Source organism: Chlorocebus sabaeus, chromosome 15 (assembly GCF_047675955.1).
Source record: "Chlorocebus sabaeus isolate Y175 chromosome 15, mChlSab1.0.hap1, whole genome shotgun sequence".
Classification (NCBI taxonomy): domain Eukaryota; kingdom Metazoa; phylum Chordata; class Mammalia; order Primates; family Cercopithecidae; genus Chlorocebus; species Chlorocebus sabaeus.
Window position 1 is genome coordinate 79,045,228 of NC_132918.1, and position 144,179 is coordinate 79,189,406.

A 144,179-nucleotide genomic window follows, 5' to 3' on the forward strand; every position below is an offset into this window, starting at 1 on the left:
GAGTTGGAGATCAGCCTGTGCAACATAGTGAGACCCTGTCTCTACAAAAAATAAAACAATTAGCTAGGCATGGTGGATATGCCTATAAGTCCTAGCTGCTTGGGAGGCTGAGGCAGAAGGATCATTTGAGCCCAGGTGTTTGAGGCTACAGTGAGCTATGACTGCACCATTGCACTCTACCCTGGGTGACAGAGTGGGACTCTTGTCTCAAAAAAAAAAAAAAAAAAAAGAGTACTTGGAATTTATTGCAACAAAATACTAATGAATGACACATGAGCATAAAGAGTTAGCTACCATCTTGGCCATTTTGTTTACAACATTAAGAAAGTGGAAACAGGTCAGGTGGGGTGACACATCTGTAACCCCAGTGCTTTAGGAGACTGAGGCAGAAGGACTGTTTGAGGCCAGGAGTTCAAGATCAGTCTGGGCAACATACTGAGACCCCCATCTCTACAAGGAATTTGAAAATTAGCTGGGCATGGTGGTGTCTGCCTGTAGTACTAGCTACTTGGGAGGCTGAAGCAGGAGGATCATTTGAGCTCAGGAGTTTCATGCTACAGTGAACTATGATTGCACCACTGCATTCTACTCTGGGTGATGGAGTGAGACCCTGTCTCTCTTAAAAGAGAAAAGAAAAAAAAAAAAAAAAAAGAGCAGAAACAACCTAAATACTCAACAACAGAAAATTGGCTGAAATCACTCCCATGGCAATGGGATGTTTCAGCAGTTTTAAAGCTAATAAAAAGGCCACTAGCCTGAGGTTGTCTCTGCACTCTGAGCCTTTACATAAGCAAGCTGAAGCCTTATGTATGTATGTATGTATGTACGTATTTTTATGAGATGGAGTCTCACTTTGTCACCCAGGCTGGAGTGCAGTGGCATGATCTCAGCTCATCGCAATCTCTGGCTCCTGGGTTTAAGCAATTCTCCTGCCTCAGCCTCCCGAGTAGCTGGGATTACAGGCACACGCCACCACACTGGGCTAATTTTTTGTATTTTTGGTAGATGGGGTTTCACCACGTTGGCCTGGTTGGTCTCAAACTCCTGACCTCAAGTGATCGGCCTGCCTCGGCCTCCCAAAGTGCTGGGATTGCAGGTGTGGGCCACTGTGCCCAGCCCAAAGCCTAATTTAGAGGTATTTCTTACAACTGACTTAAATAGACAAACAAAAATACAGCCCTAACCGATCACAAACAGCCATTGAGTGAACTGGCTATATAACTAGGGGTCTCCCATCAGACTATACCCAAATAAGGCAAACACTTAGCTGTAGCAATTCAGGTAATTTATTTACTTTGCTTCTGTGTTCAGCCTATAAAAGGTAGTTGCTTTCAGAGCACAGCCCATAACCTCTTTTGGTCTTGGTGCTTCCCAATTCATGAATCATTCTTTTACTCAAATAAGTGTGTTAATTTCATTTAAAGGTGTTTTTTTTTTTTTTTTTTTTTAAACAGCTAGATATAGTATTAAATTTACCATATAGAAAGTGGTCAGTATTGGTAAGAGGTTGACTCATGGGGAACTGAAATTAGATTTGGTGAGAAAAAAAATCTGCACTCTGTCCATCATTTATTAATAGAATGTTTTCTCACTAGAGATGAACTATTTCTACTTCTAAATGTTGAGGAGATACAAAGAAAGGCTTTTGGCTAGACATGGTGGCTCACACCTGTAATCCCAGCACTTTGGCAGGCTAAGGCAGGAGGATCACTTGAGTCCAGGAGCTCAAGGCCAGCCTGAGCGCAAAAAGCAAGACCCCATTTCTATTTAAAAAAAAAAAAAAAAAAGGCTTTCAGCAATGATAGTGATAAAAATAAAAAAAAAATTGGCAACAGTAACTAATATTGAGTACTTACTGTGTTCCGGGCAACCTGTCAGGTATTTAATATATTTTATTTAATTCCCACAATAGTCCTTTGGGGTAGGTAGTATTCTTTGTCATCTTTAGGTGTGAAGACTGAGGCTTGGAGATGTTGAGTGAACCACCTAGAGTGACACAGCTGATAAATATTGTAGTTAGAATTTAAACTCTGGCAGTCAGGATTCCAGACATTCTTATCCACTGGACTGAACTGTCTCGAATAAGCAAAGCATCTCCGTTAGTGGAGATCCCCTAGCAGCCCTTTGTTCTGGGAGACACATCCAGGGATCATTTAAATTAGGTAGATGTAAGGAAACACAGGGGAAGGCTGTAGCTGGACATGTGGGAATTGACAATGAAGCTCTTTTCATCATTTTCTTCGGTACAAGAAGTTCAAAGGCTGCTGGGAGAAAGTCAGCAAATTTTCCCAAAGACTAAGCTTCTGGGAAGGCAGTTACTGAGACCCCTGATCACTTCCTTTAGGAGGGTTAATGTTACTCTATCACCTCTGGACTGAAGCGGCCCTGACCTGACAAGGCAGCAAAAGACAGGAGAAATTCACCATGGAGAGGGGAGCCTGGACTGTTTATCTGGGCTTAACAATGCTGGCTGCAACAACAAGTTTCTAGCTCAGTTCCTACAAATTTTACTCTAGCATCACAGGTGAGTCCTAGGAAAAAAGCCCTTTGTGTTTGTAACTTTGGAACCATAGATTGCCAGAGCATTAATTTTTTTTTTTTTTTTCTCTTGGTGATGGAGTCTCGCTCTGTCACCCAGGCTGGAGTGCAACGATGCGATCTCGGCTCACTGCAACCTCTGTCTCCCGGGTTCAAGCGATTCTCCTGCCTCAACCTCCCGAGTAGCGCGTGATCCACCTGCCTCGACCTCCCAAAGTGCTGGGATTACAGTCACGAGTCACCACCGCACCCGGCCCACAGCATTTAAATTGTAATAGCTCCACCTTGTGAAAGGTCTTGCTGCAGTAGACATTCTATATCTCAACAGTGACACCTTGTGGGGCAGAGGAGGCAGAGGCTGGGGTCTGTTTGGACTGGAGTAGTTTTCCATCTTTCTTTTTCTTTTTATTTTTTTTGAGACGGAGTCTCGCTGTGTCGCCCAGGCTGGAGTGCAGTGGCGCAATCTCGGCTCACTGCAAGCTCCACCTCCCGGGTTCACGCCATTCTCCCGCCTCAGCCTCCCGAGTAGCTGGGACCACCGGCGCCCGCCACCACGCCCGGCTAGTTTTTGTATTTTTAGTAGAGACGGGGTTTCACCGTGTTAGCCAGGTTGGTCTCCGCCGGCCTCGGTCTCCCAAAGTGCTGGGATTACAGGCGTGAGCCACCAAGCCCGGCTCCATCTTTCTTAAAGTCAGTTATAAGCAGGATTGATCCTTTGGACTCTGTTCCTGAACTTAACATGAAAAGGACAAAAACACATAGAAAACATGATGTACTGTGTACACCTAATCAATTTAAATGTTGAGTTTTGATTTTACTCATAATTCATTAAACATAAAGACTAAAAGTAAAATAATACACTACTTTTCATCTAACAGGTTAATAAATATTAAAAAGTAGGATAGAATTTAGTGTTAGTGAGGGTATATGGAAATTATCAAAAACTGTTACTGGAAATAAAAAATCGTGCAAAAAGTTGGAAGAGAATCTAGGATAACATATACCCAAATTTAAAATGCACATACTCTATAATCCAGTAATGCCATCATTAAGAATTTAGGAGTGTTGCCAGGCGCGGTGGCTCATGCCTGTAATCCCAGCATTTTGGGAGGCTGAGGTGGGCGGATCATGAGGTCAGCAGTTCGTGACCAGCCTGACCAACATGGTGAAACCCCATCTCTACTAAGAATACAAAAATTAGCTGGGCATGGCAGCGGGCGCCTGTAATCCCAGCTACCCAGGAGGCTGAGGCAGAAGAATAGCTTGAACCCAGGAGGCGGAGGTTGCAGTGAGCTGAGACGGCGCCATTGATTGCATTCCAGCCTGGGCAACAAGCAAGACTCCATCTCAAAAAAAAAAAAAAAAAAAAAAAAAAAAATTTAGGAGTGTTTTCTAATGATTTTTTCGTTTGTTTATTGTATCAGTTAGGATGCAGTCATTTGTAAAGAACAACAACAAAAACACCCAATTCAAACATGTTTAAACAATGGAGGGGATTTATTAGGCAATGGACTGAGATCTCAGAAATAGAGTGGACTTCACCTGGGGTTTGCCTCAGCATCTCAGAGATATCATCATCCACTCTGTTTCTGTTTTCCGGCTTCTAGGACATCAGGCTAATTCCCTATCAAAGTTATAAGATGGCTGACAACAACTCCCAAGGTATAGTGGACATATGTTTTCTTAATGGCCACAAGGCACCCTGAAAACCTTTCCTATGGAGAGTTCTCCATCTTATAAGTTCTTATTTTCTCAATGTGAAATTCAGAAATTCTCTTTCCCAGTCTCCCTTGCAGCTCTGTGAAATCTGCTGACATGAAGATACAAGCACCATGCAGAAGCCCTCCTCGCAAGAGTGGCAGTGCTATCTCCAGAAGCAGCAGCTGCAGAGGTTCAGGTGAAAGTCCCTAGGGCCCAGCACCCTTTGCCAGTGGGGTATTTGTGCTCATTGGGAGCAACAGTGGTGTTTTCTTTAGAGCAGTTCTACAATAGGATAAATTGTTGTGTGGCCCTAAAGGCGGATTCTGTGGTCTTCCAGAGAGTCTATGGACTCCCTGATATCCTTTAATAAATTTGCTTTCTGCTTAAATTATCCACAGTTCATTTCTATTGTGTGCAAGAACCCTAATACACGGAGATATGCTTTTTCAGCCACATCTAGAGAGACGGGTCACTTTCAGAAATTCCCTCAAAAGAGCTAAGAAGCTTCTTTCTCTGATATCTCTGGCAAATCTCTTTTTGTATCTCTATAGTCAGAATTGGGTCATGTTTTTTCTTTTCTTTTCTTTTTTTTTCTGTACTACTGGGGCTTGAGGACGGGATTATGATAATGATCTAAGGCCTGAGCCACATCCTTATCCCTTAAGGCTTAAGACAAAGAACAAAGAGGGAGAGGTGAGGACATCCAGGTGAGATCAGGATACTAACTTCAGAGGGGGGTGAATGGGTGAAAGTATATGGGAGGTAGAAGAACCACAACACCTATCAGACAGTAACTTACATCAAACCCCTTGAACTTCCAAGCTTGCTCCTCACATATGTGGAGAAGTCTGCACAAACCACTGTATCACGTTGCTGTTGGTCACTACCTGGAATATCTGGACAGAGTCCCCAGGATGGGATACAGCTTCCTTTCCATGGGACTAGTCACATTCTTTGCTGTCTTGTTTCTTCATTCTGCCTTTAACGAGGGTTGGGTCAACAAAGAAAATGGCAATAACTTTCTCTTTAGTTTAATGGAAAATCCTCTGGAAGTTCACCCCTCATTGATGTACTCCACTTCCTTATTTTTCTCCCCTATTCTTAGGAGCCAACATCTCTGCAACAATGCTTCCTTCTTCTCACCTCTCAAAGCAAGACTTTACTCATTCTTTGGAACAACTCATCCCTTGCAAATAGATCAGACTATACCCCTAGCAGTATATTTCTCAAAAATTGGAGCCTGTTCTGAGAAATATGCTTTTTAAGTGAATTTTACCCTTAGTACTAGTGACATTTGGGACTGGATAATATTTTTGTTATGAGAGACTGTCCTGTGCATTGTAGAATGTTTAGAAGCATCTCTAACCTCTATCCACTAGAGGCTAGTAGCATCCTCTCCCACTAAGTTGTGACAACCAAAAATGTTCACTGGAGAGCAAAATTACCCATTTGATAACAAGTAAGCTAGAATAATACTCTGGGGGAGAGTGTGCTGGGTAAGGGTAGAGGAGTTCTCTCATATTCCAAGTTAGGATGGAGTACGTGGGGAACTTTTTAACTATTCAAGTTTCACCAAAAAGTAAAGGACAGGTGAAGGAACTCACTTCTCCTGTGAGTTATTAATGAACTTATTTGTTCTCCTGACTGTGCTGCAGGAGACTGCTGAATCACCATTTCCCAAGGACAAATATTAATTTTCATAGAGAGTACAGCCTAACCACAAGGTAGAAGATACTTTCCCATCTGTCCTATAATTTCACAAGGCCACCTCTCTCTCTTTTTTTTTTTTTTTGAGATGGAGTCTCGCTTTGTCACCCAGGCAGTAGAGCACAATCTCAGCTCACTGCAACCTCCGCCTCCTGGGTTCAAGTGATTCTCCTGCCCCAGCCTCCTGACTAGCTGGGATTACAGGCGTCTGCCACCGTGCCTGGCTAATTTTTTTGTATTTTTATTACAGACGGGTTTTCACCATGTTGGCCAGGCTGGTTTCAAACTCCTGACTTCAAGTGATCCACCCTCCTTGGCCTCCCAGAGTGCGGGGATTACAGGCGTGAGTCACCGCTCCCAGCCGTGGCCACATCTCTTATAATGAGGTATGACAAATTATTATTCAGCACAGACTTAATCCACCAATCTTGCTTTCAAATGTATCTTCTTTGGATCATCCCTGAGTAATATTTTTAAAAATTCCCTTAGCTACTCACAGAGTTGGCCAAATATGATAAATTATTACTTGGAAATGTAATCCTATAGTTTTTTTATGATGGGGGTTGCTGTGTTACTTGGTACACAGGTATTTTGGGTTATCTGATCCAAAAGTTTGATATTTCAAACTTTTATCTGTACTGTGGCTTTTAGCTACATTTTTTTTTTTCTGGACAATTTTAGCCTTTAGCATTATGACATGTCCTTAATTACATTTAAGCCTTTTTGGTCTGAATTGTCTGATATCAAAAGAACGACCCTACATTCCTGTTATTTCCATTTGTCTGGTGTTTTAGTTAGTCCAGGCTGTTATAGACTGGGTGGCTTCAACAACATTTATTTCTTACAGTTATGAAGGATGTGAAGTCTAAGAGCAGGGTGCCAGCATGATAGGGTTTTGGTGAGTGCCCTCTTACTGCTTTGCATAGATACCTTTTTACTGTATCCTTATGTAGCAGAGTGAGAGAGGAAGCAAGCTCTGTTGTGCCTCTTCTTAGGAGGGCACTAATCCTATTCATGAGGGCTCTGCGCTCACAACCTAATTACCTTCCAAAGGTCCCACCTCCAAATACCATCGCATTTGGAACTGAGCTTCAAGAAGTGACTGTTGGCCGGGCGTGGTGGCTCACGCCTGTAATCCCAGCACTCTGGGAGGCCGAGGCCGGTGGATCACGAGGTCAGGAGATCCAGATCATCCTGACAAACATGGTGAAACTCCGTCTCTACTAAAAATACAAAAAGTTAGCCGGGCATGGTGGCGGGCGCCTGTAGTGCCAGCTACTCAGGAGGCTGACGCAGGAGAATGGCATGAACCCGGCAGGTGGAGCTTGCAGTGAGCCAAGACCGCGCCACTGCACTCCAGCCTGGGTGACAGAGTGAGAATTTGTCTCAAAAAAAAAGAAGTGACTGTTGGGGGTACACATTCAGTCCACAGCACCTAGTTTGTCTATTTGTTTCTCTTTAGCCTTTCTGAATCATTTTGTTTTAGGTATGTTGCTTGTACGTACCATAATGATAGTGTATCAGTTAGCTTCTGTTGCATAACAAACCATACCAAAACTTAGCTTAAAAACCAGCCATTTATATAGCTCATAATTCTGTAGGTTGGCTTAACATTTCTGGTCTACATTGGCTCAGCTGATCTCTCAGGTGCTTGCTTATGTGTCTGAGGTCATCTAGGGTGTTGCCTGGTGCTTGGATGATCTAAGATAGCCTTGTTCATATGTCTGACAATTAGCAGACTGTTGGTTAGGGCTAGGAGAGTGACTCAACCACGTGTCTCATAATCCAGCAGGCAAGACGGCACACATGGAGGTCACAGGGTTGCAAGTGCAGTAAGAGAGGACAAACCGTGATGACTGAAGTGTTTGCTTGCATCACAACTGCTAATGCCCCATTGGCCAAAGCAGCTCACATCAACGACCCAGACTTAAAGGGTGGAGAAAAAGACTCCACTTCCTGATGGGAAGATCTGCAATGTCATACTGCAAAATCATGACAAAGGGAAAGGAAGAGTGTGTGGCCAATTTTATAATCTAACACATTGGGTTTTCTTTTGTGAGTCATTTTAAAAGTCTTTTTCTTTACTTCCTTTTTTCTTCCTTCTGTTATTCGATTTTTCAGCTTTAAGCGACATTCATTGATATCATTTAAATATCTCTTGACTCCCATCAATTACCTATTTACCAATAAATTTACTTATTTTACTTTTCCTTTCTGATGACTGTAATGTACTATGAAATGGATCCAAAAAGCAATGTAGATTTATGGGTGGATAGAGGGAATATCAGATGGACAGATATGAGATAAAGCATGCATAGTAAAATGTTAATGTTAGAATCTAGATGGTGGGTAGGTGGGCATTCACTACAAAACTCTGTGCTGTGTCTGAAATTTTAAAAATGAACTGTGAAGTTGAGGCAGGAGAATCCTTTGAGTCCAGGAGTTTGAGACCACCCTCGACAACATAGGAAAATTCCGTCTTTGCAAAAAATACAAAAAATAGATAAATAAATAAGCCAGGCATGGTAGTGTGCACCTGTAGTCCCAACTACTTGGGAGACTGAGGTGGGATAATTGCTTGAGCCTTGGCCTGGAAGGTTGAGGCCATTGTGAGCCATGATTATACCACTGCACTCTAGCCTGGATGAAAGAGCAAGACCCTGTCTCAAAAAAAAAAAAAAAAAAAAAAAAAAAAGAAAAGAAAAGGAAATATTGGAAGAAAAAGAACATAGGAGCCACCTTGAGGGTGTTTATATTAGTCAAATCTTGGACAATTTGAGCATCAAAATAAATAATAATAATGGTTTATAATCTACTAAATTGAATAAAAATCCATGGGTTCATGTTGGTATAAACATATAAATGAATAAATAAATACAGGAGAAAAGAAAATTCTTCTTTCTAGAATAATGTCAGCTAATAGACATAGGCATAATAATGAATAAGAAAATTGCCATTTTGCAATCATCATAGAAATACTAGATTCATGCAAGAATCATCAAAGTATGCTAAAACTAGTGGAAGAAAGTTTAATGTGGAACAGCATTTTATATAGCCTCAAATTATATTCCCACAAATTAGTTGTTAATTACAAAGGGAAAAGAATAATTTTTCCAGTGAGAAACCCAGTGGTTTTCATTCTATCTAATCATCCCTCCAACCTTTTTTTTGTTTCTATTGGATCTTCCTCCTGCAGCCCTCCACCCTCTCCTTATTCTGGGCTAGCTGTACTTTCTGCTTGCTGCAGAGCTGCCATTTTACGACTTTCCTTAACTGCTTTCCTAGACCTCCTCCTATGAACTATTTGCCGAACTACCTTATATAAGGGTGGAATAAAGACCTCTGTAAATATATACAATAGATTAATAGATTGGTCATAGAATTCTCTTGAATTACATTTTGTTTGGCACACAGTGGAAGCTCCAAAAATATTTGCTGAATAACTCAGTCTGGTCATCCAAGTGTTACCAAAACTTTGTACCAAGAAGCTTGTAGGATTTGGTTTTCATTTCAATTGTGAAATGAAATTGCATACATTTTATATATATGCTTATCTTTCTTTTTTAAAATTTATCTTATTACAGTGTTCTACACTACAATAAGTTTCAAAGAAACTTCTCTATTAACAAACTAAAGACATGATATCTGAAAGTAATCTTTATGCATAATTTTCTTCTAAGAAACTCAAATGTGCTTTATATGAAGAATCACTAATAACCATTTACTTACTACTCCCTGCTACTGAGTTTTGAACAGAGAGCTAATGTATGCCTAAGGGAAAATCGATTAAAGAAACATTCTTATATAGCTCCAAAAACGAATTAACAACAACAGTCAGGGTGAAAGGGGGAGGGTGCTCCCTTTAACTTGAAATGCTTAAACAAATACGGGATTTTAGTGAAAATGGGAGTCTTGAAATGTATCCTTAATGTCCAGATACTCACAAGATAACTTTCAATTATCCAGAATTATTTTTTACTCTATAGAACAATTCTTCCAAAATAGTGCATAAATGTATTCTCAGAAGTTATCTCATTCAAGTAAAGTGACTCTCACCCAAGAGAGACACTGGTAGCAAAGGGCAGTAGTTACTTAAATAGCAGTGAAACCGATACTAGAGAACTGCCAACTGATGAAAATTTAATCAGCAGTATATGGGACTGGAATGGGCTTACACAGGGAGTAATTCTGAATATAAGGTGCTCAGTAGTTTCTATTTCTTTAAAATTTTCTGTACAAAGTGGAAAAAATTTACACACCCATGTTTGAAAAATGGGTAATTTTTCTTTCATTCATCAATTTTTAAAGGTAAATATGCTAGTAAATTAAGGAGACAAATAGTTCTCTGTTGCACATTGTAAAAAATCTAGGGCCCTGGTCCTTTAACATTGCCTTTTTTCTATTCCGCACAAGAAATGTGTCTTCCCAGGTGACACAGGAGCCATCCTTGATGTTTTTTGTTTCATCAAGTCTATTTGGGTGTTCCTATTCCATGCTTCCTCCCCTCTAGATTCCCCCCTCTACCTCATACTCTAGGTTTATCCTGAGTGCGGAGTAAGGAAGTATGAATACCATATTTACATTTTCCTTTTGTTCTTCACCTTCTCTCTCAGACTCTTCTGCTCAGCACCAAAAGGACTTTCTTTCTTGCACTGCAGGAACTTCCCTTACATCAAATCCTTATACTGTTTACTTTCATTTATTGTAAAAATATTACAGTCTTCTGAATCTGACTTCTGTAAGCCTCTTTTCTCCTTAACAACAAAGGCTCCTCCAAAAATCATAAGTGCTTACTTTCAGGCTATTGTCTCAATGTGGACTTGAAACATACTATTTTGAAACTCAAAGCTGCCTTTAGCAGGGTTCTGTCCATTCGAAGAGGCAACTATTTCCACTGGTTCAATCAGTGGGGTTAATGATAGGCCCAGAACTAGGAATTTTCGAGAAAGAAAATCCATTGACTTAATATTCCCAAAATGTATTTGTTATGCTGAGAACACACACTAAGAATATATGGCATTTCATCACATAGATGAAAAACTAACATCATCATAAGCAAGTTTAGAAGCAGTGAAACACACCCTCAGAAGGCATTATGAATGCTCCCTAATATCTGATTCTCCCTTCCCAGTCCCATTGCAGTTTGGCGGAGCCATATGAAAGGTTCTAGCTAGTGAAATACAAGTGGAAGTGGGAGGGCTGAGGTAGTGACAAGCCACTGCATGATGCTATAGATTCCCTCTTCTGCAGCGAAAGTGGAATCTCATGTTGGGACGGCAGAGTTACAAGATCAAAGTGGTTTGGATTGCTCAGACACTGGTTGGAGGACAACTCTAAGCCTGTTCCATATTAGACTTTGTGTGAGCAAAGAACAAATGTTTATTAAGATACTATCTTTGAGTTTAAAATTGAAATTGAGTGCCTGCTATACCAAGTGTTAGAGACATACTGGTATACAAAACACACAATTTTTGCCCTCATGGAGGTTACATTCTAGTGGGGAAGTCAGATAAAAATTAAATCAACAAACAAAATACTTGCAAGTTAGGGTAAGTGTTATGAAGGAACTAATGGCTGCACTAGAGGTTAACAAGGGAGGGAATGTACTTTAGATAGTATGATGATGATGAGAGGAGACCTTTCAACTAAGACATGAAGAAAGGGAGAAAACATTCTAGGTCACATGAGGCAAGAAAGACCTTGGTGAGTTGAGAAACTAAAAAGACCACTGTGACTCAGTGGTAACAAATGAGGAACAAGAGGCAAAATATGAAGTTGCAGAGAAAGACCATCATGTTGTGGTAGGGAGTTTGGTTTTCATTCTAAGCCATCAGATAGTATCACCTTAATCTTCCTTCGGTCAATGTCACAAAACTAATCACATTTATGTTAACTTTCTTTTCCCCGTCATCTGCCTCAACAAATGTCATGTCCCTCATCTTTCTGATGGCTAATTACTCTCTTTGTATCCTCCCTCCTCTGGTTACCCTTTCTCCTCCTCTTTTCATATACTTTGCTTCTTCATTATCTTCCCAATGGGTCAGTCCTGTCAACCAACCTACAAGACACCACCCATCCCCGACCCTCTTTCATGGGTTATCAACTGGTAATGATTCTACTAACCACACAGATGTTCTGGCCCCAAAACCAGGATCTATCCTTGACCACTCCCTTTACTTTCCTATGCAATTCATTGGTAAATTCTTCAGTTTTAAACTCAAAGATATTAACCGTTTGGTTCATTCTTGTTAATGTTAGCTTTCATGATCTTGTCTTGATTTCTGAAATGATCTCATGATTTGCCTCCTTGCTTCCATTCTTTCCTTCCTCTAATGTTTTATTTATGTATCAGCCAAGGGTGGCTACTTATTTTAACCTAGAATAACTTAATTAAAATAAGCAAAACTTTTTATAAATTGTGGTAAAATAGGCCAGGTGCAGTGGCTCACACCTGTAATCCCAGCACTTTGTGAGGTTGAAGTGGGTGGATCACTTGAGGCCAGGAGTTCGAGACCAGCCTGGCCAATGTTGTGAAAGCCAGTCTCTACTGAAAACACAAAAATTAGCCAGGCATGGTGGCATGCACCTGTAGTCCCAGCTGCTCAGGAGGCTGAGGCAAGAGAATAGCTTGAACCTGGCAGGCGGAGGTTGCAGTGAGCTGAGATTGTGCCACTGCACTCCAGCCTGGGTGACAGATTGAGACTCTGTCTCAAAAAAAAAAAAAAAAAAAAAAAAAAAAAAAAATTGTGGTAAAATAAACTTTTACTATAATGAAAGTAGTCTATGTGCTGCAAAAGTTACAATGAAAAAGATAGGCAAACATAAATAAGAAAATACACATTTCCACTTCCAAAGATTACCACTACTAACACCTTAGGGTATAAGCCCACTATTTTTTTCATTGTACCTAAATACACAGATGTGCATTTTTAAACCAAAATGGGATGCTGTAACATACTACTTCGTGACTTGCTCTTTTCAGTTAATGATCTTTTCCATGGCAATACAGTTCTATTTTATCCAATACTCAGTCCATCTACATTCATATTTCTTTAATGTTCCTGAAAATGCATTTTATAGTCTGTTCAAACTAGGATCCAATTCAAACTGTTATGTCCCTTAAATTTCTTTTCATAAAGCAGTTGCTTTTTTCATGACAAATTGTTGAAGAGATGGGCCAGTTATCCTGCAGAATGTTTCACCTTCTGGTTTCACCTTCTGTCTAGTTACTTCCTCTGGCATCATTTAGTTTGTTCATCTATCAGTTGTATTTTTTTATAAAGTCTGTGAGATGCAAAGGCTTGATAGATTCAAGTTAAATATTTTTGCCTGGAATATATCATGATGATACTGTATACTATTCCATCAAAAGACAAACTATCCGATTGAGCTACAACGTGGCCTTTAAAAAATGTAAATTATAAATGTACATAGCTTCCTCTGCATTTATTATACAATACTAAACAAATTCTTCAACTTGGACTACAAGTTTCTGAACGATTTGATGTCTGCTTACTCATCCAACTTTATTCCATCCCAATTCTATTTGTTTTTAAGAGTCTTGTCATATGTTTCGTTTCTACTCCCGAAACATGGTAAGTGCTTGCCTCCTAGGGCCTCTGCACGCAGGCTTTTGGTTTGGAGACTCTCCTTTGCCACTCCACCTCTCTCCACTCTTCTCTCCTGATGTCAAGCATCTTCTCAAATTACAGGTGTCGTTTTCAATGTATTTAAAATTTTGTTCTTTCTACAAAACAGCAACCACAGACACAGGTTCATTTTCAGTTCACCTACTCGGAGAAAACCTACTTTCTTTATCTTATTTAAATTAGGGTCCTCCAAGCGATCTTAACATCTCCTAAATCCCAAGCACCCTGTTTTTCTTCCTGATACTTTTTCCGTTTACCTTAATATCTGTGTCAACCTGACAGTAAGCTGCACGATGGCAGGGGTCTTGCCTACCAGGTTCCCTGTGCACAGCAGCCCGTCAACAGTAGCTTAATAAACATCATAGGTCACAATAACCCTGGGACCGCATCTTGGGGAGGTAGCCGCAAACTCTCGCAGGTGGCAGTGACAGGAGTACTTCTCCAGGGGGTTGTTCGAGTGGATGAATACTCTTACGTGAAAGTGGTCAGTACACCACTGCGGCAAGAAGGAGGAAGGGAAGAATTCCAGATGCGGAGAAAGTAGTATTTTACAGCATACCACAGCCTGAACTGGGTCCAGGAGGGCGTCGCCGCCGCGACACCTTCACGTGACCGCGAACGGCTTAAGGACCCCGCATCCAGTGCGCTTGCGCTGGAGCTCCCGGAAGTGGCCGGACCCGGAACGCAAGCGGAGCGCACGTCCGTCAGCCCGTCAGTCCGCCAGTCCGCCAGACCAGTACCTCTGTCTTCTCGGCCGTCGTAAGCTGTCCGCTGTCTGTTTGGCCCGAACGGCGGCGGAGGCGCTGATCATGGCGACATTCATCTCGGTGCAGCTGAAAAAGACCTCAGAGGTGGACCTGGCCAAGCCGCTGGTGAAGTTCATCCAGCAGACTTACCCGAGCGGCGGGGAAGAGCAGGCCCAGTACTGTCGCGCGGCGGAGGAGCTCAGCAAGCTGCGCCGCGCCGCAGTCGGTCGCCCGCTGGACAAGCACGAGGGCGCGCTCGAGACGCTCCTGAGGTGGGCGCGGGGCTGGGAGTGGGTAGTTTGTTTGCCAGCCGTCCCTCGCCGCCCCTCTTCCTGTCTCCCCCCTTTCCTCAATCCTGTAACCTGGGCCGAGCCGCCCCGCCCCGGCCTGACCGGGCGCGTAGGTGTGGTCTGCATTCTTTGCTGGTGAAAAGGACCCGCCCTGCAGGCCGGCTGTGACTGCCCGCTTGTGCTGCCTGCCCGCCTGCCCCAGCCCTTGGTCGGCGAGGGCTCCGTCGATCAGGTGCCTGGGAGCAGCAGTCTGCCATGTACTGATTTCTCTTGCCACATTTACTTAGAAGTAGTTTTCACTTTTTTGGGTCTCTGATTGAAGCTTCCCCTTTCCCCCCATTTTTCCATCACTGTCTTTCTTGGGCCAAATTTAGATTTCATAATAGTAGTTGCTTGAAGGAAGTGGGCGAAGTGAGGGAATTGGGACACTGGACCAAATGTCTGATCAACTCATCACATTGTCCACATGAAATGGACCATCTTCCTCAGTTCAAAATAATCAAATGACAGATGGAGAATTCTGGAAGTTAGGAGCTACAAGTATTTGAAATAAAACTCTAGTTATATAATAGAACAGTTCAAGGTAGGTTGTTTAAAAGCAGTTTGTTCACAAACAGGTATATACATAATAGAGTAAATTTGTTATTTTAGCAAATGCTTATTTAGCTCATGTTGGTTTATTGTGGGTTCGTTTCATTATACTTAATAGTTATAAGAACATTTTTATAGGATTTTTTAGTTAAAAATTTCTTTTGCCTACCTTGTTCATCTCCGTATAGTATATTCTATTTGTTTCACAAGAGAATCACAACTATATTCCAATCCAAGTAGCAGAAACCCAGGCTAAACTAGCTTGAGCTGAGAAAAGACTTATTCTGTCGGGCACGGTGGCTCATGCCTGTAATCCCAGCACTTTGGGAGGCCAAGGCGGGTGGATCACGAGGTCAGGAGATCGAGACTACCCTGGCTAACCCGGTGAAACCCCGTCTCTACTAAAAATACAAAAAATTAGCCTGGCGTGATTGTGGGCGCCTGTAGTCCCAGCTACTTGGGAGGCTGAAGCAGGAGAATGGCGTGAACCCGGGAGGCGGAACCTGCAGTGAGCTGAAATCGTCACTGCACTCTAGCCTGGGTGACAGAGCGAGACTCCGTCTCAAAAAAAAAAAAAAAAAAAAAAAGAAAAGACAGAAAAGACTTATTCTGCTAACTGAAAAGTCTAGGGATATTCTTTCCTTAGGTATCACTGGAGATCGTCTTGCCTCCATGATGCTTCCCTCGAAAGCTTTGTTCCTGTATTGAGAGGGATGGCTGTAGTGTAATTACAATCGTCCACAACACTCAGTATCTTACAGAAGAGAGTGCTTTTCTCCTTAGGTCTGGTGGAAGTCCATGGGAGGCTTCTGGGTTTGTTTGCACCCATTTATGATGGTGGGAAATGGGCTAAGTTAATTGCCCTTATCTGAGTCTTTCAACCGATTTAATTTCCTCTTACCCCATATGTCAAAGCAAGATGAGTCCGGACTGGGGAAGGGTTGGTTCTCCAAAGGAAGGGATATTGAATAGATTGCTCAGAGGAATTAAGACCCCTTGGTGTCAAATTTTTAGAGCTAGAACTGTTGGGCTGCAAGGGTAATTAGTCTAATAGCATAAGCAATTTTTTTTTAAAGTTAACTTAGGAATACTTAGCCATTCTTTAGAATTAACATAATTAAACAATTTCAAGGTAATTTTTATGTAGGCATGAATAGCATTCAGTGAGGATTTTCCATTAGTAATATTAAGAAAACATAGTTGTGGTATAATGAACCCTGTGATAAAAATCTTGTTGAATATATCAAGTTTGGTTCCAGCCCTCAGATTTGGGGTCTTCAGAAGCAATTGGTGCATGGGTTTTAGACTAACAGACATGGGAGGTTGGTGGATAATGATTTGGATAAGGTTCTCCTGTGAACTTTAAAACTTAATTCATTTGTTCATTCTTTTATTCTTTTTACCAGACTTAAATGTGTGAACTGTTCCTAGGTAGTGAACCTGTTGTAGATATCGTCTCTTTGAAACTAACCAAGTTTCTTTAGCCACCTCTATATAATCCCCTCCTGCCACATTAATTCAACAAATACTAAGTATTTTCACTTTTTGGTCTTCTAGAGGGGTTAGGGTAAGCTTGGAGATATTACTAAGGTTTATAATGGAGATAGGTACAGAGGTTCCTTAGGAATATATGCTGTAAAATTAGATGTGAATCAGTTGTGTGATGTTCATTCAAATCCGGCAGAATATTTTACTTTTAATAATGATGTTTGGATAATTGTGTAAACTTAACATTAATTTTTTAACTTAATGAACTTTTAAACTAATGAACTTTTAAAAAGAGAGTTTAAACTAATTCCTAAAGAATTGAAGCTAGCTTGGTAAGTCCTGATATGCAGCTCCATATATAGCTTCAGTGATAGACTTGTTTTCCTATTACTAACTTGTAGGTGTTCTATTAAAATTTCCTACAATGTACATTTATGCATATTATAATAATGAGAATGAGTACTTAAAACCTCATTTGTTCTGGGTATGGTAACATGCACTCATAATTCCAGCTGAGGCAGAAGGATCACTAGAGCCCAGGAGTTTGAGGCCAGCCTGAACAACATACTGAGACCCTGTCTCAAAACAAAACAAAACAAAACAAAACAACAACAACAAAACCCTTTTGTATGATACTTCTTCCTTTATAAAGTGGCTGTTACTAAAAATTGATTAGACCTTGGTAAATGGTGACCTAGGGTGATCAAATGGGAGCCTTGCTGGTTTTTTATTTTTTATTTTGTATTTTATTTGAAGCTCCAGATATACCAGTTACCAGCATTGTGTAATTTCTTTTGTGGTGATCAATTTCTTTAGAGAGAAAGCTTCTAGTCTCCTTCCATGAAAAAGTCTGCTTATCAACTTTCTAAATTTTATCCTGGGGAATGGAGGTTGGAGATCTTAACAATCATATATGCAGTCTGTCAGGTACATCTATTTTTAGTATGACACCTGCGTTAGGGTTAGGTTCATTTCTGTGTGGCAGATCCCAAATTATCTGAGTTAATATTTTATTCTTTTGTAAAAAGTTGGCAGGTAGGTAGTTCTGGTAGCCCAGGGCTGGTATAGTGGTTCTGCAAAGTTAATTGGGGCTCAGATTCCTTTCAGCTTTTTGCAGTTTAAAACCTAGAATATTGTTCTCAGGTCCAGGTTGCAATCATCCAAGTTCCAGGTACAGGGCTCGCCCTTTAGGGTGTTTCCTGGCAACCGTTCCACAACACCCTGCCTATATGTTACCAGCCATCATGTGTGTCCACTTCTCATAGGATGCTGGGAAAAGGAATTTTCATTATAAACAGCTGTATACTCAGCTAAAGATACATGGTTTTGTTAATAAGGAATAGGATAGACTGATAATGATGTAGTCAGTTAGCACTCCCTACCCCACTTAACAGTGCTTGATCTCCACCTTAGTTGTATTTGATATCTCTGACTTTTTTTTTTTTTTTTTGAGGCAGAGTTTCGCTCTTGTTGCCCAGGTTGGAGTGCAATGGCACGATCTTGGCTCACTGCGGCCTCTGCCTCCCAGGTTCAAGCAATTGTCCTGTCTCAGCCTCCCGAGTAGCTGGGATTTATAGGCATGCGCCACTCTGCCCGGCTGATTTTGTATTTTTAGTAGAGACGGGTTTCTCCATGTTGCTCAGGCTGGTCTTGAACTCCTGACCTCAGGTAGTCCACCTGCCTCGGCCTCCCAAAGTGCTGGGGTTATAGGCCTGAGCCACCGCGCCGGGCCAATCTCTTGACATTTTTCTAAGAGTGAACCTACCCTCAGAGCAGAGAGGATCTGGGAGCCCGAGGTTTTCTTTGAAGGATTTTTGACTACACCTCGTTCCACCCTCACATTGAACTATATTCAGAGGTACCTCATGTTTCTTAATTCAGATCCTTTTCTGGCTTCTCTGGCATGATTTGTCTTCTACTTTGGCTCCCTTCCCTCTTAGCCAGTTAGATTTTGGCTTTCTGTTTTTTATTCACTTTTCACCTTTCAATAAATTTTGTTGAAACCTCTTATATCCTGTGTGCCCTTTCCCATTCTTTTTGTCCATGTTCATGTACATCTTTTACATTTTTAAATTCTTGTTTTAGTGGGTTTTGGTGGGAAGCAAAGAAGGGTGTTTATTCAGATTTGTTTAACTGTAAGAGGAAGGTGTTTGCATTTTCAGCTCTCCACAGTGCTTGTAACAATTTACATTCTCATCAGCAGGTATATGGGAGTATTTTATTCCTCCGTATCGTTGCTAATACTCACTGATTAATAATTTAATTTATTGCTTTTTGCTAAACTGATGGGTGAGAGGTAATATCTTTAGTTTGCATTCCTCTTATTTTACTGAGGTTGAACAGTTTATGTTTACTGGCCACTTTGTTTCTTTTTCTGTGATTGCTTGTTCTTTTCTTTTGCCCATTTTCTATTGAGTTGTTTTTTCCTGACTAATTTGTAGGAGTTGTAACATTTTCTGGATATTTATACTTTTTTCATTATGTATGTTGCAAAAATCTTCCAATATTTTTCTTGTCTCTTAACTGTGTTTATGCTGTCTTTTGTCACTTGGAAGTTCCCCCAAAATGTTGTCATCTCATAATCTGTAGTTAAGATTTTTTTTCTTATTCCTAATGTGCATGTGTTACGTGCGATTTTCCTCCCTCAGATTTGCCAAAGGTTTGCAGCCACCTTTTCTTTGTTTAAAGCCAAGGCTTTTTGGTTGGTTTTCTGCCCTTATCATTCATTTTTTTAAAAAAATGTTCTTTGTTCCCTTTTTCTGTCTTTTTGTATTGATTGGTTAGTTTTCCATCTTTCTGGTTTTTCTAATATATTTTAGGACTGTGTATTTTTTTCTCAGTCTGTATTGGTTGCGTCCTACTATCTTTTTCATTTGCAAAATGAAGTTGATGGAATACTCTTAATTTCTGAAATATTTTCTACACAGTCGTGTTTTATAGATCAGGAAAGAAAATGTTCTGTTTTACTTCACAACTGTTGTTTGGATTCTGATTGTTGATTTGGTGGTGAACATATTGTTTGCAGAACGTTTCCTTGTCCCACGGCCATGAAAATTTAGGCTTGCAGACGGTTTGAAGGGTGAGTAAAGCAGGGTTTTATTGGGTGAAAAGGAAGAAGGGGGGAAACAGGAACTCTCGCAAGGCTAGAGTCCCAGCTAGAGCACATTCCGCCTGCAGTTTGAATCTCAGGTTCCACACAGGAAGAGGCGGGGCCAGGCTCCTCCCTGTAGAACTTCTCCAGGCTCCACCTTAGTGAATAGGCTGGTTGGAGTTTCTCCAGGGACACCCTCCCACCTGGCTGTCTCAATATTGAGATAATATTAGCACAATGACATTGCTACAATTTGTTAACCAGTTACTAATGGAGAGTCTGTGTGAACCATACTACAGGAGACAATGTGGAGGATATAAAGATATACTTGGTCCCTGGTCTCAAGGAATATCTGTAATTGGCAGACCTTTTTGGCTCAGTAATTTTATTCCACAAAGATGAATAAACATGAGGAAAGATTTAAAATCTGATTGTTTTTATGTGTTTTGACTTTTCTGGTGTTTAGTAAATAGCTTATCAGGACTATTATCATTCTGTGTATCTGTAAGAAGAATCTTCTGAGGTGCTTTACACAGAATGTTTAAGCCCACAGCTATCTTTATGGCAGAACTGGACTAAGATCCTGACCTCTTGATTCCCCAGCTAGTTACTTTTTGCCATACTCTCTGCTGCAGTAGTGCTTGATTAATGATTTTTCATGTGTTAAATTGGGTGAGGAAAGAAGTGTGAAAATAAAGTTCACAAAGAATCTATGAACTGCAGCCAATATCTCTGGCCCAGCTCTTCTGATTCCCTTGTTTCTTCCTCTAGTTGGTGGTCTGGAGTTGCACATCCCTAAATACAGATTGGAGCTGAATAAGGTTGTGTCAGTTAGCATTGCTGTATTATTTTGGCCACATGAATTGGTTGTTCTTGATCCCATACCTTCCCCTTAAATTAAAAATTTTTTTTCCGGCTGGGTGCAGTGGCTCATGCCTGTAATCCCAGCACTTTGGGAGGCTGAGGCGGGTGGATCACGAGGTCAGGAGTTCAAGACCAGCCTGGCCAAAATGGTGAAACCCTGTCTTTACTAAAAATACAAAAAATTAGCTGGGCATGGTGCGAGTGCCTGTAATCCCAGCTGCTTGGGAGTCTGAGGCAGAGAATTGCTTGAACCCAGGAGGTGGAGGTTGCAGTGAGCTGAGATTGCACCTCTGAACTCTAGCCTGGGCGACAGAGTGAGACGCTGTCTCAAAAAAAAAAAAATTTTTTTTTTGCTTTTTCAAAATTAAATGTATAATTTAATCTTTATTTAAAAATTTTAGCATTTTTGTTTTTTTAAGACAGGATCTTGCTCATGAGTTGCTCAGTTGCTCAGTTGCCCAGGCTGGAGTACAGTGGCGCCACAATAGCCTACTGCAACCTTGATCTCCTGGGCTCAAGCAATCCTACTTCAGCCTCCCAAGTAGGTACATACCACCACACTTGGCTAATTATTAAATTTTTAGTAGAGAGGAGGTCTTGCTATGTTGCCCAGGCTGATCTTGAACTCCTGAACTCAAGCGATCCTCCTGTCTTGGCCTCCCAAGTGCTGGGATTACAGGTGTGAGCCACCATACCTGGCCAATTTTTTTTTTTTTTTAAACTAGAATTTCTAATGGGAATTTGTCCTGTACCTATTTGTAGTATTTTCAGAGAAATGTATTTATTTCCTAGTTTCTTTTTCCCCATGAGATTTTTAAGTTGAGTTATTATATATTTGTGCCAAAGTGGTTAAGTTTTATAAAATACTGGAGAACATATATAAGCACTTCTACATAGTTGCAAAATGATTATCTATACCATTTGTCATACGTGTACTACTGTGTGTCCAGGCTCTATTTTAAGGATTTGATATACAGTATACAGTACCATTTATTCCTCACCCTTAAAGGAGGTATTATTACTCTTTAGGAAAGGTTCAGAGAGATTGAGTAATTTTTTCATGATCACTTAGCTAAGAGTTGGGATCCAAACTCAGGGCTATCTGACTTGAAAGACTGTGACATCATACATTTTAAATATATTTGGGATTTTATAGTTTTGGTTAAAAAATTTGCTTATTTCTAAAATAGAATCTATAAAGACACCAATTTTTTTGCAGCATTATTTTCCACAGTGTGTTAGTTTTTACCAACTCCACGGCTTAGCATACTGGCTTTCCCTGTGCCTACTTGTACAAAACTTGCAGCCTAGGTCTACTTTGTTAGAAATACATTCTAGGCTAGAATCTGCTGCTGTAGTAAAGTGTACTTAAATGTTAAAGAGAAGGGTGTGGTAGATTCTTTTGTTTCTGTGGGTTCCCTACCTAGAGAACTTTGGTACTTGAGATCTAGGCTGAACTGTGAGGGTAATACCTTGTGGAATTATATTGAAGGAGTAGCTTATGGTAGTTGGGTCTCCTGGAACAGCATTTTGCTTGTGGTAACTGCAGTTAGCAATGGCTACTTTCTTTTGTAAAGATTCATTGATCTCTCTCATTTTGTTGGCGTTTTCTCCATACCGATCAGACATTGTTGATTTCCAGTGACTGCCCTCCTGTTGTACTTTTATTTCAACTTCTAAATCTGTCCTAACATAGCCATTTTACTTTGAGGATTTCATCACATAGCTTCGAATCATTCAGATATAGGATATAAATGCACTGTTCCTCCCATACAGCTCAGTTTTTGTTAGTTGGCTTCAAAAACTTTGGGGTGAAGAGAATAGGTATAAAAATTTTAGTGCATTCAGTTTAGCCATTCTTTCTTTCCCCACCCATTTGCAGAGCAAGTAACCTCATTTCCTACTACTGCCTTCCTTGTTCACTTTATAGCAAGGGTCAGCAAAATAAGGCCTGCTCAGCTGCCTGTTTTTGTATGGCGTATGGGCACTGCTCCAGGGGGTTAGCATGGTGACTGTTGGAGAACTAGCTTAGCTGTTTGCCTCTGTTCCATTCTCCCCTTTGCTTCTAGCTCCTGTCCCCCTGGCCAGTGGCCATGCTTTATTGCTGCCCAGACTTACTCTGGTGCTGCCTACACATTGGGTATTCTGCTTGGCAATGGCTTGGCACTAAATGGTAGAATCTCAGTCTGGAAATTGGTGACTCAGCAAATTATCTCACCTCCAACCAGCTGGGGCAGGTGCCCATGGTAGGCCCTCCTTGAGAGTTTTGGTCTCATTGGGGCAGAGTAAAACTGACCATGTCGGTCACTCCTCCCATCTCCCCATGGCTCCTCTCCATCAGACAGGTAATGTTTCTTTGGAGAATGTCTCCAGGATGGCACCTGGGCGGCTGTGTACCACAATTTTGGGATGGCCCAACCTAGGCAAAAAAGGTAGAGGGCAGGGGTTTTTCTCTTGTTATATAACTACTTACATAATTATTACATGCTTGATTTAGGCCTTTTCCCAGCAGAGTCTAGAATATCACTGTTTAGAAAAAAGTTTGCCAGTCCTGGCTCTATGGTCATATTGGCCTCCTTGCTGTGCCAAGCACACCTTTAGGCATGGTTGCCTCAGGCATTTAGCGCTTGCTATTCCTTCCTTATGGGCTTGTTCTTTGATGGCTCCTGTTCCTTCACAAACCAGAATTTTAGGTTTTACTTTTCAGAGATAGAAGAAAACTTTGCATTTTACCGATTCATTTGCTTGGGGCTAGCAACAAAACAGCAAATAGATCCAGTCTTTGCTTTCATGGAATTTAGAATCCTTCGAGAGAAAAGGCAGTAAACATGATCCCACAATTAATATATCACAAATTGTGTTAAATCATATGAAGAAAATGTTCAGGTACCTGAGAAATTATAAATGGAGGGGGAACTAATTTTAAAAAGGGGTTATATTGACTTTTTTTTTTTGAGACAAGATTTCACTCCATGGCCCATCCTGGAGTACAGTGGTGGAATCACAGCTCACTCCAGCCTTGACCTCCTGGGCTCAAGTGATCCTCCCACCTTATCCCCCTGCATAGTTCCCTGGGGACTGTAGGCCCACCACCTCACCTGGCTAATTTTTTGTGTGTGTATGTATAGAGATGAGGTCTTAGTATGTTGCCCAGGGTGGTCTCGACCTCCTAGGCTCAGGTGATTCTCCTACCTCAGCCTCCCAAAGTGTTGGGATTATAGGCATGAGCCACAGCGCCTGGCCTAGATTGACTTTATCACTTCTGCTGCCACCATGGACTACATTGATCCGTGCTAGCGTTGTCTCTTGACTGGATTACTACAGTAGCTTCCTAACTGATCTCTACTTCTGCCCTTGCACACCTACAGTCAGTTTTCTACACAATAGTCATGGTGACTCTATGAAAATAAGTCATGTTACTGTTTTGTCCAAACCTTTTGGTGGTTCACCCTCTCACACTATATAGTAAAACTCAGAAGTCTTACAGTTGCACTCAAGGCATCATTACTTCTTTGACTTCATCACTTTTCTCCCTTGCTTACTCTATGGCCATATTGGTCTCCTTGCCATGCCAGATACATTCTCAAGTACCCTCTTATCCCAGGGTATTGGCACTTGATTTTCCCTAGATTGGAAATCCTCAGATATCTGCTTGGCTCACCTTATCACCTTTTTCACGCCTTTTATAGTCATGCTGTTTTAAAGTTAAAGCTTTTTTTTCATGTAGTCAAATGACCATGTTATTTAAAACGACAACCTTCTTACCTCTCCCCATATATTCACTTTATTCCTTTATCTCTTTATTCTCAGTGGCACTTACCACTGTCTTCTATATAATATTTTTGCTTGTTTGTCTTCCCCTCTAAAAGCTTCACAAGAGCACAGATTTTTAGATGTTTACTGCTGAATTCTTAATGTCCTAAAACTGTGTTTGGTGCATAGTGAGCTCTTGGTATATATTTGTTGAATGAATGAATGAGGAACTTTCTTTGATAACAGTGTCAGCCTAGACAGAAGTGAGAAATGGTGATAAAAAGAATGAAGGCCCTGAGCAAGCAGAGCATGTAATTTAGTGACTAGAATGTGTAGTGAATATCCTGAGATGAGGCTGGAGAGTTGGATGATAGCCAGATCCTGTAAGATCTTCAACATTTTTGGATGTAATTTTAAGTATTATGGGAATCCACCAAAGGGTTTCAGTACTTAATACTTTAGAGTTTATTTCCTGAGTACAAAGATATTCTCCTATATAACCATAGTACAACTTTCAAAGTCAGGAAGTTGGCATTGATTCATTATTACCATATAATCCATAGAATTCATTCAAGTATTGCTGATTTTCCCAATATTATTTACAGGTTCAGGATCTAATCTAGAATCATGCAGTGCATTTAATTATTATGTCTCTTTAATCTCCTTCAGTCTGGACCAGTTCTTTAGTTTTCTCTTGTCTTTGATGACCTTGACATTTTTGAAGAGGACAGGCTAGTTACTTTTTAGAATTTTCCTCAGTAAGGGCTTGTCTCATTTTCTTGTGATTTCTGCATTTTTGCATAGGAGTGCCAGCGAAGTGATGCTGTATTCTTTCTAGTGCTTATCAGGAAAAATATGATGTGAATTTGTTCTGTAGTGGTAATGTTTATTTTTATCACTTGGTTAAGATGGTGTTTGCCAGGTTTCTTGACCTTACAGTTAATAAGTATGTTGTACTAATTAGTAAATATTTTGTGGGGAGATACTTTGAGACTATGTAATACCCTTTTTCATTACACACTTTTCATTGTTTTAGCCTTTATTGATGAACCGTGCCAGAATTAGATATTATACTCTGAAAGGTACCAAATGGTAATTTTTCTAATTTCCTCTAGATTATGGTACTGTAGGATAGAGTTTTCCCTATTCACCTGTTTATTTACTTCAGAGTGATGTTCTTATTTTCCTCAATGGATTATATTTTACTGTTACTTATATTAGTTAGATTGGTTCTATGCTTGGCCATTGGTAGCCCCTTAAAGCTACCTCCTGTGCCCTTTTGACATGTCCTCATCATTTTTTGAGCACTTCCTTAACTTTCTGGCATAGCAAGATGTTTTAGGCTTGAATATTGAATTTTTTCAGTCTCAGCCCTGGATTCAGCAGTTTCTCTAAGGAGCACTTGGCTCCTTTTAATGCAAAAGATTATCTGGGCAGTAGGTGTGCTTATTGCTACTATAAAGTGTTACTGCTTATACATGTTTATACTGCTTATACATGTTTTAGCATATACATTTAGGAAATACATAGTTACACTTTTATACTTGTTTTTATTTCTCTCTGCTACCTTTAAAAAAAAGAGTTAAAAAACTAGGTGGGTGTGGTGACATGCACCCGTAGTCCTGGCAACTCAGGGGCTGAAGTGGGCAGATTGCTTGAGCCTGGGAGTTCAAGGTTACCATGCGCTGTGATTGCGCTACTGTACTGCAGCCTGGGTGACAGAATGATACCCTGTCAGTAAACAAACAAAGTTCACATTGATATCTCTACTTCCAGTTTAATACTGTGGAGTTACTCTAACCTTCTGCCTTCTCATATTTGTGGATTTTTTTTTTTTTTTTTTTGAGAAAGGGTCTTGCCCAGCTTGGAGTACGGTGGCGCCATCTTGGCCCACTGCAGCCATGACCTCCAGGGCTCAAGTGATCCTCCCACCTCAGCCTTATGAGTAGCTGGGACCACAGGTGTGCGCCACCACGCCTGGCTAATGTTTGTATTTTTAGTAGAGACAGGGTTTTGCCATGTTGGCCAGGCTGGTCTCGAACTGTAGGCTCAAGTGATCCACCCGCCTTAACCTCCCAAAGTACTACGATTACAGGCATGATCCGCTTGCCTGGCCCTTTCAGGTATTTGTATCTCTGACCTTGAGAAACTTGGCTTCCATTATTTTCAATGTATTTACTTAACTTCATAGTTTTTCCTGTTTATAACCAAACTCCTAGCCATGCCAGCCAAAAACTTGGTCTCAGATATGTTGCCCACTCCTGTTGAAAATTTGCCCCCAGAAATAATCATTACAAAAATACCCCTGATGAAGGGGTGGGGGAAGTTTAAGGAAAAAGGAAAGGAGGAAAGATTAGAGGCCAGTTAGAAAGCTTGGCCTGACCCTTTTCTACTCCTTTCCCTGCCAGACTTGCTGACTGAAAGCTCACCCTGATAGGGGGAAGACTGCTTTATATTTTGTGATCATTCTGGCTGCTATGCAGAAAACAGGTTGGAAAGAAAGAGAAAGGAAATGGAGAGATTGTCTAGGTAACTTTTGGATTTCTAGCTGAAAGACTGTGGTAGCTTTGATGTGCTGTGTGGCAGTGCTAGAGATAGATAGTGGTGGGCTTACCCAAAACATTTGAAAGTTGGTAAGCCTGCTTTTAATTGGCAGTTTACCAGAGATGCTAATTTATCTAATGGATATAAACATAGTTGTTTTAGTAAGAAATAGTATTTTTAAGAAATATTTTGGTTTTTGGAGCAGATGTTAGTTTGCTTTCAGCCAATAACAGTTGATAAATATTTTTCTGTGGTGGTGGGTATGAGTTTTTGTTCATAGTTTTTCACTGCATACATTTTTTTAGCTTCTGGTTTATGTATTAAAATACTTTGTTTAATATAAAATAGCTGCTCGAAGTAAGCTTGAATAATTTTTGTATCATTTTAAACCAGTTGTAATTACATGAATGTATGTAATATTTGGCTCTGGTAATTATTAATTCTCTGTTTTTTAGATATTATGATCAGATTTGTTCTATTGAACCCAAATTCCCATTTTCTGAAAATCAGGTAAGTCATTAATTCTGTCTTAAAAGTATATGGTAATGGCACCCATTTCCTTCTGCCAATATCTTCACTGTCTTTAGAGTTTTATGAGATTGTGTTATAAAAATAGGAGCTTTTAGGTCTGTCTGATGTGAATATATGTGCTTCTGAAGAAAGAATCTCCTGGAATTCCATTCATGTCATTCTTCAGTCACTTCTGGGGCTCATGTAGGACAATGGTTTGTTTGTTTTTTTTTGGACTTCATTTTATGTCAGTAGGATTTATTGACTGATTAATCTACTGTGTCCTTCCCTTTGACTTTTTCAGAATTAGGAAGGAAACTGTAGAATTTAGGAATTATTAGTCTCAGTTTATGTGCTTTAAAAATTATTTGCACAAGTTACCAAATGCTGTTGTGATTAAATGTTAATTACACAAATGTCAACTTTATTTTCTTCTTAAAGGCTAGATGTTGAAAATGCTGATAATTTCTTACAGTTTTATTTTGGAGATTGGATAAAGATTTTAAAATTAGTGATACTTTTAAATTTTAAAATAGTTATAAGAAAAGTACTTTACACATTCTTGTACTAAAGTTTTTACAGGTGAAATAATTATATGTTGAGATTTCCTTTAAAATATTCCTGGGAAAAAGCTGTAGGTGACTGGAGGCAGGACAAGTTGGGAGGTAGATGAACCAAGAAGGGCAAAAGACTAAGGCTGCTGATGGATATACTGGAGTTCATTCTCTTTATTCTCTGTAGTTTTTCTGTATATTTGAAAATTTCCCTAATCAAGAATTTAGAAATTTTTATATTAGATTATAATAAATAATTTAAATGAGGTTTACTCCTTTCTAATCTTTGTATGTGATAATGCGTATTTTAGGAGCAGAGAGAGAGTTTTTTGATAAAGTAAACAGTTAATTTTCATGTAGCATACAGAAAAATGAACAAATCATGGGTATAGCTTGAATCTTACAAAATGAGTGTGCCTGTATAACCACCACCTAGATAAATAAAATATTAACCCATCCCCCAAAATAATCATTCTCCTATTTTTGTCATCATGGAATAGTTTTTAATTTCATCTTCTAGGAAACCTGTAGTACTTACTTTATTTCCCTTGCTTCACTTGGCTTATTTGACAAGCGTCTACTACTTACTTTGTTCCGTTAAAGTCATCGTGTTTATAAAGATGAATAAGATAGTGTTTATGATTACCAAGGCAGAATGACCATTTGAAATATCCTAGTGTCAGTATTTTACTTTTTTTAAATTTCAATTTAAAAGGAGAAGGAAAGGGAGTTGGGTGGTTATAGGAGATAATATTTTAGACAGATTGAGCTTTTGTCCTTTTTTTCACGGTGGATTTTTCTTCAAAGGAGACTTAATATTTAATGAGATTCAGGAAGGTAACATAATTTTCTATTTTCTTTCATTCTATCCAGATCTGCTTGACATTTACCTGGAAGGATGCTTTTGATAAAGGTTCACTTTTTGGAGGCTCTGTAAAACTGGGTATGTAATTTTTAATAAAAGTGATAGGAAAATTGGTCTAACTACTTTGCATTGTTTTTAGTTTTTAAAATTGTTATCCTAATGACTCTTTATAAATACTAAAGTTTTTTACATCTCATTTTCTTTTTAACTTCAACTTTTAATGCAATTTTGAAATATTTGTAGAGAGCCCATGCCTTGCCAGGCACTGTCCTAGTTATAAAAATGAGTAAAATCGATGTACTCAGTTGTTGGGAAGATAGTTGATCATTTAAAAGTGTAATATGTAATATCAGCCTATGAACAAACTCACGGAAGTATATATGAGGAAGAAAGTAATTGGACCTTTTGAAAGCAGACAATGTTTGAGTTAGACCTTGAAGGATGGATTTGTAGAAAATAATATTACAGACACAAAATTATAACCATAGGTCAGAAGGGTGAGGACTTTTGATCTACCAGCTCCAGCAAGATAACATCTCTGTGCCTTAATTTTCTCATCTGTGAAATGGAGATAATACTATATATTTCTTTGGATTCTTTTTTTTTTTTTTTTTTTTTTGAGACAGTTTTGCTCTTGTTGCCCAGGCTGGAGTACAGTAGCACAATCTCGGCTAACTGCAACCTCTGCCTACTGGGTTCAAGTGATTCCCCTATTCTCCTGCCTCAGCCTCCTGAGTAGCTGGGATTACAAGCACCCGCCACCACACCTGGGTAATTTTTTTAGTAGAGACAGGGTTTCATCATGTTGGCCAGGCTGGTGTTGAACTCCCGACCTCAAGTGATCCACCCACCTCGGCCTCCCAAGGTGCTGGGATTATAGGCATGAGCCCCTGGCCGATCTCATTGGATTCTTATGTGGGTTAAATGAGTGAATACTTGTAAAGTCCTAAGAACAGTGCTCAGTAAGTATTAACTGCAATGAATAATTATATTATTACATAACATTGTAATGCATATATGATATATACGTATTATATGTATATATGTATATAATATGTATATATATTATATATGTATATACAATGTATATATGTATTTGTATATATGTATTATATGTATCTGTAATGTGTATTATATGTATATATGTATTATGTATATATGTATATATTATACACATACGTGTATATATACTTATACATACGTATACAGCATATATTTGTATACATATATGCATATATACATATGTGTATGTATAGTATATATGTATACTGTATATATTCATACACATATATGTTTATTATATATACATATATTTAATATATAATGTATAGATATTTATGTATAGATACACATATGTATTGTGTATAACTATGTATAATATGCCTTATATAGTATATTCCTTTTATAGCATACATATACATTATATAAGATATGCTATAATATATACTGTATACCTTATAAGATACAGATATATAATATGTATTATATAGTATGTACATACCATATATATACATATATCTATATCTTTTTTTTTTTGTTTGACGCTGAGTCTCACTTTGTTGCCCAGGCTGGAGTGCAGTGGCACGATCTCGGCTCACTGCAAGCTCCGCCTCTCGGGTTCGCGCCATTCTCCTGCCTCAGCCTCCCGAGTAGGTGGTACTACAGGCGCCCGCCACCACGCCCGGCTAATTTTTTGTATTTTTAGTAGAGACAGGGTTTCACCGTGTTAGCCAGGATGGTCTCAATCTCCTGACCTCGTGATCTGCCTGCCTCGGCCTCCCAAAGTGCTGGGATTATAGGCATGAGCCACCGTGCCTGGCTATATATCTATATCTTATTTAAGGTTTATACTTACATATAGGTGAGGAAATGGAAATATATATTTTATAGTAGATATTGTATATAATAATTTAATTATTGTTATGGTGTATATATAGGTGAGGAAATGGAAATTATATTTTATAGTAGATATATATAATGTTAATATAATGATAGTTATTGTTGTGGCTTGTAACCTTAGGTTGAATTGGGGATTATGGAGGGTGATGATATTAGAAAGCAGATTGTGAAGAGTTGCAAATATTATGCTTCTGACTTTTTACTTTCCCCTCTTGTATAATAATAGTGAATGTTTATTGGGCATTTATTTTACCCAGGCACTCTGGAAGGGACTTTATAAATAATCTTTCTGAATTCTCTAATAGCTTAATGAGGAAAGTGCTATTATTGCCAGTTGAACAAACTGGTTTAGAAAGATTACATGATTTTCTGAAGTCATATGGTTAGGATTTAATGAAGCTGGGATAGGAATCTAGATAGCCTAACTCCCGGGACTAGGGAGAAACAGACCGGTTAGGAGACTGATGAGAGATGATTAGGTTAGACAAGCTAGTATGTGCGAGTCACAGAAGAGAGGGATTTCGGACTTTCAGAGGTGAAGTTGAGTGAATTTGCTGACTACCAGTCAGAAGGAAGAGTAGGAGTTGAGGCTTGACTCTGAGATTTATAAGTTGGTTTGACCTATTGGATATTTGTTCCTTTTAGTAGAAAGGTTGAGTCTGACTTTTCTGTATTATTCTGGGTAGACATTTCTCTGGCATTCTGAAATAAAGGATTTAAAGCTCAGAAGAGAGATACACATTCGAGAACAATTATTAGGTGATAATAAATTTATTCCTTCTGGCAGATAATTGACTGAGAAAAGTATAAAAGTCAGAGCTAAGTAATATAACATTCAGGGGAAATAGAAGAAGAGGTTCTGGGAATGAGGTTGAGAAAAAGCTTTCAGATCTTACAGGAACCAGGGTAAAATAGAGATGTGAAGGAATGCCAGAAGAGTTTCAAAGTTGATGTGGTCCAGTGGTTCCCAAACCTGGCTGCATATTAGTATTACCTGGGGAAAATGTAAGATAAAAGATGAAGATACGGAATGCCAGATGTGATAGGAGAAAATTTTGGAGTAGGGCACTGGAATTATTATGTTTGAAAATATCTCCAGGTGGCTGGGCGCGGTGGCTCACGCCTATAATCCCAACACTTTGGGAGGCGGAGGCAGGTGGATCGTAAGGTCAGGAGTTTGAGGTTAGCCTAACATGGTGAAATCCTGTCTCTACTAAAAATACAAAATCAGCCAGGTGTAGTGGCGCACACCTTGTGATCCCAGCTACTCAGGAGGCTGAGGCAGGAGACTCGCTTGAACCTAGGAGGCAGAGGTTGCAGTGAGCCGAGATGGTGCCATTGCACTCCAGCCTGGGCAACAGAGAGAGATTCCGTCTTAAAAAAAAAAAATAAAATATCTCCAAGTGATTCTGATGATCATCCCAGGTCCAGGTTGGAACATCCTTGACTGAGTCATTGTGGCAGAACTCAGTCATGTAAGGTTGGAGAAGTCCTTGGATTTGGCAGAGAGAAGTTTCGCTTGGAGTTTCCTGAAGAAGCATCAGATTGAGGGGTGAATGGGAGGTGAGGGAATGGAAACAGTAAATGTGGGTTGCTCATTTCAGGAAATTTACAGTAAAGATTTGGGGACAAAGGGAGCATCGTTCTGAGAGGGAGTCAAGGTGAAGAAAAGGATTTTTAGTGTTGTTATGACTTAAGAAATTTAGTAGGCTGTGAATAAGGAGCAGATGGCAGGAGACCTAGGAGACACTTGAGTGATGAACTCAAGTATCCAGAACTGGGAAGCAAAAAATTAGATCATAAAGCAGGAGGTGGTTCATCAAGGCATTTCTAGTAGCAAAAATTGGTAATTAAATGTCCTTCAGTAATGTCTTGGTTAAATAAAAGACTACTCATTCATTTAAATATTGTATAGTTTTGGAATACTAAGAATAAAAATGCATATATATATTTGTTGATATGTAAAGCTATATCAATGGAATATTGAATAAAAGGCCTGTCTTAGTTCAGAGTTGTTGCATCGTACAACTCTAGGGTCCCCTGAGTTGGGCTCCTTGGGACGGTGCTCATATAGAACCTAGAGTGGTTCCTCCTCCCTTGAGTTGTGCATTCCAGGCAACTCGAGTGTGGTATAGTATCCACTTTGTGAAAAGTTATGTTTGTGAATGTGTATGTAGTTATTTGTGAGATACCAAAAAATAAATTCTGGTTAACTCTGGAAGATGAGATCTTGGGTGATTTTTAATTATTTTTTTGTAGTTTAAAATATTTGAATTTTAGAAAACTATATTTGTAATTTAGTTATTTTCATTTTGAAAAGTTTAGAGGCTGGAAGTGGTGGCTCATGCTTCTAATCCCAGTACTTGGGGAGGCCGAGACAGGCGGATTACTTGAGCCCAGGAGTTCAAGACCAACCTGGGAAACAGATGAAACTCTGTCTCTACAAAAAATACAAAAATTAGCCAGACATGGTGGCGCGTGCCTGTAGTCCTAGCTATTTGGGGAGTTGAGGTGAGAGGATCGCTTGAGCCTGGGAGGTTGAGGCTGCAGTAAGCCGTGATTATGTCACTGTTCTTCAACCTGGGTGACAGAGCAACACCTTGTCTCAAAAGAAAACAAAAGATAAAAGAAAAACTTAATGAAAAAGAGAGCAAGTAAGAAACAAGAATACAGTTAAATATTTAAAAAGTCGTCTTTGAAAAAAGGAAAATATTGTTTTGAAAACCTGGTTTAAGTTTAGATGGATAGAAGAAAATAAAGGAAAAAAGATAAGAGTTAATTGCAACATCAAAATAGCTCTTATATGTAAAATCTCATAAAAGCTCTTATAAATGAGAAATTGTCAAAATAAAATGATAGACTACAGTCTGGTATGATAATATTTATGGGCAGCGTAATAGATTGAGATACGTATCTGATATATAAACAGTTTACTTTTATTTCTTGTTTGGAATATATTTCATTCTTTTTTTTTTTTTTTTTGAGAACAGTCTTGCTCTGTTGCCCCGGGGGAGTGCAGCCACGTGATCTCAGCTCGGTGCAACCTCCGCCTCTGGGTTCAAGTGAATCTCGTGTCTCAACCTCCTGAGTAGCTGGGATTATAGGCGCGCACCACCATGCCTGGCAGATTTTTGTGTTTTTAGTAGATACAGGGTTTCACCATGTTGGCCAGGCTGATCTCGAACTCCTGGCCTTAACAGCTCCACCTGCCTTGGCCTCCCAAAGTGCTGGGATTACAGGTGTGAGCCACTGCGCCCGGCTGATAATTAATTTTGTTCCTTGCTCTTGCCTGCCATACTGGCCTAATGTATATATTTACTGAATTAATTAAAATTATATTCAGAACTTGAAGGCATTGATCCCTTGCCTTTTTGTTGTTGTTGTTGTTTTTGAGATGGAGTCTCGCTCTGTCGCCCAGGCTGGAGTGCAGTGGCCCGATCTCAGCTCACTGCAAGCTCCGCCTCCCGGGTTCCCGCCATTCTCCTGCCTCAGCCTCCCGACTAGCTGGGACTACAGGCTCCCGCCACCTCGCCTGGCTAGTTTTTTGTGTTTTTTAGTAGAGACGGGGTTTTACCGTGTTAGCTCGGATGGTCTGGATCTCCTGACCTCACGATCCGCCCCTCTCGGCCTCCCAAAGTGCTGGGATTACAGGCTTGAGCCACCGCGCCCGGCCGCCTTTTTTTTTTTTTTTGATAGGAAGTCTCGCTCTGTCGCCAGGCTGGAGTACAGTGGCGCGATCTCGGCGCACTGCAACCTCCGCCTCCGAGGTTCAAGCGATTCTCCTGCGTCAACCTTCCCAGTAGCTGGGACTACGGGCGTGCACCACCACATCCAGCCAATTTTTGTACTTTTAGTAGAGACGGGGTTTCACCATGTTGGCCAGAATGGTCTTGATCTCTTGACTTGGTGATCTGCCCACCTCGGCCTCCCGAAGTGCTGGGATTACAGACATGAGCCACTGCACCCAGCCAATCTCTTGCCTTTTAGTATCTAGTGTTACTGATGAAAAGTCTGAGTTTTGTTGTTTTGTAAGTGATCTGTTTCTTTGCTCTTAGGAATATTTTTACAGTCTTCTCTTTGTCTTTCATGTTTAGAAATCTCAAAAGACTTAATGGGATTTCATTTTATTCATTTGTAGGGCATTTCTTTTTGGCCCTTTTAGTTTGAACATTTATATCTCCCTTCAGCTCTGGGAGGTTTTCTTATATTTCTTTGATAATTGTCTCTTTTGTCTCTCTTTCTTTGGAATACTTTTTTAGATGTTGGTTGTTCTGAGTTGTTCACTCATAATTTTTGTAATTTTTATTTTCTTGACTTTATGTTCTACTTCTGAGAGATTGCCTAGATACTAATTTTAAAACCTGAAATTTTTTTTTCCTTCTGCCATCCTTAAAACTTTTAAAAAAATTTAACAGTCAAGTTTTTAATTTTTAGGAACTTTTTCTTATTAATTAAGAAAATCCTGTTCTTTTATGGATGTACCATCTTTGAATCTCTTTAAGGAATGCTAATGTTTATATCTGCTGTAGTTTAGAATGAGGAGACTAGAATGGTTTGGAAGCAAGTTGAAAACTGGCCATTATTACATAGGAGGCCACCAAAGTACTGTAACAAGGAGGGCTTTACTTTATGGCACTACTCTGTGGTACAAACATACAAATGTAGTGTTCTGATTCTCCTAGATGGTTTGTTCAGTGTTTTTTGTAAGGAGCCTTATTTTGCCTGGTGGTCAATGCCTTGCACATTATGCAAGATCTTGAATTCCAAAGTGATTGAATTCTGTAAGTAATAGGGAGGTATTATAGATTCTTTTTTAAAAGTTATTTTTCAGTTGTGATACAATATACATAATACACCTTAACCCTTTTAAGTGTACACTTCAGTGTACATATTCAGTGTACATGTACATTTACATTATTGTGCAAACATCGTCTTGAGAACTCTTTTTCACCTTACAAAACTGAAACTCTGCCCAGTAAATGATAACTTCACAGACTGGGGGTGGTGGCTCATGCCTGTAATTCAAGCATTTTGGGAGGCCAAGTTGGGAGGATTACTTGAACCAAGGAGTTTAAGACCAGCCTAGGCAACATAGTGAGTCACTGTCTCTACAAAAAATACAGAAATTAGCTGGGTGTGGTGGCCTGTGCCTGTAGTCCTAGCTACTCTGGAAGCTGAGGCAGGAGGATCGATTGAGCCCAAGAGGTAGAGGCTGCAATGAGTGTGATTGCATTAGTGCACTCCAGCCTGGGTGACAGAGTGAGACCCTGTCTCAAAAGGAAAAAAAAATTATAATGTCCCATTCTTCCCTCCACCCTCAACACTTGGCAACTACCATTCTTTCTGTCTCTGAATTTAACTGTAGAATCATAGACTGCATTTAAAAAAAGTTTCACAACATGAAGTTTGTTATCTTAATCATTTTTAAGTGTACAGTTCACTAGTGTTGGGTGTTTTTCACATTGTTGTAAAATACATCCAGAACTTTTTCATCTTGCAAATCTGAAATAATGTACTCATTGAACAACAGTCCGTCTCCCCCTACCACCATCCCTGATAACCATCATTCTGATTTCTGTCTCTATGAATTTGATTACTCTAGGGAACTCATGTAAGTGGAATCATACAATATTTGTCTTTTTGTGGCTGACTTATTTCACTTAGCTTAATGTCCTCAAGATTCATCCCTGTTATAGCATATGATTTCCTTCTTGTTTAAGGCTCACTAATATTCCATTGTATGTATATACTACATTTTGTTTATACATTCATCAGTCCACAGACACTTGAGTTGCTTTCATGTTTGGCTATTGTGAATAATGCTGCTATGAACATGGGCATACATATATCTCTTTGAGACTCTGCTTTCATTATTTTTGGGGGTGTATACCCAAAAGTGGAATTGCTGGATAAAATAGCAATTCTATTTTTAATATTTTGAGGACCTGCCGTATTGTTTTCCACAGTAGTTGCACTTTTTCTATTTTTTATTTTGAGACAGGGTCTTGCTCTGTCGCTCAGGCTGGAGTATAGTGGCATGATCATAGCTCACTGCAGCCTTGAACTCCTGGGCTCAAATGGTCCTCTTGCCTCCGAGTAGCTAGGACTACAGACATGTACCACCATACCTGGCTGATTAAAAATATATTTTTTTTGTAGAGATGGGGTCTTGCTGTGTTGCTCAGGCTGACCTCAAACTCTTGACTTCAAGAGATCCTCCTGCCTCAGCCTACTAAAGTGCTGGGATTACAAGAGTAAGCCACCATACCCAACCGCCAGTTTGCATTCCCTCCAACAGTACATGAGGGTTCCAGTTTGTCTGTATCTTCATCAATGCTTATTTTCTGTTTGTTTTTTAATAGGAGCTATCCTAAGTGGATGTGAGGTGTGTAGATTTTTTATCAGAGTTGGGTTTTAGCCCATCTAATCTGCTAGCTCTTTGAGAAATGTATTTGCCTGAGGGAGTAAAGCATAAGGCCAGCTAGGAGTAATTGCATTGACTTAGATTTGTGGTAATGAGGAACTGGTTTGACTGTGGTGGGACAATGATTTTGAGAGTTGGTGGAAAAATGGAAATAATTATTCAAATTTAAGAAACTGAGAGAAATGACATGAAAATGACTTTTGTATTTGAATTTGATTGTAATAGAAATGTGGAAGTAAAGGGAAGGAGAGAAAGAATAACTTACTGTTCTTTAGCGTTTTGGGTGATGGGAATATTGTTGTGGAAATAAATGCCTGTAAGGGCAGCTTGAAATATGGGAGCATATGACAGCAAGAAAACAGGTCTGGAAACTTGTTTTTGTGAGAGTTAGCGGGATGACAGAGGTCATAGTATTTCTCTTTGAAACATTTGTTTTCTTTAGAAAAAATGATCTGATAAATTTTTCCCTCTTAATTTTTTACAGCTCTTGCAAGCTTAGGATATGAAAAGAGCTGTGTGTTGTTCAATTGTGCTGCCTTAGCTAGCCAAATTGCAGCAGAACAGAACCTGGATAATGATGAAGGATTGAAAATCGCTGCTAAGCATTACCAGGTATGCGGAAAAGTAGTTACTGCAATAATGATCAACACTAAATTGGATTAAGTGGAAAATAATTTGCATTTAGGTTTATAAATACTTCTTACCCAACAGATGTTTTCTTAAATGAATGCACTTTTAAAATGAATTGATTCTTACTGTTGAAGCCCTTAGATAAACTGTCTATAGACCAAGTCTGTTTTTCCTCATTGTTTTATACCCAGCACCTAGCACAGTGCCTGGCACATAATAGAGGCTCAATAATTGTTGGTTGAAGAAATTATGAAATGTCTGAGATTTCATCTCAGGCATTTAGGGTAAATCCATTTTAAATAAATTACCTAATTTAAAAAATTTGTGCATTATTTTCATATGTTTTCTTAGAGTGAGACACACTTGAAATTTCACTGTTGTTACAAAAATAAAGACAAGAAATTGGCAAGAAAATAAAATTTTAACTTTGAGACATGTGGAGAGGTCATATTTAAATGTAGTCAGACACGTAATGTTCATAAGTTACCTAACTATTTTACATACTAATCATTTACTAATATGGCATGTTATTTTGTAGCAGTTGTTTATTATTTATTCATCTTTTTTTTTGTTTTGGTTAACAAAAAGATTAGTGTCAAGTAATATATATAATCATGTTGTCATTTTATATTACTTTCTAATTTACAAAGTGTTTTCATGTACATTATTTGACCCTCAGATAAACCTTGCAATGTATGTCATATAATGTCATTCCCATTTTACATATGAGGAGACTAAAGGTCAGAAGTCTTAATATAGCAGTCCATTTGGGTTTCAGTAGTTCTGATTCCAAATTTCATGTAATTCCAAATTTCATGTAATTCCAAATGTCCTTCCACTATTTCACCCCCAAACCTCCCATGAAATTTGCTTGTCTCAAAGATAGTCTGCTTTTTCCTGTTGTTTATGTTTAAGGGAGAGGTGAGTAATGCTATTCTGAGAAAGTAAAAGGAAGTGTACCTTAAGGAAACAACATGCTCCAAATTGTGGCTTGCCTTACAGTTTTGAATAAGCATAGATGACAAACATAATGCATATGCTATTTCTTTTTGAGGCTATACATGGCAAATATTTTAAAATGTGAAAACGAGCCGGGCGTGGTGGCTCACGCCTGTAGTCCCAGCTCTTTGGGAGGCTGAGGTGGGCAGATCAGGAGGTCAGGAGTTCCAGACCAGCCTGGCCAACATGATGAAACCTGTCTCTATTAAAAATAGAAAAATTAGCTGGGTGTGGTGGCGGGTGCCTGTAATCTGAGCTACTCGGGAGGCTGAGGCAGGAGAATCGCTTAATCCCGGGAGGCGGAGGTTGCAGTGAGCTGAGATTGTGCCATTGCACTCTAGTCTGGGTGACAAGAGCAAGACTCTGTCTCAAAATAAATAAAATAGTGAAAACGAAGTAAAATTTTATTTAGCTTTTGGTTAACTGTAACTCAGTTAATTGGTATATGATATTTTAGAAAGGTCATTCAGAATTATGAAAGAAACATTCCATTCTGTGAGTGTTCACAGCAGGGCACCTGGTATCATGGAAAGATAACTGGTGATATTAGACCTAGGTCCTTATCTAGGCTGCTCGCCACCCAGAAGCTTTGTGCCATTGGGCAAGTTCTTTAACCTCTTTAGTACCTCCAGTTCCTCATCTGTAAATGAGAGACTCAGACACCTAGCTGTTCTAGACTTTGATTCACTAGTTTACTAAATAAGTTCAGTTGTTCATTCCTAGCAGATACTCTAGTCTTATAATACTTAATGACTGCAAACATGCTTTTCATTTTAATACATTTGACTTTGAGTTTTCTCTGTGTTGTCTGTTTATCTAACTCATGACACTTTTTTTTTTTCCATTGTTTGAGATGGAGTCTCGCTTTGTTGCCCAGGCAGGAGTACAATGGCATGATCTTGGCTCACTGCAACCTCCGTCACCTGGCTTCAAGCGATTATCCTGCCTCAGCCTCCTGAGCAGCTGGGATTACAAGTGTGTGCCATCATGCCCAGCTAATTTTTGTGTTTTTAGTAGAGATGGGGTTTCATCATTTTGGCCAGGCTGGTCTTGAACTCCTGACCTCAGGTGATCCGCCTGCCTCAGCCTTCCAAAGTGCTGGGATTACAGGCGTGAGCCACTGCGCCCGGCCAACTCATGACACATTTTAATCCCAGACTGACTGCTTTCTTTGTCTTAGTATAATTTGTTTCATAGAAGCAAAATTATTTCAGTATTAACAAAATATAATTGAGATGAAAAATCTGAGGGGGAACGTTTCACTAGGGAGCTCTGAAGGCCAGACAGAAATCACTAGCAATGGGTAGTAATGCTGTTCCTCAGAGGACTAGGTGTGTATGCTATTTGGGGTGTCCCCTAACTACGGCATGTTTAATGATTTGTAAGATGAATTTGTTTGGGACCGAAACAAGAGCATTGCAGTACTAAAAATATTTTAATGTTTATCCCTGCGTCTATTCTCATGTTAATTTTGAGGAAGTATATCTAAAAATAGCTTAATCAGATTGTTCCACTAGTTTACTTTGTTTTTCCTTGTAATTTACTTTTATTCTTTGTTAAATCTCTTCTTACGCTATAGTGTTTTAGAAAGATAACCTTATTGTCTGTAGGTCAGATGTTTTAGATTGGTTTTGTATAATACAAAAATTTAAATATATTAAGTGTTCACTGAGTTAACATTTGAAATGACTTTTATGTGTAACAGTAGGAATTAAGTCTTGCTGAGTTCCTGTAGGTTTTAAAGAAATTCTTTTTCCCCCCTTTAGTTTGCTAGTGGTGCCTTTTTACATATTAAAGAGACGGTTTTATCTGCCTTAAATCGAGAACCTACTGTGGACATATCTCCAGATACTGTTGGGACCCTCAGTCTTATTATGCTGGCACAGGCTCAAGAAGTATTTTTTTTAAAAGCCACAAGAGGTAACTCCAATTTGTCTTCCATTTCGTTGCATGTGAAAAGAAGCGATAAGGCTTTTAAATTAAGAAAGTGATTAGAATATAATATGTTCAGTGTTGAGCTTTCCTTCTTGAATTTGATACATGGATTATTGAAAATTTTTAGCTATCCTTTTCTGAATTTGTGGCACAAATGCACATTTAAGAATGTAGGCTGTGTTTGAAGTCATGAAATGGATTGTTAGTAATTGTCTTTAAACACTCCATTCTGGAATAGTATTTATGTACATTTTTAACGTGTCAAACATTTGTTCGCAAATATTTATTGGGTACTTACTCTGTGCCAGTCACTGTTCTAGTTTCTAGATAAACAGTTAGAAAACAACCTTATGTTTTGGCGACGGGAGAGATGATAAGCAAGAATTAAGTTGCCAGGATAATTTCATAAATAATTGCTATAAAAAATAAGAAAGAATTATATGACAGTGGCTGGTGGTATGGTTATGGGATAGGGATGTAGGGGAGCTGTGCTAATTTTAGATTCGTTAGTCAAGAAGGCTTTCTTTCAGGAGGTCCTGTTTAAAGTAGACCTAAATGACAAGAAGGAACTATCCAGGCACAGTCCCTGGCCCTGGGAATGAGGGAATAAGAATAATTCTTATAAGGCATATAAGTTTAGATTGAAATATAGGCTGAATATGTAAGTACAGAGAAATTGAAAATACGAGATAAGTCATCATGTGGAAGAAATAGGAATTGGAATACTTTTTTCTTTTAAAATAACAACTTATATTGAGATAGAATTTATATACACTGAAGTTCACCCTTTTTAAGTGTACAACGTAAGATTTTTAGTATATTCGTAGAGTTTTGATTACCACTATCTTATTTTAGAACATTACTATCATCCCAAAAAGAAGCTGTGTACCCATTAGCAGTCACTCCTCTTTCCCTTTTCCCCCACTGCTGGCAACCACTAATCTATTTTGTCTGTTTTAAATTTTGTGCAGAAAATGTGATTTATCAAGAAAGACGTCTTAAGATGCGTGTACAAACTTGTGATCTAATTGTTTATACTGAGACATGTCAGATTAACTCATATTTATTTTAATTATAATGGTCAACTTCATATTGTATTCCAGATAAAATGAAAGATGCCATCATAGCTAAATTGGCTAATCAGGCTGCAGATTATTTTGGTGATGCTTTCAAACAGTGTCAATACAAAGATACTCTCCCCAAGGTCAGTTATTGTTTTTATAAACACTTGCTTGCTTTGCATGTGGAAATATTTAGACTTTTTTGTGTATAAGAAGCAAGTTGAAACTTATAAAGAAATTTGAAGTTTTAATATAGTTATCTGAAGTATATAGTATAAATAGGTTTTTTTTTTTTTTTAAATTTAAGATGCATGAACAATTCTTTTATATTTAGGGGATGCCTTTGTCTTTACCTTTTACTAAACTTGTTTTTCCAAGCTAGAACTCTTTCTGGAAAACATTGACCATCTGTTTTTAATACTTTTATCAAATCAAGGCATTGTGTAGTTCTGAATCATTGGTGACTTGGTACAAGCATATATACTTGAGCATGTTGATTATTCACACTTTTAATTATTGTCCTGTTTTCTTAAAGATGAGTCTTAAAGCGCAGAAACAGACATAAAGAAAAAAGGAAAAGAAAACTTAACAAATTCATCTGATACTTTGATTAGAATTAAGTTTTGCCAACAGGGATAAAAAAAAATTGGGCTGCTAATGGACAGCTAAGGAAAAGCAACCATCTTAAACCACATATCACAGGAAGTATAATGTTTTAATGTAAACCTTTCTGAAGTGACAATTGAAAAGACTATTTAGTGATGATCATTTACTGACAAAGCAAATCACTAACAGGTACATTTGGAATGATTAATAAAGAAAACTTAAAGTTTGAGTGAAATATATGTCTCAACTACTTCCTTCAGAAATGTTCAAGGAATTAGTTTCATCATATGGTATCTGTTACGTGATTTTTTTTTGGTAGGGGAATTTATGGATTTATAAGTCATGTTCAGGAATCTTTGTACCTTAAAAAATTGCAGACAACTTGGGGGCGAAGTAAAAATGCACATAAGTGCGTCAACAGTACTTATTACTCAGAAAATGATCAATAAGGAATTAATGTGACCATTCCTGGGGATTTAAGATACACCAAGAGCCTAGTAGAAATTTGCCCAGGACTCTTGGGTATTAATAGCCTTCCTCTTAAAAAGAGACTCGGGATCTCCTCTCATGTTTTTTTCATCTGAAAGACCTCATGTTCAGCTGCACAGTGTTCCGTTACTTCCTGTTGGGCCATTAGTTCAGTCCTGTCATGGAGAGAAGAATGTCACCTACAAAGACTTGGAAGCTACCTCTGCAGCATTCCTGGTATTCCTTGAAAATCTCCTGTTTCAGAATCAAGTTGCTCCAGCCTTACCCTGAGAATTGGCATGAGTGGAGTTTGAAATTTAGATGTCTTTTATTTTTTCCTTTTTACTAATAAAGCTCATAAGGTATTTTCATATTCTAGTTATAAAACTGAAATGTCTGCAAGTAGTGATCCAGGAAGGTAGGAAATTATTCCCTGGGAGACAGGAAAGCACACAAGGTAGTAATTCAGTTTTTGATTCTTTTACATTTTTTGTTTAGACAGTGATTGTCTATCCTAATTCTTTGGATTTTTTAATATCATATACTTCCTAAAAGCAGTGAGGTTACAGGTTAGGATTTGGCATTTTGGAAGAGCCACTGCTAGTATAATTGCTTTCCTGCTTTATGTCTTTGGATCTTTTAAAATTAATTTTGACTGGAATTATTTTCAAAACAAATAGGCAAAATAGCACTTTATCATTATCATTGGTCGTATACTTAGTGCATTTGTCTATATGTTTTTGAGTACATGATACTGAAATATTAGTGTATCTATGATACTGAATCATTTTTATATGGCTAAAATCATCTTTAGTAAGAATCCTCGTAGGATATGAATTTAAGTGAGAATTTACTGTTTTTTAAAACATGATGAACCATTCATCTATAGAGCAATTTCATTAGTATTTGTGAGTAATGATGGTTTAGTTAACTCTACAGGCTGGGTAAGGGCTCATAAGAAAGCTTCTAAAGCCCTGTGCTTGGTGTTCCTTTGTGAATGTCCATTCTACTTCTCTTTCTAATAATGCATGCTTTTCTTTCTTTTTGTAAACAAAATGTTGACTTCATGGATCAATTAAAGAGAATTGTAAAAACCTAAATTGGCTTCAGTTAACAGTTAAAAAAACCCCTTCAATTGGAAGAAAAAAAATTTAATTCATAGATTTCAATCCATACAAAATCATGTCGTCTTCTCTGTTTACACCTAATGACTAACCTTAATCTCTAACCCATTAATGGGGTGATTCTAATTTCTGTCTTCTTTTCCTTTTTCTTCCTGCATCCCATGTTGTCTGTGATGGTTTGTGTGGTTGGACTCTCCCCTGGTCAGTATTTTTATTTCCAGGAGGTGTTCCCTGTCTTGGCTGCAAAGCACTGTATCATGCAGGCCAATGCTGAGTACCATCAGTCTATCCTGGCAAAACAGCAGAAGAAATTTGGAGAAGAAATTGCAAGGTTACAGGTGAGTCTCTTGGTAATAAATATTTAAGTAACTAACTTGGATCTCTTTTTTTTTTTCCTAGTGAGATTTCCAAGTTTGCCCATAAAAACCTTTCCCATTAATCACCCCTATCAACAGCAACAGTGATTGTTTTTATCTTTAGACTTTATCTACTGTGTGTTTCTTTGAGGTCTCATATTTTATCTAAAAAATTCATGCAAAATTTGCATTCAGTTCTCTTTTTTAGTCCATATTTATTTTAATGTAAAAATAATTCTAAATTAATTGCCATCTCCAGATTGTTATCTTTAGACTTTACTGCATGTTTTTTTGAGGTCTTATATTTTTTTCTGAAAAATTCATGCAAAATTTGCATTCAGTTCTTTTTTTTATTCATGTTTATTTTAGCGTAAAAATAATTCTAAATTAATTGTCATGCTCCAGGAGTATGTGTAGTGTTTAACTTGTGGACTGGTCTTTGTCTAAACTGGGCCTATACTTCCATACTTGAGGACAGTGAAGAGATGTGTGTACATATATATACACACACCCACATACACATATACACACACACATATATATATTTATCTTGTGAATAGCCAAGTACTGTCTGTGCAGTTGTTTTCATACTGTTGGCATTGGGGTTGTCAGAAACTTGCTGTGAGATTATGGCACCTGAGGCAACTTGCCAGCAGGAGCAAGAGCTGTTTGTATGAGTTGTTTGTGTTTTGAGTGTTAGTAGGCAGAGGATAGAAATATGACTTAGGGCATTTGAGTTAGGAAAGTTTAAATATGTACTGATTATTAGAAGATACTGTGATTGTCTTGGTTCATTTTGTGCTGTTATAGCAGAATACCACAGACTGGGTAATTGATAAAGAACAGAAATTTGTCACAATTCTGAAGACTGGGAAGTCCAGTGTCAAAATGCTGGCACCTGGTGAGGGACTTTGTGCTGTGTCACCTGTGATGAAAGGTAGAAGGGCAAGAGAGTGCTAGTGAGTGAGAGAGAGCAAGAGGGGAGCCGAACTGCTTAACGAAGCCCCTCTCTTGATAACTAACCCTCTCCCTTGATAATGACATTAATCCATTCATGAGGGCAGAACCCTCTTGATCTAATCACCTCTTATTATGTCCCCATGTCCCAACACTTTGGGATTGGGAATGCATGAACTTGGGGGACACATTCAGACCATAACAATGGAAATGTTGTTTAGGAGGTTCAGATTAATTAATTAGCCTTTTCATGGGGAAACATCTCACAGTGACCAAATGAGAGAAATAATTTTTAAAAAAGTCAAACCCAGATTTGTCTGGGGCTTCACTTTGATTACAGTAACTTAGATTCATATATAAAAATGATTCTGAACAAGGAATTTGTGGAAAGAATTTCTTTTTAAGGCTAGCATATTTAAATTATAAGTTTAGTTTCTTTATTTTCTGGTTTCTGGGACTATTAGATTTAAGTAAGCCCATATTTAGTCTCTATAATCAGTCAGAGAAAGAACTCCTTTTGAAATTTAATCTCATTTTTAAGTACCCCTGAAAATGGAAATTATTTCAAATTCACACAATAGGAAAGAGGTAAAGACTTCCTTAGTTATAGACACATAGATTTAGCAGCTTTAGTTTTACAGCTTTATTTATAGGTTAAAAGTTAAGACAGAAGTTGGGTGTGATGGCACCTGCCTGTAGTCTAGCTACTTGGGAGGTTGAAGTGGGAGGATCATTTGAAGCTAGTAGTTTGAGGTCAGCCTGGACAATATGGTGACACCCCTTCTCAAAAAAAGTTAACACAGAACACACTCACTAGTCCATATTTCAAAGGACAGTTATTCTTAATTGATTTACACTCCCAAGAAGGCAAACAGAACAGACAAGAAGTTGACCAATAAACCATACTCTCTGTAGTTTCTCATTCAGGAGAGAATAATACCCCATGATTCTGATGGAGATCCTTAGGAGGTCACACTGTTAAACCAACTTTCTAGTTATGGCTACTAGCAAAGAGGAATAACTTACTGGTCCTATGCAAACCAGAAATGAAAATAAAATCACAATCAGGAAAATCAAAACAATAGATAAAATGGCAGCAATGGTAAAATTACTGCTTGGAATCACTTCTGGGGCCAAGAAAAATTGTACCTGAGCTTAATACAGCTCATGAGTTGCAGTTCTTGAACAGTGCAGTTTATGTGGCCCCAGAAGATGGATCTTCTTGGTCATCTTGGTGGATCTTCAAAGATGAAATACAATTTTCAAAAAGTTATAGAAATACACACATATACACACAGATACAAAAACATGACTCACATAGAATGACTACATGTCAAAGATTTATTTGACTCATTAATGAAGGACCTAGCAAGATTGTAAATCGATTTTGTGCAAGTATTTTCTTAGTTATGATACTAGGTTGTAGGTATTAAGGAGATTGTCCTTATAGAAAGAATACTTGCTGATGTGTTTAGGGATGAGGGCTCGTAACATCTAACTTCAGTTTTAGATAGTTCTGCAATACAAGAAAAAAAGGTACATGATTGTGTGTTTGTATGGGAAAGGAATAGATAAAGCAAATGTGGCAAAATGGTAATTGTTGAACCTACGTAATAATTTTGTGGGCTTGCAATTTTTCAAAATGGGGAAAATAGGTATATGTAAGATTATATAGTTTAATTCCTGTTCCTCTTTTTCCCTCCATCCATTATTCCCACTGCCCCATAGTTAATTTCCATTAATTTCTTTTTTCTTTTTCTTTCTTTGAAATAGAAGCAAATATATACATACACAACACACACATACATACACACACACACACATACATTGCACATTCTCACTTCTCATTCTTACTGAAGTGGTAGTATGCTATTAATATATACAGTGTTATATACCTTCTTTTCTCATATAACAATGTATCCTGAAGGTCTCTTCATCTTAATTCAGCAGTAGCTAGACCATCCTTAGAGCTGCATTATACTTCACTGTGTAAACCACAGTTTATTGCTGTCTCCTATTGCTGGATACTTGAATGTTTCCAAGATTTCACTATTATAAACAGTGCTACAGTAAAAAATCACGTACACAAGTTATTTTGTACTTCAGCAGGTGTCTTAGCTTAGGCTGCCATAAGAAAACCATAGACTGGGTGGTTTAAACAACAGAAATTTATTTTCTTATAGTTCTGGAGCCTGGAAATCCAAGGTCAGGGTGCCAGTATGGTCATATTCCGGTGAGATTTACAGATGGCCTTCTCTCTGTGTCCTCATATGGTGAACAGCAAGAGCAAGCCCTCTGGTGTCTCTTCTTATGAGGGCACCAATCCCCTGTGAGGCCCCACCTTCATGACCTCATCTAAACCCCATTATTTTCCAAAGGTCCCATGTTCAAATACCATCACATTAGGAGTTAGGGATTCAAAATAAGAAATTTGGGGAACACAGTCCCGTACATAGCGGCAGGTATATCTTAAATAAATTAATAGAAATGAGATGGCTGATAGCAAAATATAAATATGTCTGTAATTTGTTATATATTTGGATTGTTGATCCACTTGGAATTTATCCTGATGTGTGGTGCTAGATAGGGATCCAGTTTTTAAAGTCTTCTTCCAAATGACTACCCATTGTCCCCAAACCATTTATTGTAATAGCCTTGTTTTCCTCACTGTTATGAGATTCTGACTTTCTCACACATTAAATTCATGGTATGTACTGGGATCTATTTCTGCTTTTGTTGTTTCATTGACGTGTTTATCTGTTCATACTCCAGTTCCATATCATTTTAGTTATTTATACTAGACTGTTTTAATGTCTGATAGATATTATTATCTCTTATTTTTTGAATTTTTCTGCCTATCCTTGCTTGTTTTTTGAATTTTGTCATTTTCTGAATTTTCTTGACTATTCTTACGTATGTTTCTTCATATGAATTTTTTTTGTTTAACTATTATGGAAAACATCAAACATATATAAAAGTATGATCATTGAATTTCCATTACGCAACTTAAGTGATTATCATTATTTCACTATTTTGTGTTTTAGCTGTTTCCCCTTTCCTTCTTATTTTTTTGGAGTATTTTACAACTATCTCACCTATCATGTCATTCTTAAGTTTTTTAGCCTGTATCTCTAAGAGATAAAGATTTTAAAAAATTAAAACACAAAAATTTGAACAATTAAAAAATTTTGTTAGATGGCTCATTATCCCAATCTAACAAAATTAATATTAATATGAATTAGTAGTCATAATCCAGTATTATCCACATCTAGTTTAGTTTTCCCTGATTTTTTTCTCAGGGGTCTTGGTTTGTTCAAATCAGGATCCACACAAAGTCCTCACTTTGCATTTGGTTGATATGCTCTCTGAATCTTTAATTTGTAACAGCCTTCTCCTTCCCAACTTCTGTGTTGAGTTTTCTTCACTTTTTCTTGTTCTGTATGTTTTTTTACTACGATTTCTGTGGTGTCTGTTTTCCCTTTTGCTCCTCGTATAAATGTCTCAGTCTTGCTTTCTTAAATTTGTATTTTTCTTTACTTTTGTGAGTTCTGCCACTTCCTGTTTTATATTCTTTTGCTATTTGGCTATCACTCACTCTCGTTTGGGCCATCCAGTCTTCTGTTCTTTTGGTACTGTCATTGTGTTCTTGAGTGTTTTAGTTTAGTTTAGTTTTTGGCATGCTGTTTTCATCTACTTTGCGGCAACATTTCTTTGGTGAGTTTCATTATCTGCTGGAAAGATATACTGCTTGTTTTCAGTTTTTTTCTTATGGTTTTTTTTGTGTTGAGAGATGAGTTGCCTTTTCAGTTACTTGTGTTTGAATGAGAGTTATTTTGCTGGAGGTTCCTGTGTGGGGAAATGGGCAGGGTTAGCTTTACAAGCATCATTATGTTAAGGGCTCCCTCCTAAGGTACACTTCTCTGGCTCTTAAAGCCTACCCTGGAATAGGAAGAATCCCACTACCTCCATACCTGTGCTTCCCTGAATTCCTCACAGCCTTTGCATTTAAAGTTGATGCAGCTACTTTTAGGGTTTATATTTTGCTGGCATTTTCTGAGTGCTTATGCCTTTTCTTCTCCCTCCCTACTTTTCTGTTCTCTGTTTCTGCTTCCCTTAGCAACCCTGTCTTTTTAGTTAATCTGTCTACTTCTTTTTCTCAGCAGCTCTCTTGGGATGAGACCACTCAGCATCACATTTTTTTCTGTGATCCCCTGGTGGCGTGATAGGGGCCAGTTGGCTTTGCCTTTATCATCACCTGGCAAGGTTTACTCATCCTGTTTTATTGTTTTCGGATTTGCTTAAAGTAGTTTTAACTGAGGGTGGCACCCTTAGCACTCCCTTGTTTTCCCCCTCTATGTATAGGGTACCTGTGGTTCTGGTACTAGTGTTTGCTATTTGGGGGAGGGTTCAACCACATTTACAAATCAAATTTGATTTACAAATTTAAAAAGTGATTTAAATTTGTGCAATTTCCCATTTCCTAGTTTACACCGAAGAGTAGCTTTTGTTTTGTTTTGGTTGTCTTTCTCTAAGCTTGATACCAGCTTTGGAGGTTAAGATTTTTATCATGTTAAGGAACTATATACCTATTTCTATGTTACTAAGATTTTTAAAAAATCAAGAATACTGAATTTTATCAAATTCTTTTTCAACATCTATGGAGAAATTTGATTTTGTAACATTATTTTGGAGAATTATATAAGTAGATTTTCTAGTATTAAACCATTTTTGTATTCTTGTGATTTTGGTGTTTTAGACTTGCCTTATCTCTTCATCTGGTCATTTTATAGATGTAGATGCTTTCTATATGCCTGATAATATAATATATTCTCTATTTGTGGAGTCTAGTGTTCTCTATGTCTGGTAAGCCAAACTTGTTAATTGTGTTGCTCAAATCTTCTATAATCTTACACTTTTTAAAAATCTGGTCCAGCCATTGCTGAGACAGATATGTTAAAATCTTCCACTTTGATTATGGGTAGATGTATCAATTTCTCATTATAATTGTTTATATAGAAACTATTACAGGCAAAATGTAAGAAATTTTATATCTTTCTGGCAAATTGGCAAATATTAAAAGATTATGTATTATATTTATCCCTAATAATGCTTTTGGCCTCATTGTCTATTTTATATGATGTCTTTATACCTAATACCACCTAAATTTGTATGTGGCTTATGTTCTTTTTTTTTTTATAAGGCCAAACTTAAAAAAAAAATTTCTTATTGATATTGACATGTTGTTCACTTCCCGTGTTGTTGGGTAATTTTTTTCAGATCCACCCTTTCACTGAGTGTTACCCTTTGAGGTTCCTGCCTTCATGTGAAGGAGTGAAAGAGGTGCATCTCAATTCTCTGTGTTGTGTGGTTTCAAGACCCTTGTTTCAGGTCTCCATGAGGGCCTTTAATTAAAGTTTTAATTGCTAATTCTTTGGATATAGAAATAACCAACAGCCAGACGGGGCACGGTGGCTCATGCCTGTAATCCCAGCACTTTGGGAGGCTGAGGTGGGCAGATCACTTGAGATCAGGAGTTGGAGACTGGCCTGGTCAATATGATGAAACCCCATGTCTACCAAAACATACAAAAATTAGCTTGGCGTGGATGCACACACCTGTAATTCCAGCTTCTTGGAAGGCTGAGGTGGGAGAATTGCTTGAACTTGGGAGGTCACAGTGAGCCGAGATGGCGCCACGGTGCTCCAGCCTGGGCGTCACAGAGTGAGACTCTGTCTAAAAGAAAGAAAAAAAGAAAGAACCCAACAGCCAGCTTTCTTCAATGTCAGTTTATACTGATTGGCTCATGGATTTCTTTTATTATCTTGATAATTTGCCTATGTGTTTATTGGGATGGCTGTTATGTACCTGAAAACCTTCAGTTTTCAGGTATTTTGTGATGGGAGAATTTCCAGATAATCCTGTCAGCCACATTGCTGGAAATGCATGTCTTCAAATTAAATATATATTTTTGAAACCAATGCTTAAATACTTGGTGGGGAAAGAGAAAGAAAATCATCTCCATTTTTTTTTGTTGTTGTTGTTGACATTTTTCTTTTTAGCATGCAGCAGAACTGATTAAAACAGTGGCATCTCGCTATGATGAATATGTTAATGTGAAGGATTTTTCTGACAAAATCAATCGTGCCCTTACTGCAGCAAAGAAGGATAATGACTTCATTTATCATGACCGAGTTCCAGACCTTAAAGATCTAGATCCTATTGGCAAAGCCACACTTGTGAAATCCACCCCAGTCAATGTACCCATCAGTCAGAAATTTACTGGTATGTCAATTATTCAGACACACGTTAATCTTATTTTCCTCTAGTTTACTCTGTTTTTCCTAGCTAAAAATCACATATTTGCTATTGTATGCTTTGAATATAATTCACTTTCATGTTGTTTAAAATGAATATGAGAATAAATATTCTATTGTGTCAGTGCAATGTTAAGATGGAAAGTAAACAACAAAGCATATGTAAAGTATACAATGGTTAGAAGACTTGAAACTGTGTGTTTGATGAAGACTGTAGCACTTGTCATTTTGTTAACATTTGTTATTTAAGATACTGCCATTAAAAATAAACAAATATGGCCGGATGTGGTGGCTCACACCTGTAAACTAGCACTTTGGGAGGCTGAGATGGGTAGATTGCTTGAGCTCAGGAGTTAGAGACCAGCCTGTGCAACTGGTGAAACCCTGTCTCTACCAAAAAAAAAAAAAAAAAATTGGCATGGTGGTGCATGCCTGTGGCTTTAGCTACTCTGGAGGCTGAGGTGGGAGGTTTGCTTGAGCGTGGGAGGTGGAGGTTGCAGTGAGCTGAGATCGTGCCACCATACTGCAGCCTAGATGACAGAGTGAGATCTCTTCTCAAAAAATAAATAAATAAAGTAAAATAAAAATGGAATATAAAAATAAACCACAAAAATACTTTTTTTTTTTCTTTTTTTTGAGACAGAGTCTCGCTTTTGTCGCCCAGGCTGGAGTGCAGTGGCACTATCTCCCTCACTGCAACCTCCGCCTCCCGGGTTCAGGCGATTCTCCTGCCTCAGCCTCCCAAGTAGCTGGGACTACAGGTGCCCGCCACCACGCCCAGCTAATTTTGTATTTTTAGTAGAGATGGGGTTTCTCCATGTTGGTCAGGCTGGCCTGGAACTCCTGACCTCAGGTGATCCACCTGCCTCGGCCTCCGAAAGTGCTGGGATTACAGGCATGAGCCACCGTGCCCAGCCTGTTTCTTTAAACATGTAAACTTCTGTAGTGATATTTGTATGAGATAAATAAATGTTATTATATTGTAGATGTATACAACAGATGGTAGCCTCTAGCTGAGATCCCAAGGAGAACATTCTGTTACTGGGAAAGGGTGATTATATATTTATTGAGCAAACACAAAGTGTTTACAATGTGCCAGGCACTCTTTAAGACTTTACAAATATTAGCTCATTAGTTTTCACAAGTGCCCTGAGAGGGGTACTGTTATTATCCCTATTTGATGAGGATACTGATGCACAGAGTGGTTAAGTAATTTCCTCAAGGTCACATAGCTAGGAAGTGTTGGAGCCAGACATGGAATCCTGCTGCTGTGACCCACTCAGTCAATTTTTAAATTTTTTTTGAGACCGAGTGTTGCACTGTTGCCCAGGCTGCAGTGCAGTGGCACGATCTCAGCTCACTGCAGCCTCCGCCTCCTGGATTCAGACGATCCTCCTGCCTCAGCCTCCCCAGTAGCTGGGACTACAGGCGCCTACCATCACACTGGCTAAATTTTGTATTTTTAGTAGAGATGGGGGTTTCACCAAGTTGGCCAGACTGGTCTTGAACTCCTGACCTCAGGTGAGCTGCCTACCTTGGCCTCCCAAAGTGCTGGGAGGGATTACAGGCCTTAGCCACTGCTCCCGGCCCCTTGCTCAGTCAATTTAATCAACAAATGAACAGCGTCACCGAAGATGCCTCACACATCTGAAAAAGTTAAAGAAAATTAAGTTCAAAGAAGAAATTTTTCATTGTTGCCATTGTCCATGAATGTAGTGATCTAAAAATTCTCTTTATCATTGTATTTTAAATAGTGATTTAGTTTTGATCTTTAAATATCAGTAGACTATTGATATTTTGATCTTTAAATATCAAATATTTATAGACTATGTAAATATTGGAAAGAAAATATGAACAGTTGCTTTACAGTTCAGATTTTTGTCTTAAAATTTTGTTGTAATTTCTCTTCCTAATTTTAGATCTGTTTGAGAAGATGGTTCCTGTGTCAGTGCAGCAGTCTTTGGCTGCCTATAATCAGAGGAAAGCCGATTTGGTTAACAGATCAATTGCTCAGATGAGAGAAGCCACCACTTTGGCAAATGGGTAGGTAGAGCTTAATTTTAGAGCCTAAAGTTTTCCGTTTGGTTGTTCTTTAGTTCATGAACATTTTAGTTTCTGAGCTTAGAGCTAAGTGTCAAGAGTACATAAAATAGAAAATGTAGACACACACAACGATTTTTGGTGAACATTGTATTTATGAAGCTCTAGCAAATATAGTTGGAAGAAATTATAGAAACAAGGTGAGGATATTTGACTAAAAATTTGTATTTTAAGATGTATTTATTTGGGGGAAATGAGAAGAAGAAATGAACTCAGATACATGGTACGTTTAGTGTTCTGAACCAATTTTGATAACATTTTCGATAAATGTTCATAGAAACTGAAATGTCCATTAACAGGTGAAAGAGTTTAACAAACTTCTTTATAACCATAAAATGGAATACTGCTCAGCAATAGAAAGACTCAAACTGATACACATAATATAGATGAATCTCAAAAACTGTAGCTAAGTGAAAAAAAGCAAAACACATTCTAAATATATACTGTACATAGTGCAAGTACTATATATGTATATGCTAGAATGATTACCCTTACTTTAAATTGTATAAAAAGTAAAACTAAACTTAAGACACGGAGCAGATCAGTAGTGGCCAGGGGCCAGGAGAAGGAGGACTGGGAAGGGTGCATGAGAGAATTTTTTTAGGGTAACAGTAATGTTCTCTATCTTAATCATAGTGCCGGTCACATGGGTTATGGAAGCTGACCCCCTTGCACAGTCAAATCTGCATATAACTTTTGAGTTAACTACTAATAGCCTGCCATTGACCGGAAGCCTTACTGATAACATAAACAGTCAGTTAACACATATTTTGTATATGTCTTATATAGTATATTCTTACAAGCTAGAGAAAAAATGCTATTAAGAAAATCATAAGGAAGAGAAAATATATTTATTGTGATTAAATGGAAGTGGATCATCGTAAAGGTCTTCGTCCTTGTCGATTTCATGTTGAGTAGGCTGAGGAAGAGGAGGAGGGAGGGTTGGTCTTGCTGTCTTAGAGATGGCAGAGGTGAAAGAGGTGAAAGACCACATATACATGGACTCACGTAGTTCAAATCTGTGTTGTTCAAGGGCCAACTATATTTCTCTCGTAGTTGGCTTGCCTTTTCATGTTTTTAGTTTTGATTAATGCATGGATTTTACCATCTTTTTTCTTTAACAAGAAAGGGATGTAAGTTTACTCTAGCATGTGATTAACAGACAGTCCGAGATTTTACAGAGCTTATTTTCTGAGGAGTTCATTGTATTACATAATTTCATTTGCCTTTTTGTCTTTACACAGTAGGTAGGGATATGTTCCTCCCTTCCCCATCATGTAAATGAAATAACTCAGGAATTGTTACTGTACCACAAAACTGAGAACAGATGAAGATTCTGTAATGAATACTTAGGGCATCTATTTTCTGTTGACATTTTGCCTAGATGATGTGAAATTATAACTATTGATTCTGTTGAAAGAGAGCAGAAAAGAAAAAAATAACTAATTTGTGTATTGTTTCTGACTTGTTAGAGATACTGTAACAATCAAAAGTATAAAAGACTTTTTTTAGGATAGAATTTTTGACTTTTAATTACTTAGACTGAAAGAAGTTTGAACTGTAAACCAATGATACCTAATATATTTTAATGCGGTCATAGTTTTTATTTTTTGGCTTTTTTTTTTTTTTTTTTTTTTTCCGAGACGGTGTCTCACTCTGTTGCCCAGGCTGGAGTGCAGTGGTGAGATCTCAGCTCACTGCAACCTTCGCCTCCTGGCTTCAGGTGATTCTCGTGCCTCAGCCTCCGAAGTAGCTGGGATTATAGGTGCCCACCACTACGCCTGACTAATTTTTGTATTTTTATTAGAGACGGGATTTCACCATGTTGGCCAGGCTGGTCTCGAATTCCTGACCTCAGGTGATCTGCCTGCCTTGGCATCCGAAAGTGCTGGGATTACAGGTGTGAGCCACTGCACCAGCCTATTTTTTGGCTTTTAATTCTGAATTGTGAACTTAATTTTTTTAATGATTTTGGTTTAATTTCATCAATCACTGATTTTTTTTGTTGTTGTTTTTCTGTTAATCTTTGCTTTGTTTTTCATTGATAGGGCTTATCTAGTTTTTCTGGGTGCTAACTCCATTGCTGTTGATTTGGTTATAGAATATTAAATAAAGTAAATATTGATGAGGAGTTATTTTAAATTGTTTTAGACTTCAACATAACATAGTATCTCATTTTTTCAGGGTGCTAGCTTCCCTTAATCTTCCAGCAGCAATTGAAGATGTGTCTGGAGACACTGTACCTCAGTCTATATTGACTAAATCCAGATCTGTGATTGAACAGGGAGGCATCCAGACTGTTGATCAGTTGATTAAAGAGCTGCCTGAATTACTGCAACGAAATAGAGAAATCCTAGATGAGGTGTGTTTTATAAGATTTGCTTTTCAAGTATAAACACTGTGATCCCTTGATGTCCAGCAGGGATTGGGCCTGGAGACTTCCTCATGCTAGTGTTCACAGTGTAGTTAGTATTCATCACTTTGGTGAATTTACTGTGGCCCAGAGCCTTCTCTTTAGCATAAGAGAAATTCTGGTTGAGTGAGAATGGGTTTCATTCGTATCTTAAGGGTAAGTAAGTACACATTAATGAAACTCAAATGACCACTGTGTAAAACTAGTATACCAAGAGAAATTAACTATTATACAAACTGTTCAGTCTTTGTAATTACTGACTTATTTTATACATAGGCAGATCAACTTTCTTGGTAATCATGGAAATTAGACAAAGGAAGTTAGGCCATCAGATGTTTTATAAGGCAACTGCATCCATTTTCCAGTAGAGATGGCATTTTATTAGTAGGAGTGAAATATTATTTATAGTTTTTTTGGCTAAAGCTAACTGTTTGCCAGTGTTATTCTCTTTTTATAGTGCTTTCACCTCTTCTCCCTAATTGATAAAGTTTCTTTCCTTAGCAAAAATACATTTCACTGGTTATATGGGCTTTTGCCAGTTTAGGAGTCATGTTATCTATTTTAGATGACTTATCAATGCTTTAATCTATGATATTTTGAATTTCAGTTAACTTTCAGAGGATATTGTATTTATACCATTTCCAAGTACTTTGGGGTAGGGGCAGAGTACTTGAGAGAGTGTGAGTCTTGTGGATGAGAATATTTACCTCCCAGGGTTATTTAGATAATTAAGCTAGAACAGTAAGATGCCTAGCCTTTGGACTATAGGATATGCTTTAATAAGTTACAGCTATTATTACTATTATATTCCTTTAATGATGATGGTGTATTGCAGTTACTTTAACTGTTATGATGATGAGATAGTGATTGTTACTCACCTTTCAATCCAAATCAGCTTTTGAAAAAGGTTAAGGTGGAAATTTACTACGTTGTTTACTTGAGAAAGCTGCTATTTATGAGGGGTTCTATATTAATTATACAGTTAACATTCACCAACCTTATTTGTGTAGACACATTCAATAAACAGAAAAACTAAAGAAAACATAATTGGTATTACGTACTTCAGTACTAAAGCTTTTCTGTGTTGTACTTGATAGAAATGCAGAATCTCAGGCCCCATGTCAGACCGACTGTATCAGGATCTGAATTTTAACAAGATTCCCAAGTAATTTGTGTGTGCCTATTAAAATTTGACAAACACTGTTGTGCCTTATAGTTCTTTAAAATTTGTTGATTTGTGAGTAAAGAAACATGTGATCTGGTGTTTCACTGAAAGGACATTTTTCTAATGTCCTTTTTAAAATTATGTCTAATAATTTCTTTATTAGCCATAGGGAGAAGAAAGTGGAGAGTATTGTATAAGACCACATGCAAGTGGCAGCAGCAAGAAGTAATTGTCTGATAGTGAGGGAGGAGACAAACACTAAGAAATGCAGGCATAGCACATCAAATGAAAAGCAGTCTTGGGACATTTAGCAAATAGAAGTAAGAGTAAATCATCATTTAATAGTTGGTAGTTTACACATAATTCATTGGTTAAGGACTCAGAATGTAGAGTTGTATTTGGATTTGATTCCCAGCTCTTAAACCTACCTGTGACTTGGGGTACAGTACTTAATATCTTCATGTTTCAGTTGATCATCCAAAAAAATAGGGTTAATAGTAGTTAGCCAATAAGATAGTTGTGAAGTGGAATTTGTGTGTACTACTTAGTAGTTATAGAAATATTAACTGTATTTCCTTTTAAGTTGCTATTAATTGAATATGTATGTTTGGTTTTGTAAATTTTTTTAATAGGAACATTGTCTAATGTGTCAATTGTGAGAAGCATCTTTAGAAATATGAAAACATAAAAAAACCTCACATTAGTGTTTATGCACAAGTCTGTTGTCTAACTTAATGTGAGGTACTTTTATTTATCTTACTTGATGTTCCTAACAGCCTTGTGTGTGTTATTCTGTCACTTGTACTTGGAGAGTCTGATTTTTAAGTAAGTTGTCAATTTAAGTTGTAAAGCTGATACTCTTTTTGAGTGTTCATCTCTGGTAGCTTTTAGAAATTTTGTTTTGGTCTTGATTTTTATAAATTTGAAATGTTCACTAGTTTTTTTAAAAAATAATAATTTATCATACTTAGGATCTTTAAATCTTAGATCCCTATCCATGGATTCTGTTTGTTCATTCCTTTTTGTCCATTCTTTCCACAATCTCCTCATGAATTTCTTTAGATTGATAGTATCAGGTCTACATATCACTTAACATTATCTTTAACATTTCCTGTTTGTGTTCTTGTTCTTCTTTCAGGGAGACTGTCTTAGGCCAGCCTTCCAGCTCATTAATAGGCTATTCAGCTGTGTTTTTTAACATTCTTAAGCCATTCTATTGAGTGGTTTTGTTGTTAATTTCATTGATCTTTTTCATTTCTAAGATTTCTAATTCCTCGTTTTAAAAACTCATCTATATTTATCTTACAACTGCATGTAGGTTTTTTTTTGGTAAAATTCACATAACGTAAATTTTCCATTAATTTCCTCAAAGTGTATGTTTCAGTGGTTTTCAGTTTATTTGCAGTGTTGTGTGAGTATCATCCCCCTAGAAGAAATCCTGCACCCGTAAACAGTCTCTTCTCGTTCTCCCTTTCCCCTGCCCTTGCCAAACACTAATTTAGTTTTTGTCTCTGTGGATTTATTGAAATGTCTTCTGGACATTTCATATAAGTGGAATCATACAATATGCGGTCTTTTGAGTTTGGCTTTTTTAACTTAGCATAATGTTTTTACGGTTCATCCATGTTGTAGCATGTATCAGTCCTTCATTTCTTTTTGTGACTAAATAATATTCCGTTGTATTCTTAAACCGTATTTTGTTTATCCTTTCCTCAGCTGATGGATATGTGGGTTGTTTCCACTTTTTGACAATTCCACATATAGTAGTCCCCACCTTATCTGCCGGGGATGTGTCCCATGACCCCCAGTGGAGGCCTTAAACTTTGGATAGTAGTGAACCTTAGTATTTTTTGTTTTTTTAAATCTGATATTCAAGATGGCTTCTAAGTGACTAACTGGCAGATAGTATATACAGCGCAGATACACTTGATGAAGGGATGCTTAATAACCCAGGCAGGAGGAGCAGGCGCAAGAGATTTCATTACACTGTTCAGAACTATGTACAATTTAAAACTTGTGAACTGTTTATTTCTGAGATTTTTCATTTAATATTTTCAGACCATGGTTGAACTCGGGTAGCTGAAACTGCAGAAAGCAAAACCATGGATAAGGGGGAGACTACTGTAATGCTGCTATATGTGTACAAGTTTTTGTTTCAATGTCTGTTTTTAATTTTCTTGGGCATATACCTGGAGCACAGTTGCTGAGTCATTTGGTGGGTTTAAGTTTAGCTTTTGAGGAACTATCAAACTCTTTACCACAGTAGTTGGACTATTTTACATTTCTACCAGCAGTGTGTGAGGGTTCCAGTTTGTCTATATCCTTACCAACCCTTATAATTGTCCATTAAAAAAAAGTACAGCCACCCTAATGTGTGTGAAGTGGTATTCAATACAATTCAATACAATAATTGTGGTGGTGGTTTGCATTTTCCTAATGATCAGTGATGCTGAGCTTCTTTTCATGTGCTTGGTTGCCATTTATGTGCCTTCTTTGGAGAAATGTCTGAGTCTTTGGCCCTTTTAAAAATTGGGTTGTCTTTTTGTTGTTGAATTATAAAAGCTCTTTATATATTTTGGATACTAGACCTTATTATATATATGATTAACAAATATTTTCCCCCATTCTGTGGGTTGTCTTTTCATTCTCTTGATAGTATTTTTTTTGATGGAGGAAAGTTCTTTTGATACAATAGTTTATCTGTCTCTTTGTTGCTTGTGCTTTTGGTGTTATATTTAGGATTTCATTGCCAAAAATTTATGAAGACTTATCTTTATTTGTTCTTTTATAGTTTTATAGTTTTTTTTTTTTTTTTTTTTTTTTTTTGAGATAGAGTTTCGCTCTTATTGCCCAGGCTGGAGTGCAGTGGCGAGATCTGGCTCACTGCAGCTGCCTCCTCCCATCAATTCTCCTGCCTGAGGCTCCCAAGTAGCTGAGATTACAGGCATGTGCCAACACACCCAGCTAAATTTGTATTTTTTAGTAGAGACAGGGTTTCACCATATTGGTCAGGCTGGTCTCGGAATTCCTGACCTAAGATGATCCGCCTGCCTCGGCCTCACAAAGTGCCGGGATTACAGGCGTGAGCCATTTTGTCCGGCTAAGTTTTACAGTCTTTTTGTTTGTTTGTTTGTTTTGAGACAGAGTCTCGCTCTGTCACCCAGGCTGGAGTACAGTGGCACGGTCTCGGCTCACTGCAAAATCCGCCTCCCGAGTTCACGCTATTCTCCTGCCTCAGCCTCCCAAGTAGCTGGGACTACAGGCGCCCGCCACCGCGACTGGCTAATTTTTTATATTTTTAGTAGAGATGGGGTTTCACGATGGTCTCGATTTCCTGACCTCGTGATACGCCCGCTTCAGCCTCCCAGAGTGCTGGGATTACAGGCGTGAGCCACTGCACCTGGCCGAGTTTTACAGTTTTAACTCTTAGGTTTAGGAGTTTAATTCCTTTTGAATTAAATCTTGTATGTGATGTGAGGTAAGGGCCCAACTTCTTTTTTTGTGTTTAGTTATTCATTTTTTTCCAGCACCATTTATTGAAGAGAATGGTCTTGGCACCTTCCTGGAAAATCGCTTGATTTATATGTCTATACTTAGGCCATTACCACATTGTTTTTACTAAGGTAGCTGTGTAGTAAGTTTTGAAACAGGTATAAGTCCTGCAACTTTTCTCTTTTTTTGCAAGATTGTTTTGTCTGTTTGCAGTCTGTTGCCATTCCATATGAATTTTAGGATCAGCTTGCTGATTTCTGCAAAAATAAACACTTAGAAGGTTGTTAAAGATTGCATTGAATCTTTAGATCAATTTGGAGAGAATTGCCAGTCTTAACAATATCAAGTTTTCCAATTCATGAACCCAGGAAGTCTTTCCAGTTTTTTAGGTCTTTTTTCTCAACATTGTTTTGTAATTTTCAGTGTAAATGTCTTCTCCCTCTCTGGTTAAACTTATTCGTAAGTATTTTATTCTTTTTTGATGTTATTGTAAATGGAATTGTCTAATTTCCTTTTTGGATTGTTCATTGGTAGAGTATAGAAATGCAGCTGGTTTAATCTGCAACTTTGCTGAATTTATTATTTCTAATAGTTTTTTGTGTGGATTATTTAGGATTTTCTATATATAAGGTCATATCATCTGCAAGTAGAGGTAGTGTTACAACTTCCTTTTCAATTTGGATGCCTTTTTGTTGTTGTCGTAGTCTAATTGCCCTGGCCAGTGCGGTGTTGGACTGGTGAGTTGGACTGTGACAGTGTTGGAATGGTGAGAGTGGACATTCTTGTCTTGTTCTTAATCTTAGGCGGGAAGCTTCCAGTGTTTCACTATTAAGTATGTTAGTTGTGGGATTTTCATAGATGGCCTTTATGAGGTTAAGGACGTTCCCTTCTAGTTTGTTGAGGTTTTTTGGTTATGAGTGTTGGATTTTGTCAAATATTTTTTCTGCATCTCTTAAGATGATCATATGGTTTTTCCTTCATTCTACTGATGTGGAATATTCTATTAATTGATTTTCAGGTATGAATCACTTTTGCATTCCTGGGACATCCTACTTGTCATGGTATATAATCCTTATAATGTGCTGCTGGATTTGGATTGATAGTATTGTGTTAAAGATACTGTGTTTATATTCATAAGAGATACTGGTTTGTAGTTTTCTTGTAGTGTCTTTGCCCTTCAACTCGTATGCCCTTATGGTGTGTCATTTGTAAATAGCATGTAGCAAGATTTTTCTTTTTAATTTAATTTGTCTTAACCTGGAAGGTTAAACCCTTTAATTTATCCCTAATTTCTTAAAATATATTAAATATATTTATTTTATATTATTTATCTTGTAATTCCAATATCTGTAGTTTTTGTGGGTTTGATTCTATGATTTGTAGTTTTTGCTGATTCTTGCTTATGGTGACTTGTTTTCTCTTGTGTTCAGTTTTTTTGTTACTGTTTTTTACTTTAAAACTTTAAAAAATAGTTTCAGATTTACAGAGACTTTGCAAATTTAGTGTAGAAGGTTCCTGTGTATTTTTCACCTAGCTTCTCTGAAAGTTAAAATCTTATGCTGTCACGGCACATTTGTTAAAACTAGGAGAGTTTTAACAAATTTAGTGCTCAGTGAGTTTTGATTGTGCATTCATATTTCCTGTAATTTATTTGTGGGAATTCATTGAGATCTAGGTTTAAGGTGAATTCTAGAAAGGATTTGTGTTCGCTTCTGCCATAAAAAGGCATTATATACCTGGCACCTCCTTAAACTTAAGAGGTTTTTTCCTTTCTTTTATAATCTTTTAATTATAGTAGTAATTTACCTTAGGACTTTGTGTCACACAGATAGTGTGGTTTCTAGTCCCAAGTTCAGGCTTTTGATCTGGAATCTCAGATAATACTTCTTCAGATAGGCATGTTTTCTTCTGTAAGGCAGTTTTCTGTTTTAAAGATTCGTCCACTGAGAATCACCTATTTGGAAGTATACTGGTTTGAAGGTAGAGAGTGCTTTTGATCTGACCTGCCACCTTTTATTGTCCCTACCTGTGTTTCTTGTTGACTTTCCATGTTCTAAATTCACAATCCAAGCCAATGGTGAACTACACAGCTGGTGAACTATGGATGGTGGGCCAAATGCTGGCTTGTTGCCTGCTTTTGTAGTTAAGGATAATTTTTATCTTTTTTAGAGCATTGTCAAAAAGAAGAATTCTGTGTGACATAGACTGTGGCCCACAAAGCCTAAAATATTTACTCTGTGGTGTTTGACAGAAGTTTGCTATTCTTTGTCCTGAGCTATCAGGAATTGTCATATATTGCTGGTGCTAGCACAGTGTCTACTGGTAGATTAGTATTTTCTTGTGTTTCTGGCCCCCTACTATCCTGTCATCTTATCTATGCATTAAAAAGGCATTTAAAAATATGTAAACATAATTTTCTGTTTATTGTATTGGAATGGAAGTCTAAATCTTTTATTTTCATGTAATTGATCAGTTTTCCCCTTTGTTTTATTTATGGCTTCTATTTATTTTAATCTTAAAACTTTCTTTAAATTGGTGTATGGATGTAAATAGTCTCTTATTTATTTTTCCTTTTTTTTTTTTAACTGAGAAAGGTAATAGCTAATTCAGCCTTAAATTTATAAGACTTTTTGCTGAATGCATTATAACTTAGATGTCTGCAAGAAAAAAGTCGATTTATATTCTAACCTAGTATTCCCGTCTCACCAAATTCTCACTTATATTGTGTATGAACATTTGTTTAATGCTTTACATTTTTTATACCAGAAATGACATTTCAGGGTTCTTTTTGCTTCTGTTTAAAGTCATTAAGGTTGTTGGATGAAGAAGAAGCAACTGATAATGATTTAAGAGCAAAATTTAAGGAACGCTGGCAAAGGACACCATCCAATGAACTGTATAAGCCTTTAAGAGCAGGTAAAAATGGGTATAAATGACTTTCATTTAAATAAATTCCCAATTTGGACCCACATTTTTGCTTGATTAAATTAGGCTCAGTTGTAAATTGATTTTTACTGAAATTGTTTTTCCTCAGTTTTAGTATAAAGATTTTAAAAGTTCACAAAAGTAATCTGCCCATTTTCAGAAGTACAGATTCTTAAGAAGGGTATAAAGTGAAAATTAAAATGATCCTCCAATTTTCATTTTCTATTCCAAGCTCTGTGCATATTTTATTTTATTTATTTATTTTTTTGAGACAAGGTCTCACTCTGTCACTCAGGCTGGAGTGACATAGGTCACTCCAGGCTGCAGGATCATAGGTCATTGCAGCCCCAACCTCCAGGGCTCAAGCAATGCTTCTACCTCAGCCTCCTGAGTAGCTGACACTATAGACACATGCTACCACGCCTGGCTAATTTTTGTTTTGTATTTTTTGCAGAGATGAGGTTTTACCATGTTGCCCTGGCTTGTCTTGAGCTCCTGGGCTGAAGTGATCCACCTGCCTCCACCTCCCAAACTGATGAGATTATAGGCTTGAATCACCATGCCTGGCCCCTGCGCATATTTAAAAAACATAAATGAGGGCATATTGCATTTATGGTTTTGTAATTTTTTTTCATTTAGTAGTGAATCCTGGGTGGTAAAAAAAAAAAAAAAAAGAGCTTTAAGTTATTTTGAGGCCAAATTTATGCTGCTTAAGACTTGGATTATTAAAATTTTGTGCTAGCTGAGATAAATGCTGTCTTCATGGTGGCTGCAAATTAGTTTTACTTATCTTTGTAAAAAGTTTGTATATTATTGAGATATTTCTAAAAATAAATCTTCTTTTTTTTTTTTTTTTTTTTTTTTTTTAAGTCACATTGCTCTTTTGAGAGAGGAGTACTTTTAAAATAAATGGACCAATTTTTGGAGAGAATGATTTCTTCCTACATTCATGAGTTGTAGGAAAAGATTAATATTAATTAGCTTTTATTTGGCAGATAGTAACTACTAAGTATATTTTAAGGTATAGCTATGCTTTTGGTTTTATAAGTGATTTTGTCGTCTTTCCAAAAACGAGAATGCAAAGACTATTAGGAGCTGTTTTTATTATTAAGTGAATAGGGGTCTATAGACGGGGAAGATAAGTAAAGTTGGAGACTAGAACTCAACATATGACCAGCCTATAAACGTTGCTGTTAGAATCACTTCTATGCTCTCGAAACTTTTATTTTCTCCCAGAGGGAACCAACTTCAGAACAGTTTTAGATAAAGCTGTGCAAGCAGATGGACAAGTGAAAGAATGTTACCAGTCTCATCGTGACACCATCGTGCTTTTGTGTAAGCCAGAGCCTGAGCTGAATGCTGCCATCCCTTCTGCTAATCCAGCAAAGACCATGCAGGGCAGTGAGGTAAGAAGGGCATTTTGATGTGGGTTGTCATCTGCTTAAGAAAACCACATTCAAGCCATTTTATATAAAGAACTGCTAATTTTCTTATTGTCATCTTTAAAAAAATGCAGAAATAAATTGGGGTTGTTATATTTAAAGTAGTATATAGACTGTGTAATAGATAATAATACTAATATTAACTATCCTATAATAGTAACTTCCATTTATTGAATGCCCTTTTTTGAACTAAATTTTAGATACTTCACAGGTCAACATTATTTAATTCGGGTTTTATAAAAGAGAGAAACTTGGAAGTATAGAAATTTCCTGAAATGAAAGGACTGGGTATGGCCGGATGCACAAATTCTTTATTTCTTACATTATTCTGTACTCCCTTCCACCTTGTTTCACTGGGACTACCTTTGAAATGAAGATTGACAAGGTGTGCATGTTAATAAATGGATAGCACCATCATGGTGTTTCTACTGATGGCAGGAAAGAGAAAATCGAATAGTAGGGCATCTGATTTGGAAAGTCCTAAAAGAAGAGAAAGTGCAAGTATAATTTAATGGCCTATCACTGGAGGTAGGGTAAGTTAGTAGAATAAGATAGAGGTCCCAAATCTCTGCACAGGAAAACAAGCCAAAGGGCAAGAAATACTGCTGAAAACTTCTTGAAAAAAGTGAATTTCCTGGGATAGTAAGTTCTGAAAAGTATTAGTTTCATTCTTTATTTGTCTTTCCATAGAAGCATTTTATATATTTCATATATTTATTCCAAGACCTACTGGATATCTGCTCTGTGTAAGGCACTATGGTGGGTACATTGGAAAATTAACATATGAATTATACACAGGCTTTACCCTCAATTTATGGTCCATTGTGGAATATTAGTCATGTACAAGGATGACTGTAATATAGGGAAGAAGTTTAAAAATGTCACAGGGAAAGTATAGGAAGTATGTTATGGGGATTTAGATGAAGTACTTAAATTTCAGTAATTTGAAGCAGTTCTCTTCAGAGGCTTCTTAAGAGATTGGCGCATTACGAGAACAGAGTGGATAGGCAGAAAAAGTAAACGTGTAGGATCAGAGAAGGGCTGAGTGAGTAGTGGCTGTGTCTAGAGAGTTATCAGAGGTACAGAGGATCTGCACACACAGCTTTTACTCCTGATTTCTCATGACAGAAGGTTTATAGACATGTTGAGAATGGCTGGAATCTATCTATTTATTCACCAAGTGTTTGAAGGCCTACTATTCCAGAACAGTGCTGAGCACCTTAGTCCCTAACATGAAGAGACAAAAAACTCCTCTGGGTTACCTTTAGTGTAGGGTAAATGCACAGGTACTGGGCACCTCTCAGAGGGAAGAGAAAGCTACATAGTTGAATGTGCATTGAACCTGAATCTAACAGGGGAACCCAATGGAACAAGGAATATGAGTTAGTTGCTTTGAGGACGTAGGGGAGAAAAGGGAGGTGGTCAGAAGGTTAACTTGTGAAGAACAAAGAACCCGAAGAAGAAACTGCAGACCCTTGGAATAGCAATAAATTCTGGTACCTTTTTTATTTTAGAAAAACATCTCTGTTTAGTACTCTCTTTGTATTCTTTTTGGTGTCTTGTACATGACTCAATTATGTGGCTTTCATCCCTTGATTCTTCTGCTTTCAGTAGAAAAGCAAAAATGGTTTGTGCTAAGCAAAATTTGCATTAGTATGCACTGATTTGTTAATATTTTATTCAGTTGTATCAGTTTTATTAATCCTTAGTTGTGTTACACAGGAGAAAGGAACTTTTGTAGTTAATATGAAGTAATTTTATGGAAGCTAGATTTTCTTGACAGGGAACCACAAAAATTACAGTACTCTCTGTATATTCATTTGTCATATGCCTTTATCAAATAAGGCAAGCATCAGGTTTATCAAAGCTATTTCAGATGGTTGTCATAATAGTTGATGACACATTTTAGCCAGAATTTTTATGATAAAAACTGAGTTTTTTGATTGCTGATTAGAGTGATGCAATGTACACGTTTTATTAAAAAGTCCAAGCTTGATGGTAGGGCTGTTTTTTTCTTTTATTGTGAAGAAGCCTACTGTCTAGTTACTTATTTTCAGTCTCTTCAGGCATCTGGTTTTACATATTGAGATACTCTAAAAAATTTTGCAGACTAGTGGTAATCTGTATTTAAAAATTTTTGTATTAAATACCTAGGATCACTGCTTGTGATTGGTTGCCTATGATCTACTGCGGCCTGAAGTCTTGTCTGTGGTTGGCTGGCCAAGCCTTGGCCCTAATGTATATGGGGCTGAATCTAGCCAGAGGAAGGAACATCTTTTTTTGCACAAGGATGATGTTCAGTTACACTCAAAGTGTTACATCTGCTGGGAGTAATGGGGGGTGCGATCTTTAAAAAAAACCCTTTACCTCCTTAGAGGTACAGCATAAAGAGAACTGTTTAAAACTGTGTGCCCTCCCAGAGGAGTGCCTTCTTTGGATTCACAGACTAGTGGAGGATCTGCAAACACAGCTTTTACTCCTGATTTCTCATGACAGAAAGTTTATAGACATACTGAGAATGGCTGGAATCTGTTTATTTATTTACTCACCAAGTGTTTTTTGAAGGCCTACTATTCCAGAACTGTGCTGAGCACCTTGGTCCCTAACATAAAGAGACAAAAAAACTCCTCTAGGTTACCTTTAGTGTAGAGTAAATGTATCAAGTTTCTGCTTTCGTTGCTGTAGAGATAGTTGCTTATTTGCCTTTTCTGAAAATAAAATGACAAGGTTATAAAAGTAAAATAGAAGATTTCTTTGAGGGCATTTCTCTTTTCTTTTTTCTTTTTTCTTTTCTTTTCTTTTCTTTTCTTTTCTTTTCTTTTCTTTTCTTTCTTTCCTTTCCTTTCTTTCTTTTCTTTTCTTTTTTTTTGCGATGGAGTCTTACTCTGTCACCCAGGCTGGAGTGGAGTGGCGCAATCTTGGCTCACTGCAACCTCTGCCTCCTGGGTTCAAGCAATTCTCCTGCCTAACCTCCCGAGTAGCTCTTTTTCTTTTTTCTTTTCTTTTCTTTTCTGAGATGGAGTCTTACTCTGTCACCCAGGCTGGAGTGCAGTGGTGCAATTTTGGCTCACTGCAACCTCTGCCTTCTGGGTTCAAACAGTTCTGCCCAGCCTCCCGAGTAGTTGGGACTACAGGTGTGCACCACCATGCCCAGCTAATTTTTGTATTTTTAGTAGAGACGGGGTTTCACCATGTTGGCCAGGATGGTCTCGATCTTTTGACTTCATGATCCACCCGCCTTGGCCTCCCAAAGTGCTGGGATTACAGGCATGAACCACTGCTCCCAGCCCATTGAGGGCATTTCTTATGTCTCATATTGTACTTGGTGCTGTTAAATGCTACAGAGGGTTTTAAATCTAAAACTGGGGTCAGGAAACTGGCTTGTGGGCCAAATCCAGCCTGCCTCTTCTCTTTGTATGGCCTATGAGCTAAGAATGAGTTTTACATTTTTTAAATGTAAAACTCATTTAAAAAAATGTAAAACTTTCTACTTCATTTTTTAAATGGCTGGAAAAAAATCAAAAGAATGTTTTAATATATGGGCTTTATATAAAATTCAGATTTCAGTGTTTGTTAATACATTTTTGTTGAAACATAGCTGCGCTCATTCATTTACACATTGTCTTTCACTCTGCAAAGCAGAGTTAAAGAGCTGCAACAGAGAGTATGGCCTACTGAGGCAAAAATATTTTCTGTTTGGTCCTTTACCAAAAAAATTTGTAAGTTTCTGATCTAAAAGACAATATATTGACAACCTAGGTGATGCCTTTCCTGCCATTCTGTTTGACCTCATCTGCTGTTCTGCCTTTTGTTTACTATGCTTTAGCCAGAGTGGCCTTTTTTTCTTTCCTTTGATCGTGCCAAGCTTGTGCCTGCCACAGGACTTTTACATTTGCGTTTCCTTCTGTGCAGGGCTTTCTTCCCATTTCCGTGGCTATTACCGCTTTTTCATTAGTCTCAGATGTCACCTCTTCTCCATCTTTGTCATTGTCTACCCACATTATTCTATTTTTGTGTATTTGTTTAATCCTCCCCTTTGCATATTTATTTAATCCTCTCTGGTGCCCAAATGAAGGAAAAGACTGTTTTTGTTAGTAGTTGTGTCCATAGCATCTAGAACGGTACCCAAAACAAAAAGTATTTGTTTGAATGATCATCACTGGCAGCCTAACTTAATAAAGGGATACATTTAATTGCAGTTGAAAGATAGCTGGAGCTGTATGTAAGAAATAAATACCCTAGGATTCTAATTATTTATATACTTTGATAACATGTTAAACCTCAAATTTGAATTTATAAGAAAATGTAGGCAGTGGTTTTCTTATTATCTTGGTCATTTGTGGAAGCAGTTTAATTCATTTTCTACTTCATTTACTCTGTTAAAATGAGGCCAGTGTCATATAGTCTGAATTATGTTAAACTAGTATACTGCATATGAAATTTTTTAAAAAGATGTTCATAATACAAGGGATCTCTATCTTTGTGTGGTAGTCCACAAGTTTGTTCATAAATTGGTTGTTTGAAATGGCATTTTTTTTTCCAGAAAGTTAGAATTATTGCATTTTTGAATATCACAGGATTTATTAACTATTTGGCCCTCTGTAGCATCTGGTTAGAAAGCTTCTGTATCCGTCTGGTTAGATACCATGGAAGTTGCGGTTAGCTTTTCTTCCTAATCTAGGTAATGTGATTGAATACTTACCCTTTGTTAGAAGTTATGTTGAGCACTTTATATAGATTATCTCAGTCTTCACAACAATGCTGACATAGGTACTATTATGCTCATTTTGCAGTTGAGAAACTTGGATTTTCTAAGTAGTAACCTGTCCTTGATTGCACAGTAACTAAGTCCTTTATGGTCTCTAGGGGAGTATAGTCAGAGTTGAAGTGTTTTTTTTTTTTTCCCTATGTAATTACTTTTTTTCTATGTAATTATGTTTCACTTTGATAGACCATTAGTTCATTTGTTTCCTTATTCAGGTTTTGACTTAATCTTGTTTTTTGAGTGTGTAAATGTTCATGATTCAAAAGTTACATGCAGAAAGCCTCATTCCTTTTCCTTCTACTTCTTTCCTGTATATTTCCTGTAAGTAACCATATTTGTTAGTTTCTGGTTTGTCGTTACTGATTTTCTTTTTGCAAGAACAACAACAAATAAAACCCCCCCAAAATTATGAATACATACATATACATATATAGATATTATATATGTGTATATTTATTTTCTGATTTTCCTTCTCTCTCACTCAAATTGCAGTATACTAGATATGCCTTTGTACCCTTTTTTTTTTCATTTAATAATATATCCTGGAAGTCACGTGGAAGAAAATTTTTACTCACATCATCTAATATCAAGTTCTACTAGGTCTTTAAACAGACTTTGCCATATCCACCCAGGTATGATTTTTTCTCTTCCTCCTTCCTTTTAGTTTCTGTGGTTTGATGTTTTCTAGGAATCATGTTTCTCTTTCCACAGCCTTCTCCCCTGTACCCTCTTCTTTCTCTCACTCCCTTTCTCCTTCCCTTCCCCGTTCCTTCCTCTCTTCTCCCCCTCCCCCTTCTCTTCCTTTCCCTTCCCCTTCTTTTCCTTTCACTTCCTTCCGTTTTAAAATTAGGATATTTAGGAGATACGGGTGTAAATGAGGCCAAAAAGGAAATTCACCTACATTTAGAAGAAACCTCGAGTCTCTGGTCTTCACAAAGGGATGTCACATTGAACATTCCTATTAAGGAGCTAACTAAGACTGTGGAAGGAAGAGTAGGATAGGAATTTTTAGAAACAGTCAGTTGGTAGGGGGATCCATGGGAATTGGAATTGCTGCTGGTAATGAGAAAGACGGGTGGAGACAGGGCTCATGGTGCCCTCTTCTTCCTTTGTCTTTCCTCCAGTTTTCTTTCTATGAGCATCATTGGGGCAAGCAGAATAGGGAGATTGGGTTGATGCTTTTCGTGGTGGTCCTAGCAAAGTATGAAGAGATGAGTGAAAGGGGCAACTTGAAAGTGCTCATTAGAAGGTGCTTGAACACTATTAATATGAAGGGGTGTTTATGAATCATGTGGGTATAGGTCAGAGAGTGTCTTGACTGAATACAAGAAATAAATCTCTATTTTGTTTTTGTGTTTTGTTTTGAGACAGGGTTTCTCTCTGTCACCCAGGCTGGAGTGTAGTGGCATGATCATGGCTCACTGCAGCCTTGATCCCTTGGGCTGAAGCAATCCTCCTGTCTCAGCCTCTGAAGTAGCTGTGACTGCAGGGCACACCATTGCGCCCAGCTAGTTTTTTTTTTTTTTTTAAATGTAGAAATGGGGTCTCACTTTGTTGCCTAGGCTGGTCTCGAACTCCTAGGCTCAGGTGATCCTCCTGAAGTGCTGGGACTGCAGGCTCGAACCTCTACATCTGGCCTAAAACTCTTAATGATATTTGAAGAGAGGCACAAGAACCCTCTTACCTTCTTCCTCTCCCAGTGTATAAAATAGATGTGTGGTATATAGGTTTATATCTGTATCTTTCTCTATTTCTTTCTCCATCTACCATGCTTGCTTCATAACTGTCTGTATTTCTATGTTCACCTCTATTTCTCTATGTCTCTCTCAGTCTCTCTAGGCAAAATAGGATATCTACTTACCTACAAAATCATACCTTCCCCTGCTTCACAGCCATGGTCGGGAGGGAGTATAGTGTAGAGTGGCTAAGAGATTGGTTTTGTAATTAGTCAGACTTAGGTCTCAAATTTCACCTCTGCCCCTTGGTAGCTGTATAACTGTGTCACTTAATTTTTCTGAGACTCATTATCCCTATCTTTGAAATAGGGGTCATAAATATATATACCCCATGCGGTATTGTAAGGAATACATAAAATTATATTTCTGAAGTGTTTAGCATGGTGCCTAACACATAAGAGTTCAGTAAATTGTAGCTGTTGCTATTGTTATTAATGCTGCTTTTGTTTTAATCTGAGTCAACTGAAGGTACAATGTCTGTCTATATAAACCTGACGTTCAATTTATATTTGGCTCTCTGAGAAACCATCTCTCTCTTAGCCCGAATGAACCTTTATATATTATTTCCTTTTTGAAATTTTTTTTTTTCAGTTAAACTAAGGTGTCTCTTTTATTGTTTAGGTTGTAAATGTCTTAAAATCCTTATTGTCAAATCTTGATGAAGTAAAGAAGGAAAGAGAGGGTCTGGAGAATGACTTGAAATCTGTGAATTTTGACATGACAAGCAAATTTTTGACAGCTCTGGCTCAAGATGGTGTGATAAATGAAGAAGCTCTTTCTGTTACTGAACTAGATCGAGTCTATGGAGGTCTTACGACTAAAGTTCAAGAATCTCTAAAGAAACAGGAGGGACTTCTTAAAAATATTCAGGTGAAATTTATATATTTAATAAGATCTATGTTTTAAAAATTACAGAAAAGATATGTCTGGACTAAACCTATATTCAATTAGGAAAATGACATTGGAGAATATCTGTAGTTAAGAGTAGAACTTAATACATGTGTATTTTGTAAAATTAAACTTGGCACATCAGTTTTATTTATATCTATGAAACAAAGTCATTTTTTTTTCTTTTTTTTGAGACGGAGTCTCGCTTTGTCACCTAGGCTGGAGTGCAGTGGCACGATCTTGGCTCACTGCAAGCTCCGCCTCCCGGGTTCCTGCCGTTCTCCTGCCTCAGCCTCTGGTGCCCGCCACCACGCCTGGTTAATTTTTTGTATTTTTAGTAGAGACGGGGTTTCACCGTGTTAGCCAGGAGGGTCTGGATCTCCTGACCTCGTGATCCTTCCGCCTCAGCCTCCCAAAGTGCTGGGATTACAGGGGTGAGCTACCATGCCCTGCAGAAACAAAGTTATTTCTATGGCTAAAATGTTGCATATTACTTAGGAGTGCTTGATACTTCAGATATTTTTCATGGTTCCAAGTTTTTAATAGCTTTGGTTTTTTTCCATATAGGAGGAAAATCGAAATTAGTTGGAATTACTGATACCTTTAATTATATGGCTAACATACGTACAGACTTCAGTCATTTTTTTAAAAGATAATGCAAACTAAGTATGTTGAGAAGTTTGAAGTTAGTGTTCGTGTTTACAGATAGGTAATTTGGACTAACAAAGACTTGAAATTTTGCTCTTTTAATAGTTAACGTGCAGAATTAAACTTGCATTTCTACTCCTAAATATTGTATCTATATATGATATAAAATATTCCAAAAGGTAAAATAATTTTCATGTTATATTTTTTGCAAGTGTTATATACTAATAGAAATCCATGGTCATTATTGGTTGTTTTGACTCCTATTGGATTTTTGAAATTTTTACCTAAGAAAGATTTAAAGCATAATGAGACTTCAAAAGAGTATACTAGGTAATTCTAGTAATTTTGGATATGTATTTAATTACATATGATTTTCATAATTGGAAAAGATCAATACAAATGTTATGAGCTATATTTTATAAATGTAAATACATAAATCTTTCTTTTAACAAGGTCTCACATCAGGAATTCTCGAAAATGAAACAATCTAATAATGAAGCTAACTTAAGAGAAGAAGTTTTGAAGAATTTAGCTACTGCATATGACAACTTTGTTGAACTTGTAGCTAATTTGAAGGAGGGCACAAAGGTATGAAGTACATGCAAAAGGAATCATAGCTAGCAAGTACAGATGTGAACGTATAGTTTGAGAGTTAAATGGTATTTCCAGTTGAACCAAATTACTCTTTGCCTGGAATTTTAGCTTTAACACTATTGTCTCTGTGAAGTTTGTTATAGGAGGGAGAAAGCTTAATGAAGGTGGCAACATTTCATGGGATTGCATATTTCAACTGGCAGAAAAGGGGTATAAATATTCGAGGTAGCAGGAATTAGCAGAGATGTCAGTGACACCTTTTTAAGGGATAGGAAGTTGACTGATGAATTTTGAGAGGACAGGAGTATTGACTAATTTGGGGACTGATTTGTGATGGAAAAGGTGGGGGGCATGACTTTTATATTCTGTGTGGTGGTTTGCTGAGGACAGACCTGTGGCCTGCCCAAGCGTCAAGAGGGCTTGCTAAATATGTAAGTACTTTCTTGTCTTGTCCTTTAAAAAGTTTAGGGAATTTGCTTATATTTCTTTTTACCAATTACTTTGTTTTTGAGGGAGCAGTGACTTTTAAGTTTTTTCAGATGCATAATTCCTTTTGGTACTTAACTTCATAATACTCACTGAATAAAGTTACCTTGATACAAATACAGTAGGTAAAATGTAAAACCTTCTGAAGAAAGGGTGAAAATACTGCAAAGCCTTCCAAATAGGATAGTAAAATGCCGTTTTAATTTGGTTTAAAATGCTTTGTTTAAATAGGTAAGCTGAGAAAACCCTCCGGAGAGCCTTTAGAAATTCTTTTAAGGGTTTCTGAAGTGTGCTTGCATTTCTGTAGTGAATATGAAAACCTAATCCTTCCACTTAAATAGGTTTAATGTTATTAAGTAATTGACTTTTCTCTAGGAATTAGGAAGATTTTCATGATCATGAAACTTTTAACTTGTTACATTTTTGATGATAATGTTCTGTAAAAATGATTTTATTTTTATTTTCTCTAGGAATCTTGGATCACATTTAATATTAAGTTGTTGGGCCTAGTAAATTGTATGAATGTATCTGATGCAGATTTCAGTTCTTCGGCTTTAACTATCATTGACAAAATAGCTTTAGATCACATTACTCTCTGGATTAAAAAATTGTTCTTGTTCATTACTTGTATTTGTTCTTTGGTTATAGTTTTACAATGAGTTGACTGAAATCCTGGTCAGGTTCCAGAACAAATGCAGTGATATAGTTTTTGCGCGGAAGACAGAAAGAGATGAACTCTTAAAGTAAGTCTGTTTTGTGTATCAAATTGTACTTAAAGAATTTTCTTTTAAAAAATCATGTAGAGACTTTTGGTGTGAATTTGGTAATACGAGATAGCAATTTCCCTCCTTTTCTCCTGGAAGAAGGAACTAGATCGAGTATTTTACAAAGCAACAAGCAAACAGCTGCACAATCTGGGAATGAAAGGATGAAAAGAAGCAGAAACTCTAGATGCAGGAAGTACAGTGAGGTCACAGAAATGATAAAACAGTTCAGGTGGCAGATCTCAGGAAGTGCCAGTAAATACAAGCAATTTATTTTGAACTAGCAAATAGGTTCCTTACATAAAACTACAGCTATAGAACATGGAGGAGACAGCATGAATAGCTCAGAGAATACCAGCAAAATCACTTTCAGAAGGAGGCTGCTGAGAAAGCAGGGCCAGTTAACATACAACTCATTTTCTGCTGAGTAATCAATACAGAGTAGCACAGTGCTGATAAAAGGTAAAAAACATTAACAAAATTTAATAAAACTTCATAGATGAAGAACATTTACCAAAATAATATTGCCACAGAATAGATGAAAATTATGAGCAAACATCTGACCATGAACTAAACAACAACAACAACAACAACAACAAATACAAATGTAAGAAGGCAGTCATTCTAAGGCCGGGGTCCCCAGTCCTGGAGCCATGGACTGGTACTGGTTCGTGGCCTATTAGGAACTGGGCTGCACAGCAGGAGGTGGGTGGCAGGCAGGCAGGTGGCTGGGCGAGTATTACTGCCTGAGCCCCACCTCCTGTCAGATCAGCCACAGCATTAGATTCTCATAGGAGCGCAAACACTATTGCGAACTGCCCATGTAAGGGATCTAGGTTGTGCGCTCCTTGTGAGACTCTTAACTAATGCCTGATGATCTGAGGTGGGACAGTTTCATCCTGAAATCATCTCCCATTCCCCTGTGGAAAAATTGTCTTCCACGAAACTGGTCCCTGGTGCCAAAAAGGTTGGGACTGCGAGCACTCTAAGGAACACTTTGAGCAGAAATTCCAGAACTGCAGGAATATGGGAAGAAAACAGGAAGTGGTAAGATGTGAGGTGTCAGAATTCAGGAAAGAAGTAGAAGGGAGGAATAAAACCATCACAAAATGGGAAGGAGCAGAAAGGGCAAATAAATGCTGAAGAACACACAGGAACACAGAGTAGAAATTAGGAAATTAAAATGAAATCAAAGTCAAGAAAGAATTACAAAGGATTAGAGAGAAGATGTCACCCAGGCTGAAGTGTAATCATGCAATCTTGTCTCACTGCAACCTCCGCCTCCTGGATTCAAGCAATTCTCCTGCCTCAGCTTCCTGAGTAGCTGGCATTACAGGTGTGCACCACCACGCCTGGCTAATTTTTGTATTTTTAGTAGAGACAGGGTTTCACCATGTAGACCAGGCTGGTCTCGAACTCCTGACCTCAGGTGATCGGGATTACAGGTGTGAGCCACCCCCACAGCCTAAAAAAAGATGAGTATTCTCCATATTAGTGTTAATGATAAAAAATCTAACAAAAATTAATACAAAACAGTCTACAGACCAGTTTCAGTTATGAATATGGATGCAAAAGTCCTAAATAAAGTATTTGACAGTAATAGTCACCAGGACATTAAAAAAGAATTATTGACAAGGGGAGGGGGGCATTTATTCCAGTATTCAGTATTCAGTGTTTTCATATCAAAGGAAGGATCACTGGTTTGTCTTAATAGATGAGGCAGAAGCATTTGAGAAAATGAGTGTTCTGATACTCAGTAAAATAAGAATAGATAGAAGATAGATGCTTCCATAACATGAAAATATATATATGTATGTGTGTGTATATATTTCTGCCCAAAACTCAGTATAGTGATTAATGGAGAAGCACTATAAAGAGTTCCCTCCCAAGTCAAGAACAGAAAACAAATACCACTATCAGCACTATTTTTAAATACTGTACTGCAGTACCAGCCAAGGCAATCACATGAGAGAGAAATTAAAAAATTGGAAAGGAAGAAGTAAAACTAGCACTATTTACAGACATTATGATTGTACAACTACTTGAAAACCCAAGAAAACCCCAAAACTCTGCAAATAATAAAATAATTATTACTGAAGTTGTTGATCATAAATATAATTTGTAGAAATCAGTGACTTTCATGTAAATAAGCCTTTAGAAGATAAGATGGAGGAAGAGACCCACTTAAAATAGCAACAAAAAAGATAAAATATAAGTTTATAATATTTGAGATCTGTGTGAAGAAAACACTATTTCAAGGACACAAAAGAAGACTTGAGCAAGTTAAAAAACATGTTCTTGGATAGGATGACTCAACTTCATAAAGATGTCAATTCTAAGTTAACTTATACATCAGCCGGGCGTGATGGCATGCACTTCTAGTCCCAGCTACCTGGGAGATTGAAGTGGGAGGATGGTTTGAGCCCTAGGGTTCTAGGTTGTAGTGCGCTATGATTGTACCTGTAAATAGCCAGTGTACTCCAGTCTGGGCAACAGTGAGACCCTATCTCTAATAACAAACATAAATAAAGAAATAAACATATGCATTCAACATACTTTTGATTAAAAATGTCAGCAGCTTTTCATTTGGAATTAGACAAGTTGATCCTAAAGTTCAAGTAGAAAAAGAAACAAGGTCAGCCAGGAAAACAGTAAAAAGAATAGTGAAGGGATACTAGTTCTACCAGATATTAAGGTATATAATACCATCTTTAATTAAAACACAGTGATGCTGGTACATGATTAGACAAAGACAGAATAGAAAATAGAAATAGATTCAAATACATATGTGAATTTAGTGTAAAAGATCTTCAGCCAACCAGAAGAGGTTGTGGACAACTGCCCAGCCATTTAGAAAATAAAAGTTATCTGTATACCAAAGTAAGTTCTGAGTGGACCAAACTTGAAATTTGTAAATGATATATAAGGTGTAAAATAGAATGGAGAATTCCTTAATAAAGCTGGGATAGGCAGCATCTAATAACTCCTACTTAAATTCCAGAAGGTATTAAAAAAAAAGAAAAGAATAAGTTCCTCACAGAAATATGGTAAACAGAGTCAGGATATAACAAATTGGGAATCCAATATTTGAAACTTATTCACAGGCAAAAGGCTAATTTACTTTATTTAGAAAAGAACTCCTAGAAATCAATGAGAAGAAAACCCAATAGAAAACTGAGGAAAAGACGCAAACAGAATTTTGCAGACAAGGAAATATAAATGGCTCTTAAATAAATGAAATAAAAAAAAGAATACCCTCATTCATTATAAAATACAAATTAAAATTAGTCTGAAATAATATTTTTCAGTTTGGCAAGAATCCGAAAGTTTGATAATATGCTTTGTTGTCACATGTTGGAGAAATAGATTTTATATATTGCCGTGAGAATACACAATGGTGCAATCCTTGTGTTGGGCAGTTTAGCTGTAAAGAATAAGACTACTAACGCAAACATCCTTTAATCCAGCTATTCTGTTTCTGGGAATCTATTCTGAGGATATATTAGAAAATGCTAGAAATGACATATTTATGAGCTTATTCATTTCTGCATTGCAAATAGCAGTAAAAAAGTAGAAACAAATAAAGTGACCAGGCTGCTGAAATAAAGCTATACTTGTATAGTGAAATGCTGTGCAGCTATTTTAAAAAACAGGATGTTTTCAATTTACTGATATGGAAAGATCTTCAAGATAGTTATGGTAAAAAGACGCAGAACAGTGTGTAGAGTATGCTTTGGGTAAAAAGGAAGAAGATAATAAACATAGAAATTGACTTGTTTATGCACAAGGAAGCTCTGGATATTCTAAGGAAGAAAGATTGGAATATTGTTATTTTAAATATTTTATAATTCATATATCTAAAAATCAGGTTTGTTGCTATTTGTGTGTATATTTATTATATACACTTGTCAAATATTTTCAGCTCAGTGATTGAAAGGTGAATGAAAGATGGAAAAGTAGGCCATATAATAATATTAGCTTTTGAATATCTGAGAGTTTATTTTGTTAGTCATTGTTAATACTCAAGGCCAAAATACTTTGAAATCTTACTGAATATAATGTATACTGGAAAAGTATATGTAAGTGTATATCTTGTTGAATGTTCACAAACTGAGTACACCCAGGCAACCAGCACTTAGATCAATACACAGAAAATTCTCAGCACCCTAAAAGCATTGTTAATGCATCCACCCAGTCAGTCTTTCTTTATCTTTCTCTTCCAGGGCAACCACTATCCTAACTTGTGAGAGAACATAGATTACTTTCTCCTGTTTTTGCATTGCATATAAATAGAATCACATATGATGTACTCTTCTATGACTGGCTTTTATTCTACATTATATTTGTGAGATTCATCAGTATAAGTTGTGTGTATTTGTAGATCTTTTATTCTCAGTTCTGTATATATTTTATGTGAATATACAAGTTATTTATTCTGTTGAATATTTTGAGTAGTTGCTAGTTTTGAGCTTTTGTAAATAGTGCTGGCATGAATGTTGTAAATCACTGCTGTCCAATATTGCTGGTAGCAGTAAAAATATAGAAACAAGTCAAATGTCTGGTTCTGGTTAATTAAATAAAACTATATCTATATGGTGAAGTACTATGCAGTGACATATGCAATGGAAAATGTAAAATTTGTAGTAGCTGTAGTTAAAAAACAGGTGAAATTAATTTCAGTATTTCATTTAACCCAGTATGTCCAAAGTATTATCATTTTAACATATAATCAATGTAAAATTATAAATGAGAGATATTTTACTTTTTTTCATACTAAGTCTTAGAAATCTAATGTGTGTGTGTTGTTTTTTTTGGGTGAGATAGAGTCTTGCTCTGTCGCTTAGGCTGGAGTGCAGTGGTATGACCTCGGCTCACTGCAACCTCTGCCTCCTGGGTTCAAGCAATTCTCTGCTTCAGCCTCCCGAGTAGCTGGGTTTACAAGCGCCTACCACCAAGCCCAACTAATTTTTGTATTTTTAGTAGAGACGGGGTTTCACCATCTTGGCCAGGCTGATCTGGAACTCCTGACCTCGTGATCCACCTGCCTCGGCCTCCCAAAGTGCTGGGATTACAGGCGTGAGCCACCGTGCCCAGTTTAATGTGTATTTTATACTTACAACACATCTCAATTCAGACTAGCCACATTTCAGATGTTTGATAGCTATATGTGGCTAGTGGTTACTGTATTAGACAGTACATGCTTTTGGTGAGCATGTTATATGCAGTGCTGTTGGGTATATATCTAGGTCAAAGGGTATGTGTATGCTTAGTTGGTATTTCAAATAGTTTCCAACGCGATTGTACTAATTTATATTCCTCCTAGCAATATCTGAGAGTTCTGGTTGCTCCACATTTTTGCCCTTAGCTATATTCTGCTGGGTTTGTAGTATTATCTCATTGTATGAGTTTAATTTTCATTTTCCTGATGACTAATATGTCCTTTTTATATGCTTATTAGCTGGAGGCTTTGCTTTTTAATTTCTGTTTTCATTGAAATCTTTCATCAGAAATTTAAAGAGTTTAAGAAGAATGAGTGTTTTACTCTGAGCTTTACTTTCTTTTTACTAATGGTTTGAAAACCATTTTCAGATTGTTGGGCATAGGAATACTGGTGGCATTTTTAAAATATCTTTTTGCTCTTTTACATTATTGGTTTTATTTAATAGCATTGATTTATATCTTTTGTAAGTGGCTAGGAAATTATCATTTGCCCTATAAATGTGTTATTTACTGCATCCGTCCCTAGAGTTTATCAAAGGAAAAAAGGTATTGTGTTAAAGCTTTATTATATATATATATATTTTTTAGATATTTCCAAATCTGACCTTTTAGAATTTTGATATTAAAAACTTATTAATAAATAATAAGCAGTTATTTACTTGTATTAATAAGTAGCTTTTTTTTTTTGATGAATGTATGCTAGTTTTCTTTATGTCTGGGGTGATTGGGGCCCTTCTTGAGGGAAGTTGGGATGCGAACAATGTGGGGCTTTGCTGTTACTTGTTAAATCAGGGCAAAAGGTACTGTCTCAGACATTTTGGGACATGTCATATTTACTTCTCTGTGTACATTAATCAGTGCAGTGAAAAGATGATTGACATCATGTATTACATGAAGTGCATTTTACCTTAGGTATTGTTTAGTGTGGTTTTGGGATGAATTTCAAATTACTGTTAGAGAAGACAAAATTTTCTAATTTTTAGTACTAAATTGTAAGTATTTTCAGCAATATGTCTTTCATGAGTTTACCTTAGTGACAGGTCATGTGTTATCTTTTAACACAAAATATCTCAATACCACATTTCTTTGAATATCTTCAGAAAGTTTTTATCTAGAAATTTACATAATGGTTTGCATAAAAGGTTAGCTTTTTCATCTGTTTTATTTTGTATAAACACTGATAAAGTGATTAAAACACTGGCTACATAACTATGAGTCATTGTAGTTTTCTGATAACTTTTAGATAGATGATGTTAGGAGTTTTTTAAATCCAGGGACTACCTTTTATTAGAGGGTGGGCAGTCTTTTAGGATTACTTGCCCAGTTTGACATGTTTCTTACTCTAGCTATAACTGTGATCTCTGAAAATGTTTACTTTTTCCCCCTAGTCTTCAGAAATAGAAAAAAGATACAACTTCATTTTATTAAACATTAGGAAGAAAGAGGATTTAGATTCTAGTCAAGAATAGAAATGTAGTATATTTTATTTTTTTCAGTTTTTGTTATATTGATAAATAATTGTACATATTATGGGGTACATGTGATACTTTGATCGTGAATACAACGTGTAATAATCAAATCAGGGTAATTAGGATATTCATCACATATTTGTGGGGCACATGTGATATTTTGATACATGAATACAATGTATAATAATCAAATCAGGGTAATTAGGATATTCCTCATCTCAGACGTTTACTGTTTCTTTGTGTTGGGAACATTCCAAATCTTCTAGCTATTTTGAAATACACAATAAATTATCATTAACTATCATCACCCTATGGTACTATTAAACACTAGAACTTATTCTATCTGGCTGTATTTTTGTACCCATTATCCAACCTCTCTTGATCCCCACCCCCTACTCTTCCTTGACTCTAGTAACCATCATTCTACTCTCTGTCTCCTTGTTTTTAGCTCACACATATGAATGAGAACATGCAATTATCTTTCTGTGCTGGGCTTATTTCGCTTAACATAATGTCCTCCATTTCCATCCGTGTTGCTGGAAATGACAGAATTTCATTTTTTTTATGGCTGAATAATATTCCATTGCATATATATACTACACTTTATCCATTTATCTGCTGATGGACACTTAGGTTGCATTCATATCTTGGCTGTTGGAAGTGCTGCAACAAACATGGGAATATAGAAATCTCTTCAATATATGGATATCCTTTCTTTTGGATATATACCCAGCAGTGGGATTGCTGGATCATATGGTAGATCTAGTTTTAGTTTTTTGAGGGACCTCCATACTGTTTTCCATAGTCGCTGTACTAATTTGAAATGTAGTATATTTTAAAATGCCATCATTGTTTGGAATCTGTTTTCTATGTTTCGTGTATGAAGAAAAGAAAAGCTGGTATTTTATGTGTGTTCATTGTTTTCTATCATGTTAATTTTTAACACTTTGTCTTTGATAAGGGACTTGCAACAAAGCATTGCCAGAGAACCTAGTGCTCCTTCAATTCCTACACCTGCATATCAGTCCTCACCAGCAGGAGGACATGCACCAACTCCTCCAACTCCAGCGCCAAGAACCATGCCGGTTAGTAGGCAAATAAATATTTTAAACAGAGGTTTTACATTAGTGATGATTACTTGTTTTAATGGATAAAACATGGTTTACATAGGAAGGATCTAGTGGTTACCACCTGCATCAGGTAACCAACCTCCTGATATTTTGCGATATGTAAAACACAGCATCATTCAAGAATTCTTAACCAAAAAATGCTTAACCTGAATCTAATCAAGCCCTTAAACAAACTTTCTGTTTACAGCAAATAAAACAAATGATAAAATGAGAAGTTAAATTATGCCATTAGGAAACAATTGGACAAATCTATCACATGGGACATTTATATGAAATAACTGAGTTGATCTTTTCTAAAAGTGAGTGTCATAGGTTTTAAAAAAAGGGCATATTCTAGATGAAAAGAGATGAAAGTTTCCTTATAATCAAATGCAATATATGAACTTTGAGTTGATTTTGGTTTATAAAAATAGCTATATGAGCTTTTTTGTGTTAATTAGGGAAAATTGAATTTGGAGTGGATATTTGATGACATTGGGGAATAGCATTAGTTTTTTAAGGATGAAAATGGTATTGTGATTATGTAGGATAATATCCTTATGAGAACTTGAGTGCTGAAGTCTTTAGGGCTAGTGTCATGAAGTTTGCAACTTACTTCAAACGATTCTGCAAATATATATGGATGTAGTTATAGATAAAGCAGAAATGGCAAATGTTAATAGTTATTGAATTTCATTGGCAGATGTGTGATTATTTTATATACTATTCTTTTAAAATTTTCTGGTGTTTGACATTTTTCATATAGAGTTTGGGGACTGGGAGGAGATGATGGTAGTAAATAGTACCTGTGCTGCTTTCTTCCACCTCAAATGTCCAGCCACTCAGGAAGCAGTAAATGATTAAATATTAGGCACCAGGAAAAGAGCAGTGGCTATGGAGTTTCCACAGATTGGAGAATTATTCAACTATGATATATTGCTATAGTAATAAGCCAGTATTTAAGAATGGGAATTAAAAATATATTTGGTTGGATTCTAGAGTTTCTCATATGTCCTTATTAATTTTAATTAATAGCAATTTGAGAGAAATGAAACATTTTATGGTCAATGCTGACTTTTTCTTATAGCCTACTAAGCCCCAGCCCCCAGCCAGGCCTCCACCACCTGTGCTTCCAGCAAATCGAGCTCCTTCTGCTACTGCTCCAGCTCCAGTGGGGGCTGGGACTGCTGCACCAGCTCCATCACAAACACCTGGCTCAGCTCCTCCTCCACAGGCCCAGGGACCACCCTATCCCACCTATCCAGGATATCCTGGGTAAGGCTTCAACATCATGTATCCCAAGTTGGCTAATATTGTTTCTAGGCTCTGGCTAACCTGTTAAAAACAGGGTCACCCCTTCTCCAAATGGAAGTGTCATGAATGAATAAGCTACACTGTCAGCTTATCCAGAAATGAAAATAATGTTATGGTCACTTACATGAATAGGATAGCTATTTCCTAGGCTTTTAAAATTTGTTTTTATACTTTACATATTGGATTTATATTAAATAATCTCTTCTGTTTAGAGTTCAGTAGGTGTTTCCTTGGACTTTAGGTGATAAACAGATACCTTTTGTGAGCGTAGCATAGCAAAACTGATAAGGCCTTGTTTACATCTCTATACTTAGAATACTTGGCATTTAATAAACAGTTGAATAGAAATTTATCTAATTATGGGTTGCACTTTCTTAAAGGTTAACCTCTGTGATAATTTCTTAATCTTAAAAATCCAAACATTTGACTACCTTTTAAGATGTGCTCTAAATTTTACTTAGTAAGTACATGTTGTCTTCCAAATATTAGAACTTTTAAAGTTATAAATTTATGTACATCACAGTGAATATTGAATATTGTGGAAGAGGAATGTATTTAGATGACTAGTTTTGCCACATTAAAATGGAAAGTCTCCATTTTTTTTCTTTCTTTTAATACTTGAATATTTAGTCTTATTTTCTTCGGTATTTTTTTGGATAGTATTAAACACTTGGTACTCTTTTGTTGTAATTGAGAACAGGATAGGAATGCTTTTGTCTGACAAGTGCCTTGAAACAGTTTTTCTCTCTCCACTGTTCTTTAATAGACTAAAAAATAGAAATGACTTCCATGAAAAACGTAGTTCTAGAATAATTATTGTTTTATTTTTTAGTATTTGATTTACCAATCAAGTTTTTTTTGTTTTCTTCTCCCTATCAGGTATTGCCAAATGCCCATGCCTATGGGCTATAATCCTTATGCATATGGCCAGTATAATATGCCATATCCACCAGTGTATCACCAGAGCCCTGGACAGGCTCCATACCCAGGACCCCAGCAGCCTTCATACCCCTTCCCTCAGCCCCCACAGCAGTCTTACTATCCACAGCAGTAATATGTCTGCTCAGCAGTTCAGCTGATTCAGATCAGAGGGAAAGAAATACCAACCCTGCAATAAGTGTACTAAACTCTACGCTCTGGTTAATGTAATGTACTCTCCTGGACTGAATGCAGTGTATAATTTCTGTCTACAGCTAGAAGCTGTGCCCCACTTCCACATTTGATTACACATGTGAGATTTGCTGCTGTTGCAGTATAAACACTAGGTATAATAGGATTTGAAATTGTATTACAGTTCATAAAAATTGAAAATGAGACATTAAACCTGCAAGTGAAACATTTGAAACTATTATACTTTCTACATAAGACACGGTTGGGACATCAGATACTTTACAAAGATGGTTTAAGTATGGATACTCGAGAAAATTAAGTTTTCTTTCCCTTTAGTTTATTGATTTGGTTTAATTTCCATTATGCTATTTTACATAATCAAGGCATTGTAAATCTTATAATTTTAAAATAAATTACTTAAGAACAGTTGTCATTGTTATGTTTTGTTATTGATTCTCATTACTGTCTAATTTTTTTTTTCTGGTATTAGTCTCATTTTGTATGTATATAAGTTAAACATATACTGTTTCTTAAGTGCATGAATAGTACAAGTTATTATCAAGGACGTTTTATAGGGAAACCAAAAGAATAGTATCATAGTTTATCTTTCATATGCTGATTAGTAAACGACTTTTGACATTTATTTTAAAAAGTCCTATAATGTGGAAGAAACAAGCAATTGCTACCAAAGATTCTTCAAATAAATATACAAATAAATGTGTATATTTAATGTTTTATTGTTAGCTTCTCCAGAAAATTGATGCAAATTCTGGTAATAATTCTTGCATTTTTTTCCCCGTAACCTGGTTAAAATAAATATGCCATTGACAATACTTCATAATGTAATGGAATTGTTTGGGGAATACTTACTGTACCCTCTTATCCTTTTTTCCACCTTACTGTGTTAACTTAGTGACATTTAATGCCCAATATGTATGAATAGATCTAAGCCATTTAATTTTTTTTCCTTAAAGATTGGACTATTTTATAATTCAAGGAGCATACAAAACAATGGTTGGGAACATATGCCAATTCTGGAGTAGGCTATGTATTTAATACTCATCTCTGCCGTTAGGATATCTACTCACTGTATAAACCTCAGTAAAAATAGTGAAGACATGCATCATGGAATGAGAAAATGAGAAAGGAATGAGTTGTCTAACATCGCAGTGGGATCTGTTTTATGTGAGGTTCATTTCTGAACACATTAGGCATATGAGCAGATTTCCAATGAATCTATTTATGTTTATTTTCTGAGTTTCAACGCTGACCTTTTCTTGCATTATTGTTTCATTTTAATGATAGTGTTGCTTGTCCCACTATTGTTTTCATTGACAGTTTGGATTTATATTTTAAATGTTCGAATGAAAGTATGATTGTAAAAGGGAGTGAATTGGTTTAAAAATATATGTATATTTTAAACTTTGTTGTGTGTAGGAAACATGGAGGCATGTTAATTCAATATAAATGGCTTTGATTTCATGGAATATTAAAATTGGTTTAAAGTCCAATAGTTAAACCTTAGCAAAAATAGTTTTTTACTTTATCAATTGCTAAGATTTAATACTTTGGATTCATCAAAGTGTGACATGGGCTTGTTTGACTATTCTGTAAGTGGCATTTAAGTTCCACATTCTTATTACTTGAGGTACTTTATACTAACATAAGACACTCAGTGAGAGTTAGAGGTATTACAAATTGCTAGTTTATAATGTCTTACTAATGCAGAAAAAAGGAAAAAACAAAATTGGCCTGAATATTCTCTTGGGGAAAGAGGGCACCAAAGAAAAGGGTAAGTGCATCTGAGGGCCAAAAAGAGATGTATAAGCCTTTTAGCCCATTCCCCATGCTGGGCCTGCTCCCAGAGCCACAGGAAGATCATTCAGAAACTAGGAAAGGAGGCCCCCACAGCTGCTCCTGCCACAGCACACCTGACTCTCATCGGCTCTGTTAGTGTAACCTTTTAAATGTAGCAGCCCAAACCCTTTTCCTCTTGTCAGTTCATTCATCGTTTGGTTTCTTTTTGATCACCTGTGTCTGGGCACAATCAGTCACATGAAATGCAGCCCTTTATTGCTGTTACGGATAATACTGTTGATTTGGAGTTGGAAGGGTACTACTCTGTGGTTCAGGTGTGTTGTACCCATGTTTATAATTAGGCTTTATTATCTTCCTAAACCAAGGAAAGGAAATCATCCCCAGACCATTTATGTTGAGCTTTGGAATACTATTTTAAACTGGATTATACTTAAATAATGAAGCTCTGCATAGAGGAACTAGTCAGAAGTAGGGAAAACACTGTCTAGTTTTTATCAGTCTGGTATAAAGTATTGATCTAAGAGAACTCTTCCTGTGCCCCTTGGTCTTTATTCTCAGTTAAGAAAAACAGTCACATGTCACCACAAACCAATCAATCTTTATGAGATACTCCTGTATCCATACCCCAGCTTGTTTGCAATTTATAATCCTCCCCTTCAAAACTAAGAAGTTACAGAAAAAAAGAAGGGATTTCACAGAGCCTCGTGTCCCTAAAGTTCTATCCCAGTCAGCAGTCTTTATAGTCAAAACAGATTTAAAAAAAATGTTTTCCATTTGAGCTTTACAGTTAGCAAAAGTGCTTTTATACATGTTCTGATTTCAGAAACAGGATAATATAATTTGTTAAGTAGGTTTCAGTTTGCTAATAGGGATTTTTTGTGTTTTGTTTTTTAATTTTCAGCATCTCTTGAAGAATCTTGCTACAGCCAAATGGCGTCTCACTTTTTAGAGATGTTTGCAATTATTAGTTGATTCACAGTACAGAACAAGGTGTAAAGGAAAAAACCCTGCTCGGTAGTGTTATAGTTGCTGGATTAAAAATAGACATTAGAACTAACAGGTTCATTATAAGATTTACATGGAAGAGCAAAGAAGGAAAAATTATATTTTTAAAGAAAGAGAATATTCAGGCTTTATTTCTGGTATGAAGTTTATATTTTTAAAAAAAATCCTATATTATCACACCAGAGATTTTAGATTCTTTTCTGGTTAGAAACATTGCTGGTAGTTGGATTATATTTTTATTGTATTCATTTATCTTAGGGGGAAAATTGTAAAGAAAAAAAAAAGGTCCAGATGAATGTATCCTAGAAATAAAAGTTGAAAGATTCTTACTTCTTTGGAGTATGAATTCTTATTTAAAGTGTTTATTCTTCAGCTTTATAGTTCCCATTATTTCTTTGACAAATGGTGAATTGGAAAATGTAAAAAACCCAGTTTGACTAAATGCATGAGACTACAAAAGGGAGACAGTGTTTAATTTTTTTTTTTTTTTTACACCTGCAACCTGATAATTTAGTGGTCATGGATGGGCCATGTTTTTCATTGCTTATGTGATTTACTCTAGGAGTATTCTTTTCAAATACCACTTTTTAGGTCAATTTTTGGAAATTATCAGCAAGATTACCATAATAATCAGCTGATCAGGGGAGTGGGGATGGGTTCTGCTGCAGCCCGCCCCGCGTGAAGGTGACTGAGAAGCTGCGTGCTTGGCCTGCTTTAGTATTTACCACTACCACAGGGCAGGATTGGCTTAGGAATGCCCTGTGAGCAGATCGACTAGAGCCTGTGAACCAGAGGGCTCCATCCCACTGAGCCTCAGGTCACAAGCTACTGCCAGTCTGTGTCCCTGCCCAATGACTGATCTTACCTTTGTAGGTTATCAGTTTGGGACACATCCAAGTTGTCCGCCTTTTCTCCTCATTGGCGCTCTGCAAAGGATCCTGGCTTCTCTCAGTTCTGTGGCTCCCGCGATCCTTTCTGCTTAAAAGTTGCTTAAGTTATGAATACAAGTGATACAGGTGAAGAGGTTCGAGTCTCTTACCACTGTTTTTAAATTTTCCTATATTTTTAGCTGTTTTAAGCTTTACACACTTTGAAGCTCACGTGATTCGCACTCAAGTCTGTCTTTATTGTGAACATGAAGTGGCCCTTTTCCATCTTGCAGTATATTCTATTTTTTGAGGCAAGGTCTCGCTCTTGCCCAGGCTGGAGTGCGATCTTGGCTCACTGCACCCTCAAATTCCTGGACTCAGTCGATTCAACCTCCTCAGCCTCCTGAGAAACTGGGACTACAGGCACCTGCCACCATGCCTGGCTAATTTATATATATATATATAAATTATATGTGTATATATATAAATTATACATATAATTTATATATAATTTAATATAAATTATAGATAAATTATATATAAATTATATATAAATTTAATATAAATTATATATAAATTATATATATAAATTATATATAAATTATATATATAAATTATATATAAATTATATATAGCTTATATATATAAATTATATATAAATTATATATAGATATAAATTATATATTATATATATATAAATTATATATATATATATATATTTTTTTGTAGAGGTGGAGGTTTCACCATGTTCCCCAGACTGGCCTTGAACTCCTCAGCTCAAGCAACCCACCTGCCTTGGCCTCCCAAAGTGTTAGGATTACTGGCATGAGCCATTGCACCTGGCTACCTTTTTATATGACTACTCTTGTTTTGTTTTTGGATGTATTAGCAGGTTTTCTGATCTAATGTGTGCACCTGCTTTAGTTTGAGATGTTTAGATTTAGTTATTTGACTCAACCTTTTTTTTTTTTGTAATTTAAAAGGGAAGTTTAACGATTTCGGTAAAATTAAATGATCTTTTGATAGTTTTGTCTGATACAAATATTTAATCCTTTCTATTTTCTATATCTGTCTTTCATTGCTTGAATTATGTGTTCTTTTATGTTTCCTAGTTGTTTGAAATATTATTACCTGCAATTTTAAAAGCATTAATATTCTTTTTTTCCTTCTCAGCCATATGTTGTTTCTTAAAAAGTAGGGGATGGGTTGGACCCAGTGGCTCACGCCTGTAATCCCAGCACTTTGGGAGGCCGAGGTGGGAGGATCACCTGAGGCCAGGAGTTCGAGACCAGCCTAGCCAACATGGCGAAACCCGTGTCTACTAAAAATACAAAAAATGAGCCAGGCGTGGTGGTGGACGCCTGTAGTCCCAGCTACTCGAGAGGCTGAGGCAGGAGAATTGCTTGAACCCAGGAGCTGGAGACTGTAGTGAGCTGAGATCCGGCCATTGCACTCCAGCCTGGGCGACAAGAGTGAAACTCCGTCTAAGAAAAAAAAGGGGGGCCGGGCGCGGTGGCTCAAGCCTGTAATCCCAGCACTTTGGGAGGCCGAGACGGGCGGATCACGAGGTCAGGAGATGGAGACCATCCTGGCTAACACGGTGAAACCCCGTCTCTACTAAAAAATACAAAAAACTAGCCGGGTGAGTTGGCGGGTGCCTGTAATCCCAGCTACTCGGGAAGCTGAGGCAGGAGAATGGCGTAAACCCGGGAGGCAGAGCTTGCAGTGAGCTGAGAACCGGCCATTGCACTCCAGCCAGGGCGAAAGAGCGAGACTCCGTCTCAAAAAAAAAAAAAAAGGCGGGGGGAGGGGATGGGGAAGGGAAATCAAATAAACAGAGTTTAGGCTAATAATTGCTAATGCACTATTATTTTTACATTGTACATCTTGATTATACTTGTTGATATTTGCATTTTTTAAATTACTTGATTTATAAAATATGTAAACACAGTCTATTATAACTTGGTTATAGCTGGTCCTCTTCTCTTTTCCCTTCTTGGGATGGCTTTTGAACATTCAGGAGGTTTGTTCTTGCCTTCTTTCTTACACCGGTCTCACTCTGCCTCCAGCCTGCAGGCTTCTCTGTTGCCAGTAGGTGCCAGTGATTGTGGACAAGGAACTCCCCGCGGGGCCAGTGTCGTCTTCTTCCACTGAACCCTGGAAGGAATGGCCCCTTCAGCCTTCATCAGCCCACCACAATGGACTGGGCTGCATAATGTATTCTTTTTAAAAGTAGTATGTGTTTTTGAATAGGCAATACACACACGGTATAAATTTCAAAAGGCAGAAAATGGTGTAAGTGTCCCTTGACCCAGTTTTCTTCCTTAAGGCAGTCTCCACTACCAGTGCACACAGGGTTCACGTTGTATTTAGACTTACCAACTCCCAGAAGCAGGTGTGTTGTGACCCTCTGTGGAAGGGACACAGTGAATTGTGATAGTTGCATCTAAAACTGGAGTTTTTTTCTTTCATAGAGACCAAAGACTGTTTTTAGCTAGAGCATTATTTCTAAGTTCAGCCACACCTGACATTATTAACAACAGTAACATGTATTGAATCACTACCAATCTCTAATCCCACTATGCTTTATGTTTTTTTCAAAATTATCCAAAGTATGTATCATAATTTTTTAAATGAAGATTTGCATTTTAGACTGATATTTAAGTAGTTTTCAGCAAGAAACTTTTAACATTGAATCACAGAGAATAGCTATACCTAGAAAGGGATGAGAGCATAATCACATTTAATTCCTTTTGACAACGTCAGGCAGAATAATGGCCTGTGTCTGTTCCCCAGCACCTGTGAATACGTTAGGCTACGTGGCAAAGGGGAATTAAGATTGCTAATCGTCTGACTTGAAAATAGGGAGATGATTTTGGATTATCAGGCTGGATCCAGTGTGATTTCCGTTTCCTAAAAGTGGAAGGAGGAGATGGAAAAAGGAGAAAAAGACAGATGGCAGAATGAAAATGATTTGACCCAATGCTGCTGGCTAAGAAGATGGGGCCATGAGCCACAGAAAGTGGGCAGCCTCTAGAACCTGGGAAAGGGAAGGAAGATTAACCCCTAGATCCTACAGAAGGAAGGCCTACACAGGCCTGCCAGCACCTTGACGTCAGTTCTGTGAGACTCATTTTGGACTTCAGATTTCCAGAACTGTAAGATAAATTTGTGTTGTTTTAAGTCACTAAGTTTGTGGTAGTTTATTACCATAGCAACAGGAAATAAATTATACTCAGTTTGGTTTATTAGCAATTTCTTTGTTCCGCTCCCCGGGTTATGCTGAATATACTGCATCCTCTGACTTCTCTCATCAGCAGGAAGGTGGGAATTTACAACACGGTGGTGACTCCACAAAGGCCACGTGCACCCAGCGTTGGCTGCACCATTCCCTTTAATGAAAGAGTATTTGGCTCCTAAAGGAAGATTCACTTTCTTACTTCTTATTTCATATTTTAAGGTCTTTATATTATTCCCTTTCCCTAACAGTGTCTTTTATCACTATTGGGGTTTTCAGAAAGGAAATACAATGTAGATGGAAATGAGGCAACTGCATAAGGGAAGGCACTTTGAAACAGACCACAGTGCTGTGGAAGAGAGGTCTGTTGACTTTTTTTCCTTATAAGTAATGTGTTACAAAACTTTTAACCATTAGAATTGAATTTTTTCTCCAGCAAAGGTCTGTCTTTAGTCAAATTACCTGGTAATATATGAACTTTTTTTTTTTTTAAAATAGATTTTTAAAGAGCGGTTTTAGGTTTAAATAGAGGAGAAAGCATAGAGTTCCCTTGTACCCCCCTTACCCCAGCCCTTCACAGTTTCTCCTATTGTTAACATCTTATATTAGTGTAGCTCATGATTACAACTGATGAATCAGTATTCACACATTATTATTAACCAAAGTACCTAATTTATGTTAAGGCTCATTTTCTGTGTTGTACATCTATGGAGTTTTGCCAAATGCATAATGTCATGTATTCACCATCACAGTCTCATATTTCACTGTCCTAAAAATCCCTTGTGCTCCACCTACTCACCCTTCTCCCCAACCCTTGGCAACCATTGATCTTTTTATTGTCTCTAGAGTTTTGTCTTTTTCAGAATGTCATACAGTTAGAATCATACATTTTCAGACCGCCTTCTTGGCCTGTAAGTTTCCTCTATGCCTTTTTGTGGTTTCGTAGCTCATTTCTTTTTAGTGCTGAGTAATATTCCATTGTATGAGAATACTGGATATATCAGTTTGGTTATCCATCTATGTTTTGAAAGACACACTTGTTGCTTCCAGTTTTTGGCATTTATGAATAAACATTAATGTGCAGGATTGTATGGACATAAATTTTTAACTTATTTGGGTGAAAACCTGGAAGCACAATTGCTGGATCATATAAGACTCTGTTTTGCTTTGTAAGAAACTGCCAAACTGTCTTCCAAAGTTGCTGTACCATTTTGCATTCCCACCAGCACTGAATGAGAGTTCCTGTTTCCCCACATCCTTGCTAGCATTTGGTATTGTCAGCTTTTTGGATTTTAGCCATTCTAATAAGTGTGTAGTGGTATATCATTATTTTTAATGTGTAATTTCTTAATGATTTATGATGTTGAGCATCTTTTCACATGCTTATATGCCATCTTGTATCTTTGGTGAGACATCTGTTCAGGACCTCTATCCATTTTTGAATAGGATTTTCTCGTTGAATTTTAATGTTTTTTGGGGGTATATTTTAATGTAGTTCCTTTATCAGATATGTTTTGCAAATATTTTCTTCCAGTTTGTAGAGCAAAAGCTTTTTCACAGAGTGAAAGTTTTTAATTTAATGAAGTCAAACTTACCAATTCTTTCTCTCATGGCTCATGCTTGTGGTGTTGTATCATATCTGTGTCAAACCCTAGGTCACCTAGCTTTTTTCCTATGTTATATTCTGGAAAATTTGTAGTTTTGTGTTTTATATTTATGTCTACGATCATCTCCTTTACTTTTGAAGGATAATTTTGCCAAATACAGAGTTCTAGGTTGGTGATTATTTTCTTTCAACACCATAAATATTTCCTTGCTTCTCTTCTTACTTGCATTGTTTGCGAAGAGAAGTCTAATGAAATTCTTATCCTTATTCTTCTATAGATAAGGCAGGTTTTTCTCTGCTTTCTTTCAAGATTTTCTCTGTCTTTGGTTTTCTGCAAGTTTGAATACGATTTGTTAAAGTGTAAACTTTTCTATATTTGTCCTGATTTGTGTTCTTCAAGCTTCCTGGATCTGTGGTTTTGTATCTATCATTAATCCTGGAAAATTCTAATCCATTATTACTTCAAATATTCATTCTGCTCCTTTCTTTCTTCAGCTTCTGGTGTTCCCTTTGTGAATATATTACTTGTTATGTTATTGTCCTACAGTTCTTGGATATTCTGTTCCAATTTTTCATTCTTAGCATTTCAGTTTGGGAAGTTTCTCTTGACATATCTTCAGGCTCACTGAATATTTTCTCATCTGTATCTAGTTTACCAGTGAATCCATCAAAGGCATTCTTCATTTATGTTATAGGGCTTTTGATTTCTAGTATTTTCTTTTGTTTCTTTTGTAGAGTTTCAAGCTGTCTGCTTTCATTACGCATCTGTTCTTTCATGCTGTCCACTTTTACATTAGAACCCTTAGCATATTAAGTATAATTATTTGAAATTCCCAGTCAAATAATATCAAAATCTTTTCCATATGTAAGTCTTGTTCTGTTGTTTGCTTTATCTTTTCAGAGTGTTTTTCTTGCCTTTTAATATGCCTTGTAATTTATTGTTGAAAGGCAGACTTGATATATTGGCTAAAAGGGCCTGAGGTAAACAGATCTTTAGGATAAGGGTTTATGTTTATCTGGTTAAGAACTTGGCTGTGTTTATCACTTACCATAGCTGTAGATGTCTGAGATTTCAGTTTTCTTTAGTGTCCTCATTTTTGTTTTCCCTGTTGCTTTTGATTTTCCCTAGACATTCTTTCTTAAATGGAGCCTCAGGCTTGCAATTGTTTCAGCTGCAATCTGTTATTACACAGGAGCGCTACTGATGTGGTGTTGAGGTGTGAGGGTAGAAGTGTTCTGTAATCCTATGATTTGGTCTCAATCTTTCAGGGAGCCTTTGGCCCTGGCCTGTGACCCTCACAAGTGCTTCCCAGCTTTTGTTTTACTCCTTAGGTGAGACAGGAAGTTAGTTAAAGGGGGCTGGAGTTGGTTACAGTTGTCCCTCAGTATTGGTAGGTGCTTGATTCCAGGACACAAATACCAAAAATACCAAAATTCATGGATACTCAAGTCCTTGATATAAAATGGTATAGTATTTGCATATAACCTATGCACATCCTCCCATATACTTTAAATTATCTCTAGATTACTTATAATACCAAATACAATGTAAATGCTATGTAAATAGTTGTTATACTATATTGTTTAGGGAATAATGACAAGTAAAGAAAGTCTGTACGTGTTCAGTAGTGATACAATTAAAAAAATTTTTTTTGGTCTAAGGTTAGTTGAATTTAGGGATACAAAACCTATGGATACAGAGTGGGGACTGTATTTCCTTTCCCCTACATTGTAACCAGTATAGAGTCCCTTGAGGGCAAGTGGAGAACAGAATGCTCAGATGGTTACTTTCCCCTTCTGCTGCAAGCATCAGGGGGTTTCCCCCAAATTTTCACTACAAGACTCTGGTAGGGCTTTTGGAGGTGAAACTCATGAAAACGTGGAGGCCCCTCTAGGACTGGGCCCCAGGAGTTTTTAACACACAGTCTAGGCCCCACTCAGCTTCCAGCAGTTGGTCCATTACTGTTTTTTTCCTCCTAGATCCTGGCTCCAGTGGCTTTGGCTCCTGGTTCTGTATTCGTCTGTTTCTCCAGTCTTGATTCTCTGGTGGATCAAAAAAAGAGTTGTTGATTTTCAGTTTGTTCAGCTCTTTTCTGTTGTGAGGATGAAGGGGTGGCTGCTGAGCTCTTCACATGTCAGAGCAGAACCCCAGAAGTCCAGATGAGCTTTGGGTACAAATACTCAAGCCTTTAGTAAGCTTAGAGGATTTATCGCTTCTCTTCCATGTGCTCTCGACTGCTTTCTGGAGTCTCTGTTGTTACAGATACTAGATCCCTCCACATGTTTTCTATCTATATAGCACATAATAAATGTTTAGTAATGTTAGCTACTATTATTTTCTACCCATTATTTTAATCTTCAACCTTTTTCTTGATTGGATAAGTTTCTTGAAATAATCTAATTCACAATTCCTTTTTCTGCAGCACTTGGTCTGCCACACAGTGTCACCAATGTATTTGAAAAAATTAGTCCAAGCTTATGGGGTACATGTGACATTTTGATACATGTATATAATGCGTAGTGATCAAGCCAGGATATTCAGGGTGCCCATCACCCAAGAACAATACATTTCTGTTAAGCATAACCACCTTACTCTGCTATCAAACATTGAATTTATTCCATCTTACTCTATGTTTGTGTCCTTTACCCCACTTCTCTTCTTCTCCTTGCCCCCACTCACCCTTCCCAGCCTCTGTTGTCTAGTTTTCCACTCTATACCTCCAAGTGATCAAATTTTTTAGTTCCCACATTTGAGTGAGAATATACAGTATCTGTCTTTCTGTGCCTGGCTTATTTCACTTAAGATAATGACCTCCAGTTCCATCCATGTTGCTGCCAATGACATAATTGTGTATGTTTTTTATGGCTGAATGATATTCTACTGTGTGTATATATACTACAGTTTCTTTACTTTATCCATTCATCTATTAATAGGTGCTTATGTTGATTCCATACCTTAGCTGTTGTGAATAGTGCCGAATAAACCTGTGTGTGCAGGTGTCCCTTTGGTACACTGATTTATTTTTCCTTTGAGGAGATATTCAATAGAGGGATTACTGGATCAAGTAGTAATTCTAGTTTTAGTTTAAAAAAAAGTAAAAAACAGTTTTTTGAACTATTTAATACTAAAAATTTTTAAATTTCTTATAGATATAATATTTTTTGCAATTTACTTTTTTTTTATATTCTGAACATAGCAAAATACTGTAAGAATGATTAGGGACTGACATATTTAATAAAGTCATGACTAAGTTTTACTTCTCAATGTACTCTTTTTTATAGAGAATGTGTTATATGTCCAACCACTGATTTTTGGTTCTTGTGAAGTGCTTTCTTTTGTGGATAGTTGTTCACTTTGGTGTTCCTGCAGAGGGGGTGATGGCTGGAGGCTTCTATTTGGCCACCTTGCTCCACCTCTCCTATTTTAGGTTTTTTGATAAATCTCTATAGAGTTTTCCATAGTGACTGTACTAGTCTACATTCCCACCAACACTGTATAAGAGTTCCCGTTTCTTCAGATCCTCACCAACATCTGTTTATTTTTGTCTTTTTAATAGTAGCCATTCTGACTGGGTAAGATGACATCTCATTGTGGTTGTGATTTGCGTTTCTCTGATGATTAGTGATGTTGAGCATTCCAAAACATTTTCAAATATGGCCATGATATTTTATGATTTGGTACAATCTTTACTGATCTCACATTTTCCCTTCTAGTTAGTAGCTGCTCGATTTCACTGATATCATGGTAGCCGCTCTCTTTTATATAATAGTTAGGTGAAACTTAGCCCCCTGTTCCTGCAAGGATTCCCCCTCCCCATTTCCTTTAGATGTTATGTAACCTGAGCTAGCAATAATGCAGTGCTGTTAGAATTTAGCAAAACAACTCTAGGATGTGGGTTTATTCAGAATGTATGCCATGCCAGCCCCCACAGGCAACCCTCATAAAACCCCCCTAACATGTGAGCTCGGGGCTGCCTCCTCTGCCTGTCAAGGAGCAGCCCGGCAGGTCAATAAACTCACTTGCCTGACTTTGGGTCTACTCATCCTTTTTCTTGGCTGACCTTATAATAGCGACTTGCTCAACATCAACTATGTATTTGCACTTGCTAGTTCTAAGCGCTGTGAATGAATAAAAAAATAATTCATTTTATTTTTACTTTTTAGAGACAGAGTCTCACTCTGTTGCCCAGGCTGGAGAGCAGTGGCATTATTATAGCTCATTACATCCTTGACCTTCTGGGCTCAAAAACATCCTCCCACCTCAGCCTCCCAAGCAGCTAGGACTACAGGTGTGTGCCACTTCACCTGGCTAATTTTCAATTTTTTTTTGTAGCAATGGGGGTCTAACTATTTTTCCCAGGCTGATCTTGAACTCCTGGCCTCAAGTGATCCTCCTGCCTTGGCCTCCCAAAGTTCTGGGATTACAGGTGTGAACCCCCAAAATATGAGCCAGGTCTCAGTTGATTTAGAAAGTTTATTTTGCCAAGGTTGAGGACACGTGCTTGTGAAACAGCTTTAGGAGGTTCTCACGACACGTGCCCGAAGTGGTCAGAGCACAGTTTGGTTTATACTTTTTAAGGAGACACGAGACATCAATCAACATATGTAAGATGAGCATTGGTTTGGTCTGGAAAGGGGGACAACTTGAAGCAAAGGTAGGAAGACTCAAGCCCGGAGGGGGCTTCCAGGTCATAGGTAGATAAAAGACAAATGATTGCATTCTTTTGAGTTTCTGATTAGACTCTCCAAAGAAGGCAATGAGATGTGCATTTATCTCAATGAGCAGAGGGTTGACTTTTCATAGAATAGGAGACAGGTTGGCCTTAAGCAGTTCCCAGCTTGACTTTTCCCCTTAGCTTAGTAATTTCGGGGCCCCAAGATTTCCAAGATTTTCCTTTCACACAGGCATGAGCCACCATGCCCAGCCCGTAATAATTCAATGAAGTTTCGTATGAACCTTATGAAAATGGTATTTTTTCTTTCATATTCATTCAAAACAGAGGAGTCAACTTCATTGTAGAGAAGCTGAGCAACTTGTCCAAGGCCACATGGCTGCCAAGTAGCTGAGCTGGGGCTCGGGTTCCTTTCACCCTGTTGCCTCTCAGCTGAACTGCTCCAACGAGTGTAGCTTCCTCTTGTCTGCTGCTCTTGCCTCTGCTGCTGAAAACAGCTAACACTTACTGAGTGCTTGTCATGTTACGGGTCCTCTTCTAAGCATTTAAAGTCCATTAACTTATTTTAGCTGAGCACCACTTGTGAGGTGGCCACTGATTTGATCTCCCATTTTACGGGAGAGGAAGAAGCAAGGCACAGGGAGCTTGAATACTCGGGACTGGCCTGTGATGAAGCTGGGATCTCACTGCAGTTAGATGTTAGTTTTCAAAGTTTCTCCTGTTTCATGGAGTTTTGTTTTTTAGAAAGACTTTTGCTCTCATTCCTTATATCCATTGTTTATCCCTTCGTTATTTTTCTTCCTAGTCATTCAAAACTATATGTTGAGAGACTGCTTACTCTTCTAGGTGCTGGGGATTAAACCGTGCCTGGGAATTTGTATTCCAGAAGAGAAGGACATTGAGCTAGAAGGATAGGTTTGCAAGTGAATACTGTATTAAGATGTGAATTTGTGGGTGGCAGTGCTCTTGTATTTGTCCTTGTTTTCATCTCCAGCCAGGTGGCTAAACCCGTTGCATATTTCTGCCCCTGGGATTGTTTGTTGGGTTGGAGGGTCGGTGGCAGCAGAAGCTGGGGTCTCTGGCGGGAGTCAAAGGGAGTGGTAACATTTCAGAGAGGATGAGTTTTTGGTGTAGGAGATCACAGCATTCCAAGGGGGGTCATGCTTCAAACGCGGTGGGGCTTCCACATCTGAAGGGACTGTGAGGCTAGGCAGTGGCCCAGGGAGCGCCTGGCAACCCCTGGGGTGTTTGTGTGGGGAACCAGTCATTACTGAGACGGAATTTCTCAGCACCCTGAGGAATGAGCTTCTGAGTCAGAAATAAATTCAATCAATCAATCAGTCAGTGAATATTTCTTGTGTCCCTGGGTTAGTGGGCTTCAATTCACAGCCACCCACCACATTTGGTCCATCTCTGGAATGGCAAAGAATATTTACATCATGCACAACTGCACCCCATGATGCCCATTGGAGAATTGGTGAGCAGAAATAAGGCTCTCAGAAGCCGCTGTTGGGAGGGGGATGAAACTGAGTTTGAAGAGTAGCCTGAATGTTTTCACCCGCTGGTCAGATATGAGGGTCACCAGAATGGGAGGAGGTAAATCACTTATGCCACAGTGCTGAGGAGTGTTCTTTTTTTTCCTTTTCTTTTTTTTTTTTCTTATTTCCCAGGCAAAATGCCCTATGACTGAGAAAGAAGAACATGAATCCTGGCATTCAAGAATTTTCCTACAGTGGCCCAGCCTGATCATGCCACGTAAGGCCTAGGCCAGTGTGTTGCCCCACCTGTGGAGAAGGCTACCATGGTGGAAATGAACCCACTAGAAACAATGAGTGTTTTGGGGAGAATGAAGCTCCCACCTGGCCACAGTAGAAGAGCATCTGAGTCTTGCTGGGGCCCATTTCTGAGATGCACGAGAAGTTAATCAATTTTTTAGTGTCAGAAGAAGCCTATTTGATCCCTGGGGCCCATTTCTGAGATGGACCAGATCAGAGGCTGAGAAACTGCGGAGCTCAGTGACATCAAAAGGGTGAGGCCCTTGGGCCCCAGGGCTCTCAGAGCACAGGAAGCTTCAGCGCTGAGTCTGACTACTCAGAACTCCAGAGTAGGCCTTCTTGGTGCTGCAACCATCACCAGCACACAGTGGGCTGCCGAAAAGTGTCTGCACCTACCCAGTGAGGACGGGGTGCAGGGGCTCGTCCTCAGCCCTGAACTTCACAAGCCAGGGCTGTGCCATCAGAACGTTGTGGGCAAACCTGGGTGGCATGTCCCATTCCAAGCTCTATCTAACAGACCCTCACCCTCACACCTGCTCCCAACCACAGATGCTGTAAAGGCTGGGTACTAGTGGGTGACGGAAACCAGTCAAAGAGAAGGCTGATTTTGGTGGCTCGCACCCAGGCCTTGCTGTTCAGGCCAGCCAATGCTGACATGTCACCAAAGCTAATTATCCTGAAGGACTCTCCCACACTCCTGGGAACTGGGCTTTTAATCCTGGGTCCCAAGAGTGAGGGCCCACCCTCTGCCCTTTGTGGGGGGTGGGGGCCTACCGGTGGAGGGCACAGTGAGGTTAACCAGGCGTACCCTGCCTTGGGGATTGGTACTGAGGAGGCCACTGGGACATATGGGGAGACATGGGACATTTCACAGGGTGTTCAGCCATAAGGAAATCTTGCAGTTGATGTTAATGGCTGAGGAGGGCTTGGGGGCAGGAATCCAGGGTGGACCTGACTGTCGTTGCTGGGACACCACTGGTGCCCCTTCCTAGGGAGACTGCTGCCCTCTCTGTGTGTGTTTTCGTGTGGAGTGGGGAAGGTAGTGCTTGTGCTGGCTGGGCAGTGGAGCGTTTCAGACAAAGAGCCATGTGTTGGGGGGTTCAGAGGTAAGAAGGGGCAGCAGGCAGGAGACCTCAGTTAAATGTAAAAAGCGCCAAGAAGGTGTAAGCACAAGAGAGATGTGGTCAGATGAGGGTTAGATAGCTCAGCAGGGAGAAGAAGTACATTTGGACTTGGTGCGGAATTCCTTGGTAGATTAGAGGCTTATAGAGAGGGGTCTGGGTGCTCCATCCAGGGGGTCCTTTGTGGGCCATGGGTGCTGTGCTGTGGGAGTCACTATCTGTGGCTGTGGGGTCTTCAACCGACCTTGTCTTGCCCACTCGCTGCCTCTGCCAGAGGCAAGGATACAACAGGGAGCCTCCCTGTGGACTGGCTTTTCTCCCCAAGCCATGGGGACCCATGGGGTCTTCTGGGAGGCAGTGCTGGCCTCACCACCAAACAGCCGTATGACTCTGGGCAAGACTTTTCCATCTAAGCCTCCATTGCCTCACTGTTGAAATGAGAGTAACGATCCCTTCTTGAGAGTGTTAGAAAAGCCGAACAGACTGGCTCTGGTGGATGCTCAGACACTTGGCTGTTTTAATTATTCCGAGTACAGGCAAACCTACCTCCACCGCCCCACGCTTGTGGAGACTTTGCTGGGTTTAATGGCCCTCCTCTGCCTCTAGTCCTCTCTGTACTTAATTTTGCTGAAATTCACTTCAACAGGGGGATGTTCAGCCAGGACAGGAGAGAAGCTGGTGCTTCTGACTTTTTGGATTTGTTTCAGCTGGATACAATGTTTTGGGTTGACCATTTAATTCAGATTTCCTAGTTCTCACACACCTTGGAGGATTTTTCCCTGGAAATACTACAAAACTGGTAACTTTGCCTCATGTAGAGAGACTGCTCAATGAATGAATTAAGCTAGATTAGAACAGCTGGGTTTCACCAAGCCCAAGGGGCCCAGGAACAGAATTCAAAGGATCAATGAACTAGAGGTCCAGGCATGGTGGCTCATCCCTGTAATCCCAGCACTTTGGGAGGCTGAGGCTTCAAGAGCTCAATGAACTAGAATGGGAGAAGATTAGAGCTTAACTTCTGAAATTTAGAATTTCCTTCAGTTATAAATAGCAATAAACCAACCTTTGTAGTAGTACCAGAAACTGAGACTTTGTTATTTCTAGATATCTCAGCTTTTCACATATTGTTACAGCTGCCACTGATTTCTCAAAATGTCATTTATGCCCATCACAAATGAGCATATCATGAATTTATGGTAATTAGACCTGCCATTAGGTCTTGTTGTTTACTGTGTTAAAAAAGAACATCTATCTGCATAGCCCCCACTTGTTCATAATTGGATAAATTAATTGAAATGCAATTAGTTTTCTTTGTAATTATGAATTTCGAAAGAAGTCCGTAGGCTTCTTCTGACACTAAAAAGTTGATTAACTTCCAGTCATTGGAGAACCGGAAGGTTAAAGTGGCAATTCCCAGTTTAGCCACAAGAGGGAACCATTTCACAACTTATGTTTAAAAAGATCATAGCTGGGATTTTTCTTATTCCCTCTTAACTCGTTCTAAAATTGGTTCAAATTTTCTTCTTTACTGTTAGCAGTGTAATTGAGGTGCTGTGATGAGGCTCTGTCGCGGATACCCCGCCAAGAGCTGAAGTATCCCTGTATCATGAACCCAAGAAGACGTGATATGAAAAAGTGAGTCTCCCAGGCACGAGATGAGAATGCGAAGCTTAGTGCCCCAGCTTGTTTGCTGTCTTCCCCCCGCCCCCCGAAACTAGAGCAGAGAGGATACCTGCTTTTTAAATTCTCATAGGAACAGTCCCTCCTTCCGGTTAGAAACACAGCTGAAGGTTTTCCACGGATACAGTGGCTGTTAGAAGAAGAATGTGTTGTTTGTGTGTATGTGTGGGAAGGGGGCAGAGGCAGGGTTGGCGTGGCAGGGAGGGAAATGAGAGCTTTGGAGGTGGAGAGAAGCTGTGATCCTATAATAAAAACCCGAGGACCTGGGCAGGCCTTCCACTTGGTTATGCAGTGGTTGCCTCTAGGGCTGATTTTAATGGGAACAATTTCACAATTTCCCTTGTCGTTTGGTCACATCAGCACTTAGGTCACTATATATTTAAGTGCACAGAATTGAGGTCTTAGAGTGTCTAATTGCAAAGGGCCGCAACCACTTTCACAAGTCAGCGTCCTAGGGAGGAGCAGCTCTGCAATCCCTCACTTGCCCTGAAGTAGGTCAGGCTGGAGGAAATACAGCACATGTCCACGTGGGTGCAGTCGCGGCCACAGAACATAATTCTGAGTTCAAACCTACTTGTGACTCCAAAATTAACATTTGTTACACTGTCTGCCTCTCTGGCCTTTAGAGATTGTTGTCTGTTTTTGTTTTTTTTCCAATGTTAGTTATGAGCAACATTGAACAACTCACTGTTGAAAGCAGGGCTTTACAGGCTCCATCCTAAATGCTGGGAACACAGGAGGGAAGCAGCACTAAGTGCTGTGGACTCCTAGAGCTCACAGGATGCTTGGCACGTGTTGGGTAAATATGACCCCTCTGAATAGGGTCCTCTCAGGTGTGTCTACCATGTAACCAGCAAGTTGTTGATCACCTCTGAGCCTCAGTTTCCTCATACATAAAACGGAAATTCTTATACCTCAGGAGATTGTGGTGAGAAGTAAGGAAACAGATCATGTACACAGTTAGCACCGTGCCTGGCCATTGTTACTGAGGGTCACAATTTTGTTCCTTAAGCATGTGGTGTGCATGGGAGAGGCAAATATTAGTAGCCAAGCGTGTGGGCTGCTGGTGCATCCTGCCTCACTTTATGGCACTGGTGCTGCCAGTAACCTGGTGAACTTAATAATTACTCTTCTTTAAAGTGCCAAGATTTATTTTGTGAGATGACAGTGTGACAAGTTTGTGCAGAGCATGGATGGCCTGGGCTAAGTCCCAGATATTACTTATGGCTGCAAGGCTTTAAGCAAGTTCCTTAGCGTCTCTGTCTTTAGTTTCCCATCTTTAGAGTAGGGACCATAATGGTACTTTCTGCATAAAGTTATTATGAGTTAATGCATGAAAAGCACTTCGAATGGTCCCTGGTACATAGCAATTACTCAAAATTATAAGCTATTATTATTACTTATTGTCCTAGACAACTTGCTAAACATTCTCTGATGACAAATTTAAAGAGTTGTGTGACAGGATGGGGAACATCACACACCAGGGCCTGTTGTGGGTGGGGGTAGCGGAAGGAATAGCTTTAGGAGATATACCTAATGTAAATGACGAGTTAATGGGTGCAGCACACCAACATGGCACATGTATACATATGTAACAAACCTGCACGTTGTGCACATGTACCCTAGAACTTAAAGTATAATAGTAATAATAATAATAACAAAAAGTTGTGTGAATCTTCTAGATGGTCTAGACCAGTGGTTTCATGCCTCTGGAACCTGTTTCCTCAACATGCTAGGACGGTGGGGCGAGGATGGGATGGGGGTGGATGAACCTGGGTGGTGTGGTGGTGGGGGCGGTGGTGGAGGTAGTGGATCAGTGGCAGTGGGACTGTGGTGGTACCATGGTGGTGGAGTGATGGTTGGGTGAAGATGGGGTGGTAGTGGAGTGGTGGTGTGATGATGCCTGGGCGGTGGTAGTGAGGTAGTTGTTGGTGGTGTGGTTGTTTCTGGGGTAATGGTGGTGTTGGTGGAATGGTGTGGACTGGTGGTGGTGGGTAGTCATCTTTGGTGGGGTGGTGGAGTGGCTGTTGTTTGTGGTGGTGATGGAGTGATGGTCAGGTTGTTTCTGATGACGGTGGTGTTGGTGGAATGATGTGGACTGGTGGTGGTGCATAGTTGGTATGGTGGAGTGATAGGTCAGTTGGGGTGGCTGTTTGTGATGGTGGAGTGATGGACAGGTAGTGTTCGTGTGGTTGATGGAATGATAATGAGGGGTTGGTGGAGCGATGAGGAGGTAGCTGTTGGTAGTGTAGGTTGGAAAATGATGATGGAGTAGTTGGTGGTGGTGGTGATGGAGCCATAGGGGTAGCAGTGTGGTGGTGGCGAGCTCTGGCAGTGGTGACAAGGTAGGAGGACCAGCGCTTCTCTCTGACTCTTTGGAGGCCATCGTTGCTGTGACCATCATGGTAGCGCCAACTTCAAGAACTAGGTGTGTGCCTGATTCCAGCTCTGCAGGACTCCTGGCTATACTCCCAGAGGGCCCTGGTGCTTCCTCAGCCTGGGTCAGTCCTCGGTGTGCTGGAATTCTTTTTTTTTTTTTTTTTCAGACGGAGTCTCGCTCTGTCACCCAGGCTGGAGTGCAGTGGCCCGATCTCCGCTCACTGCAAGGCAAGCTCCGCCACCTCCTGTGTTCACGCCATTCTCCTGCCTCAGCCTCCTGAGAAGCTGGGACTGCAGGCGCCTGCCACCACGCCCAGCTAATTTTTTTTGTATTTTTAGTAGAGACGGGGTTTCACCGTGTTCGCCAGGATGGTCTCAATCTCCTGACCTCGTGATCCACCCGCCTCGGCCTCCCAAAGTGCTAGGATTACAGGTGTGAGCCACTGCGCCTGGCTGGATGTGTTGGAATTCTAAGCAGCAAGATCAATTTCTGCTTGTGGTCTCAGAACTTGTTTCATTTATTTATGAACATGCCCACACTTGATTTTATAGTCTTGCCTCATACTCCATTTGTTTTCTTTGAGAAACCACAGGCACTTTAAAGATATTGTACAAATATTTCTTATAACATCCTTTTGATGCTGGGGTCAGGTAACAGAACCTTGCTTTATAGGTGACAAAATTGAGGTGATTCTCCAGGTTACATGTTTCTTAAACCATTGAGAAGTGACATCTGGTTTACAACTCTTCCTGTGGCTGGTAGAATTAACTTTTGTTGGAAAAAAAGGTCATTTTGTTATATTTAAACCTCCCCTCAACTTTGAAAAAAGGGAGCTGTTTCTTTTTCTTTTTTCGGAGAGCCAGCTGGGCGCCTTGTTCCTGTGTATTTGTCCATGACCCTAATTCTTTGCTGACGTGAGTGAGGTACCAGGAGTGGGGGCTGCAGAGTGAGTGAGGACACGGGCGTGGACGTAAAGTTTTCATTTGCAGCTTTAGTGAATGGGGTCTGTACAACCCTTGTCATCCGAGGGAACCATTTTGGAGAGAAAAAAAACCCACCAAAATTATTTGGTTATTTTTGTTATGTTTGACCACTTAAAGAATATTTGCTTCACATTCGGTAACACTGAGGAAAATCACATTTTCCTGTGAAAGCAGTTGCAGTCTCTTCCACAGCGCCTTTGAAGGTGGGTTGGGAGGGGAGCCAGGGATGGCGCACTGTTGGTGCATGGGCCAGGGCAAGTGCAGGTTGCCTTGAAGCCGAAGTGTTTAAACTGAAGAAGGAATAAAAGGGTATACTTCAGGACATTCTTATCCCCAAAAGACTGCTTCCTAAAAATGCTAATTGTGCATTTTAACCAGAAACCATAGGCTCCCGACAGCCTCACAGAGTCCTGTTTGTAGATGTTTTATGGAGGTGATTTAAACCCTGGGACTCTTTTTTTCTTCCCTCTCGTGAAGGATCTTGGTGTTATCAACTCATTAGCTCATGTTCCTGTTATTTGCCTGCAGTTGCAGTCCTCTGCTTTCAATAAACGGGCCTAGCACTGTCAGGGGATGTTGAAGTCACAGAGGTGGCCTCACTGGATAATCAACAGTGATGACAACTTTGCAAATTTAAGAACAGCACATGAGGCAGAAATGAGAAGCCACATGAAGTGCTGATGAAGAGCAACTTTCTAATCTCCTCCTCCTGTGGTTCCACATGAGATGTGAGCTGTGAAGGAAAGAGAGTTATGAACCCATTGGTGCTTGGAATTGAGATTCTCAGGGTCTGCCCATTCTGCTTTGTGGTGTGGAGTCTTGGGGTATTTATTCAACAGAGATATCATGGGGACCTACTCTGTGCCAGGCCCTGGGCTAGGTGCTGGAAGGAAGTGGTAAGGAAGACATGGACCCTGTCATTGGTGAATAAACAGTCATAGGGGAGAGAGGTAGAGAGACCTGGGTACCAGGAAGTGCAATATGGAGTGAGAAGTGTTGCAACAGAGTGTTGTTTCAACAAGGATTCAAGGAAGCTGGAAGTGTGCACAGGTAACACAGGAATACATGAGAGAGAAGTTTCGCTCTGCTGGATTGAAGATCAGAGTAGAAAAGTTTGTCAATGGCCACCTGCCAAAGGCCACCAGGGAAACACCTGCCGTTAAAGTTGGGTTCATAATTTGCTACACCAAAAGAGAGTGAATGCCACAGAGAACCGTGGATAAGAGGGAGTTAGTGGGGCTTACTGGAGGATTTGGGCATGTGTTTGGTGATTTGGGGAAGAGTACAATGAAGTTGGGCTCTGTTCTGGATGGGTGCTGTCAGAAAGTGGGGCAATTTGGGGAGTGGGCATCTTATACTAGCACTAATACTAATACTGGGGTTAGAGATGTCACTGGAAGAGAAGCAACAGCATCTCTTGTTAGCCCAGGGAGGGGGCGGTTTGGTCACTCTTGTGATTGCACAGGGTCTTTGTTTTTACCTCTGTTCAGGTCTGATGAGGGAGCAGCCATCTGCTCCTGAAGTTCTTTCTGAAGTCTTTCTGAAGTTCTCAACTGCTTCTGATATTCTGTGAAATTCTTTTGTGTTCATCAGGGGGACAACACAATCTAGCAGGTAGAGATGAGGCCAGCTACCAGCTGAAAGCTCTCAAGGCTGCTTCCCCATCACCCCTCCACCTCTGGACACTGAAGGATGAGTAGGAGTTTCCCAGATCAAAAGGTCAAAAAGGGATGGGCATGTCAGGCAAGAAGGCATATCTGGAGTAGGCCTGGGGAGGTACCGAATGTCCAAGGATGCTGAGGGGCACCAGAAGTAAGGACATGGGTGAGAACCAGCAGGTGTAAGGTCAAGGAGTCAGACAGGGGCCCTATGGTGCGGGCCTCTCGGGCTTGCTAAGGAGCTCAGATGAATCCTCTGGCCACATTAATCTGAGTGCTCAACTCAGAGCAGGCGATCAGCAGATGTTTATTGAATTAGAATATTGGTTATTGAATTGGACCTCTTTTTGCTTGCAAACCCTACCCGCATGCACCCAATATAGTGCCATCAAAGACAAGAAGAAAAACTACCTGAGGAAGGGATATCCTTCTAGGAGTCCAGATGTCCTTCCCTTACAGTAGCTTTTGGAATACTGTAGTCACAGAGCTGACAGGGTTCTTATGGCACATTGGTCTACCTCCCTGCTTTTACAAAAGGGCACCTGAAGCAAGATGTGACAACACGCCTGCTTAATGCTTCACAGCAGATTGTGAAAGAATGAAGACTTGAACTCACATCCCCTGCTTCCTTGTTTCTGCCCTTTTCACTACAGAAACCCTCGTCCTTGTCATCTATAACTTTCCCAAATTAGTTCTTCTATAACCCTAGTGAACCCTGGGGCTCCACATGGCTCAGTCTCTACAGAATTCTCCGTATACAAAAACAAAACAAAATTCAGTAGCCAGAAGTACTTGAGAAGGAATTCCATTTGCTGCACGACTCTGTTGAACTTTGAGGGGATAAGATTCACCAGCCACAGTTACACTTTTCAAGGACCCTTGCCTCTCTACTCCTCGGCTCCTCCAGATGGTCTCTTGTGCCAGCATCCAAGCTGCTCCTCTAACCACAATCCAGAGCTGATTTGTCTCTTGCTTCTTCCTTCCTCGTCTAGTTCTTTATTAAATAGATTGACCTGGCCTCTCTGTGCGTATCCTCCTTACCTTCTTCCTGTCTCTCAGGACTCATCTCCCCTCTTTTATCTGCCAGTGTTGTGTCTGGCAGTATGTTACAGAAACCTCATTACAGTGGCTAAAATAAGTAAGAGACTTATTATCTCTCCCCAGACAAGAAGTTCATAGGAAGATGTTCCACAGCTGGGCCAGAAGCTCTTCCTGGTTTTCTGCTCTGCCAGTTAGGGTGGATGGTTTGCTTCATCTCACAGATGGCTACTGCACCTTTGGGTATCATGCTTACATTCCAGGTTAGAAGAGGGGGAATGGCCAAAAGCAAAAGATATGTGCCTGCTGAATGTTCTCTCTACATCAGAAAAACAATTGATTTTCTGGAAGTCCCAGCCAGTAGAATTCTACCTACATCTCATTGGCCAGAGATGGTCAAATGGCCATTGCTAGCTACAAGGGAGCCTGGGAAATAAGGCCCTGTTAATAGATAAGGGAAGAATGGATATTGTGTAAGAAGCTAGCAATGTCTGCCATACTTATTGTATAACTTTTGCATCACAAAAATCTCGAAGCTGATTTGGCAAAAACAGGGTTTCTTTCCATGTTGGGTTGGGGAATAGGGGCTTATTAAGCAAAGTTATTTACAGATGAATAAATATTAGCCTAAATGAGTGTGATCGATTCTAGAGCACATTGATTTTGTTTGCATGTTGCAAATTTTTAGCCTTTAAAAATAGAAATTTAAATGGGCATTTAGGACATATTACCTATAAGAAGCTAAACATTTTTTCTTAAAGCATTATATTCAAGATTGTGTCTTTGCTCTGAGATTCCCAATTTCAGGAAGAAAAGTTTCTAAATACATTCTACTTGGAAAAATTATAATTGTTTTCTCTTATGCACTAAAATAAAGTAAGTACAGAGAAAAAAACCCCACCAAGCTTTTGGTACTATAATTTCAATTCTCATCTTTGTCAATGTGCACATAGGCATTTAGTGTTATTACAATGAATTCGTATCAGTTGATTGTAATCTCTTCTTTTCCATTGAATATTATTTTATAAGCATGATTTTATAAACATATAGTTCATATAGTTAGTTTTAGTAACTATATGTTTTGATATGTCATAATTGACTTAATCATTCCCCTTTGACCAGTGGCAATTTTGAAAATATTTAACAACTGATATTCATATTGACCAATCAGAACACTCTAGACTATAGAAACAGAACATGTCCTGGAGGTCTCTGCTGGACCTGACATTAATTCATTTGTTACTGGATTGTAGGGTAGATTGTTGGTGGTTGGGAGGTTGGGTAGGGAATATTTACTAACTGATATGGAAGAAATATAACTATTTTCTTAATTAAATTTCTTTTTTTGTAGAGGTGGGGGTCTTGCTATGTTGCCCAAGCTGGTCTCAAACTCCTGCCTCAAGCAATCTTCCTGCCATAATTCATTTTTATCTATTTACTTATTTTGTAGAGACAGGGTCTCACCATATTGTCCAGGCTGGTCTCAAACTCCTGGGCTCAAGCCATCCTCCCGCCTTGACCTCCCAAAGTGCTGGAACAGGTTGTGCCTGGCCCCTGCAACAATTTAATAACCAGTTCTATAAGTTAGTTTTTGCTGTGTAGCAAACCTTCTAAAACAGAGTGACTTAAAAGAATGCATTTAGCCCATAATTCTGTGGATTGGTAATTTTTAAAAATTAATATAGTTTTTAAAATTTCAATAGCTTTTGGGGTATAAGTGGTTTTTTGTTACATAGATGAATTATATAGCGGTGAAGTCTGAGATTTTAGTGCACCCTTCACCTGAGTAGTGAACATTGTGCCCAGTGTGTAATTTATTTATCCCTCACTGCTCCCCACCCTCTCTCTTCTGAGTCTCCAAAGTCCATTATCTCACTCTGTATGCCTTCACATACTCATAGCTTAGTTCCCACTTATAAGTGAGACATATGTTATTTGATCTTCCATTCTTGAGTTACTTCACTGAAAATAATGGCCTCCTCTCCTTTGTAGCCAGTGGGCCAGGAAAAGAAAAAAAAAAAAAAAAAAAAAGAATAATGGCCTCCGGCTCTATCCAAGTTGCTGCAAAAGACATTATTTTGTGCTTTTTAATAGCTGAATAGTTTTCCATGGTGTGTATATATATCACATTTTCTTTGTCATTGTTCCATGGTCACTTACACTGATTGATTTCTTTGCGACTGTGAGTTGTGCTGCAATAAACATACACATGCAAATGTCCTTTTGACAGAATGACTTCTTTTCCTTTGGGTAGATACCCAGTAGTGGGATTGCTAGATTGAATGGTAGTTCTACTTTTAGTTATTTAAGAAATCTTCATGCTGTTTTCCGTAGAGGTTGTACTAATGTACCTTCTCACCAGTGGTATGTATGTGAGTGTTCCCTTTTCACCACACCCATACCAACATCTATTGTGTGTTTTTTTTTTTCATTTTAGTATGGCCATTCTTGCTGGAGTAAGGTGGTATCTCACTGTGGTTTTAATTTGCATTTCCCTGATGATTAGTGATGAGCATTTTTTCATATCTGTTGACGGTTTGTACATCTTTCTTTGAGAAATGTCTATTCATGTCACTTTCCCACTTTTCGATGAGATTATTCATTTTTTTTCTTGCTGATTTGTTTGAGTTCCTTGTAGATTCTTGGTATTAGTCCTTTGTCGAGTGCATACTTTCCAAATATTTTCTCCCACTCTGTGGGTTGTCTGTTTACTCTGATTATTCCTTTTGCTGTACAGAAGCTTTTCAGTTTAATTAGGTCCCATTTATTTAGTTTTGTTTTAGTTGCATTTGCTTTTAGGGTCTTAGTCATTAATTTTTTGCCTAGGCCAATATCCAGAAGAGTTTTTCCTAGGTTATCTTCTGGAATTATTGTGGTTTCAGGTCTTCGATTTAAATAAGTCTTTGCTCCATCTTGAGTTGATTTTTGGGTAAGGTGAGAGATAGGGATCCAGTTTCATCTTTTACATGTGGCTGACCCGTTTTCCCAGTACCGTTTATTAATTTATTTAATTTACCATTTTATTATAAAATATATTGCAAAGGATGCAGATGAAGAGAAGCACAGGGTGAAGTATAGGGGAAGGAAGGGATTTGGAGCTTCCATGCTCTCCCTGGGTGGGCCTCGCTCCAGGAACTTCCTCATGTTCAGCTCTCCAGAAGCTCACTGAACCCTCCTGAGTCCTCTTGAGTTTTTATGGATGCTTCATTGCATCAGTATTCCTTTCCCCTAGGGGATAGTGTGCAACCCTCTCATGGGAGAGTCTTAACACCCACAATCAGAAAGGTGGAGAACATTAGAATCCTACCCTGGGGCAGGTGAAAGGAGGGTGGGAGAAGGTCACAGGCCTAACACAGCCAGCATTATAACAAAAGACTGCAACAAGGGTTATGGGAGTTATGAGCCGGAACTGTGGCTGAAAATCAATATATATCATAACACCATAGGCCACACCTGATTTTTACCATGGATCCTTTACATCTATCTATCTATCTATCTATCTATCTATCTATCTATCTATCTATCTATCTATCATCCATCTCTCTGTCTATCATCTCTGTATGCACAATCATTAATAACTAGTTCAGTCTATCATATTGTATGAATGTCTCTCAGGATGAGGTCACTCACATTTGTAGGTTTCCTCTCAATCTTGTCAGGTTCCAAAAGCAGGAGTGGCCTTGGTAAATATACAGCTTCACCCTTACAGCTATCTGGAATAATGAGCTAAGAGACAATGTCGCCTTTTGCTCTGAGACTCTTGAGTTGTTAATGTGATATTGAATTTTCCTCAATTAATAACCCACTTATTTATTTCTGTACCCACTTATCTATTTCTTAGCTACTATTTCTCCTTCTCTCCATTAATACCCAAACATTTTCATCTTTGGAAGGGGCATTAGAATCCCCAGCACCATTTATTAAATAGGCTGCCCTTTCCCCACTTTGTGTTTTTGTGTGCTTTGTCAAAAATCAGTTGGTTGTATTTGGCTTTATTTCTGGGCTCTCGATTCTGTTCCACTGGCCTATGTGTCTACTTTTTGTACCAGTACCATGTTCCTTTGGTAACTAGAGGCTTGTAGTATAATTTGAAGTCCGGTAATGTGATGCCTTCAGATTTGTTCTTTATGCTTATGATTTCTTTGGCTATTTGGGTTCTTTTTTTGGTTTCATATGATTTTTAGGACTTTTTTTTTCTAAATCTGTGAAAAACGATGTTGGTATTTTGATAGGAATTGCGTTGAATCTGTACATTGCTTTGGGCAGTATGATCATTTTCACGATATTGATTGTTCTAATCCATGAGCATGGGATGTGTTTTCATTTGTTTGTGCCGCCCATGATTTATTTTAGCAGTATTTTGTTGTTCTCCTTGTAGAGATATTTCACCTCCTTGGTTAAGCATATTCCTAGGTATTTTGTTTTATTTTGCAGCTGTTGTAAAAGGGATTGAGTTCTTGATTTCATTCTCAGCTTGTTTGTTGTCGGTGTATAGCAATGCTACTGATTTGTGTACATTGATTTTATAACCTGAGACTTTACTGAATTCATTCATCAAATCTGGGAGTCTTTTGGAGGAGTCCTTAGGGTTTTCTAGGTATATGACCATATCACTGGGGAACAGTGATAGTCTGACTTCCTCTCTTGCAATTTGGATGTCCTTTGTTTCTTTTTCTTGTTTAATTGCTCTGGCTAAGACTTTCAGTATATGTTGAATAGAAGTGGTGAAAGTGGGCATCCTCATCTTGTCCCAGTTGTTGGGGTATGCTTTCAAATTTTCCCCATTCACTGTGATGTCGGCTGTGGGTTTGTCATATATGACTTTTGTTATTTTGAGATAAGTCCCTTCTATGCTTAGTTTGTTGAGGATTTTTTTTTTTTTTTAAATCATGATGGGATGTTGGATTTTATTGAATACTTTTCTGTATTTATTGAGGTGATTATTTGGTTTTTGTTTTTAATTCTGTTTGTGTGATGTATCACATTTATTGACTTGCATGTGTTAAACTATCCCTGCATCCCTGGGGTGAAACTGTGGGTAGGTAATTTGTGCTGGCATCAGCTGGGTGATTCTTATGGCCTTGACTAGCATCAATCATGTGTCTGTGGTCTGCTACTGATCAGTTAGGCAATCTGCTTCTGGATCTTGCAAGGTCAACTGGAGTGATGGGGGTAACTCACCACGGGTATTTCATCCACCAGAAGGCCAGCTTAGGCTTTTCATACGGTGGGACAGAGTTCCAAGAAAACAAGCAAAAACATGCAAGGATGCCCGAGGCCTGGGCTCGAAACTGGCAAAAATGTCTCTTCTGCCATACTTCATTGGCCAAAGCCAGTGCCAGGGTCAGACCCAAACGACAGACACAGATTCTACTTCTGGATGGAAGGATGTGCAAAGTCACATTGAAAAGAGGTGTTGATATAGGGAGGAGAATAATTTGGGCTATTTTTGCAAAAAAGTCTACCATGCTGTTGCATACCAGAGTGGCTGGCTGACTATTGGCTCTGCTGGAAATTAAGCATTTATAATTTGCATTTTTTGGACATTACATATAGCAGTGTCATGAATATCGTATTCTTCTTGATGACTTTGCCATTCTTGGCATTAGAAAAATACTTACTAATGGAACAGGTTTAGAAGATCTTTAGTCATTCAGGAACTATTTATTCAGCACCCCTCTGCACTAACTGAAGAGACGGCATAAGTAGCAGATACATTTGTTTGGAGTCTAGAAGGGAAGATACCAAGCAGTGAACAGCACAATGTGGAATGTGGTTTCTGTTTTGCTCATAGTATGTGTGAAGGGGTTTGGGAGCAGAGGGAGGGATGGCCCAGAGGGAGGGATGTGGGTAGGGAAAGTGTAGTGTAGTGTGTGTGTGTGTGTGTGTGTGTGTGTGTGTGTGTGTCTTCTGTAAAGCAAGGCTTCCAGTACTAATGGCAAAGTTTAGTTTTGAAAAATGAGTTAGTCAAGGAATGTGGTGAGAGGTGAATTTCAGGAACCACAAGGTATTTTTTTTCCCAGATAATGAGATTAGAGAGCAAGCCACAGTGAGATGGCAGTGACAAGCAGGGCAGGGTCCCAACTGCCTTCAGCCTGTTCTTGACCTTTATCTTGGAGGCAATGCAGGGTCACTGACAGGTACACGTTTCGTTGTGTAGATGCCCAGGGTTTGTACTGAAGACAGGAGTGCCATCCAGTGCAGGCTGTTTGATTCCTTGCAGTAAGTACTTTTCTAATGCCAAGAATGGTGAAGTCATCTGGTTCCAGGTTCTTGCCCTGGAATCTGGTTCCAGGTTCTTGCCCTGGAACCAGAGGAGGGATTTCTTGTTTTCTGAACACAGCTTGGTTATCTATAGAAGAAATCAACTTGGCCTTACCTCACATTTTTCACTAAAATAAGTTCCAGGTAGATCAAAGATTTGGGCATTTAAAAAATAAAGTCATAAAGTATTAGTAGAAAATAAGATAATTATTTTAATTTCAAAATGGGCAAGACTTTTCTAAGAACTGTACAAACCCAGATATGATAGTAAATGAGACTGATGCATTTGACTACATAAAACAAAAACGGAAATTAAAAAAAACACCTGAGTTGCAAAAAAACACCATATGGAAAGTAAAAAAACCCAACAAATTAGGAAAAAATATTTGTAATGTGGTGACCTTGCTATCAGTTATTTAGTTTTCCAAACATTATTTAGTTGAAAAAAAAAAAACCATTTCTTACTGACTTAAAGTATAACCTTGACCACATGTGATGTGTTTATCTATTTATGCATACTCACATGGGTCTCTTTATGGGCTTTACATTCTGTTCCTTTGATGTATTCATTCTTTCATGTGTCCTGCCCTGTTATTTTAATGACTATGATATGGTAACATATCATAATATCTCAAATTGCTTTTTAAACTGAGATGTTTGTTGAAAAGTTTTCTTTGCCCATGTAAAGGATTTTTCTATTTAAGAATGTGGTATACCTTCTTATTAGTACAGGTCTTTTTCTTTTTTATACATCCTTTAGGGGTAAAGTTTTCTTCACACAGATTTTGCACATCTTAAGTTTATTTCTGTGTGTTTTATCATTTTTGGTTATTACAAATGAGATGTTTTCCTCTATGTTACCTTCTGACTGGCTATTAAACTCTCTACATTAATTTTCTATCCCTGTAACCCATACAATGTTTTATTGTTTACAATAGATTTTCATTTTATTCTCCTGGACTTTTATTGGTTAGTAATTATATCAGCTACAAATACTCCTATCTTTGTCTTCACTTTTAACTTTTTATGTACTTTATATTTCCATCTATTGTTGACTTCATTGGATGGAATTTCCAGAATTATGTTAAATAATAAGGGCAATGGTGGACATTCTTCTTTTTTTCTTGACTTTAATGAGAGTGCGTCTTGTGTTTTCCCATTAAATGTGAGGCTGGTTTAAAGACTGAGATACATATAACTATCACATCAACAAAGTGTCTGTCATTAGCAGTGTCTGCCACAACCAACTGCTTAGGGTAGCTAAATATCTGCTTTTTTTTTCTACATGGAACATAATCATTTCTGCCCCAAGGGGAGTTCCATTTGGGTCCTGCCTCTGACCAAAGGTCAGTTCTGTCCATGAGATCCAAACAGGCTTCCTTTGGTTTATTATTGTTATTATTATTTTAGAGACAGGGTCTTGGTCTGTCACCTAGATCAGAGTGCAGTGGTGTGATCATAGCTCACTGGAGCCTTGTACTCCTGGGCTCCAGCGATCCTCCCGCCTCAGCCTCCCAAGTAGTTAGGATTACAGGCACACCACCATGCCTGGCTAATGTTTACATTTGTTTGTTTGTTTGTTTGTACAGACAGGGTCTCACTGTGTTGTACAGGCTGGTCTTGAACTCCTGGCCTCAAGCAGTCCTCCTGCCTTGGCCTTCCAAAGCTCTAAGATTATAGGTGTGAGTCACTGTCTTGGTCTGGTGGTCTTTAAACTAAAAGAAAAATTATTTAGTCACAACACAGCTGACATACGGTCACTCAGTGGACACAGGATAATCACAACAGAGACTCCCATTCTGAAAAGGGAAAATGGGAAATGCTGCAGACGTTGGTCCATGGCAGAGATTACAATGAGCTCTAATGGCAAAGATTCCCTTTTCTGGCTGTAGAACACGTTTCATGGTGGGGCCACTTGGATCCCCTGTTTCTGTTCTCTGGGAAAAATGCCCTGTTCATTATCTACTGAAGTCCTTACCTCTGCCCAAGGGGACTTTCTTCTTTGTCTTTTATTGTTCATGGCCATAAAAACACTGCACTGTCAGTCAACTTAGGTTTTCAGCCACAGACAGAAAGTACCTCTCTTAGCAAAATTATTTTCCCTTCCATCTCTGTTTCTGATGGGCTGGCTCTAGATTGAGGTCCTCTGGCTTGTAGAGTTGCATGAAAGAAAGCGAAAAAGCAGCTAATGCCCACCAAAACTAAGATTTTCTCCTAATGCTTCAGCCTCCACTGGCAGGTTGTTGGTCTTCAAGATACCACCTGTGAGGATTTAACTCACCCATGAGCTTTGTATGGAGTAAGAGTCACCGGATTATCAGCCTGTGATACCATATTTCATGTAAGATGTTAGTAATTGTTAGACACATCTTACGAAAAAATGTTAAAATATAAAAAAATGGCCTATGTCAGTTGTAAGATGTTCTCAGCTTTAGAATGCAGATCACTTTCAGAGATGTTAAAATGTGCAAAAATGTGCAGCTTAGACAAGTACTCATGTCTACGTCTTTGCCATCTGCTGTCTCCCTAATTGTACTGGATAATATCACCTTTTAGGCTTTGTAACTTGAAGCTCCCTACCTGTGTGTACCAAATTCTGTTTACATTAGGGTTCATTGTTGTTGTTCTGCTATCTTCATTGTTCAGTTTCCACTTGTGGTCCAAGATGGCTGCTCCAGCACCAGGAGCTGTGCCACTTTTCCACCAGCAGGAAGGAGGGAAGGGACTAAAATGGACATTCTCTCTTCTTTTAAGTATATGTCCAGGAAGTTGCGCATGCCATTTCTGCTTATATCTCATTGTCTAGAAGTTAGTTACATGGTTACACTTAGCTAGGAGAATACCATTTTTATTCTAGGCAGCTGCATAGTATTCAGGTACTTAATTACTATACAAGGAAATGATGCATACTGAAAACACCTGAAATAGTCCTATTTTTATTAAATGGAATTGTCCTCAAGAAGATATATAGTTTTATTAGATGCTTTTTGAACATCTCTGGAGATGGTTAAATTATTTTTTGAATTATTTTAATGGATTTCTTAATATTGAACTATCTTTGCTTTCCTGGAATAAACTCCACTTGGCTATGTTGTATTAATTTTTAAATTTGTTTCTGGATTCTGTTTGCTAATATTTAAGAGTTTTTGCAATGATATTTATAAGGAGGATTGACTCATTTTTGTTTCTTTGTTTTTGGTGCATCCGTGCTCTGCTCTGCTCTGTCTGTACAGCTGTAATTCTTCTAGGCATGAAAGGGGTGCCTCTCACTGGAGCTAAGCCCTGCTATAATCTTGAGTTTGCCCAGTGTCTAGGATGTGGGGATGGCACCTTTTAGTCTCTGTGACCTCTCCATCCTCTGGTGCCCAGGAGCCCTTTCTTAGGACCTGTGTGGAATCTGTCACTTTCAGCCTTGTGTTACAGGCTTCTGCGTCTGTCTTCTATTCTCTGTTGGCTCAAGCCTCCCGTGCCCAGTCACTCCTTCCTCATACACAGAGTGAGCACTCTTTCAGTATTAGGTACCGAAGTCACAGGGTGGGAGGGGCCTAGTGCTGTGCTACAGGAGTTCCCAGTCCGGAAGGGAGAGGCTCTCTATGGAAACAGATCTGTGACATGGGAATGAGTGTCATGGATGATTCTACAATGTGTTGGGGCTCAGAGACCTGGGAGATGCTCCTATGAGGTGTTGATGAACAAGTCGAGTCTTGAAGCAAGATTAGGAGTGCCTGACAGACATTCAATCAGTGCTCAATAAATATTTGGTGAGTGAATATATGAAGATATTCTTCTAGGCAGATAAGACAAGGGAAGGAAAAACATGTGAGAAGATGGCTGAGTCTGGTGGCTCATGCTGTAATCCCAGCAGTTTGGGAGGCCGAGGTGCATGGATCACTTGAGGTCAGAAATTTGAGACCAGCCTGGCCAACATGGTGAAACCCCATTTCTACTAAAGATACAAAAATTAGCCAGGGGTGGTGGCATGCACCCGTAATCCCAGCTATTCAGGAGGCTGAGGCAGGAGAATTGTTTGAACCTGGGAGGCGGAGGCTGCAGTGAGCCAAGATTGTGCCACTGCACTCCAGCCTGCGCACCAGAGCGAGACTCCATCTCAAACAAACAAACAAAAACAAAACAAACAACAACAACAACAAAAATGTAAGAAAACATGGAAGAAAGATCCAATATGTTCAGGCGTGATGAAGTATTCAGGGCTGTTGGAGCACAGGGAATGGGATGGAGTGGAATGAAGCTTGATAGTCAAACACCTTGGATGTGGTGTGTGGGTTCTAATTTAAACACTAGGAGTGACCAGACGTCTCTTTTTAAGATGGGCAGTACGTGATCAGATTTGAGGTCTGAACTTGAGTCCAATTTAACTTATTTTTTCTTTTTTATTGAGACATAACAGACGTAAAATGTGCAAAGTACATTAATCTTAAGTGCACAGTTTAATGAGCTTTTTTATAGATATACCTGTGGAATCACCAAAGATGTAGAACATTTCCAGCTCCTGGGGAGTTTCTCTTATGGCCCTTCCTAGTCAATAACTTCTCTTATCTCTACTGTTTTGACTTCCATCATCATGGACTAGTTTTGCCTGTTCTCAAATTTCCTATAAGTGGAAGTATACAACATGTTCTCTTTTGTATCTGGCTTCCTTAACTCATCATGTCTATGAAATTCATTCATGTTATTCTATGTATCAGCAGTTTGCATATTTTTATTGCCGTATGATTTAATTTTAATTCCAGAATGCCAATATAATGCTAGTGATCCCAATATTGTGAATACCCAATGAATATTAGCTGAAAAAATGAATGAGGGAGTGAATGGATGGAAATCTCCTTTCTATTCATCTCTTTTAAAAGAAGCCCTTACCAATGAGAATTTATCTATATTCATGGTTGCTTTTTTCCTCTCAATTTTTGTGATTATCATTCATACCAATTCTACTAGCAGGGGCAAAATCTATGGAGATGACTCTCTCTAGGGTTGCACCTGGCTTCCATGAGACTTGAGTTTCGCAGATCACCTGGCGTCCTCTCCTGAGTCCTGCTTCCTGGGGCCTGATTTCCCTGGAGTTGTGATCAGGCACGCTCTGATGAGCCACCTCTGCACTCACATGCCCTGTTCTTACACTTGGAGGCCCATTGGTGGGTTCCACAGCAGGGGTGACTCTTCAGAATCTGGATAGCTCTCCTTCTAGGTCCTTTCCCAGCTGTTGGCCTACAACCAGCCTCAGAGCTCTCAGTTTCCCTACTAGCTGCGGTAGGTATGTGAGGGAGGCTGCTAATCATGCACATGCGCATACACCCAAAGCATGGCCCCTGCTGACCCTGCACTTCTATCTGAAACTGCCATATCCCTTTGCCTTTGTGTGACATTATCAAAGGCTCCTGCTAGAATGCAGAGGTGTTATGACGACAATGGCAGTGACTAGATCCTATAGTGATTTTTGTATTTACAGTTGTCTTTGTGTAATAACACCTACTGCTCTCCGGGAGCCATCTGGCCTTGTCTGTCTCTCCAGACTCAGCTTGAGCCTATCACTGTCTTCCCTGGGCTCTGCTCTTTCTCAGCACGGGGACTGTACACACACTGTTTCCCATAAAATGCTCCTAATTCTGTCCTTCCCCATCCCTCTCCCTCTTTGTCACGCATTATTACTTCCTGCTTCTGCATCAGATGCGTTCCATCTGTTGAATCTGCAAGGAGCAAGCCCTCTGTAGAACCCCAGCCTCAGACCCAGTCCGGGCCTCTCGTCCTGTAGTACAGGCCATAACACTATCACTCTGGATATTGTAACAGCTATTACAGAGCATAATTAAGCTTTCACTTCCAACATCCCTCGATTCAAATCTGGCTCCATCGCCAGTGTATAAACCCCACAAGAGACAACAGGGACCATGTCTGCTTTGCCTCCTGTGAGCCTAGCACCTAGTATGGAACTTGGCGTGTAGTGGGTGTTCAATACTTCTTTTTTTTTTTTTTTTTTGAGACAGAGTCTTGCTTTGCTTCCTAGCCTGGAGTGCAGTGGCATGATCTTGGCTCGCTGCAACCTACCCCTCCTGGGTTCAAGCGATTCTCCTGCCTCAGCCTCCCAAGTAGCTGGGATTACAGGCATCTACCATCACGCCCGGCTAATTTTTGTATTTTTAGTAGAGATGGGGTTTCACCATGTTGGCCAGGCTGGTCTCGAACTCCTGACCTCAAGTGATCCACCTGCCTCGGCCTCCCAAAATGCTGGGATTACAGGCATGAGCCGCAGTGCCTGGCTCAATACATTTTTAAAACATGAATAAATGAATGAGTGAGAAGTTTCCATTTTGTGTTAGATTTTTAAAGGAAAATAGAGAACATCTTTCTGTCCTTTCCCACCAAGCCTGTCCCTCCCACCCACACACGACACCCCTGATGGAGACAGTTGATAGGACACTTAAGTGGCTTCTGGAGTTCAGGCCTACTACCCAGAGTCTTTTTGGACATGAGGAACTTTGAATTAATGACCGAGGAGAGCCCTGAGAGCATTTGCAGGCAGCATCGGGTAAAATGCACAAAGCTGTTGGTGGTGCAAGGCTGTGAGGCCATTGGTACAGGGAAAAGGGCCTGCTTGGAGAGCCCTGGCCAATTACCAGGAGAGGAGGAGACAGGAAGGTGCATCCAGGTTCACACAAGTCCCAGCCTGCTGGTGTGTTATCTAACGTGACAGACTCAGGGTGACCCTCCTTCCTTTTGGAACAGAAAGATGTCATTTAGAATTTTTTTTGACTCAGGTGGGAGTAGCAAGCTGGGATGAGAAACCTTTTCTTGCCAACTCATTAAGGAATGGGCTAGGGCCTCAGGAAACCTGCAAACTCAGGCCACTTAGCAGAAAAATCCCAAAGGCATGGCCTTACCTGCAGAGCCTCTTACTTCCTCAGGGCTTCCATTTTCCTTTCTCGGTAGGAGTAAAAGGAAGGCTGAGGAAAGTGAGTGGATGGAATTGAGGGAAGAAGTCAAGGGCACAGGGACTGCCTCTTTGAGGCCTCCGTGTCTCCCCACCTTTCTCAGGGACCCATGTGTCCGGCAAGCTTTGTGCTACTCTGCAGCTGTAGCCTTACTATGAGTCAAAGATGTCCTGTTGCCAAGTAGGTTCAGTGTTACAAACACTTCCTGAACTATGCTGCGTTTCAGGCCCCGCGCTGGGCTCTGGTGGTCCAGAGGGGTCTGGGAAATTCATGAAGATCAGATGTGTAAGCAGTTACCCTTAATACAAAGAGATATGGGCAACGTTAGAAGGATTAGAGATCTTGTGCCCTGGATAGCAGCCGTACCCAGGAGAGGGTGAGTGGGTTACTGTATGTGTCAGGGAAGCTTCTAGGGAAGAGGAGCGTAGGCAGGTTTTGCGTGATGAATGGGTGCTTGGTGGATGGACAAGGGCATTTTAAACAGGAAAGTCACAGAGGTGCCAAATAGCATGGCGTATTTTGACAACTATCACACTGCTTTGCGATTCCTGGCTAAAATGTGTTGCTCATGTACCAAGTGCCAGGGAATGTTCTGTTTTCTCTGCCTTGTCTCTTGTGTTCTCATGCTATGCCTAAGAAGTAAGAAGTGTCATTATCCCATTTCATAGTTCAGGAACTGGGGCACAGGGAGGTTGAATGACTTATCTAAGATTTACGTTCATAAGTGGCTAATAAGGAGTGGATCAGGTTTGTTGGACTTCAAAGTCCATAATAATGATAATGATGATAATAGCCAGAATCAAATGATTGTAGTTAATGCTTTCTGCACACTTACTAAGTGCCAAGCACTGTGCTAAACGTTATTTTAGTTAATTCTCACAACATTCAAATCTGTACAATTTTCTCTCTGCTTTGCAGATGAGGAAACCAGGAAATGGTTAAGTGATGCCCAGTAAGATAGCTCATAGCTGTTGGGGCTAAGATTTGCTCCCAGGCAGCCTTAAGGTGGAGCCTATGCTCGTAACCATTGTCCTTTCCTGCTGTGGCAGAAGGTGGAAGGTCAGAGTGAGGAAAGTTAAGTCTAAGGAGGTAGGCATTTAGGCCCCAGCCCTTGAAAGGCCTTGTTTGCCACATACAGGACCGTGCAGTATTAAGCACGGCAGTCATGGAGTCGGGACAGGCTCCAATTGGAAAGGCCCCCATCGCTGTTGGGGAGGCTGCTTTGAAAGGGCAACCCCACTGTCTCTTCATTATTCCAGCTGGGGTCCAGTTTCCTTGAATTCCATCTTTTTCTCCAACTAGAGTGTCAAGATCTGATGGGGCAGAGGCTGTGCTGTCTACCTCTCCTGGTCTTTTTGGTGGCTGCTCATCTCTCAGGTCTCAGCTCAAATTTTATTTCTTTGGGGAAATCTTTATTGATTGATCTGGACTACCTAGATGAGGTTCTCCAGTTATAAGTTCTCAGGGCACATCTTTCTTTTCTTGGTAGCACTTATGACCATTGGAATAAAATAATAATTATTTTGAATTTTGGTTTAATATCTATCTTTTCCTGTACTCCATGGACTTTAACTAGTTAATTAATTAATTATGTCATATATTTAACGGATGTTTATTGAATGCCAGTTGCTATTGTTTTGGTATGATTTGTTTGTCCCTAACAAATTTCAACATTCAACACCATCTCCAGTGTGGTAGTGTTGGGAGATGGGGCCTGGTGGGAAGTGTTTGGGTCATGGAGGCAGATCCCTCATGAGTAGATTAATGCCCTCCCTTGTGGGTGAGTGAGTTCTCTGTTAGTTTCCAAGAGAACTGGTGTTAAAAGGCCCAGCATCTCCTCACCTCCACCTTGCTTCCTTTTGTCATGTGATCTCTGCACCAGTGACTCCTCTTTTGTCTTCTGACATGAGATGCTGGTGCCATGCTTCTTGTACAGCCTGCAGAACTGTGAACCAAATAAACCTCTTTTCTTTATAAATCACCCAGTCTCAGATATTCTTTTATAGCAACATAAAATGGACTAAGACACCAGCTGTGTGCTAGTCATTGTGCTAAGGTGCTGGGGATATAGTGGTGATACAAATAGACCCTGTTCCTGCCCTCAAGGAATTTGTAATCAGATAGGGGGACCAACATTAAGAACTAACTACCAAAACAAAAGTAAAATTGCAGTAGTAATACATTCTACAAAAGAGGGGGTGCGTGGCATTGTACACCTCTCTAATGGGGCAATTTGATACAGTTAGGAGGCCAGGGAAGGCTTTGCTGAGTGCTGAGATAAGGAGAGTAAATGTTACTAGGCAAAGGCTGAGGGTGAGGGAAGAGTGTGGTGAGACAGCTGTAACCATACCCTGGTGAGGGGCAGAATGTGGGATATAAAGGACTGAAAGGAGAGGCTGGAGGGCAGAGATAAAGAGTTGCCTGTATAGCATGGGTCTGGGGAGGGTGGCAGGACTACATCACACAGAGCCCTCTCCACTGGGTGAGGAGGTTAGGAAGGGGCCATCATGGATTTAACTTTGAACATGTTGAGTTTGAAATAACTGTGAGATACTCAAAAGTTGACCTTGTGCAGGCAGTTAGATATAGAGGTCTGGAGTTCAGAGGAGAGGTGTAAGCTGAAGACACTTGTGAGTTGGTGACAACTGAAGCCACAGTCATAAATAAGATCCCTTGGGAAGTGACTCACCATTTGTTTTTTAGTGCCTTGGACTCCTTTGGCAGTCTAGGGATGCCAGCATGTGTGTGTGTGTGTGTGTGTGTGTGTATGTGTGTGTGTGTTTAGACCGAGTCTCACTCTGTCATCCAGGCTAGAGTGCAGTGGCTTGATCTTGGCTCACTGCAACCGCCGCCTCCTGGGTTCAAGCGATTCTCCTGCCTCAGCCTCCTGAGTATCTGGGACTACAGGCGCCTGCCACCACACCCAGCTAATTTTTTGTATTTTTAGTAGAGATGGGGTTTCACTGTGTTAGCCAGGATGGACTCGATCTCCTGACCTTGTGATCTGCCCACCTCAGCCTCCCAAAGTGCTGGGATTACAGGCATGAGCCACTGTGCCCAGTCCAATGTTTTAAAATGTACAAAATAAAATGTATAGGATAACAGTGGAAACTAATTGCATTGAAATATAGTTATTAAATAATAAAATAAATTTGTGATATAAAAGTATATATGCTTTTTTATTAACTCCTTAAATGCCAATAAACAGTAGCAGTTCTTATAATTACTATAATTTCTCAAAGCAGCAATGAGTGTATATTTTGAGACTTCTACAACGACTGTTGTGTAGGATGAAGACATCTGGCATCGTTATTGGAGGGAAAGTCACAGGTCCTGCTAATAGTGCTGGAGTTTGTTGACTGTATTCATAATCAAAGCAATTGCTAAATTTCAGGAAGAGGTGAATGAAAATAACGAAGTAGCTATTTTCACATTCAGGTTTACTGCCCCCCAACCCAGGGTCCTGGGGACCCCAAGTTAAAACTCGTGGTCTAAAGTGAGAGGAAGAGAGCACCTGTAATGCTAGCATGGAGTCTCCGACCGAGCAGAAAAGGATAAGGCTGCACAGGAGAAGCAGAAAGATACAAGGGGTAGGTGAAAAACCAGAGTTCATTTGTAGAAGCCACAGGAAACAAGTGATCCAAGAAGGCGGTGGTCAATTTCGTCAAATGCTGAAAAATTCCATAAAATAAAGACTGATAAATGTCTGTTGGATTTAGTGACATTGCAGGAATATTTTTGCCTTATTTATTGCTTAATTCCTGGTGCATTTCAGGGCACATGATAAGCATTCAATGTCTGTTGAAGGAAGAGACAAGTTGTTATCTTTCCTCACTAGGTCCGGCAGGAGATTGTCTGCCTAATGGAAGAGGCAATGAAGCCTGCAGACACTTCCTTAAATTCAGTTTTTGACTGAGGACTGTGGAAGCTGTAGAGACTTTGCAGGGATTAAGAATTCCAAGACTTTTGGAGGCTTTACCCATGGTTGCTGGAGCTATTCATACTCAGAACTGAATGTTGCCCAGTGGCTGACAACTTCCTCTGAAGATTCACCTGCATCTTTGCATCCTTTTCTAGGGACAGCTGCAGGTGGGCAATGGGTGGACCCATGTGTGCAAGAAATGCTCTGTTGTGGAAGTCTGAATGACCACTTCTCCAGTGCTTTCCTGGGTGATCTTGCGCCATTTGTCCGATCCTCACACTTTACTGTAGCCCCCTGTGAAGCAAGGTCACTTCTGTTGCTTCTTGCTTCCCCATGCTCCAGTGCTGTGTGGTGGAAAAGTTGGGTCATATGTCGTTACCCCCAAGTGAAGTCATCATTTTAATTTTTGCCCTAGACATTTTCCCATTATATATTTGAACGGTTTAAAGCAGTAGAGCATCCTAAGATGGTGATTGGGATGATGATGACTGAACTTGGCAATGACAATATGAAACTTGGGATTTGGTGAGGATTTAAAATCCAATTCAAGTAGTTTCAGTCTGTGCTTCAGGGATCCCTAAGGGTACCTGAGATGCCTTGGGGGCTCCAAGATGGGGATAAGAGAGGCAGGCAGGTGGGGTTCAGGCCCGTTGGGCTTGCGGGAGCATCTCACTTATATATTGGAGCATCTCTTTTATATACTGAGATTCCCTACAATATAATGTGAAGAAAGAAAGAAATTTTGAAAATGACTGATTTAATCCAACTCTCTTATCTTACACAAAAGGTAACTTATGCCCAAGGAGGTAGAAAGCTGTACACAAGGTCATGGCAATAGCTGGTGGCAAAGCTGCAGACTAGCATCAGGTCATGTATATAGTTTTTTTTTGTTTTTTTTCTTTCTCGAGATGGAGTCTCACTTTGTCACAAAGGCTGGAGTACAGTGGCACAGTCTTGGCCCACTGAAGCCTCTGCTTCCCAGGTTCCAGTGATTCTCCTGCCTCAGCCTCCCAAACAGCTGGGATTACAGGCACCCACCACCAAGCCTGGCTAATTTTTGTGTTTTTAGTAGTGACGGGGTTTCGCCATGTTGACCAGGTTGGTCTCGAACTCCTGACCTCAGGTGATCTACCTGCCTCTGCCTCCCAAAGTGCTGGGATTACAGGCGTGAACCACTGCACCCAGCCAGTATATAGTTTTTAAAAACAGTTTGCTTAAGTAAATACTTATAAAGTCATGCATATTATCATTTATGTACGTATATAAAATACCATGCTTATACATGGGTCATGCATGATTTCTTCTAATTATATCCTCTTCTCCTTGCTTTTCCACCAAACTCAAATGTTGAATTTGTTTGCCCTGAAAGGTGTTTGGGGAAGGGTGCCTTGGATATTTACAATTTGGAAACTCTTTTTCACTTTTCTGGCTTAAGAAGTACAAAGTAAATTGAATAGGCCTATGAAGATGTCAAGTGTTTTTATATACAGAGAATTGAACCCCAAAAGAAAATGGTCTAATGGGGTTAATAAAGGTCAGCATTCCTCAGGGAACTGGGAAATTAATCTAATGGCTCCAACCTCTGAGGGGTTAATGGAAATTGTAAAGCAACAGCTCTGCATATTGCAAAGACTATAAATAGCTCAAAGTCCTGAACCACCTCCCGAAGCTGTGATATCCTCCATATTAACTTCAGCAGCTTTATGCCAGGCTAGGCTACAACCTGAATTTATTCCAGCTGCATCCAGAAGACCCTTGCAATATTTTTCAGCCATGACCAAAAGAGTGGGAGATGGATGGAAGGCTGACTGGTTATGAATTATGTGCCAAGTCCTCTCAGAGTGAATGGTAAGGGAGAGTGTGTGTGTGTGTGTGTGTGTGTGTGTGTGTGTGGAGAGAGAGAGAGAGAGAGAGAGAGGGGCGTATGGTGGAAGGAAATTTGTGTGTGGCCTCTCAATTTCATTAGAGCATGTAGACCTTCTGTGGCTTGGAATCTTTTTTATTTTTTTAATCTTCATTGTTTTCCTTTGGTAATAGGATTTTGAATAACAGGACATGGTAGACTCATTAATGAGTCCTAGAGAATGTCTACTTCAAGCTCCTCATTTTTCATGTGAGGGGCCCCTGAGCCCAGAGAGGGAAGGTCACTGGCCTCATGCCTCCATCAGCCAAGGACATGGGCACAGGTTTCCCCATTGCCTTGATGGAGATGGCTGCACTTCCCCTGTGTTCCTGAAGTTCCCTGTCCCACTCCATTGCATTTTCCATCTCACCTGGGCGTTTGAATCTCCTGCTCACCTGTGACCTTCTAGATAGCAGGGACCGTTTTACTCCGTTTTAAGGCCTACCACCTGGCAGAGGGTCTTGGCACATTGCAGGTGCCCAGAAAATTTTTGTTGATGGATTGAATAAATGAACGAATGAATGAGCTTTCTTAGGAGAAATCACCTAAGAGTCCAATTTTCCTATAAGGAGGGACAGGAGGTTATGAGAAAAAGCTTTGAATAGAAGCCAAGGACTGCCCCCTCTTCTCTAAATTAAGAAATAATAATGCCTTTCATTCTATACAATTGATGGCTACAAAAAATGTTCATTTACTCCTCCTGATAATTTCTGAGAAAGATTGGGGAGGTATTTGTTATTCCTACTTCATGGATGAGGAAGCAGAGGCCCTGGAAGTCTCAACACTTGGTCAGGGCCACACAGCTGCTCAGAAGCCAGGACTCCAGTTCTCCAGTTCTCAGCCAGAGTCATCTTTCTTACTCTGGGGTAGGTATTCCGCTGGATTGCCTTAGGAAAACCTCGCAGGAAATTTCGGAGTGAGAGAAGCCATGGCCATGCATTTGGCAAAAGAAAACCAGAGTTAGCATCTGTTTAGTGCTTTTTAGACTCTTTGATGTGCCTTCTCATAAATCATCTCATTGGTCCCCACAGCAGCCCTGAGATGCTGCCGCTATCATCACTCACATTGCACAGACGAGGCAGTGAGTGATTTGCTCCTATCATCCAGTTGATAAATGATAGCATTGGAGCTAGGCCCAGGTCTCCATTCACCTGAGCCTCCGCTCCAACTAGTGAACCACAGAGCATCAGCACAGAGAATGATGAGAGAGGTCTGGGAGCAGAAAGGAAGAGCCCATCACCTAAGGAAACTGGATCCTGTGTATAAGAGGGTGGGCATTCCTGGGCCAAAAGTTGGGCTGGAGATGGGGCCGCTGGGGAGACTTGGCTGCTGGGAGACTCTGATAAGCAGGTTTAGAACCCGCAGGAAAGAGGAAGTTGAGAAAGGGGAAGTGCTGCAGAAGATCAGAAAGCAAGCAAAAATTAAGGGATAGGAAAGAAACCAGTGATTTTTATCAACAAGACGTGGAAGGGAAAGAATGATGTAAGCCAAACAAATGTAGAGAAACAGAACATCTAGTTCTCCCTGTGAAACGCTTTTAAGCTGCAAAGTGTAAAGAGATGTTATTTTTGTATTTGTGACATTTTAGGCTTCCGCTACTTGCAATTTAAAATGAAAAAAAGAAAATCCCAAATCAACCTAACTTATTTCTTACCGAGTTAAGGAAAATGACAGAGGAAGGGCACAACGCTTAGCTGCTAATTGCCATTCTTTGACAACCCACGAAGACTATCCTCAGCTTATTTAAAATAAGCATGTTCTCAACTCTTTACTTTTCATCACTGACATCACTGTTGAGGAAAAGGTGGTGAGAAAAGATGAGGAAAACACATTAGAAATCAGGAATCAGAGCAAGTTTAAGAAAATTATCATCGTCATGAAGAGAAGGCCCTGGGACTGAAAGGGCAGCTCAGGGCACCCTTCAGAGGCAGGGGTGGGGTCACCTGGGGGGTGCCCTGGTCTTTGCAGCTCCTCTATTCCAAGTCCCTTTTCCCCAGAGTGGTGGTGGAGCTTTCTGCAGGGCTAAACCCTGCAATCTGGCTCTTCCCTTTGAGGTTCTGATTGATCTCAGATTTAATTTTGTTTTGCAGGTTTTTCTGATATATCTGCAAGCAGGAAACAATATTATTTTTCTTTTCTTCTCTGTGAAAAGAGGGCAGGACCTTATAATAATTTTTCTTTGTGAAAGAGGATGAATTGAGATATTTACAGGGTAGGAAGGAATACAAAAAAATCATAAATAAAAGGATCTCAGTAGGGCCTAAGGAGTGAACCCCAAACTATAATGGGTAGCTACTACAATCAAATTAACAGCTCCTCCTCCCAACCAAAGATTTCAGCCGCCTCACCACTGTCCCCTCCCCAACTAAACACTATTCCTAAACCTTCAGGTGGATCGGTTCAAACCCAAACTGGAAACTATATGCTATCTAATGCTATTGGATTTATCAAAATATAATTTTCAAAAAGTGAAGAATATTGTTCTCCTACAAACATGGAATGAAAATGTATCACATTTTTATTTAACTAATTAATTAATGAGGGAATCAGCTGGACGTTAAAACTATTCCCAAGAGAGGACAGTAACCTAGACATCTAACTCTTTTTGGGAGAGGACCCTCCTTGGCTCCACAAGGCTGCACGGTGTGGCCACAGTTTTTGTCTTGCTGTATCAACCCCCTAAGGAGAAGGCAGGTGGATCAAAATGGAATCTACATTTCCGCAGGGTGTCCTCTGCACACAGCTTTTCTGTTGTTAGACTTTAAAGGAGCTTCTTCCTCCCCTCTTGGCTCTGTGTTGTCATGTACAGGATATAATAGACTCTTGCAAAGGGCGAATGAAACTGCTGTCTTTGGAAGCTGAGTTGAGTAAGATTAATTTTTAGATGGCAGCTCCTCCTCAGACAGGCTTAAAATAAAAATGGTCGAGATGAGTTTGTGAGTAGGAATTGGAAACCAGACTTGAGTACCATGGAAAGACTGAACTCCTTTGTGTTAGATGCTCACCTGATTCATTCTAACACAGAGTCCAGCACAGAGTAGGTGCTCAGAAAATGTTTGCTGGATGCATCTCAAGAATTTCCCTTAGTCAGCAAGGACCCACTTTCCAGGAGCGGGTAGGTGGAGGGCTGGAGGAAAGTGAGGCTGTCGTGTTCTGCTGAATGATCTTTATTGCTGAGAACAATTTCTTGCTTTCACTCCCATTTCATATTCCAGCTCTTATTTTTTTTAAAGGAGAATATGAATTTAAGAGTATTTCCTCTTTTCTCCCTCATTCTTCCTCTTTGAATGTGATGATATCACTATCATAATCCTCATGGTTGACATTTTTCAGTGACTCACCACCTTACTATTTTGGTAGTTGTACATTTCAACAGATAATTGTCTTTCCCTCTCTCCTGAGCATGACACCTACTCACATTTGGAGACTTCCAACACAACAAAGCCTCACCAAGTAGCAACTCACTGAACCTGGTAGTGAAAGTGAGAGTTACTTATGAATGAAAGTTGGTAAGTGAAGTTGTGGATGAGAAGACAGTCCTGTTCCACCAGGCATGAGCTATTAGTCCTAAAAGTCACCCCGAGGCTCAGCATTTCTTAGATGAGAGCAAAAGGGAAATCTCCTGGGAAATGAAGACTACTATCCTTGAAGCGAAGCATGGCATAGGTGTTCTAAGTGGATTGAAGCCCTCGGGGTGCTTCATTGAGACACCCCTGAGGGAGGGGGAGCTTCTGAGAAGGAAAACTCCAAGAGCACCATGCTCTGGGGTTTAGTCATGTTTTTAATGGGTCAGAGGAATTCCTCTGTCTTTGGGAAATGTCTCCATTTATTTTATGGGTCTCTCCACAGGCAACATTCAAGTTAGCTTGGTCAACTGAGACTCTGGTTTGAACTGGCTTCCCCGCTGACCTGTCCTGCTTTAAGCCATCCTAAGTGACTTCTGCTGCCCCTGACTCCCTTGGTAATAATATTCTCTAGGGTTTACATGATAACATTAAACATACCTGCTCATGGTATTTATTTAATGATGATTTTAAATTCTTATTGAGCTTGTAATACACTGAAATTTTGTGTATTACTTCTCTGTTTTGGCACCTTGACTGATGTACTAGCTTTATCATATCTGTAAAACTGCCTCATGTACATATTAAGAGGTTTTTGTCATTTTGTGAGGATAAGGGACTCTTCAATGAGTAGGGAATCACTAATTTATAAAACCAGAAGCTCAGCATCCTAAACCGTAGGGACTTTGTCTTAGAGAGACCATAAAATCCTGATAGGTCACAAAGGGTTAAGTTCTTTTTTATTATTTAACTTTCCTGACATTTATGGCTTGTCTTCCAGATAAAACGGTGTGCATTTTGTAACAGGGACAATGCATTATTGTTCATTGAATTCCTCATAGCATCCAGCACAGGGCTTTGCTTATAGTTAATGCTCTGTAACTACTTGATATTATTTGAGGGTTTAGGCTTGATAATGAACCCAGGTTCACTCATTCATTCATTCATTCCACACAAATTCACTGAACATCTTACTATGTGATGGACACTGTTCCAGGCACTCAGGATTCAATAGTCCCTGCCCTCATGGAGCTTTTATTCGAATAGGGGAGACAGACAATAAATAAGACACAGAAGTAAAATATGCAGTATGGTAGGTAATGATAAATACCAGGAAGAAAAACATAAAGGAAGAAAGGTGCATGCAAAGTGTTGGTGGGTATTGAGGGAAGGCCTCATTGAGAAGGAGATTTCTGGAAGTGAAGGAGTGAGTTATATGGATTTCTGTGGGAAGACCTTTCAGAGCAGAAAACATAACAAGTGCAAAGACCCAGAGGGAGACTGTGCCTGGCATGTTCAAGAGTCCCTACTCTGGCCCACCAGGCCCTGGAGGATCTGGTCTTTGGCCTCTATGACCTCTTCTCCTCCCACTACCTACCTCTTTCTCTCCACCCCACCACACTGACCTCCTACAGGTGACCTCCTACAGGTGGGAAAGAGTATAACGCCTGGACCTCTTGTCTTCCCTTTCACCAGAAGGCCTGCAAGGTGGAGAGCAGGCCCTTGTGACCTAGCCCTTCACTGCAAGGGGCTTGAGCTTTCTCTTGCCCCTTAAACCTCAGAATGGGGCCACTTCTGGAAGGACAAATGGCAGTGTCCTTCAGTGCAGTGTTTTTAGCAGAAAGTTGTCCCTGGTGGAAAGGATGGAGAAAGCTGCCTTATAGTCAGTAGGAGCATAGTTCAGGTTCAAAACAAGGAAAGCAGATATGGAGGGAAGGGAGGGGGAAGCTCAAGGTGTTTCAAAAGACCATCACTAGGAGACACTCCACTGGCATCCTCTTGAAGTGTAGATGAGACTGGCCTACTCTGAGAGCACCTCAGCTGGATGTTCTGATGCCAGTTCTTTCAAAAACTTGCTCCAGTCTTCCTATCTGTAACCCTGGAGTCATTTGTTCCAAGGCTTTCCTGGAGATTTGTTGTAAAGTACTGCCAGCCCTGCAAAGGTTTGCTACCTTAGAAAAATCATTTTCTATAGAATTGCTATTCAAATGTAGAAAAACAGAATGGCAGGGAGCCAATGGGGGAGGAGTTTGAGGTTGCAGTGAGCCATGATTGTGCCACTGCACTCCAGCCTGCATGACAGACCTTGTCTTGAAAACAAAGGAAAAAGAAAAATACAATGGAAAAGGCCTTAGGAAGAATTAATCAGAACAATGCAAATGTATTCTCCTCTCAGTGCTTCTAAAGCTTTAGATCATGGCTGCTTCTCAGGCTGATTATGGGTTCAAATAACAAGGGATTTAGGAGGCAGACAGCTCTTTCTAGCTATCAGATTGAGGAAGCTGGAACTAGGAATAAACTTTGTTAAAAAAATTTATAATCTTTATTCCTTTATGTGGGAATTTTAACACAGGTTAGTCTGGGCGAGATGACTCGAATAAAGAAATCAAGCTCTGTCCTGCCTGACTCCTCACACTGTCAGCTCCTTGGGGCCTCAGCCTGAGAACTGAGCAGGATTGCCTATCACCCACCACTGACCTGGGCGACACCCACTCCCCATGGTGCCACCTCAGGGCCCAAAGCCCCCAGAGCTGGTACCTGACTACCCACTTCTCCTGCCCAGTGGGTAGGAGCAAGGAAGGTCTTGCAAAAATAAAAGCTGTGGCCATCAAGTAGAGGGGCTGGGGAGGAGGTGTGTGAGCAAGGCTGGATGACAGCCGCCCCCTAGCTGGGTTATCAGTTGTCGCATTCCCTTGGAGAACCATTTACAACTGAGGAATCAGGTTCCAGAAGCTTCAGCAGAAATCAAAAGGCAGCAGCAGTTATTACCTCGTCTGCTCCTCACATCTCTCCTCTCCATCTCCCAGCTTTTTTAAACATAAGGGTCTGCTCTGGTGGCCTCGAGAAGCCCCTGTCTATTCTCATACTCATCATCTCTTGTAGAACAAAGTGACAGTCAAGGGCAGTGCAACAGGGGACTTGGTGGTTTCCTAACAGTGAATAATAATAATAGTGAGCCACTCAGTGCCAGTCACAGGGCTAAATTGTCCTGTGTGTATTATCTCAGTCAGTCGGTCCTTATTGCCCCCATTTTATTGAGAAAAAAACTGAGGATGAGACTGCATTTTAATGGGTGGAGTCAGATTTTAAGTGCTGGGTGCAAGTACTTAAAACACTCTCCTCTGCTGCCCACTATGGCTGCAGGCTTCCTGCACACTCCAGGCTGTCTGCAACAGGGTTGTCCTGTGCACTGTGTAGGGGCCACTGTGCTATTTAAAGACAGAATTGAGGCTTTTTTTGAGTACTTAGCTGCTAGTTAAGTCTTGATGAGTCTCTGTTCCTCCTTTAGCTCTTTGCATTTCAAGCACAGCCTCTTGGCCAGCAGCATGGACACTGTCCGGAAGCTTATTAGAACTGCAGACTCCTGAATCCACTCACCCCAGGCCTGCTAGATCAGAATCTGCATTTTAACAAGGTCCTCCTTGGTCCAGTGTACCATTTCAGAAGCTCTAGGGGTGTTTTTGCTATACAAAAGCTAGTTCAAGGGCTCCTCTCAGAATGGAGGCCGGAGCAGATGTAACACCTAGAAGCCCCATGCTGGTGTGTCCCTACGATTTCCCTACAAGGGATGGGGAAAGCCAAACCCAGTTTTAGTATTTGTTTCCAGGGGAATGAACAAAACAGCTCGAAGAAATGCTTTTAGCAGCTCTCTGAGTTAGGCAGATCTGCCAGTGTGCAAACGCTAGATGGCAATGGATGGCCAGGCACGAGCGGGAAGCAGGCACAGCTCTGTCACTGTCAAGGGGCAAGACAAAATGATAAAGGCAAGGTGGGGGGGGAGGAAGTGTGCTTGAGCACAGTTGGGTTGTGAAGGGAGATTGTTGGGATAATATTAAAGAAACTGAGGCTTCACCAGCAAGTCTGGGAAGGCTGTTTTGTGGAATGAGAGATTTGGGCAAGAGTAATTGCTTCTTTTTTGCCTCTAGCTATGTTAAACACACCGGTCTCCCCACAGGGGAGGGATGTCAGCAGCTGGTATGGTGAAGCTGAGGGAATGAAGTGTGGGTAAAAAGTTCCTAATCTACTTCGCTCTGCTCCCTGAGGTCAGGGAGGCAGTGGCAGGCAGTCTGCAACTTTGGTTAGTGAAAGCTGGCCTGCAGGAATGAGCACGTCCTTTCCCAGCATGCCCTGCACTGGCATGCTGTGCCCACACGCTGCCCTGGTGCTCACGGGTAACACCCTCATGGCTCTTAAAGACTTAGAGGTGAAGTGCTTGGATCACAGTCCTCTTGTGTCCAGCTGTTTGGCTGAATCTGGGGTGGAAAAAAAAAAGCAGAATTATCTTGGCTCCTACGGTTCTCTTTTCTTCACCCTCCACAAATTCCCGGGAACTAACTTGTAGGGTGGAGCCCTGTTGCACCCATATTGGAGTGGCTGGAGTCTATCTTTGGACTTGAGGGACTTGGCTTCTAAGGAAACAAGGCAAAGGAAAGTATTGTGAAATTCCCCAAATTGTAGGGTCACTTTATAAAGCTGGTCTCTTTTATTCCATGGTGGTTGGTTCCAGGAGGACCCTCTCATTTGGTCAGTGGAGCCAAAAGTTGAAGAATTTTGTTGGTAAGTCATTGAAGAAAAAGTCATGTTTTCTTGACTTGTTGGTGAGAGTGCTGTCTGAAATATCTTGGAGTCAAGACAGGTGGGTGGAGACACATTATTCTTGGAGATTTCAGTGTTTAAGTTCAGGATCTGGACTTTTGCAAGTTATTCTCTTTCTCTAAGCTGAATTTAGGCTTGGCTGGACAGCTGACCCGTGCAGAAGTCTACAAGGCTATTGGTAATACGGTTCAGAATTATGGGATGGATGCTAGAAATTATTCCGTCTCTCTCTTGTCTTGTTCAGATGGGAAAACTGAGGCCCAGAGAATTCCATTTGGTTTATTTCAGCAAAATACAGGCAAGTGCCCACTCTGGGCCAATCCCTGTGCTGGAGATCTAGGTTATAACGAAGAGTATGAGACAACAGTATCTATCAGTATATGCGTTAGTGATAAGCTTATCCATCTAGCTTATGAATCAACTTGTAAGCCCAGGTCACCTGGCTGGCCTGCTGGTGAGTGAAGAACACGGGCATAGATAGACTGCGGAAGGATTCATTCCTTCTTCCTTCTCTCCCTCCCTCTCTCCCTCCCTCTCTCCCTCCCTCTCTCCCTCCCTCTCTCCTTCCCTCTCTCCTTCCCTCTCTCCTTCCCTCTCTCCTTCCCTCTCTCCTTCCCTCTCTCTCTGCCTTCCCTCTTTCCTTCCTTCCTTCATTTTTTTTTTTTGAATTCTGATGATATTTTAAACCTTGGGGGCTTTGCATTTACCAGGTGGAAATGAGTAAGCAGCACTATTAGTGATTCCAAGGACATGTTTGATCACTTTTGTCCTTCCCCAAAGGCCTTGATACAAGACATAGTGCTTTGAGACCCGAGGAAGCAAATTTATTTATTTTTTTTATTTATAGGAACTCGCCTTGACTTCTAAGAGGGGGAAATAAACCAAGCTAGTACACTTAAAGGCTTTTCTCAAAAATACCCACAGGAAGATGCTGTCCAAACCACAACCCAGCCACAACGTACGGTGGGCTGCCCTCATTCTCCAAATTCTACTTCTTCTTTTCTTTTAGGGTGTATTACTTGAGTAGGTTTTGTAGGTAGAAAGAAATGGTGAATTAAAAATAAAGATGTTACCATCTTTTCCGGAAAATTGCTAGTGAATGGCTGCATCAATTACACAGTGGTATGCAGAGATATGAAAATCTCATGCAAATAAACCCCCAGCCCTCCTCATTATTGCGAAATCTGGTAAAGGCTACAGTTTGGGCTTCTGTGTCTGTGCTGACCAACAGGAAGAATTAGAGGCCTGAACATCAGGCACCTGAAGTTTGCACGTAATTGAGCTTCTGGGCCTCTAAAAATCTTACATTTTATTCACAAACATAGGCATCTGCTACTAATTAAAGTATCAGGGTATAATTATACCCTTTCTTATTAGTAGATATGGAATCTGACAGTTGCTTAGATACAAAATAAGCAAGGGCAGATTGCGTTCTGCACGTTCTTCACAGGCTAGGAAGACAGAACAACAGAATTTTCAAATGCTCTGTGTAAATGAGTCTTGTTGCCCAGAAAATGTGAAGTCCTGAATTATCATTGGTAAATTTGCCTGGGAACAGATGTTAATCCCATCACAACTCTGTGATTTGAGCTTTAATATCATTCAATTATTTCCATTGCCTGGTCCCCTCACCCCTGCACTGCACCCTAACCACAAAACAAAAAGCACGTGTCTTTCCAAGATACACACAGTTAAGGCCTGTCATCTAACAGCAGTGCAGGGAGAAAGCAGCTGTGGCTTCCTCAGGAAATTCTAGAGCCTAAAGAAACTGTCTAGGATGGCAGGGCTGTGTTGTGGCTGGCTTAGCCATTGGGTTTGTCCAAGGTCACTCTGGGCTCAGTGATGTGGATTCTGTGTCCAGGGAGCCTCGTGGTCATGTTAAGATATCCTCTCCCCATTGCCCAGCTATGTCTTCACATCATATAATCTGAGAAGTTCCCTGTTAACCCATCTGCTCCAGGAACTTGGGGACCAGGACTTTTTTTGGTCACTTGGTATATCTCCAGTGTCTAGTTTGTTGCTTGGCCCTTAGAAGGTGCTTAGTAACTACTTACTGAAAAAATGGATTCTGTTGAGCCCTTAACATGCATATCACCCTGAGAAAGGTGACACTTCCAACCTCAGTAGTCATTTACTCCTCAGAATGTGGGTACTGATTCAATCAGGAGTTGGCAGACTATAGCCTCAAGGCCAAATTCTGCCTGCCAACCTGTATCTGTGTGGCTTGTGAGCTAAGAATAATTTTTACATTTCTAAATGGTTGGAAAAAAAGCAAAGGATTTCATGATACTTAAAAATTACATGGAATTCAGATTTTTGTATCCATAAATAAAGTTTTATCAGAACACATCTATGGCCACTTATTTACATTTTGTCTATGGCTCCTTTTGCATTATAGTGGCAGAATTCAGTAGTTGCAACAGAGACCGTGTGGCCTGTGAAGCCTCCAGTAGTTACTATTTGGCATTTAACAGAAAAATGTTTGATAGTCCCTGGATTAATTAGATCATTCCTCAGGGTTAGCTTTTGATGTTGGAGGAATGGGATGGAGGAGGGAGAGGATACAGGGGTGAATCACAGGGCAGGCTAGCTAGGAGGCCAGAACGCCAGCAGTCTGGATGAGCATGCCAGCCCTGGCCTTTCCACTGTGGAAGTTTCCAGTTTCTCATTGTCATTCTGATGAATGCCCTCAAGGAACACAGCCATGGTCATTTCTCAGACTGCTGCACTGTTTGGGTGCAAAGGACTGTATCTTTTTGTTGTTTCTTGGTTGTTGTAAATCCTTAGTTCAAAATGCTCTTTCTTTGTCAAAGACATAAAATTTTGCTTCTCAGACAGTGTTTGGGTAATAAATCTGTATATGTGAATGAGTGTGAGCTGGAGCTTGTCTTTGGAAAGCAAATGTCTTTAGTCTTTAGCCACCCAGCAGGCACCCCAAACAGCTGCCTCACATCTTAGCTTCCAGTTCAGTGTTGACCCCCACTGGCTGGGTGCCACAAGCTTTCTGTTTCTGAGCTCTTAGCCAGGATGGAGCCCTACCCTTCCAGAGAAGTGCCTTTGTGCTTAAGCTGGCAAGGATGCAATCAGCCTAGTTAGAGTCTTGATAATCCACTTGATCCATCCCAGTTATAGGCTCAAATCCCAAGAGGTATCTTATAGACCTGAGCCTCATTTCTCTGGAGTTTATAGGAGACCTTCCAGAGCGTATAGCATAATACTGTTTTCTTAGCCACCTAAATTCTGAATTAGAGTCTAATTTTCTCCAAACCCTACTCCTCTCTGTGCTGGTCCCGGCCTCTGGGTGCCCGGTGGCCTGACTCATTTATATGTGTAAAAAATGCCCAGTGTCTTTTGATGGTATATTTAATGGATTAGGGGTTAGATTTGCTTTCTCAGTGACAGTGATTAACACTGGCATTGTTTACCTTAAGTAGACCTAGGTTTTGAAAATCAAACAATAAGCAGATCTTCATGCCTTTTTAAAGAGATGACTAGCAGGCTTCCTGTGGGGGCACTAGTTAGCTATCTAATCTGAAAGGGTTTATTTTTAAAAGTCATATAGGAAATGGTTTGTGGAAAGAAAATGCAAATTTCTACTTTCTAAATAATACTTACCATTTGTTGCATCTCTTATGTGCCAGATACTTCTCTAGGTATTCTGTATATATTTTCTCTAATCCTTACCCAAATCTTATAGGATAAATGTTTTCTCCATTTTACGGAGGCAGAAACTGTAACTGAAATAGGATGGATGGATTGCCTGAGATTCCACCGACAGGAAATGGTATAACTCAAACTCAAACCCTTGTAGGTATGACTTGGAGGTCATGCATGTAACATCACATTACACGGCCCCTCTGGACTGACACTTCAGCTAACTCACACTTCAAGGACAGATAGAACTTTAGAAGGAACCAAAACGCAAAGAAGTTGACAAATGAGATATGTGACCCAGCCGACATGTGGTTATTCGTCTTAACTGGTAAAGCCCTATGTTTCCTTCTTTCCTTCCTTCCCTGCCTCCCTGCCTTCCTCCCTCCCTCCTTTCCTTCCTTCCTTCTTTCCTTCTTTCCTTCCTTCCTTCCTTCCTTCCTTCCTTCCTTCCTTCCTTCCTTCCTTCCTTCCTTCCTTCCTTCCTTCCTTCTTCCCTCCCTTCCTTCCTTCCTTCCTTCCTTCCTTCCTTCCTTCCTTCCTTCCTTCCTTCCTTCCTTCTTCTTTTTTTTTTTTTTTTGGGAGACTGAGTCTCACTGTCACCCTGGCTGGAGTGCAGTGGCACGATCTTGGCTCACTCCAACCTCTGCCTCCCAGATTCAAGCAATTCTCCCACCTCAGCCTCCTGAGTAGCTGGGATTACAGGCTCCCACCACCATGCTGGCTAATTTTTGTATTTTCAGTATAGCCGGGGTTTCTCCATGTTGGTCAGGCTGGTCTCGAAAACTCCTGACCTCAGGTGATCCATCTGCCTCGGCCTCCCAAAGTGCTGGGATTACAGGTGTGAGCTACCGTGCCCGGCCCAAAGCCCCATGTTTTCTTTAGCTAAAAGTTTCCATCTCCTTCCTTACTAGACATTAAGAATACAAAAGGTTCACAACAATTTAGTTAAAATTTGTCTATTTATTGTTTAATGGGTTCAAAATCCAACAGAGATAAGAAAGCATATAAAGAAAAAAGACGAATGTTCAAGGTGATGGATATCCCAGTTACCCTGATTTGATCATGGCACATTGTATACATGAATCAAAATATCAAACGTACCCACCTAATATATACAACTCTTATAGACCAATAAAAAATTTAAAAAGTAAAGAGACCAGCTCCCACCCCTGAGAGGGTTCTCATAGGCCTTTTTATAGGCCTATGTCAATATGATGGATCGCAAAAATGGTCAAAGTTTCTCTCCCCCCACCCACTCTAACCTATCCCTCTTTGCTCTGTGTTTGAAGCTGCTTCTGTTAAGAAGTGGAGTCTGCTTCCCTATCCCTTGAATCTGGGCTGGCCCTGTGACCAGCTTTGGTCAGTGGAATGTGGCAGCAGTGACCGAGTTCCAGTTCCCACCCCAGGTCTTGTGTGCTTGCCTTCTTTTTCTCAGAAACTTGCTGAGCTACTTACTACCATATAGGCAAGCCCAGGCTAGGCTTCTGGAGGGTGAGAGACTATGGAGCTGATGAATTGCCTTAGTAAGTACAGAAGCCCTGAGGACCAAGGACGTTTTATGTGTGTGACTTGAGCAGCTAGGAGGTCAGGGTGAACTGAGTGCTGAGACATGATGTAGCTATTAACCCTGTAAGCCAACATGAGGACTTCAGGTTTTATTCTGAGTGTGTGATAGCAATGAATGAACAAATGGGCAAATGAAAAAATGAACGCAGGAGTGAATGATCCCAACAGGTGAAAAGAGCAGCCGTTTCTTGACATGTGCAACTCATCTAGGATTTGAAACGCAAAGAAGACCCAATCCCATACTGCTCAGTGACAGGATCACAATGAACATGGTCGGTGAAATTAAAGAGACCAATCCCTGGGTACATGTAACTTAATCTCTGTTGCTTTCTTTCATCATTTGGAATCCTTGGTGGACATTAGATTAGTCTTGGTATTGATTATTGATTTCTGATACCCACACTGAAGGTTCAACCACAGTGAAGTGGTGGTTATCAGCAAAGAAATAAAAACAAATAGGAGGCCTTTCACCACAGGGCTTCTTAGGCTGGTGTGGAAGAAAACTAAAAAAAAAAAATTATCAGTCCCAGATTGAAATCTCTGCTGGCCCACTCAATAATATTTTTTCTTTTCCTTAACAAAATGAAAGAGATTTCTGATGTCATCGGACTTTGATAATATGAAGGTATCTGCCATGCTGGAAAATGAATCAGGTAGCTTTTGCTGCATAACAAGCCACCCCAACACTTGGTGGCTCATGATTCTGTGGGTCGGCATGGTTCTCTTGATGTGGCATGACTGGAATGATGGCCTTCCAGATGGGCTTTCACAGAGTCTGTGGGCAGTTACTGGATTGGCTTGTGACCAGTCCAGGATGACCTCATTTGCATGGGCTGGTGGTTGGCAGGCTGTTAGCTGGGCCATTTCCATTCTCCTCCATGTGGAGGCTCATCCTCCAGGAGGTTAGCTGGGCCCATTTACATGGTGGTTGTGTTACATGGTTCCTTGAGAAGTAAGAGAGAGGGCAAGTCCCAGGGTACAAATGCTTTTCTAGCCTCCAGTTATCTTGTACTTATTGTTAACATCTCATTGGTGAAAGCAAATCTCAAGATGAGGCCAGATTCAAGGTGTGGGGAAATACGCTCTACCTTTTGACGGGAGAAGTTGTGAAGTCACATAGCAAAGAATTTTTGACTATTTTTTCATATAGTCTGTCACAGTGTATAAGAGTGTATCTTTTTTTTTTTTTTTTAACTCAAACACTTTCAAGAGACTATATTAAAAAAAAAAAACTTGTTTAATTTATTTCAGGCCAGGGACTTAGGCTAATTCAAGTAGCTGACATAAATCTTTATTGTTTTATTTATGCATTTTGTATACGATTGAAGTTACAGGTAGACATTTTTGGAAATAACTTTACTTGGAAAGTATGATGACATATGAGGATCTTCTATAAGTTGCCAAATAGTTTTCCTATACTTTTAACATTCTTAACAGAATGTTGTTCACCTAAGGATAAGAATTCTATCATTAATTAGATTCATATTTATGTTTCAGTCTCAGGCAATTTCTATGATGCTAAACTAGGTCCCTCCTTGAGAGGTGAGGGTGCTTGCTATTCAAAGTTATGAAGAGAACATGATGTCTGGTGAGACAGCGCTATGCACATTCCTACAAGAAAATGTACTTTCTAGTTCTAGCCTATTGTAAAACAGATGCATGACCTTGTGAAAGTCATTTAACTTATCTGGGCTTCAATTTCTTTATCTACATATGAGAATTTTCCTTTTTGTGTTCAAGTCTATGATGGTTCCTCTGGGCTTCCTTGAGAGGATCTATTCTGCCTGGGAAGGATACTACCACCTCCAGAACCACCCAGAAATTGGCTCCTTCCACCTAGGATCCTGGATAATTTAAATTTCTAAAAAGGGTTTCAAAGTGAAAAAAAAAAAAAGCTGCATTGAGCTACATTCTTTATTTTATTTTTTGATACAGAATATCGCTCCTGTCACCCAGGCTGGAGTGCAATGGTGAGATCTCGGCTCACTGCAACTTCTGCCTCTCAGGTTCAAATGATTCTCATGCCTCAGCCTCCTGAGTAGTTGGGATTACAGGCACCTGCCACCATGCTTGGCTAATTTTTGTATTTTTAGTAGAGACGGGGTTTTACCATGTTGGCCAGGCTGGTCTTGAACTCTTGACCTTGGGTGATCCACCCGCCTTGGCCTCCCAAAATGCTAGGATTACAGGCATGAGCCACCATGCCCGGCCAGGTTGAGTCACATTCTTTAAAAGGCAGGAGATGGAAGTGCCAGGACCTTACTGGACATGAGAAACTCCACTTGGGATGGGGAGGACTTGACAGAGGCCTCCTGTCCCCTTGAGGTCCAGTGGTAGTGGAGTCTTCTCTGGGGCAAGCACAGGGGAAGGGACACCTGCAGCCTTGATCTTTCAGCTGCTCTTTCACCCAGGGATGTTCTGCCTTTGGTGAGAAGGCACAGGCAGGAGCAGGGACTATGGAAGAGACTGCAGCCATCCATAGGATGACCTGTGTAGGGGTTCCTCAAATCAGTCATTCGTGTGGCTGGTACCAACGGAGCCTGACACACGAGCCAGCCCCTCAGCTAGGTGATAGCCCTAACCACCACCACTCCCATGCCACCTGGTCTTGGAAGT

General features: G+C 39.4%; 1 protein-coding gene and 1 long non-coding RNA gene across 2 annotated transcripts; one reads left to right on the forward strand and one right to left on the reverse strand.

Annotated features, from left to right (window-relative positions):
• Nucleotides 1-12,768: 12,768 nt before the first annotated feature.
• On the reverse strand, nucleotides 12,769-14,195 carry LOC103241852 (uncharacterized). The gene is made up of 2 exons (XR_012095611.1): nucleotides 14,071-14,195; nucleotides 12,769-13,693 (listed from the first exon to the last, which is right to left on the reverse strand). It is a non-coding gene; the product is annotated as an uncharacterized lncRNA (long non-coding RNA).
• A 67-nt stretch (nucleotides 14,196-14,262) lies between these two features.
• PDCD6IP (programmed cell death 6 interacting protein) lies at nucleotides 14,263-85,730 on the forward strand. Its single transcript, XM_008009430.3, has 18 exons — nucleotides 14,263-14,613; nucleotides 27,418-27,472; nucleotides 28,900-28,969; nucleotides 37,699-37,826; nucleotides 40,610-40,763; nucleotides 41,882-41,982; nucleotides 44,259-44,375; nucleotides 51,410-51,632; nucleotides 53,584-53,707; nucleotides 55,949-56,126; nucleotides 63,639-63,750; nucleotides 64,996-65,165; nucleotides 72,324-72,572; nucleotides 73,692-73,826; nucleotides 74,967-75,061; nucleotides 82,733-82,856; nucleotides 83,968-84,155; nucleotides 85,074-85,730. The coding sequence occupies exons 1-18, from the start codon at nucleotides 14,405-14,407 to the stop codon at nucleotides 85,246-85,248; spliced, it is 2,607 nt and encodes an 868-aa protein (XP_008007621.1). The 5' UTR covers nucleotides 14,263-14,404; the 3' UTR covers nucleotides 85,249-85,730.
• Nucleotides 85,731-144,179: the final 58,449 nt, after the last annotated feature.

What these genes read in the sequence shown, in the direction of transcription:
- PDCD6IP (XM_008009430.3), top strand. Translation starts at nt 14,405, where the DNA reads ATGGCGACATTCATCTCGGTGCAGCTGAAAAAGACCTCAGAGGTGGAC. An exon ending in ACAAAGATACTCTCCCCAAG is followed by an intron (nt 41,983 to 44,258) that starts GTCAGTTATTGT and finishes TTTTATTTCCAG; the next exon opens with GAGGTGTTCCCTGTCTTGGC. An exon ending in GACTTCTTAAAAATATTCAG is followed by an intron (nt 72,573 to 73,691) that starts GTGAAATTTATA and finishes TCTTTTAACAAG; the next exon opens with GTCTCACATCAGGAATTCTC.